Source organism: Pseudorasbora parva, chromosome 12 (genome assembly GCF_024679245.1).
Source record: "Pseudorasbora parva isolate DD20220531a chromosome 12, ASM2467924v1, whole genome shotgun sequence".
NCBI lineage: Eukaryota > Metazoa > Chordata > Actinopteri > Cypriniformes > Gobionidae > Pseudorasbora > Pseudorasbora parva.
In genome coordinates, this window is record NC_090183.1 from 45977033 (window position 1) to 46092273 (window position 115241).

Genomic DNA, 115241 nt, shown 5'->3' on the forward strand with positions numbered 1-115241 from the left:
ACACACACACACTCACACACATGCACACATTCTCACACACACGCACACACACTCACGCACATGCACACATTCACAGACTCGCACACTCACACACACACACACACACTCTGACACACATGCACACACACACACACACACTCACACACATACACACTCACAGACTCGCACATTCTCTCTCACACACACACTCACAGACTCGCACACTCTGACACACATGCACACACACACATACTCACACACATGCACACTCACAGACTCGCACATTCTCTCTCACACACACACTCACAGACTCGCACATTCTCTCTCTCACACACACTCACAGACTCGCACACTCTGACACACATGCACACTCACAGACTCGCACATTCTATCACACACACACTCACATACATGCACACATTCTCACACACTCACGCACACACACACACATGCACACTTTCACAGACTCGCACACACACACATGCACACATTCTCACGCACACGCGCACTCACACACACACTCGCGCACATACACACATGCGCACACACATTCACACTCACACAGACTCATGCACATACACACACACACACATGCGCACACACATTCACATTCACACTCACAAACACTCAGACTCACGCACACACATACACTCATGCACATACACAGACTCACACACACAAACATGTGCACACACATTCACACACAGACAGACAGACTCACGCACACACACACACACACAGATTCGCACACACTCACACACATGCACACTCACAGACCCACGCACATACACAGACACACATACACGCACACTCACAGACTCACAAACACACACATGCACACGCAAACACACACACTCAGATACTCACACACACACACACACGCACACTCACAGACTCGCTCACACACACGCACACTCACAGACTCGCTCACACACACACACACACACGCACACTCACAGACTCGCTCACACACACACACACACACACACAAAGATAAATGTGTCAGTGAGAATGCAGAGCCTCTCGATGGACTGTGTGTTATGCATGATGTTCATTATCGACTTCTCGGCGTTCCTGAGAGAGAAACTCAAGGCCTAGTGCTTATTCCGTTTGGCCGGCATCATCAAACCCTGTGCCAACACAACTGGAGCTGCTGGGAAATGGACAACACCACTCATTTGGTGAGGTTTATACGTAAAGGGCCGGTGAAATACTGTTTCATGCATACTGAGCTTTACACTGTTAAAGACTTGGATTCCCATCCTAAACATAGACAAAGTTTCAAACACTAATGTTGGACGTTTGATGGAGTATTTCTGTGTCAAAAATACTCCTTCCGGTTTCTCACAAGTGTCGGAGAGTTTTTTCGAATATGGGTCGACTTGACGTTAATAGAGCGGAAGGTCCTTGTATGGGCCGTACGGGCTCTTCTCCCGGTAGGGTGTGTGTGTGCGTGACTAGAGCGAGAGAGGAAACACACGCCCATACACACTCTCAGCTGCAGATCCAGTCGTCCGTGAACACTTCTGTCGTTATAGTCCGCGCCGCGCTCCACTTTATTCCTATGGGTGACGTTGAGCGACTTCAACGCTTCAGCAAAGCATTCTGGGAAGGCAGCGCTGCATCTGAACCGATTTGAACGCAGAAATGACGGGAAGCTTCACAACATCGCTTCAGTCGCGTCGCAAAGTGGATCTCCACGGTCACTGCTGTCAGGACTTCAGCAAATCATACCAAAGAAGTGTGTTTCTGACGGAGCGGTCCCAGCGATAAAGGTTCGGTCCTGCTTTGGAAGCAGCCGGTGAGTTAAACTGCTTCAGATGTCTGTGCTGTCGGCTATCGTCGCGTGAGTAAACATCAGTAAACAACACGATCGCGTGCTTCGTCATTCAAATGCGCTAACGGACTCCATTGCTGTTCTCTGTATAACGTTACACTAGTCTGACGTGCAAAACCGTTTTGCTTGCTACTGCTAAGGTTTAGTCTCATACAATAGTCCATAAACCGAATCATGTCTTCATAAACTGCGAGTAAACACACACAGATGTTGACAGGCCACTAAATACAGTCCATACCACAGAGACGGACGTCCTGCTGCTGCTGTTTCTCCTGTTCAGTTTATTTCAGCCTCCGGATCTGATTCTGGATCATATCTATTAGCTGAGATCGATAGCGATGGGTTTCTCCACGCTTGAGGACGTCACGGCTTTGTGCGCTCGTCATTCTTTAGCTCCGCCCACATGATACGCCTCCAGCCGCTTGTTTTTTTTCCGGAAAGACGCCCATATTTCTTTTATAAATATAATAAAACTAAAGACTTTTCGGAGATATGAAGGATGCAATACTACTCTATAGGTACTCAAGATTGACATGAGATTGACTGAAACAGTGTTTCACCCCCCCCCCCCCCCCCTTTAATAATGTAGCCTATAGATATTAGTTTGGGTCTACAAATGTAAGGCTTTTAATGTAGATGACCCAATTCCACTGGAGGATCTACGGCATTGATTCACTATGAAACTATTATTTTATTTATTTGACATGGTAAATCACACGCACACCTGGTGTTATATCATGGTGAATAACAGCAGGACTAGATTTAAGGTTAAAGCATTGCTTAAGATGAGAAGATTATGCCGGACATTTCCAAATGTGTTTATATATATTCACATAGATCATGTGACTAAACTCATTTCTGGTTAAATGTCACTCAAAAGAAAAAGAAAAAAAGGTGCTTCTAGTGAAGTCGAGCTAGGTTAAAAAGATAAGTTACACTAAAAAACACTGGGTTAAAAACAACCCAATTTGGGTTTATGTTGATTCGTTTTTACTATAATAGCTTTTGTTTTACTTCATTAATGTATGGATTAACAAATCCTCTAAATTTGTTTGACAATAATCAAACACTGGTAGCAATAACAATATGTAATGTCTTTATTTTCAATCATATTTTACAGTATAGCATATTTTATAACGTTTTAATACATATAGCCTACATTTAGGCTCGTTTAACAAATATTCAACATATTTATAACAAGTAAATCCCGTGTGATCGATCAGTCTCTGTTGTGTCCCTGCGTTTCTCTCGCAGCTGAAATATGACGGACTGGATCTGTCCATAAACAATCAGTGCACCGTTCTGGACATCTTTAAACATGAGTATTTATAATCTGTATGTTTTTCTAAATAAAACCAAAAAATGTTATGCAATCAGGCATCAGGCATTTCCATCACACGAAAAAACGCCACGACACTCATTTAGGCAACTTGCGCCCCTGTGTGTTGTTTTGCATAATATTAAACCATTTAGAGCACAATAAGGAATTAATAGACAAAATAAATCTACACAAACCTGTATTTTACTGAAGACAAGCACCAATTTCTCCTGGAGAGGCAAAAACCTGGATCAGGGTTACACAAAAACTACCCAAACACTGGGTTGTTACGTCTGACCCAGGATCTGAGCAACACCAAAACTACCCAAACACTGGGTTGTTACGTCTGACCCAGGATCTGAATAACACAAAAACTACCCAAACACTGGGTTGTTACGTCTGACCCAGGATCTGAGGAACACAAAAACTACCCAAACACTGGGTTGTTACGTCTGACCCAGGATCTGAGGAACACAAAAACTACCCAAACACTGGGTTGTTACGTCTGACCCAGGATCTGAGCAACACAAAAACTACCCAAACACTGGGTTGATACGTCTGACCCAGGATCTGAGTAACACAAAAACTACCCAAACACTGGGTTGTTACGTCTGACCCAGGATCTGAATAACACAAAAACTACCCAAACACTGGGTTGTTACATCTGACCCAGGATCTGAGGAACACAAAAACTACCCAAACACTGGGTTGTCACGTCTGACCCAGGATCTGAGTGACACAAAAACTACTCAAACACTGGGTTGTTACGTCTGACCCAGGATCTGAGTGACACAAAAACTACCCAAACACTGGGTTGTTACGTCTGACCCAGGATCTGAGGAACACAAAAACTACCCAAACACTGGGTTGTTACGTCTGACCCAGGATCTGAGGAACACAAAAACTACCCAAACACTGGGTTGTTACGTCTGACCCAGGATCTGAGCAACACAAAAACTACCCAAACACTGGGTTGATACGTCTGACCCAGGATCTGAGTAACACAAAAACTACCCAAACACTGGGTTGTTACGTCTGACCCAGGATCTGAATAACACAAAAACTACCCAAACACTGGGTTGTTACATCTGACCCAGGATCTGAGGAACACAAAAACTACCCAAACACTGGGTTGTCACGTCTGACCCAGGATCTGAGTGACACAAAAACTACTCAAACACTGGGTTGTTACGTCTGACCCAGGATCTGAGTGACACAAAAACTACCCAAACACTGGGTTGTTACGTCTGACCCAGGATCAGGGTTACACAAAAACTACCCAAACACTGGGTTGTTACATCTGACCCAGGATCTGAGTGACACAAAAACTACCCAAACACTGGGTTGTTACGTCTGACCCAGGATCTGAGTGACACAAAAACTACCCAAACACTGGGTTGTTACGTCTGACCCAGGATCAGGGTTACACAAAAACTACCCAAACACTGGGTTGTTACATCTGACCCAGGATCTGAGTGACACAAAAACTACCCAAACACTGGGTTGTTACGTCTGACCCAGGATCAGGGTTACACAAAAACTACCCAAACGCTGGGTTGTCACGTCTGACCCAGGATCTGAGTAACACAAAACTATCCAAACACTGGGTTGTTACGTCTGACCCAGGATCTGGGTAACACAAAAACTACCCAAACACTGAGTTGTTACGTCTGACCCAGGATCTTAGTGACACAAAAACTACCCAAACACTGGGTTGTCACGTCTGACCCAGGATCTGAGTAACACAAAACTACCCAAACACTGGGTTGTTAAGTCTGATCCAGGATCTGAGCAACACAAAACTACCCAAACACTGGGTTGTTACGTCTGATCCAGGATCTGAGTGACACAAAAACTACCCAAACACTGGGTTGTTACGTCTGACCCAGGATCAGGGTTACACTAAAACTACCCAAACACTGGGTTGTTACATCTGACCCAGGATCTGAGTGACACAAAAACTACCCAAACACTGGGTTGTTACGTCTGACCCAGGATCTGAGTGACACAAAAACTACCCAAACACTGGGTTGTTAGGTCTGACCCAGGATCAGGGTTACACAAAAACTACCCAAACACTGGGTTGTTACATCTGACCCAGGATCTGAGTGACACAAAAACTACCCAAACACTGGGTTGTTACGTCTGACCCAGGATCAGGGTTACACAAAAACTACCCAAACACCTGGTTGTTACATCTGACCCAGGATCTGAGCAACACCAAAACTACCCAAACACTGGGTTGTTACGTCTGACCCAGGATCTGAGCAACACAAAAACTACCCAAACACTGGGTTGTTACGTCTGACCCAGGATCTGAATAACACAAAAACTACCCAAACACTGGGTTGTTACGTCTGACCCAGGATCTGAGGAACACAAAAACTACCCAAACACTGGATTGTTACATCTGACCCAGGATCTGAGTGACACAAAAACTACCCAAACACTGGGTTGTTACGTCTGACCCAGGATCAGGGTTACACAAAAACTACCCAAACACTGGGTTGTCACGTCTGACCCAGGATCTGAGTAACACAAAACTACCCAAACACTGGGTTGTTACGTCTGACCCAGGATCTGGGTAACACAAAAACTACCCAAACACTGGGTTGTTACGTCTGACCCAGGATCTTAGTGACACAAAAACTACCCAAACACTGGGTTGTCACGTCTGACCCAGGATCTGAGTAACACAAAACTACCCAAACACTGGGTTGTTAAGTCTGACCCAGGATCTGAGCAACACAAAACTACCCAAACACTGGGTTGTTACGTCTGACCCAGGATCTGAGTAACACAAAAACTACCCAAACACTGGGTTGTTACGTCTGACCCAGGATCTGAGTAACACAAAAACTACCCAAACACTGGGTTGTTACGTCTGACCAGGATCTGAGTAACACAAAAACTACCCAAACACTGGGTTGTTACGTCTGACCCAGGATCTGAGTGACACAAAAACTACCCAAACACTGGGTTGTCACGTCTGACCCAGGATCTGAGTAACACAAAAACTACCCAAACACTGGGTTGTTACGTCTGACCCAGGATCTGAGTAACACAAAAACTACCCAAACACTGGGTTGTTACGTCTGACCCAGGATCTGAGGGACACAAAAACTACCCAAACACTGGGTTGTTACGTCTGACCCAGGATCTGAGTAACACAAAAACTACCCAAACACTGGGTTGTTACGTCTGACCCAGGATCTGAGTAACACAAAAACTACCCAAACACTGGGTTGTTACGTCTGACCCAGGATCTGAGTAACACAAAAACTACCCAAACACTGGGTTGTTACGTCTGACCCAGGATCTGAGGGACACAAAAACTACCCAAACACTGGGTTGTTACGTCTGACCCAGGATCTGAGTAACACAAAAACTACCCAAACACTGGGTTGTCACGTCTGACCCAGGATCTGAGTAACACAAAAACTACCCAAACACTGGGTTGTTACGTCTGACCCAGGATCTGAGTAACACAAAAACTACCCAAACACTGGGTTGTTACGTCTGACCCAGGATCTGAGGGACACAAAAACTACACAAACACTGGGTTGTTACGTCTGACCCAGGATCTGAGTAACACAAAAACTACCCAAACACTGGGTTGTTACGTCTGACCCAGGATCTGAGTAACACAAAAACTACCCAAACACTGGGTTGTTACGTCTGACCCAGGATCTGAGGAACACAAAAACTACCCAAGCACTGGGTTGTTATGTCTGACCCAGGATCTGAGTAACACAAAAACTACCCAAACACTGGGTTGTTACGTCTGACCCAGGATCTGAGTAACACAAAAACTACCCAAACACTGGGTTGTTACGTCTGACCCAGGATCTGAGGGACACAAAAACTACCCAAACACTGGGTTGTTACGTCTGACCCAGGATCTGAGTAACACAAAAACTACCCAAACACTGGGTTGTTACGTCTGACCCAGGATCTGAGTAACACAAAAACTACCCAAACACTGGGTTGTTACGTCTGACCCAGGATCTGTGTAACACTAAAACTACCCAAACACTGGGTTGTTACGTCTGACCCAGGATCTGAGTAACACAAAATCTACCCAAACACTGGGTTGTTACGTCTGACCCAGGATCTGAGGAACACAAAAACTACCCAAGCACTGGGTTGTTACGTCTGACCCAGGATCTGAGTAACACAAAAACTACCCAAACACTGGGTTGTTACGTCTGACCCAGGATCTGAGTAACACAAAAACTACCCAAACACTGGGTTGTTACGTCTGACCCAGGATCTGAGGGACACAAAAACTACCCAAACACTGGGTTGTTACGTCTGACCCAGGATCTGAGTAACACAAAAACTACCCAAACACTGGGTTGTTACGTCTGACCCAGGATCTGAGTAACACAAAAACTACCCAAACACTGGGTTGTTACGTCTGACCCAGGATCTGAGGAACACAAAAACTACCCAAACACTGGGTTGTTACGTCTGACCCAGGATCTGAGTAACACAAAAACTACCCAAACACTGGGTTGTTACGTCTGACCCAGGATCTGAGTAACACAAAAACTACCCAAACACTGGGTTGTTACGTCTGACCCAGGATCTGAGTAACACAAAAACTACCCAAACACAAAAAAAATGAAGGAAAGGCTCAACCCAAGATTTGTGTATATTTCAATATAGATGTTTATATGTTAGTGTCTTTAACAGATGCTGATGAGCAATAGAGTGTGTTTGTATGCACTCAGTGTTTTAGACTGTGTGTGTATTTATAACCAGCAGGTGGCAGCAGATGGACTGTTTTTAACCCTGGGTTATCAGAAGACAGCATTAAGTGCAGAAACAAACCCAGCCCAGATCTGCACTTCGGCTCTGTCCCAAACCCCCACGCTCGACTCCTTAAATAGGTAACAACTGATTCCAATGGAGTTTGGCATCAGCATGCTGATAAACCGAATATACAGCATACCAAATACTGGGAACAGGAGAGAAATAATGCCCCAAGAAAATACACATGGACATATTTTATCCTAAACTGTGCCATGATTGCAACAAGGCCATTTCTATATGAACAATTTCTATATTTTCATGCAAGTAAAGGTTTGTTGAGTGCATGTAAAAGTGTTAAATGCATGGTAGTGCCATAGTATGAATACTTGAAGTCAAATACCATGGTATTACCACCACCTCTGTTTATATAGGTACCAAAAGTTAGTGGTCGGGATATTTCTGGAAAAAAAAATGCTCACCAAAGCTGCGTTTATCTGATCATAAATCCAGTAAAACAGCTTTGTGTAAATCATCTGTTATCTATGTGAATATATAGTAAAGTGTAATTTATTCCAGTGATCAAAGCTGAATTTATCATTATTACTCCAGTCTTCAGTGTCACATCCTTCACTAATCATTCTAATAAGGAGGATCTGATGATCAACACATTTATGATTATCAGTGCAGTTCATATTTCTGTGGAAACCGTCTTACATTGTGTTCCTCATGATTCTTTGATGAATAGAAAGTTCAAAATAACAGTAATTATTAGAAATAGAAACTTTTTTTACATGATATATGTGACAATGAATAGGCCTATGCGCATTATTAAACTAAGTCCTCACCTTAAAATATCCAACTTATTATTTACATTCCATTCTTTATGGAAACATAAGTTATTATCGAGTGTTATTCAACCAAAACATAGGTTAAAACTGCTGAATGTGAATGCTATAAAGTCCTCTTAAATCCTCCTGTCTGACTGAACGCATGCAGAGAGAGCTAGTTTCCACCCGTCTGTGATGCACTGTAATCTGATCACATATGCAGATGAATGATGGGGCCGGCTGTATTGTATCTGGTTTATAGCGCTTGTCATTCCGCCGGCATCACTATTGTGACATCGCAGCTGGACAAACAAATGATGCTCGATGGATGTTCTGTCTCCTGCAATAAGATTTGATGATGTAGAGAGCAGACAGCATCAGCTCAGCTGAATTTGAGAGCTCGATAAACTTCCACTGAGGCCCTGCTCTCTCAACAGATTGGCATGCATTCCTGGAGTGCAGCCTCCGTGATCTTTTACAAATTGTGAGAATGTCTGCACGAAATCTCGTAACTTTCGCGAACGTAAAAAATTTGGACGTATGAGGCTACGTTCCGCCATTTTGTTACTGTCACGTGACCTACAATTACAGGGGAACCGTCAGGGCTAATAATAAGTCATCTGTTCTAATTTGACAATAACATCTCTTTGAGGAAATAAACCCTTCAAAACTACCGATTCAGTTTGTGTTGTGTTGTGTTGTAGACGTCCGTTTTTCCATAGGCATTCTTGAGAGAAAAACTGCTAATAAAATAGCTAGCGCTAGTCGCTATGGAAACCGCAAGCAACAACACTGAAGAGGACAACGTACTAATTTATAATTAACAAATTAACTTTTAAAGAAAAGTTGTAAGTTAGGTCGGAAAAGGAAGCCATACAGCTTAGTTTTGAGCAGCTAAGCTTTTGAAAGCAATTCAACCACAATCCCACATGAGAAAATACTAGCCTAGGTAAATGACTCTAGTAAATATAGTAGCCTAGTGTTTTTGAACCATACTATAGTAACGACACTACAGTACATTATCGTATTTACTACATTTGGTTAATTTATTGTAGTATATGGTTCAAAAACACTATAGTATTTACTATAGTATTTTTTCATATGGGATTATATAAGCGATATAACTGGATGACCTCATCAATCAAGAAGCTACATTTTACTGGAATTGTTTGGTGTTTGAGTAAGTATTTTAAAATGTAATAGTTTAGTGACTGGTTTTATTCTGGCCACCGCTACCACTGTTTTATATGTTGAGAAAACTCTAAAATCTGAGTGACACATTTGCTGTAATTCTGCATAATAGTTAATTTTTCCCCAAATCATATTCGGTCTGTTACATTTAATCGGCTGCTGTGCCCGTCTAATGATGTGATTTATTATCAACATGCAGAAGTGTATGGCGTTTAAATAAAGTCAAAAGTCGCGCGCACGAAAACCACGAGCACGCGAATAAACCCAAGCGCGCAAAACAGACCCACGAGAGGAAAATAGCAACGCGAGAGCGCATCTGTGCAGCCGCGAGAGCGCATCTGTGCAGCCGCGAGCGCATTTGTACACCGCGAGCGCGCATTTGTACACCGCGAGCGCGCGAAACAGTATTTAGGGGCGGAAATGAATACTAGCGCAAGGCCCTGCTGCCTAGCGCGCACAACTGCAAATGAGCGCTCGCGTGACTACTCAACACTCGCTCGCTCCTCGAGTTGACTTTTGACACTTTGAGGGCGGGGCAATGACTTTTGTCTTCCCACCTGTGATTGGTCATTTGTTTAATCAGTTTCACTCTTGTTTAAACATGTAGCAGGACTAGGACAAGGCACGTTTTAAGGAACCATTATGTCGGACCCTGAGCAGGTAATTTAATTTTTAAGTCTTTGTGTTTCGAGTGCAATATATTCAATATATGAAATTGTATTGTACAATTTCAAAGGTATTTTGTTTACAATCATCTTGATGATGCAAGATGGCGCCGCCGTGTTCGGTCGCCGTTCAGGTCGCTCCTCTGAGACTTTGCTTTTATTTATTATTCTACACTCTTTTGTTCTCGATTTTTACTAATCTATCATCAGCCTTGGTCTGCTATGATAGCAAAACACTTTTGGATATAGGTTATCGCTACACTGACCTGGTTCAAGACGCTTTCATCAATCCTCTGTGGCCACCTGAGATTCTTCGGAACGCCGAGTTGAACAAAGGCCACCCGACTCGTAGGCGAAGATTCAAAAAACACCGCGGGAAACGCGCTGGGATCCGCAACAGACTGAGGAAGAGAGCATTCAGTCCCCCTCTCCCGAGCATTCTGCTCGCAAATGTCCAATCCTTGGAGAATAAGATGGACGATCTTAGAGCCAGGATAAGTTTCCAACGGGACATGAGAGACTGCAACATCTATTGTTTGTCCGAAACATGGCTCACGCCCGCGGTCCCGGACACAGCTGTGACGCCGTCTGAGAACTTCTCTGTTTTCCGGATGGACAGAACAGCCGAAGCCGGTAAAACCAAAGGCGGCGGAGTGTGTTTCATGATAAACAAGAAATGGTGCGATCCCAGAAACATCTCCATCCTTTCGCGATCCTGCTCGCCTCACCTGGAACATTTATCAATAATTTGCCGCCCATTCTATCTGCCTAGGGAGTTTTCTTCAGTCGTCGCCACTGTGGTTTATATTCCACCACAGGCAGACACGGGACTGGCTTTATCTAGCCTCCATGATGCCATCAGCGGCTCCACAAACAGCCACCCCGATGCGGCTTTCGTCGTCGCGGGTGATTTTAACAAAGCCAACCTTAAGAAAGTATTGCCTAACTTTCACCAACATGTCTCCTGTCCCACACGAGGAGCAAACACACTGGATCACTGCTATTCTCTGTATAAGAATGCCTACAAGGCTCGTTCACTACCAGCCTTTGGTAAATCGGACCATGCCGCCATTTTCCTTACACCTGAGTACAAACAAAGGCTCGTTCAGGAACCCCCGGTGAGGCGGGAAGTTAAACGCTGGTCGCCTCATTCAGAGATCACACTACAGGCAGCTCTTGACGACGTTGACTGGGACATGTTCCGAGCGAGTTCATCGGACGTCAGCGAGTTCACTGATGTGGCGCTCTGCTTCATCAACACACTGACAGAGCAAGCCACACAAACAATAACTATAACGTCCTTCTCTAATCAGAAACCGTGGGTGGACAGTTCAATCCGCGCTGCAGTGAACGCCCGCACTGCCGCATACAACGCCGGTCTACTAACAGGGAATATGAGGGATTATAAATTATCCTGTTATGCTCTCCGACGCGCCGTTAAAGCCGCAAAGCTCCGTTATAGGGATCGCGTGGAGTCTTATTTCCAACTCAACGACTCCCGGCGGATGTGGCAGGGACTGAGGACCATCTGTGCTTTTGGAACGAAATCCTCTGCAGAAGTGAGAGCTGATCCGTTGCTTGTGAACGAGTTAAACTCTTTCTACGCTCGCTTTGATGGCAATCGCGGCAGCGCGACACCGCCGAGTGACGCGTCAGACAGAATCACTCAGAGCTGCAACAATCACGTGATCTCTGTCTCGGAGGATGACGTTCGTAGGACACTCAAACGTGTGGATGTTAGGAAAGCTGCTGGTCCGGATGGTGTTTCAGGTCGTGTCCTGCGGTCCTGTGCTGATCAGCTCGCTGGACTCCTCACATCCATCTTCAATGAGTCCCTTGCTACATCTGTGGTCCCAACCTCATTCAAAAAATCCACCATCATCCCTGTCCCTAAGAACAGTAAACCCTCTTGCCTAAATGACTATCGCCCAGTGGCTCTCACGTCTTTAGTCATGAAGGTCTTTGAGAGACTCATCAAAAACAACATTTGCACCTCCATCCCTGACACCTTGGACCCTCTTCAGTTCGCTTATCGTCCCAATAGATCGACTGAAGATGCCATCTCTCACGTCCTCCACTCCTCCCTCACACACATCGACAGCAAGAATGGGAACTATGTAAGACTGCTATTTATTGACTATAGTTCAGCCTTTAACACCATAGTTCCCATTAAGCTAACTAACAAACTCCTGGATCTCGGACTGAACTCTTCTCTCTGTCACTGGATTGAAGATTTCCTCACTGGCAGACCTCAGGTGGTGAGAGTAGGACAGTTCACCTCCACCTCCATCACCGTGAGTGTGGGAGCTCCACAGGGCTGTGTCCTCAGTCCCCTGCTCTACTCTCTCTACACGCATGACTGTTTGTCCACACACAGCTCCACCTCTGTCATCAAGTTTGCGGATGATACTGTTGTCCTGGGCCTCATTTCCAACAACAATGAGACCGCATACTTGGATGAGGTGGAGCAACTGACATCATGGTGCCAAGACAACTGTCTCCTTCTGAATGTGAACAAGACCAAAGAACTGATTGTGGACTTCAGGAAGAGACAGCAGCGGTCATATTCCCCTCTCATGATCAGCGGGACACCAGTAGAGAGAGTGAGCAGCTTCAAATACCTGGGTGTCAACATCTCCGAGGACCTGACCTGGACTGCACATATCCAGTCTCAGGTGAAAAAGGCCAGGCAAAGACTGTACCACCTGCACCAGCTGAGGAAATTCCGGGTCTCACCAGCTATCCTGAAAACTTTCTATTCAGGGGCGATAGAAAGTTTACTAACTCAGTGCATCACAGCGTGGTATGGTAACAGCACCAGTCACGACTGCAAAGCCCTGCAAAGAGTGGTGCGCTTGTCCGAGCGCATCTCAGGGTCAGCTCTCCCGTCTCTGCAGGACATCTACATCAAACGATGCACAGGCAGAGCTACAAAAATCATCATGGACATTAATCACCCGGCCAACCCCCACTTCACCCGGCTGCCTTCTGGTAGGCGCTTCCGTAGCCTGATGGCCAAAACTGAGAGACTCAGGAGGAGTTTCTTCCCACAGGCCATCAGACTCCTGAAGGCTGTCACTTAACTACATGTGACTTCACCTCACTTCAGTATTAACAAACTCACATACTGATATTGCACTGCACTTTATTCTTGTGTTCATGTCACTACTCATTATAATGCTGTTTGCACATTACACTCCTGCACTTCTGTTATCCACAGATTTATTTTTATAGTCTCCAGTTTACTTTATCTCACGTATTTTATTCCACATCTCTTATTTCTTTTACTTGATTTATTCATAATTCTACATATGTATATATATATAGCACCTTATCCTATTCCTATTTTATCCTATCCCTATTTTATAATTTATTGTGCTTTTTTTGTTAATTGTTATTTGCTGTCCATGGAGCGGACCTGTTTACATTTCACTGCCGGTTGTATTCTGTATAACTGTGTATGTGACAAATAAAACTCTTGAACTTGAACTTGAACTTGAATAGTTTGTATAGGACCTTAACACCAAAAAAGATAAGCTAATTTAAGATAAAGCTGACTAACCCATAAATGTAGGATGTTAAAGGTTAGTTTTGACCTACATTGACAATATACAGTAAATAAATCATCGCTGAGTAGCATTTCTAACTACTTAACAAAACTAGTATGCTAATGTACTAAACAAAGCAGCGTAAATGCAATCTTTGTAATTTATTCAAACCACAGCACCGACCCCTATTGCCCTATTGCTATTATCGTAATGCCGTTTATAAAATGATTAGAACACATTACAAACGGCATTAGTGAAACTTAACGGTTACATCACTGAAAGCGTTTATCTGCTGATGGTCTATGTGACCCTGTAAAAAGTGTAAAACAAAAAAAAGTGACGTTTTGATGTTTTCTGTCATCCTATATGCAAACAATTAAGAAAATAATTTTGATAGATGTACTACTAAGACCATGTTTGAAATAGGGAAATTAGTAAGTAAAATCAAACTTTGATGCTCATTATCTATTTTTTTTAAATACTTTCCTGGACTCAAAGGATGAGTAGAGATAATGTAACCCTTTCAACTTTTGAAGTGTGTTTATCACAAAAGTGACATGGTATCTTAACATCTCATTAATTATTCTTTGTTCTGTCAATAGCTAAGATACCACTTTTTGGCAAATCTTTTACACAAGTTGCAACAGGCCTTCAGCACAATACCACTGGATTTAGATTATCTGGAGTTTCTGTGTCGTCAGGAGCTGTATATTCTGGAGGCCCTGTCCAGTCACATACAAGTACCCCCTGCTATCATTTACATTTACATTTAATCATTTAGCAGACGCTTTTATCCAAAGCGACTTACAAAAAAGGGGAGAGTAATAGAATCAACGAAACAGACAAGGCCAACAACCTGTAAGAGCTGTAAGAAATCTCAATTAATTAGCACAGTACAAATATATATATATTTTTTTTTTAATAGACATGTACAACAAAAACTCACGTACGCAAAATACAATACACTGGATTTTGATAGCTATGATAACAACCCATTAGGACTAAGGCTGTTGCCCCAGCTGTTGTCGTTAATGCAGATTCAGTGGCCCAATGGGTGGTATCACCCAGGCTTTGCAAGAGCTCTTTGACCTTATACGGGCACAAGCGGAACATCCAGCACCATGTGTCAGATAAATAAATCACAAAGATTGCATTTACGCTGCTTTGTTTATACATTAGCATACTAGCTTTGTTAAGTAGCTAGAAATGCTACTCAGCGATGATTTATTTACTGTATATTGTCAATGTAGGTCAAAACTAACCTTTAACATCCTACATTTATGGGTTAGTCAGCTTTATCTTAAATTAGCTTATCTTTTTTGGTGTTAAGGTCCTATACAAACTATTCAAGATGATTGTAAACAAAATACCTTTGAAATTGTACAATACAATTTCATATATTGAATATATTGCACTCGAAACACAAAGACTTAAAAATTAAATTACCTGCTCAGGGTCCGACATAATGGTTCCTTAAAACGTGCCTTGTCCTAGTCCTGCTACATGTTTAAACAAGAGTGAAACTGATTAAACAAATGACCAATCACAGGTGGGAAGACAAAAGTCATTGCCCCGCCCTCAAAGTGTCAAAAGTCAACTCGAGGAGCGAGCGAGTGTTGAGTAGTCACGCGAGCGCTCATTTGCAGTTGTGCGCGCTAGGCAGCAGGGCCTTGCGCTAGTATTCATTTCCGCCCCTAAATACTGTTTCGCGCGCTCGCGGTGTACAAATGCGCGCTCGCGGTGTACAAATGCGCTCGCGGCTGCACAGATGCGCTCTCGCGGCTGCACAGATGCGCTCTCGCGTTGCTATTTTCCTCTCGTGGGTCTGTTTTGCGCGCTTGGGTTTATTCGCGTGCTCGTGGTTTTCGTGCGCGCGACTTTTGACTTCATTTAAACGCCATAGAAGTGTCTGTCGCTAATGCTTTGGTCTGAGCGTTGTCATGATGTATTAAATTTGGTTTAATTTGATGGGTTTGTGGCCAATTGTCTCCATATTCCATTAAAATAACACACCGATTGTGTGATGCAATAATTTGAATGATTATTTGAATTTGTATTACTGTTTTTTGTTTGTTTTATAACTCTCCCGCTAACTGATGTTTACTTGTGGCATTTCTTGTCAAAAGTAAAATGCAGTATTATAATATAAGCTAGGCTGATTCTAGGCTGAGTTTACCTTTTTCCCAGAGAAAAAAGGGGGTGAGAGTGCCAAGGTTCAAGAGTCACGGTTTGCTTCTGCCTACAGTCATGGCAAGAATGATTAGCACCCATGGTAAATATGATCAAGGATGGCTGTAAAAATAAATGTGCATTGATCTTACATACATTTTTTTTTTAATCTTATCTTTCATTAAAGGAAAATAATTGAGGAGGGGGAAAATCACATTATGAAATAAATAAACACGTTGGCCATAATTATTATTATGCATTTTATTTATTGGCACCTTTCATGTTACTCAAGGACACCTAAATTGTAATTATTGGCACCCTTTTATTAAAATACTTTTTGCAATCACCTTTTCCCAAGATATTATCTTGATGAGTTTGGAGATCAGAGATCATTCCTGCATACATAATCTCTCCAGATCCATCAGATTCGCAGCTCTTCTCTTCAGTTCATCACTCATTCTCTGTAGGCTTCAGGTCAGGGACTGGGACAGCCATGGCAGAAGCTTCATTTTGTCACATTTTTGTGTTGATTTTGATGTTTGTTTTGGATCATTGTCCTCCTGATAGAAGACCATGGGCCACGGCCCATTATAAGATTTCTAGCAGAAGCCATCAGGTTTTATCTGCTGGTATTTGTTAGAATCCATGATGATATGTATCTGAGCAAGATGTCCAGGACCTCCAACAAAAAAATAGGGCACAACATTAAAGATCCAACTGTGTATTTAGCTGTGGACATGGAGGACTTTTAATCCCAGTTTGCATCAAACACATCTGGTGGGTTTGCTGCCAAAAAGCTCTTGTTGTAGTGTCATCTGAGTACAGAATCTCATACAAGACATCTTGTATTTTTTCCCCACTAGTCAATGGCTGCCAAGATCTTCTTCCAAACATCTTCGCTGCAAAAAATGCTTTTCTTACTCAGTATTTTTGTCTTGTTTCTAGTCCAAACATCTAAAAATTCTTAAACAAGAAGTATTTACTAGACAAGCAAAAGTAGTAGTCTTGTTTTGGGGGAAAAATAACTCAAAATTAAAAAAAAGTTTTTGGTTAAAATAAGATAAATAATCTGCCAATGGGGTGAGAAAAATAATCTTAATTTAAACAAAAAACAAGATTATTTTCCTCACCCCATTGGCAGATTATTTATCTTATTTTAACCAAAAACTCTCTTCATTTTGAGTTATTTTTCCCAAAACAAGACAATCATTTTTACTTGTCTAGTAAATGTTTCTTAATGTAAGAGCTTTTAGATATTTTGACTAGAAACAAGACAAAAATACTAAGTAAGAAAAGCATGTTTTGCAGTGTTCCTCTGTGTTCAGCAGAAGAAAGAAATTCATACAGGTTTGAAAATACTTGAGGGTGAGTAAATGACAGAATTTTAATTTTTAGGTGAACTATCCCCTTAAGTGCACAAAACTCTAATATCTTCCATCTATATTTGTATGTTTAAATCAAGAACTGGGGCCGAATCCCGAGGATTTCTTGCTCTGTCATGCAGCCTGAGTTTTCTCCAGTCAAATATATAGTGCTGGCCAAAAGCTGCATCCCACTTTGCCAAAGGACAGCTCTGCAGGCACTGAAACAGGATGACTTGGACATCTGCCACGGCCCGGAAGATTCTACTGCCGCCTCAATAATAAATCTAATTATACAGCCCGTCCGCTACACCCGTTTGACATTCATAAAACCCATGGACACTCTATGTAGGTTATTATTTCTAAAACACCATGTGTTTACTAACAACAGCACAAATATGTTAGGTAATAATTTACTCAAAAAAAATGCTGGGTTAAAAACAACCCAAGGTGGGTTGAAAATGGACAAACCCAGCAATTGTTAAATGTTTGCCCAATGTGCTGGACAGTTTTATTTAACCCAACTATTGTTTAAAAATGACTATGGTTGGCTTAAAATTAACCCAAAATAGGTTGGAAATTCCAAATCAGATGCGTAATTACTAGAGGCAACAATAATAATAAAAAGTGCACTCTACAAAAAAATAGATACAATTTTGAAAATGGACAAACGCAGCGGTTGGGTTGTTTTAACCCTGTGATTGGGTTGTTTTAACCCAGCGGTTGGGTTGTTTTAACCCAGTGAATGGGCTGTTTTAACCCTGTGATTGGGTTGTTTTAACCCAGCGGTTGGGTTGTTTTAACCCAGTGAATGGGCTTTTTTAACCCTGTGAATGGGTTGTTTTAACCCAGCGGTTGGGGTTGTTTAACCCTGTGAATGGGTTGTTTTAACCCAGTGGTTAGGTTGTTTTAACCATGTGAATGGATTGTTTTAACCCAGTGGTTGGGTTGTTTTAACCCAGTGAATGGGCTGTTTTAACCCAGTGAATGGGTTGTTTTAACCCAGTGAATGGGTTTTTTTAACCCAGTGAATGGGTTGTTTTACCCATGTGAATGGATTGTTTTAACCCAGTGGTTGGGTTGTTTTAACCATGTGAATGGGCTGTTTTAACCCAGTGGTTGGGTTGTTTTAACCATGTGAATGGGCTGTTTTAACCCAGTGAATGGGTTGTTTTAACCCAGTGAATAGGCTGTTTTAACCCAGTGAATGGGTTGTTTTAACCCAGTGAATGGGTTGTTTTAACCCAGTGGTTGGGTTGTTTTAACCATGTGAATGGGCTGTTTTAACCCAGTGGTTAGGTTGTTTTAACCATGTGAATGGGCTGTTTTAACCCAGTGAATGGGCTGTTTTAACCCAGTGAATGGGTTGCTTTAACCATGTGATTAGTTTTTTTTAAACCCTGTGATTGGGTTGTTTTAACCATGCGAATGGGTTGTTTTATACAATTTTAAGCAAGCAATACAGTCATTTTTAAACAAGTTAAGTTAAATAAAACTACCCAGCGGTTTGGCAAACATTTAACCCAACCGCTGGGCTAAAACAGCCTAATCGCTAGGGTTGTCTATTTTCAGCTCAACTTGTATTGTTTTCAACCCTTTATTTTTTTGATGCAGTAAATGGAACAAACTAAAGAGCAATGGTTTGGTTTCTTTTAGATTTATTGAGCTGACTCGAGACATAAACATTTAAAGCCCATGAAATGAAATCTCAGAAAATGGCAGAAAGTTATATGTTCTGTGTAACTTAAATTTTTTGGGGAAACAGACTGGAATGTGCAATCATGTGGAACGAATCCCAGGCCCTGCTGCCCTGAGGCCTGACTTTATTTCATTGATTTTAGATGTTGATGGATTGGACTCAAACCCATTTAATTAGTATTGAGGCACTAGGCTGCAAATCGAGATAAAGGGGGTGGAGAGCTGACATCATATGGCTGATCTGTTTAAATATCATATGGCTGTAAAACTATGAGTTAGAATCCTATGGAGGAAACCCAGCACAGTTCATTAGACATGACCGTGTCTGTCGGTCTGACAGTGTAAGATACACTGAACCACTGCTATTATTATGAGATTGTGTGTGGACGGATCGCTCTGTTGGAGAGTAAGTTCTACAGCGCCTCCCATCAGTCTTTAATAATTTACATAGACCACATTATGTTACATGCTGTTGGATCGCAGCAGCCGAGTCAGAGCAGGGCCAAAGAATTATTATATTTACTGCAGGAGCTTTAAAAATGTGTGATTCATTTGAATGGTATCTCCCCGGAAGTAGCAGAATGGAGGCTGCCATCTTTGTTCATGTTACCTAAATTATATACAACACACTGTACACAACACATGAATCAGATGCCATTTAAAAAACGAAAAATAGTGCAAAAAATGAATTTGAATTATGATGAATATAACCTTGTAAATAAATATTGTGGAAAAAAAAATGATAGGAGACGCCATATTTCTGAAACTTCGCGTTGTGTAAATGCAACAGTATGTTCAGTGGCTTGATAATTGTAATTATTTGTAATAATATTTTATTTAGTTTTTGAAGGCTGCTAGCAATAATGTAAATAAAGTTCTACTTTTATCAATTAAAAAAAATGAACCTGACAGGTTTGGACAAACCAATTGACCCTTTTTCACATTTCCGGGTTTCTAAAAGTCCTCATAGTTAGGTAAACTTTTATAGCGTGAATGAGAGAATACATTACATATATTTTTGCAAATATATATTTCGTTATATATTTCGTTTCGTATATTTCATATATTTCGCTCAAATAGCAAACGGAAAATTTCACGACTTTCAAAAAGAGGGAAAAAATAGAGTGAGATTGATGGCTGTGAAAAGAGAGAAAGATGTTAACACCCTCACAGCAGCAGTAACATGTTTTATTTTTTTATTTTTTATTTGATGCAAAAGTTAGTGTTAAAATACATACATTTAAAAAAAATGGAAATACAAAAAACTTTGCAGGATTTATGATATTGATTACGTTAAAAAGCGTCACAGTCTGCGACGTGTCTGCAGCGTAACTGTATGACGTAATGACGATCGTTTGTTGACATTTCATGACAGTTTGATACACAAAAAATATTTATTAAAGGTTTCCTCGCGACTTGCTAACACTGGCTGAGTTATGAATTGCACTGACCCGAAAAGAATCGATTAAGCCCGCGTTGTCGAAAATGCCTACGGTGGAAATGTCTTTATTTGAATGAAAAGGCTGTCAAGATTGACCGTTGTAGGCTACCATACATACAAGCGCGCGAATGTCAGTCTTTTAAATGTTAACGGTTATTATCGTTATTATGGCGGAGAGTCTGCTGTGTGGTTCATCATGGAGCAGCTGTGCTTATTGCGTTTGCTTCATCGCCATGTCAAAAAGACGGTAAATTACGCAAAAAAGGTATCAATTGTACTTTTATAATACGATCGGTTCTGTTTACATTTAACGTTACAACTCAAATGTATTATGTTAACCTGGGATCTTGATGACATTTAACGTTACCGATCCAATTTACTACTTTAAATGAGTGTTTCTTAGAAATGTTATTTCTATAGCTTTCTGACTTTCGTGTTGGTCTTTGTATTGTGGGACGGTATCACTTCCGAAAATTAACCATGGTTTTATTATAGTAAAGTAAGTTAGTTTGGCTAATTGATTAACAGTTACCATTTATATAACAACAGTTTTACCACAAATGCGGTTAGAGTAACGTAGCAAAGCCATGGTTAATTAGTTTAATAATAACCATTTCGTAAGGGAATAAGTTTCGGACATTATTGCTGTATTTTTGAAGTAACGTTAACGTTCTCCTTTTTAATTAAAAAGAACCGATTCGATCATTTTGGGATTTAGGCTACACTGGTCGCGTTTTTGATTAACTCACTAACTTAAACATAAAAATAACCAGTTTGTTTGTTTTTTAATAGTCCACAATGATCGCCCTGTATGTTGTTATCTTTAAGGACAGCTCAATGGACAAACTTGACTTATTTATTTATATTGTTGACATTATTTCAGGGTACATTGTCTTTATTTATTTATTTATTTATTCATATTATCTTTGCCTTGAGCTTTATTTATTTATTTATTTATTTATTTATTTATTTATTTATTCATATTGTTGACATTATTTCAGGGTACATTGTCTTTATTTATTTATTTATTTATTCATATTATCTTTGCCTTGAGCTTTATTTATTTATTTAGTTATTTATTTATTTATTCATATTGTTGACATTATTTCAAGGTACATTGTCTTTTATTTATTTATTTATTTTTTCATATTATCTTTGCCTTGAGTTTATTTTTCTTATTTTTTATTCATATTATTGACATTATTTCAGGGTACATTGTCTTTTATTTATTTATTTATTTATTTATTTATATTCTTGACAGTATTTCAGGGTACATTGTCTCTTATTTATTTATTTGTTTATTTATTTATTTATCAATATTCTTGACATTATTTCAGGGTACATTGTCTTTTATTTATTTATTTAATTATTTATTTATTTATTTATTCATATTATCTTTGCCTTGAGCTTTATTTATTTATTTATTTATTTATTTATTTATATTCTTGACATTATTTCAGGGTACATTGTCTCTTATTTATTTATTTATTTATTCATTAATATTCTTGACATTATTTTAGGGTACATTGTCATTTATTTATTTATATATTTATATTCTTGACATTATTTCAGGATACATTGTCTCTTATTTATTTGTTTATTTATTTATTCATATTATCTTTGCCTTGAGATTTTTTATTTATTTATTTATTCACATTCTTGCCATTATTTCAGGGTACATTGTCTCTTATTTATTTATTTATTCATAATATCTTTGCCTTGAGCTTGGGAAAGGCGCTATATAAATAAAACGTATTATTAATATTATTATTATAATCAATACAGCGAAGTCATATCCACAACTTGGTTAATAATGTCTGTTTTTGGTGTTAAGCTGAAGATTCATCAGCAGTGACAGACCTGAAGTCTTTCGCGCTTCTCTCCTCCGCTCACCGATTGGTTCCTGCGCCTCTTCCTCGCCCCGCCCCCTCGTGTTCTCCTCCCTCCTCCATCTCTCACTCCATCCTGCCGGATTCTCACAGCTCAGCATTCTGCTGCACGTAGTGTAGGTTTTTAACAGCAGGAGGGGTGGGATGGGCTCCAGAGTGTGCTATGGAGGAAAAAAACCTCCTCACCCAGTTAGAAAGGGGAGGAGTTTTTATTGAGCCGTGACTGAACCAATGACAGCACAGTGCCGGGAAATACAGCAGAAACACCAGGGTGTGTGTATGTGTGTGTGTGTGTGTGTGTACACGAGAGCACCTCTGCATCTGTCCCAATCCCGGCTATTGTGTGTGTGTGTGTGTGCGTGAACGTGGGGCGAGTGCAGAGGAAGACTTCAGGGGTGTGTGTGTGTGAGAGTGTGTCTGATTTCCAACGAAACCAGAAAAGGATAAAGCAAAAGTCCTGATTGTTGTCACTTTTCTTTTTTTTCTAAGCTCTCCAAGTGCCCTGCGCGCTCATCCCCCTCTGCATCACACCCTCCTCTTGGTGCAGTGAGGATACACGCGCTACTGAGGTAAGTACAGTATGATAACGCATGCCTTATGTACTATGCAGAAATGTTTTCTTAGCAGGATTGGAAGTCTAAATGCAGTCAAAGAAAAAGCAGGAATACGGCAGAGAGCAGAGATATCAAGATCTCTGTCAGCGAGAGGAACTTTCTCAGCACGCGAGTGCGTAGCGTCCTAGTGCTGCAGTATCACATTACATAATAGTGGCCGATGTGCGTAGAATACAACTTGAGAGTCATAATTTAATATGCATCTCTTGATGACCGCTGCCTCTGGTGATCAAATCCAGCTGTTTAAGTGCACTTTTAAATGTTATGTCAAGTTGCATCCTCCCTAATGTGTTTGTCTTAATACACAACATTCTCCAGGAGCACCAGTGAATTATTTGAGGTCCGTTTTTGGAGATGTTTTGCTGACTAGTTAGGGTGGACGTCCGACGGAGAGATGCTGATCGTGCCGTCTTTTTGCTGATCAAGCAAAACCGGTGCAGATTTTCTCGTCCCGTCTGCTGGCGAAGGATGTGATAAACTTGATTGCCTTGAAGTGCATAGTTATATTATGAAACGAGGTCAGATGCAGAAGTCATCCGTTGTGTGTTCTGTTCTTTTTTGCGTCTACCTTCGCATTCCCAGAGCTCAAGGAGAACCGGAAAAGGCATTGTGCATACCAGTGTTTTTCTAGCCGTTTTTCGACGTGTCTTTGTGTTCATGCCCAAGTGATTTTCCCTGGCGATGCGGCGAGTGAACGTGCAAAGTCTCTCCCTGACAGTAGATGGCGCTTATTTTTTTCACCATTGAATTCCTATTTGATCTGCAATTCCTCTCTCTAACATGAGATTTTTGTAGTCGCTGTGGCGTTTGCAATAAAGTTCTGTGTGTTCAGACACAAACAAGCACTACATTCGTCTTGCCTCACTGCTTCTTCTTCTTCTTCTTAGGTATCAGTAGCCGTGTTTCCATTACCCTTACGCAAATTGAAAATTGCGGATTGAAAATACGCCCAATGGAAACGCATTAATTTCGCAAAAGCGCTCATATATTGCGAAAAAGTTTTTAACGCTCTCATGATGTGGTTTTCCAGGCAATTCGAAAGTGCAATGGAAATGAATTTTATTCATTCAATGGAAAATGTCACGGGGGCCTACATATAAATTTTTCCACTTAATTATGTCATAATAATGAGATGTCGTTTTCACAACATATTTTCTTAAAATAAAGCGGTATTATTCCATAAAAACAAAATTTTTTCGTTAAAATAACATTTTCTCCTAATAAGGAAATTGTTGTATAGTGATGTGTAGACTACAAAATATGCCTATATCCACATTAGATAATTTATATAGCTTTTGTCACACTTATAGTTTAATACTATATAGTATAGTACTATATATTAGTATAGACGTATAATATAATAAAGTATATCAGTCTGGCGACTAAACAAAAAAATGTACTATCCAATGGCGATTCTATTACCACGTGTGCCTAGAAGGTTGTGCTCACTTTTAACAATCAACATATGAAATTAAAAAATATATTTTATAGGCTAATATTTAAACATATCCTAACTATGAAACTAAATAGGCTACGGTTTCTTTAACCCATGGTTCTGATAGATTTTCCTTAATGACAGTGGAAATTACTCCCAATACTCTGTAATTTTAGCCATACCGATAAGAAGACATAATTATAAACTATAAACTGTCTACTTTTATTAGTGTACACTCACAATAACAACAAAGGCCGTGGATTCAGGGAACGGATTATTTTGCATGCACTCCAAACGATGTCTTCATTTCAAAAATGTAATTTGTTTATTAAACGCAAAGTTTTTAATTTCTAAAGCATTTCTAAATTTAGTTCATATTTCTAAAAAAAAATTCAAGACAAAATAATAAAATAAAATATTATTAACCCCCCCCCTCCCCCTCCCCCCCAAAAAACCCCCACCATGCAAATTCAAACATTTCGCTCTTTTAATTTTAATGAATGCTTGAATAACACGCAATGTCTCCTTCCATTAATAATGATGGATAGTGCGGTGGCTGGGATATAGCCGACATAAACCAATACGTAGCATCAAAATATGTTTTAGTCGCATAACATCGGTTAATGGAAACGGCATCATTTCGCAATAGTTTTTATCGACATTAAAAGTTAAACGTTTTGCGCAAATCTGTAATGGAAACGCGGCTAGTATGTGCTCAGAAAGACCGTTTTGTGCTTGAGCACCACCAAGTCGTGTTTTACTGTAACTTCAGCCCCTCCAGGCACATGAACAAAAGTGCTGATCTCATTGGTCGGACGTTTTTTAACGCGGCGCGTCAAACCCCAAAAATTTACCTGATGTGTTTTTAAAAAAAATGACGCTTTTACACCTGCCGTCTTGCGCGTTGTTGTGAGAGGTTAAACATCGGCTATAAACACACGTGAGAATTCAAGCAATTATCATGCGTGATTATCGGTTATTATTTTTATGAACTTTGTGTTCATATCCAAGTGAGCGTTGGCTATACACGTGCACGATAATTGTCCCGTGTGCACAAGGCTTGAATTATTACGCGTTTATCGCAGCAGACAACAAATCATATCAGACCCATTTAAATTCTACACAGAGTGATGTATTTCAAAGAGATATGGAGGAGATTATGATGATAAACGGTTAGAGATTGGGAGGAAACTGAGGCTGGCTTTACAGAAGGTCTCTATTCAAACTGTGTATTAACGAAACGCTATTGGCTGATTCAAAAAAGGGGAGGAGCTTCTTATAGCTGGAGGCATTTTAGGGGAAATGACGTCAACACATTAAACAATGCGGCGCGTTTCAAGGCACTTCAGTGGGCCTATAAGGCCCCATTTACCCTGCATGGTTCAAGTGACCCAGTTCCGATTTTTTCCTGATTTTTCGGCACAGATCGGATATGACGTGAACGGGTAAGCAAAAAAAAAAACCTGCATGGATTCCGATTTACTTAGATCGGATTCAGGCCTCACTCACATGTGGGAAAAAATCTGAAATGAATCGGATATGTGCATTTGCATCTGCGAAGTAATCGGTCAGATCGGATATTCCCCAATAAATGCGAGTCGTACGTCATTGAAAAAAGGACGAGGCGAATGAGGTCAACTGTTGGCCTGTGTTGCCAAGGCCGCGGTTTTCCTGCAGAATTGGGCTACTTTAGCACAGTTTTGAGTTGCAATTGGTTGGGTTTTGTTGTGAAAACCTGGCAACCCTGTCAGGGCTCTCCTCTTTTATCCCTGCCTTACGAGAGAAATGTTTTGCTGACCTTTAAAGGGATAGTTCACTTTAAAATGAAAATTCTGTCATCCTTTACTCATCCTCAAGTTGTTTCTTTCTTCCGCTGAACATAATGAAAGATATTTTAAAGAATGTCAGTAACCAAACAGTTAACTGGAGCCATTGACTTCCATAGTATTTTTTTTTTCCCCTACTATGGAAGTCAATGGCTCCAGTGAACTGTTTGGTTACTGACATTCTTCAAAATATCTTCCCTTGTGTTCAGCTGAAGAAAGAAACTCATACAGGTTTGAGGGTGAGTAAAGGATGACAGAATTTTCATTTTAAAGTGAACTATCCTTTTAGAGATGTGTGGAAAATGCAGAAAGCAAAACATTGTATAATCATTTTGTCTGCGTCCATTGCATATCGCGCCGTTTTACTTCCTTTTCCGGTTAAGAACGTCTTGGGCTGTTTCGCCAGTGTATAGTGTAAATGCAAATTTTAGATAAATGAAATGATGTTAGCGGCTCGTCAAAAAAATCTGATATAGTCACCAAACTGGAATTGTGCAGCAAGACCTGCAGTGTTAATGCAGCCTAAGAGAGAATCATTGATTGCGGCGGCGACCAGGTGACTAGCGCTTGAAGAAAGAGAAATATAGGAAGTGCTTCGGGTCAGTCCTTGAGAGCTCCACGTAATAAAGGCACTCGTTTAGATTCAGAGTAAACCTCACTCAACTCAAAGCAGAGGTGAGACAGAGGAGGCATCGCCGCATTGGACACACATACACACACACACACACACACACACTCTCTTGTGTGAGGGTTATTTAGTGGAGTGAAACCGTTTCCTCATCCTATAATAAATCATGCACTGCTGTTCAAGAGCCGCTAATGTTTAAAGAAGAACATGGTCTCTCTTTTTGTTTAATTTTGTACAGTAATGGATGGGACTTGGGTGATAATGATGCAGTATCAGAACTCATAACTCATTATTATATATTTATATATAAATAAATAAAAACGTGGTTGCATTTGGTCTTTTGCTGTAACACACCGACCCTTCTGTCGACATCTCTCGCTCTCCGGAGTGCTGTATGTTTTTAAAAGAGGATATCTGCTTGATGGCTCATGAAATTGAATGGTCTTTGCCTGCTGTAATCGTGTCTTGCTGAAATTGGGATGCGCTCACATAAAGCGCTGTGGTTCTTCCATCAGGACGCATTAAATGCTTTCTTTTCTTTCTTCATCATCACTTTGTTGAAAGCCACAGTGGGATGTAGTTGCCGGAGCGTGGGTCAGCAGGTCGCTTAAGACGCATACTCAAAATATGAACAGAACCGTTGTCTATGTGCATGTTAGAATATGGAGAGGCGTATATATTGATATGTAAGATGAAATATGTAAGCGTGTTGGCTGGAGATGCACCGATTGCAATGGTTTTGGCCGGTTTTCTTTCAAAGAACTAATCAACAGCATATACAAACAAAAATCTACTTTTCTGAAATGCTAAATTTTATTTTCCATAAAAAAACAAGTAGAAGACGCGAATAAAATAAACACAAATAAACACATTTCAAACAACTGAGAGAAAAAGAGAGAAATGAGACTGTGCCGCTGGAAACTAAAGGCAGCTCGGAATCGGTAAAACGTGAGCCTGTTTTTGGCCTTTTGTAGTTTCTCCTTGTGTCAGTTTTGAAATGAAAAGAGCAATGTTTAAAAAGAAAACAATGAATAAATGACCTTTTTGTGTTTTTGTTTTGATAATTTTGTGTAAAATAGCTATTTGCGTTTTTATTAAATTAGTTTTATGTCTTCATTCTATTTATCAGTACCCACCCTGCTCTCTTTATGAGTGCATGTAAAATAAGTGTTGATTATTTGATTATTAACACCCTGCGCTCCAGATATCAGGATTAGCTTGTGGAAAGGCTGTATCGTGGATTTGGTTGCAAAACGGGCGGAAACATTTTGGAAATATTCCAATCTGAAATTTTAACAGGAATACATTTAGAAATTTTGGGATATGTGTTTAAACTGTATCATAACACAACAAAAACCAGTCATAATCTCACGGGTATATCTGTGGTGATAGCCAACAATACATCATAAGGGTCAAAATTACCCATTTTTCTTTTATGCCAAAAGTCATTAGGATATTAATGTTCCATGAAGATATTTAGTAAATTTCCTACTGTAAATATTTAATAAATGTATTATTAGTAGTAATATGCATTGCTGAGGGCTTCATCTGGACAACTTTAAAGGAGATTTTCTCAATATTTCGATTTTTTTGCACCCTGAGATTCAGATTTTCAAATAGTTCGGCCAAATATTGTCCTAACATATGGAAGTAAAAGGATGGCAAATATTGTCCTATGACGACATTTTGTTGCATATTGATATATTTTCCAATTAATTACTTCTAATTTAGTAAATACGTAAATATATTTGTATTGCTGCAGTTGTTATGCATGTCATTTATTTTAGTGTCTCATGATCCTTCACAAATCATTAATATTCTGATTTTATGCTCAGTTATCAATATTGGAAACAGTCGTGCTGCTCAATAATTTTTGGGAACCTGTGATACTCTTTTATTGTTTTTAGAATTCATTAATGAATAAAAAGTTTAAAAGAACAGCATTTATTCAAAATCGAAATCTTTACTATCACCTTCTGTTAATTCCCATATACTTCTGTTAATTCCCATATATTCCTTTTAATTCCCATTAATTTCCTTATATTCCTGTTAATTCCCATATATTCCTTTTAATTCCCATTAATTTCCTTATATTCCTGTTAATTCCCATATATTCCTTTTAATTGCCATATATTTCTCTTAATTCCCATTAATTTCCTTATACTCCTGTTAATTCCTAGTCTAGAAATCTAGACGCATCCTAGCGGCAGCAAATCTAATCTGCCCGCGAGTGTCGTCTAGCAACTCTCAATACCCTTCTGAGCTGTAATCTGTACTCTTGACGGTCCAATCACATCGTGTATAGAGTCGGTGGGCGGGGCCATAATGACGACGGCCGAGTTGCGTTTGCGTGCTTCTAGTAAACACAGAAACTGGCCAACGGCGGTCTTTCAAATCAGCTTTGACCGCGACTCTGGAAGACTTGAGTTAAGCTTTTCTCTGAGAAAAGAACAAAGAGCGGCACTGAAGTCATTCTGAAGAAGGGAAGATGTGTTCGGAGTTTAGCCGACCGGATACGGCGGATGTTTAATCTGTCAGCGAGCTCCCCTTCATCTTCGTTGCTCTGGTTGGTGTAGCGCTATCCTATCGCGTGCAGAGGGAGTTTGAAAGACGACCGTTTATCCGCCCCTCGGATTGAGCCGTCAATGGGGAGTTTCAGACTAGGCTTGGGCGGTAATACGGTAAAATGGTATACCGCGGGATCTAAAACTAGCAACGGTATCAGTTTCAATACCGTCAAACCGTCAAAAAAAAAAACAGATCAACTTACATATTGCTGATCAACAATTAATTATTAAATATTTAATAAGTTGAACTAATTAAACTATTTACATATTAAATACTATTTATTTATTAAATGCCTAAATATGTGTATGCCTTGTTGTGACAGTGTGGATGAGAAAGAGAGAGAGAGAGAGAGAGAGAGAGAGGGGAAAAGACGGCGAGTCGGGCACTGAGTTATTCGGTCTCGAAAAAGAACACAACTTCTGCAGTTTGGAAGTATTTTGGGTTTTGACGGTAAATACAGAAGAGGCAATTTGCAAATTGTGCAACAAAAAGATGACCGCGAGAGATGGAAATACCTTGAACCTAAGGGCGCATATCCGAAACCACCATCCACTCACTGCTGCGTGGATGAAAAACTGAGCGCACCCTCGGACTATGCTGTAATATTGCCGAAGCCTTTTGTCACACAGCTGGCAATGTAAGCAATAAGCATGAACTCCACAAAAATCAAGTGGACATGGGACTCGAAAAAAAGTCAATTGTCTGACAATTGTCTCATAACGGTAAGCATAAAACGTGCAGAGAGTTTCTCAGGGGCAGGGGCTCAAATGTAAAAAATAAAATAAAAATATAGGCCTATATATATATATATATATATATATATATATATATATATATATATATATATATATATATATATATATATATATATATATATATATATATATATATATATATATATATATATATATATATATATATATATATATAAAGCCAAGCCAACAGTTTGTTGACGCTGTCTGAGCCTGTCTGAAAACATCATAATGTTTTAATTATTCACGGTAATACCGTATACCGAGGTAAAATAGGGAGGAGGTTTGACGGTATCAAAATTTGGATACCGCCCAAGCCTATTTCAGACCAAACATCTGGATGTGGGTCTGGCTTGTCAGGCTTGTTAATTCCCACATATTCCTGTTAATTCTCATTCATTACCGTTAATTCCCTTATTCCCACATATTCCTGTTATTCCTGTTCCATATTCCTGTTATTTCTGGAAAAATTACTCTTGTGGAATGTTTGCCCAGAGGCTAAAGACTGCAGCCAGCAGAGGGAGCTATTTCCACATGTTTTCAACTTGCGCATGGGGAATGCAGATCACACAGGCATTAATTTAAACGGATGCTGAGCAATGTAAGTCTTTTAACTTCTCAAATTAATTTCTATGAAAGTTAAGCTTCCAAAGGCATGAACTGAAAACACACCAGACTGAACACCCGTTGTGAATGTATGCCGCGAGTGTCGTCGCGATTACCTCAACTCTCATCACGAGAGCTCATCAGCTCATTTATGACGTTAAATGTAATCTGACTCCTGTAGCTTTAGTGCTGTGAGACTCACGCGGCGACTCGATCGTTATATTGAACACACACGTTCAGTATTTAATTGTAGTGTCTTCTCTAACTCAGTCACAGTAATCCAGTAGCGGTGGCTTTGGGAATGGCCTCACAGGGCAGCGAAGCATTCTGGGAATTGTAGTCTTTCATCCCCATGAGACAAATACATTTTCTGTCTTTTCTCAGTCTAGAAAGCACCAAATTCAAAAATAATTTCACATTTCTACTACATTGATGACCCAGTTTAAATACAGATTCATCTTCCCAGCGCTGAAGTACCCCTTTAAATTCCCTCATATTCCTTTTAATTCCCATACATTCCTTTTAATTCCCATAGAAAGTTTCTAGCCTTGAAAATTCCCGGAATTTTCGTGGAGCACTAAATACACATAATATGTTAGTGACTGTACATTTGCTCAGGTTCAGTATCAATTAAACAATTGATCTGATGCCGTATTGACGGAATGATGACTGTTTTTCCATGAGGAAGCTGTTTAGATGGATCAAATATGACATCCTTTCTTTTTCATGACTTCCGGTTTTGTGCCTCTGTATTTTAAGCTGCGTAGTGCAGGTGCAGTAGTATCGTGTTCTCTCTCTTTCTCTCTCTCTTTACCTATCCGTCTGCACCGACAGCTTTGATTGAACAGCATCTTCCCTGTCACATCCATCACTGCTCATGTAATGGCTTCATAAACTCTGAGTGCTCGATGTGGGCAGAAATACAATTCCTCACTTCACAATTCAAGAGCTCAGTCATGCCAGTTGCACGTCCACTGCATATGTTCATTCACAATAACAAAAGCACAGATGTTTGGGTTTGTTTGATGGACTAATGGATGTGATTGTCAGTGTTTAGTCAAAGCAAGAATACACACACTAATGATCGGGACTTAATTCATCCCAGTGAGTCAACTCTTAGATTATTACGTCAATCGATCTTTGGTAACACTGACATTAATTTATGGTAACACTTTATTTTAAGGTTCAGTTATTGGCTAGTTGCTTATTATCATGCATGTTACTAGGATATTGTCTGTTTATTAGCACTTCTAAAGCTCATATTAATGCCTTATTCTGCATGAGCTTATTCTACATCCCTTAATCCGACCCAATACCTAAACTTAACCGCTACAGAAACTACCTTACTAACTATTAATAAGCAGTAAATTAGGAGTTTATTGAGGCAAAAGTTGGAGTTAATAGTGAATATGTGTTCCCCATACTAAAGTGTTACCAAATCTTTTTGTCAATTCATTTACTATTGCTCTTCATTTACTATTATTGAAAGACATTCTCGACTGTACCAAGTCTTTTTTATATTCACATTGCAATTTGTTTACACGTTTATAAACTGGGATACTTTGATATTGTGTCACTGCATGAAAGTGATTTGTTTGCAAGATTTAGTCGTTCACAACTGAAATGCCACAAACACACACGAAAGGTCGCATTTAAGCAGCATTCATCCCCTGTGCGTCGGGTTGCTCAGAACTGCTGATAGAACAACAATAGAGTTTGACGTGTTCGTGACGGCTTCATAACACAATACTTAGTGAGGACAGCCGAGGCGCTGGGCTGGTAGATTTAGAGTCCTCAGGCTATGAGATGTTACAGCATGCTGACTGAGTCAGATGGGGAAGGTGTGTGTGTGTGTGTGTGTGTGTGTGTGTGTGTGTGTTGAAGGTGGGAGTGTTAGAGAACAAGGAAGGATTTTGCTTTTCTATGGTACTGACCTCTTTGGCTGATGATGCTCGCTTAGAAAAGCTTTACAGAACTGGACATTAGAGAACTGTGAACTGCGTGATTGTTAATAAAATGTGGTCATAAAAAGGTCAAAATGTAATATATTTTAATTTTGCATGGGCTGCAAGATATGTGACTCTCTTTACAGAAACTACACAGTAAAATAGTACAAAAACTGTGTAGACTGACTGAATCCGAATGGAAAAGAGAGAAGCTTATTATGATAGCATTTATAACTGATAACAGAAATAAACTTGAGCTGAGACGGTAACATTTTAATTTTTTTTAAACGTATTTACTTTGATAAATTCTTTAAAATCTATCCAAATTATCGAAGCTTGTTTCCGTCACAGAATAAAACATTTTAAAAGATAATTGCGACTTATCTCGCAATTCTGACTTTTTTCCTTTGTGATATAAAGTCGGAATTGTGAGATACAAAGTCGGAATTGCGAAATATAAAGTCGGAATTGAGAGATGTAAAGTCGGAATTGAGAGATGTAAAGTCGGAATTGAGAGATGTAAAGTCAGAATTGAGAGATGTAAAGTCGGAATTGAGAGATGTAAAGTCGGAATTGAGAGATGTAAAGTCGGAATTGAGAGATGTAAAGTCGGAATTGAGAGATGTAAAGTCGGAATTGAGAGATGTAAAGTCAGAATTGAGAGATGTAAAGTCGGAATTGAGAGATGTAAAGTCGGAATTGAGAGATGTAAAGTCGGAATTGAGAGATGTAAAGTCGGAATTGAGAGATGTAAAGTCGGAATTGAGAGATGTAAAGTCGGAATTGAGAGATGTAAAGTCGGAATTGAGAGATGTAAAGTCAGAATTGAGAGATGTAAAGTCAGAATTGCGAGATGTAAAGTCAGAATTGCGAGATGTAAAGTCAGAATTGCGAGATGTAAAGTCGGAATTGAGAGATGTAAAGTCAGAATTGTGAGATGTAAAGTCAGAATTGCGAGATGTAAAGTCGGAATTGCGAAATATAAAGTCGGAATTGCGAGATGTAAAGTCGGAATTGCGAAATATAAAGTCGGAATTGCGAGATGTAAAGTCAGAATTGCGAGATGTAAAGTCGGAATTGCGAAATATAAAGTCGGAATTGCGAGATGTAAAGTCGGAATTGCGAAATATAAAGTCGGAATTGTGAGATGTAAAGTCAGAATTGCGAGATGTAAAGTCGGAATTGCGAGATATAAAGTCGGAATTGCGAGATATAAAGTCGGAATTGCGAGATATAAAGTCGGAATTGCGAGATACAAAGTCGGAATTGCGAAATATAAAGTCGGAATTGAGAGATGTAAAGTCGGAATTGAGAGATGTAAAGTCGGAATTGAGAGATGTAAAGTCAGAATTGAGAGATGTAAAGTCGGAATTGAGAGATGTAAAGTCGGAATTGAGAGATGTAAAGTCAGAATTGAGAGATGTAAAGTCAGAATTGCGAGATGTAAAGTCAGAATTGCGAGATGTAAAGTCGGAATTGAGAGATGTAAAGTCAGAATTGTGAGATGTAAAGTCAGAATTGCGAGATGTAAAGTCGGAATTGCGAAATATAAAGTCGGAATTGCGAGATGTAAAGTCGGAATTGCGAAATATAAAGTCGGAATTGTGAAATATAAAGTCGGAATTGTGAGATGTAAAGTCAGAATTGTGAGATGTAAAGTCGGAATTGCGAGATATAAAGTCAGAATTGCGAGATATAAAGTCGGAATTGCGAGATATAAAGTCGGAATTGCGAGATGTAAAGTCGGAATTGTGAGATATAAAGTCAGAATTGCGAGATATAAAGTCGGAATTGCGAGATATAAAGTCGGAATTGCGAAATATAAAGTCGGAATTGCGAGATATAAAGTCAGAATTGCGAGATATAAAGTCGGAATTGCGAGATGTAAAGTCGGAATTGAGAGATGTAAAGTCGGAATTGAGAGATGTAAAGTCGGAATTGCGAGATGTAAAGTCGGAATTGCGAGATGTAAAGTCGGAATTGCGAGATGTAAAGTCGGAATTGCGAGATGTAAAGTCGGAATTGCGAGATGTAAAGTCGGAATTGCGAGATGTAAAGTCGGAATTGCGAGATGTAAAGTCGGAATTGCGAGATGTAAAGTCGGAATTGCGAGATATAAAGAGAATAGACAAGCTTCCATCACACACATAACGTCCATAGACTTTCATCCATTTAAAAAGAGCTAAATTGTATCTAAAAATCTGCCGGACAACAGGATTGGTCAGTTACAGTTAGCCATTGGTCAGTTAGCGTCCCATGTTGTATTTGCAGTGAGAACATTTTACAGCAAAAGCCTGTCAGGTGAGGCAGTGGTGCTGGTGTGGTGGATGACTGTGGGACAGCGCCTCAGGCTAACACATGCAGACTGCTGCTCGCCGCACTACTGCAGTGTGTCCATCCCCCTGAGACACACACACACACACACGAGTATTACTCAGAAAGCTCTTCTACACTCTGCTGCCAATTCTGACAAAGACAAACGGAGCTGAAGTATATGTTGCTTGATTGTGTTTGTGTGTGTAGAGAGACATCCCTTTAAAACAAGCACACTGCAAAAAATGCTTTTCTTACTCAGTATTTTTGTCTTGTTTCTAGTCTAAATATCTAAAAATTCTTACATTAAGAAACATTTACTAGACAAGTAAATATTAAGAGAGTTTTTGCTTAAAATAAGGAAAATAATCTGCCAGTGGGGTAAAATAATGTTGTTTTAAGATTATTTTTCTCACCCCATTGGCAGATTATTTATCTTATTTTAAGCAAAAACTCTCTTCATTTTTAGTTATTTTTTCCCAAAACAAGACAATTACTTTTGTTTGTCTAGTAAATACTTCTTGTTTTAAGAATTCTTAGATGTTTGGACTAGAAACAAAACAAAAATACTAAGTAAGAAAAGCATTTTTTTGCAGTGTACTGTCGCTGTACTATGATAAAATGCCATATGAGAGAATAATACCATGGTACTTTGATATATGAAGGTGCTGAATGATTGCCATATTCATGTAAAAACTATTTATAGGTGAAAGTCCACAGTATAGGTATGTTAGATGCATGCATTAGGCATAACATTACAGTCCAAAACTGCAGCTCTTGTGGGCTGTTCCCGGTCTGCAGTGGTCAGTATCTATCAAAAGTGCTCCAAGGAAGGACCAGTGGAGAACCGGCCACAGGGTCATTGATGACCGTGGGGAGCGAAGGCTGGCCCGTGGGGTCCGATCAAACAGACGAGCTACTGGAGCTCAAACTGCTCCAGAAGTTAATGCTGGTTCTGATAGAAAGCTGTCAGAATACACAGAGCAGCTCAGTTTGAGGCGTATGGGGTGTGTGCGTGGCGTACCTGGGGAACACATGGCACCAGGATGCACTATGGGAAGAAGGCAAGCCAAGCATCTGTGGGATGTGCTGAACAATCAAGTCCGATATGGGGGCCCCACCTTGCAACTTACAGGACTTAAAGGATCAGCTGCTAACATCTTGGTGCCAAATACCACAGCATGCCTTCTTGTCCATGCCTCGACGGGTCATCAAAAAGGGGACCAACACAAAATTCATAATATCATAATGTTATGTCTGATCGGTGTAGATAACAGTAAGCGTCCCAACTCATTTTATGCAAACATTACATTCAGAATCATTAATATTCATGATTTTATTTTGTATTGTGAACAGAGCGACTAAAGCACATCCAACCAATCAGTTGTGATCGTATAGCACAAGCTGATCAATACCAGCGCAGCTGCTCACCGCGGTCCCCTGAGAGCCCTGAATGCCTCTGATGGATGAGTTATATTGTGCATGCACGTCACACCGCGCTCCTCAACATGCTAGTCGAACGACTAATGGAAAAACTTCAGTAACGTAATTAAAGCCCACATCAGATGTGAGGCCAGAACTCTTCGCATGATAAGTGAGGGACAATATGTTGTACTTAATTAAAAACACTTTATTCTCATTTTCCTACCACAGCTTAATGCATCATTTAGTGCTTATTATGGTATAAAATAGTACTGTATAATTGCATAAGCATACCTTTGTTTCATTTTCATGATGTGCGAGTTGGATTCACAATCAGACATTTTTAAATGTTACAGCCTGCTGCAGACGGGTTTAGCACTGCGTCTCGATTCGGCATCGGCTCATTAATGAATGATCGATGATCCGTACTACTGCATGATCAAATTACCAGCGAGAACCACAGGCGGTAGAGAAGGAGTTCATATATTCTGATGCTGTAATAGAGCAATTACACTGCTCTGCTGCCCCCTCCTGGTCTCTGTCATTAGGGACCCATAATAGCAGCGTGGCCTTCACAGAAGCCGTCATTTTCTTTTTCATCCTCAAGCTTTTGTGAAAGGAAAACAATGCACTTGAAAAACTGTACTTGATAAGCACAAGACGTTACACAAGGGTGAAATACACAGATCAGGCATAACATTATGACTGGTGAAGTGAATAACACTGATTATCTCTTCATCTCCTGCTAGTCGGATATATTAGACAGCAAGTGAACATTTTGTCCTCAAAGTTGTGTTAGAAGCAAGAAGAATGGGCAAGCATAAGGATTTGAGCGAGTTTGACAAGGGCCAAATTGTGATGGCTAGATGACTGGGTCTCCAAAACCCATCTCCAAAGCTGCAGCTCAGTGGAGAACCGGCCCCAGGGTCATGGGCGGCCAAGGCTCATTGATGCACGTGGGGAGCGAAGGCTGGCCCGTGGGGTCCGATCAAAGAGACGAGCTACTGGAGCTCAAACTGCTCCAGAAGTTAATGCTGGTTCTGATAGAAAGCTGTCAGAATACACAGAGCAGCTCAGTTTGAGGCGTATGGACCAGTCAGGGTGACCTCTGACCCCTGACCCCGCCGAAAGCACCAACAGTGGCACGTGAGCATCAGAACTGGACCACGGAGCAATGGAAGAAGGTGGCCTGGTCTGAGGAATCACGTGTTCTTCTACATCACGTGGATGGCCGGGTGTGTGTGTGTGTGGCTTACCTGAGGAACACATGGCCCCAGGATGCACTATGGGAAGAAGGCGAGCCGGCGGAGGCAGTGTGATGCTTTGGCCAATGTTCTGCTGGGAAACCTTGGGTCCTCCATCCATGTGGATGTTACTTTGACACGCTCCACCTACCTAAGCATTGCTGAGACCATGTTCAGCCTTTCATGGAAACGGTATTCTGGTGGCTGTGGCTCTTCCAGCAGGATAATGCTCCTGACACAAAGCACAAATGCTTCAGGAATGGTTTGAGGAGCACAACAACCAGTTTTTTTGAGGCGTCGACTCAGCCTCCAGATTCCCCAGATCTCAATCCAATCGAGCATCTGTGGGATGAGCCGAATAAACAAGTCCGATCCACCTCGCAGCTTACAGAACTTAAAGGATCTGCTGCTAACATCTTGATGCCAGATACCACAGCACACCTTCAGGGGTCTAGTGGAGTCCATGCCTCTGCGGGTCAGCAAAAGGTGGACCAACACAATATTTGTATTAGTCATAACAGTATGCCTAATCAGTGTAAATAATCCCCCACACTTACACTGAGACCAGAATATCACAGAGACTTGAAGGTTAAAGACTTGTTAAAGATTTGACCTGTAAGCAACTGTACAGCAATGCATTTCTTCAGGAAACGATCCCGTCTGTTGTGTACAAAAGCAGCAGATTTGTATTATGAAGTACTGCAGGTTTATTGGGTGCTAAAGATAGAGCACACAAATGCCAGGTGATTAGTCAATGTGCTTGTTCCTCAGTGGGTCGGACGCTTTCTGGGGTGACCTAGATTCAGATCGTCTGGATCTCCGTACCCGGTTTGGGCCAGGGAAAATGTAGCTCCTTCTGTGAACTCCGATCAAACTAGTTTAGGTGTATGTGAGCGAAATATAGAGCGTGCATCTGACGTGTGTGTCACAGTTGTTTAAATGCATGGCTGCGTTCCAATCGCATACTCTCTCGAGTTAAAAAAGACGTTCTGTATAGTCTGAGTGTGTGTAGTATAAATACAATCTGGACGTGATGTCATAGTCATGTGATCTAGCGTCGGTTACATCACTGTCATTCACAAATCCTCTCCCAAGGCCTCATGGGATAGTAAAGTGTCCATCATATGCACGCTTCAGAATCTCAGCAGAAGTAGTAGGTCATCCGACTCTTATGAGTATTATAAGTTCTGACATACTTCTTTAGTCACATACTGTTTTTCGCTTACTATATAGTGGTGTGTGTGATTTCGGACGCAGTCGAGTGTGAATCGAGGTCAGTTTTGGTGCCACTAATTGTAATGCCCGCTCACAAGTGTCTGTCACATCTTTATTTATCACATAAATATAGTCATAATTAATACATTTAATATGTTTACCACTGGACGACATAATCGTCCATCAGGTTTGAATTCAAAATTTTGATCTTATAATTTTATTTATTATTGTCACGACCGGCTCCAAGCCGTGACAAATAAATGGAGGACATAGTGGATTGGTAAGGTGAAGAGCAGAAATATTTATTTTACATAAATAAGAAAATGTATATAACAATAAATCAATACAAAAATAACTCCAATCTCTGTCTGACAATAGATGTTTAAAAGTCAGACAGACGCAAGTTTAAAATAATAACGAAGATAAACTAAACAAACAATAACAAAACCATAACAAAGTAAACGGGAGCAAACAACTCTCAAGACGCTCGCATGTTAGTGCCAGAATCCCTGTAGCTCTCTCAAGCAAACAGGTGCCCATCATTCGCTCAATAAGTCTCACACCTGGTGGGTTTGGGTTTAGGGTTAGGGTTAGGGTTAGGGTTACGATCTTCAGTCGGTAACAGCTGGGGTAACGGGAGACCCGTCACAATTACAGAGCGTTGCGAAAGTATTCGGCCCCCTTGAACATTGCGACCTTTTGCCACATTTCAGGCAAACATAATGATATGAAACTGTAATTTTTTGTGAAAAATCAACAAGTGGGGCACAATCATGAAGTGGAACAAAATTTATTGGCTATTTCAAACTTTTTTAACAAATCAAAAAACGAAAAAATTGGGCATGCAAAATTATTCGTCCCCTTTACTTTCAGTGCAGCAAACTCTCTCCAGAAGTTCAGTGAGCATCTCTGAATGATCCAGTGTTGACCTAAATGACTAATGATGATCAACAGAATCCACCTGTGTGTAATCAAGTCTCCGTATAAATGCACCTGCACTGAGCTAGTCTCAGAGGTCCGTTTAAAGCGCAGAGAGCATCATAAAGAACAACTAACACACCAGGCAGGTCCGAGATACTGTTGTGGAGAAGTTTAAAGCCGGCAAATTGAGCTTATTCACTGTATTTAAAAAAACGATCCATGTCAGTCGTTTCACAATGAGACGAGCCGCATGGCAGAAGCCACTCCCATGATGCACATTCGCATCATTTACATTTACATTTAATCATTTAGCAGACGCTTTTATCCAAAGCGACTTACAAAAAAGGAGAGAGCAATAGAAGCAACGAAACAAACAAGGCCAACAACCTGTAAGAGCTGTAAGAAGTCTCAGTTAATTAGCACAGTAGTTTTTTTTTTTGCATCTGTTGTGAAGTGAATATCACACACGAATGAAGCGAGAAAACTCAAAATGTTCACGTGTCCGACTTCCCTCGTCTGGTGTGAATGCACAATAAGAGCTCAGATCGTTAAAATAGGGCCCTTAGTTTTAGTGAACAATAACTTTGAATAGAATACCCAAACAAAACAGGACAGGAGACAAGACAGGATAGGATCACACTGCAAAAGATGCTCTTCTTACTCAGTATTTTTGTCTTGTTTCTAGTCCAAACATCTAAAATTTCTTACAACCAGAAGTATTTACTATACAAGCAAAAGTTATTGTCTTGTTTTGGGAAAAAATACTCAAAATTAAGAGTTTTTCCTTAAAATAAGCAAAATAATCTGCCAGTGAGATATACGAAAAATAAGCTTAATTCAAACAGAAAATGCATTGGCAGATTATTTTGCTTATTTTATAGGGGTGGTTGCATGCCATTTCATGTTTTTAGCTTTAGTTAGTGTGTAATGTCGCTGCTTGAGCATTAACAGTCTCTGCAAAGTTACAGCGCTGAAAGTTCACTGGAAACGGAGATATTGTCTTTTAAAGTTACAGCAGTTTATTGCCTACAAAAATGGCCGGTTTGGACTACAGCAAGCTTCTTCCTGGGTTGGTGACATCATAAACCCTCGCTAGTCTCCGCAGATGTGACTTCTGCCCGTAATGGGAAGGGGCGTGGCCTTAACCTGTGCTTGGCACTTCAGCCAATAAAAATACAGGAAACTACATTTGGCCATCTGACCAATCTAAGACCATTGCGTTTTTCAGAGGGAGGGGCTTCATAGAAGCAGGAAGCAAACGAGCCGCTCAAAGCACAGACAGCGGTGTGGAATAAAGGGAGAATAGAAGAAAAATACAGCGTTTAAAAAAATAAAGTTTTAAGACATGTTATACTGCACCACATAAACACAACCAAGCCTAGATATAAAAAAAACACGGTGTAATAAGATTCTTAGATGGGAAGGAAGGAGGCAGGAACCGGCGAACAACTTTTATTAAATAAACAAACAAAACGAAAGTAAACCGCGGGCAGCCCCTCACGGACGACTGCCCACACACACATAACAAAACATAAACAAAACTCAACGTAAAATCCAGGCCTGGTCCTCTCTCGTCCTTGACCGGTGTCGCTCGTCCTTAAATGCCTCGGAGCTCCCTCATGAGAGGACTGGAGACCGGTGTGGCTCGCAGGTGACGCTCTTTCGCAATCACGTCCCCGGTCTCACTCGCTCCTCCCATGTCTCTCGCTCGTTCACCTCGCCACACACGGAACCACCCATTTAAGCTAAAACTCTTAATTTTGAGTTATTTTTTCCCAAAACAAGACAATAATTTTTGCTTGTCTAGTAAATGTTTCTTAATGTAAGAATTTTTTGATATTTTGACTAGAAACAAGACAAAAATACTGAGTAAGAAAAGTATTTCATATTATACACAGATGAATTAATAAATCGCCCTTCTGTCACTGTATCTCACGCCTGAAGTGCAGGTCAAAGCGGCTCACTGGTGTTGAAGCCGCGGCGCGAGGCGTGTGAAGCGCCTTTAGAGAGTGTAGATGTGGGCCAGAGTTTCTGACTGGCCTAATTTGTTCGACCTTCGTGGGGAGAGAAAGGCACTGCGGAGGAGAGAACAGCTTCGTTAAAGAGAGGCCGTGACTCCCTCCGCAGGAGCTCGCCGTCTCAGCTCGCACTCGTCTGAACGGTGTGTGTGTGTGGATCTGTCAGACCCGCTGAAACCAGTGTACTTTGTGTAGCACTGCAGCTAATTTGCTCTTATGGCTTTACTGAAGAACTGCTGACTCACTTGTTCACAGCATGTGCTGGAAAGCTTGTGCCTGTTACCCTTAAGGGCTTTCCTCTTCATAAACAGATACACTTGCTGCTGTATTTCTGATTTATTCTGTATTATCCGTTGTTTGTTGAAGCGTGTCTTTTACCACTGATCCAACGAGATCCTTGAGATCTTAAAAGCAGAATCTTCTTGTCGTTGCCAAAACTAAACACATTCACAGAGCATTCTCTCATACAGCAAACTCAGGAATGATCTTCCTCTCTAAGGTCAGTACAGCCTCTACTGAAATTCAAGGTCAAGTTAAAAGCACATCTTTTAAAGACTTAGTATTTGTTACTTAGTATTTGTCATGTTTTCTTACTTTTCTTACTTAGTATTTGTCATGTTTCAAGTTTCATGTTTCAAGTTCTTACATTAAGAAACATTTACTAGACAAGTAAAAATTATTTTCTTGTTTTGGGACAAAATAACTCAAAATTAAGAGAGTTTTTGTTGTTTTAAGATTATTATTTTTTACCCCATTGACAGATTATTTATCTAATTTTAAGCAAAAACTCTCCTAATTTTGAGTTATTTTGTCCCAAAACAAGACAATAATTTTGCGTGTCTTTTCTAAAAATATTTGTTAGATGTTTGCACTAGAAACAAGACAAAAATACTGAGTAAGAAAAGCCTTTTTTGCAGTGTTGTCTATGTCCTGTATGCGTTCTTTGTATTTTTCTGTGATTTTTATCCTTGTCATTTGTGTTATTTTTATTGTTTGAAAAGCACTTTGGGCAACTACAGTTGCATGAAATGTGCTATACACTCAACAAAAAGTGTTTGCACTTTATAAGATTTACACAATTTATTTGTGTACATCGGTACCACATAAATCAATTAACTTCAACATCATGGAATGAATATATTTTAAGTAACCCAATTAAGTGGTCTCAACATGAATTTTATAAGGCTCTGACATAATTCAGGCATTTATGTCAGAATTATGTCTTGTTTTCCCTGCTAATCCAACCATACAACATGATTTTACCATCCAGCAGGTTCATCTTTGATTACTCCTTCAGGGTCGGTCAGAAATCTTGGAGTAATCTTTGATGACCAGCTGTCCTTTAAAGAGCACATCTCAAAGACAGCTCGGTCATGCAGGTTTGCAGTGCACAACATCAGGAAAATCAGGCCGTACCTTACAGAGCATGCAACACAGCTTCTTGTCCAAGCCCTGGTCATTTCTAGACTTGACTATTGCAATACGCTTCTGGCTGGACTTCCATCTTGTGCTTTCAAACCGCTGCAAATGATCCAGAACGCTGCGGCACGTCTTGTATTCAATGAGCCCAAAAGGGCTCATGTCACACCTCTATTCATCTCTCTGGCTGCCACTCGCTGCCCGGATCAAATTCAAAGCCCTGACTCTTGTTTATGGATCTTCCACAAGCTCAGCACCGCATACTTCGACTCACTCCTACGAGTCTACACCCCCACCAGAAGCCTTCGCTCCGCTAATGAGAGGAGGCTTGTGGTACCATCACAGAGAGGCATGAAATCCCTCTCCAGGACTTTTTCTTTCATTGTTCCTGGTTGGTGGAACGATCTTCTGTCCTCCATACGCACGACAGAATCACTCGCTTCATTCAAAAGACGGGTAAAAACTCATCTCTTCCATGAGCACTTATTCTTACATAAAAAAAAAAAACTCTTTCCTCCTCTATTTCTCTTTTCTTCTTCCCTTTTCTGGTTTTGCTACTCTGAGCGGTAAATCTTGGTATTTAGGGCACTTTTTGTGCTTCGTTGCCTCTTCTTGACGGATCGCTTCCTGTTCTCCTGAGTTGTAAGTCGCTTTGGATAAAAGCGTCTGCTAAATGCATAAATGTAAATGTAAATTTAATTTCATAAATTTATTAATACACTACAATTTCATATATTTTAATGGCACACAACTGAATTATAATACTACAGTAGCCAAATGACAAACTTTTAGCTAGCAATAGCATAAGTTATCATCTTAAATGCTTAACATTTAAAGCTTTTTCATCAAAGCCGTACTGACATTATAGTTGTTTTAGTCACAGCCTAAGCAAATGCTCCACTCTTCGCCAATTAAAATTATTGTAAAATTTCCAACATAATTTAATATTAAACTCTATTAAACACAATCAAGTCTCCCTCTTTCTCATCTTGCTCAAAAATACATCAAATAAAACTGTTACATATAAAATAACAACATTTACTCTCTTTGGATTTAGGCGTATGCAAAGCATGCTGCGAACTAACAAGCCCCGCCCAGTTTCAGTTAATGCAACAAATCATTCATCTAATCTCAACACAAACGGATGAAAAAAACTTCAATTTGACTTATATTTAAGTGGATTAAACACAATCAAAGGACAAAATGTAAATCAATTGTGTTGCTTTAGCCCATTTTAATTTAACAATTTGAACAGGCAGTAAAAATCCTTTTTGTTCAGTGTATAAATAAAGAAAATGAATGAAACGAATGAATGAAATGAATAATCGTTACCGCCATTTAACATCATCACAACATATACATCTATAACATAAAATATACGTATATTACACTGTAACATTTTTTGTTGGTTTAACTTAAAAAAGTAAGTAACCTGGTTGTCTTAAAATTGGGTTTATTGAAATTAAAAATTTGAGTTGATACAATGAAGGAAATTGGTTTAATAAATAGAAACTTAAAATATTATTGTCTCTGAATCACATAAACATTTTGATACATGATGAAAATAGCACAATTTGGCTGCGTTATCACAAATAAAACACACAATTTTTCAATATGCTTACAAAATCTTTTAATAATATTTCAATAAAGGGTGTCAATTTCATTAAAAATGTTCATTGTATTAACTCAAGTTTTTTATTTCAATGAACTTAAAATTTTAAGTCAACCAGGTAACTTATTTTTTAAATATTTTTTTATAGTGTATAATGCCTTTTGAAGATTTTCTCAGCAAACTATTGTGAATATTTTGACTTACACAACACAACACAATTAAATCTACTGATTAATAATACATATGCATGTTATCTTTAAAAAAAAAACTGCTTTTCTGCTTGCCATGCCCACATCTATCCATCAGAACCAGTCCTTTTGTACTTTTCCACCAACATGCCAACATTTTGACAAGGGCATCAGTGATCTCAGGTTTACACTGCACTGCAATGTGTTGGAAATGCAGCAGGAGTTGAAATTGCCTGCTGCAGTCGTCAGGTTCGGATAAACGTGCAGATCGGAGCTGACAGGAGACAATGGTGGCGAAACGCCCTGAAAATGACAAGTCAGATAAGAGGGAAATTGCTGAAAATGACCCCATAACCTTTAATGGCCACCGATAATTTTCACCCTCTGAAAGGACCACTGTCTTTATGTCTCTAATGAGAAATTAAGACACAATAACCTCTGATTTTTACTGTGGAATCCTTGTGAACGTGATTTATGCATTTGATTAGTTTCATAAAGGGATAGTTCACCCGAAAATTACAAATCTATGACTTGCTCACACGCTGTTTCAAACCTTTAATTCTTCTCAGGGCTCGACATTAAAGGTGCCCTAGAATGAGTTGAAGCAATATGTTTAATTGTTCTCTGATATCTACAGAGGGTGTGTGGCTTATTTAAGGGCAAAAATTGTCCAGATGCAGCTTTACAGGTCCATCTACAACCCTATAAATTGTCCCTAGGATGTAATGCTCTGGTTTTACCTTATTTGGAAGAGTCATGAATATTAATGTTGAGCTCTGCTCTGATTGGCTTATTTCAGCAGCTCATAGCAGTTCAGTGAAACGGCTCGTGAGTCCTGACAGAACACAGACCGACTGAACGACACTTTAAGCAGAACATCTCAAATGGAGAATGATCAAATGCAGCTTACTTGTTTATTGGTGTTTTCAGTTCATCCACGAGAGAGAGAGCTTGCGTGTTTGCGGTTGCCAGATGTCACTAATTAAATCCCCCAAACAGAGCTTTTCAATGAAAAAAACCTGTATACTATCCAGTGTTTTACCTAAACATGTCCAATCTGCCAACCATATGCAGGCGAGCTCTCTCTCGCGTGCGGATGATCTGAAAACACCAATAAACAAGTAAGCTGCATTTGATCAATCTCCATTTGAGATGTTCTGCTTAAAGTGTCATTCAGTCTACATTTTAAACTTGTCTTTTTTCGTCAACGATATTGCATGTTTATATAGCGTTAGTCACAGTGAAGGCTAACATTGCGCAGTGACCTGTGATGTAGCCTAATCTGAAATACAAATAATGAAACATCATAGGAAACACCATACTTCAGTTCTCAAAAATATAAATATATAACTTATATTTTTACAAAATGAATAGCCTTGTCAAATGACTGACGTTTTAACTTAAATGGTGGAAAAGGTGATGTTTGCTAGAAGGATCGAGTGAACGATCTGTAAGCAACGTATCTAAGTTTGTATTTTGTAATAAAAAATAATATTCCCCTTTGTCATTAGACACACTATTTAGTTTGGTATGGTACTTGGTGTTTCCTATTGTTACTTTACTAGCATCTTGCGTCATCTAGACAATGCGGTCTCTCTAAGAAACATTCAATTTAATCAGAAATGGTTTAAACAGTCGATAGGTGGATAAATCGCTACTTACTGCTTGCAGGAATACAGTTGTAATTGCCCCTTAATTCAGTTTAAGACGCTGAGTGAAGCTTGCTTGAAATGGGCCGAACAAACGAACAATTTTGAATTAAATTGTTGTGGTATCCGATTATAATAAACCTCAACCATGACTGGTTGAATGTGGTGCAATCAAGGATTATTCCATAGAAGAAAGTCATCACAGAATTGTCATTATTGTCTGTACTGTCCCTTTAAATGTCAGGCTCACTCTGATGCTATCAAATGCAAATTTAATGCTGGCCCAAAAGTTGTTTTTCAGACAGAATGACGCACAGGTTACCTTCTCCCAAAGGCCTATCTGTTTCCTTCAGCGGCTCTGCAGTCTTCTTGGAAATGGATTTCGTTATCAATCTAAATAACTGCACAGTGGGTCTGCGACTGGCCAGACAGGTTTTGAGTGTATAGGAACAGATTGCTTTCATTTATGCAGTTATTTATGTCAAAAAAGATTATTTTTTTGACTTGGGCGAGTAGGTAACCACCTAGCAATGCCCTGCCCTAAAATGACAGCCCTTGGAAAAGACTAAGACCTATTTATGAGCTTTACATATTGTAATTTGTAAGCATTATATTATTGGTGTTTAAAGGGATAGTTGACCCATAAATGAGCCTGTGATGTTGATCTGCTGACCCCCAGGGCATCATAGGTGTGTTTGTTTCTTCAGGAGAACACTAATGAAGATTTTTAACTCAACCGTTGCTCGTATAATGCATGTCAATGGGGTGTATTTCTATGAGAGTAAAACACACAGACATACGAATCCATATTAAACCCTGCGGCTCGTGACGACACACTGATGTCTTAAGACACGAAACGATCGCTTTCTGACGGAAACACAACAGTATTTGTGTTATTTTACCTCATATCAGACGAATCTCATCTAGTGTTCCCAACGCCATTACTTCAGCCGAAGAAGGTCAAAATACCGGCGGGATCATAGATATATTTACGTAGATGCCTCATAAGTGCCTGCACGGTTCGGTCGAATGAGGCATCTAGAAGAGCTTTGAGTGTGTGACTCTGGAGAGGAAATTCATGTCCTCATATAGAGGCTGAAAACACAGTGAGTGTGACGTGTGTGTGTGTGTGTGTGTGTGTGTGTGTGTGTGTGTGTGTGTGTGTGTAGATAAAGTTCATGCGTTCATGTTCTCATATAGAGGCTGAAAACGCCACGAGTGTGTGTGTGTGTGTAGATGAAGTTCAGGCATGTATGTCGTGTGTGTGTGTGTGTGCGCGCGTGTGCCCTTGTTTATATTACAAAAAAAATTTTTTGGCAGGGGCAGTCTAAGGGGATAGAATGTACCGTTTGTACGGTATAAAAAACATTACGTCTTTGGAGAGTCCCCACAAAGATAGTGAACCAGACGTGTGTGTGTGTGTGGGCTGGTAATCACAACGTTATGGGGACAAAATGTCCCCACAAAGATGGCAATATCCGAAATCCTTGTCCTTGTGGGGACATTTTCAGGTCCCCATGAGGAAAACATCTTATAAATCACACAGGAGGAGTTTTTTTGAGAAAGTAAAAATGCAGAATGTTTCCTATGATGGGTAGGTTTAGGGGCTGTGTGTGTGTGTGTGTGTGTGTGTGTGTGTGTGTGTGTGTGATGGGTAGGTTTAGGGGCTGTGTAGGGGGATAGGATGTACAGTTTGTACAATATGAAATCCATTACGCCTATGGAAAGTCCCCATAAAACATGGAAACACGACGTGTGTGTGTGTGTGTGTGTGTGTGTGTGTGTGTGTGTGTGTGTGTGTGTGTAGATGAAGCTCTACACACACACACACACTCACACATACACATACAAACACACAAACAAACACACACATGAGGATTCATATATTTAAACATGTGGTTTAATCCTCACTAGTCTATATCGCCGTCTGATGTAAGTGTGCCGACCTGCTTCTGATTTATTCATCAAACATTTGACTGATTTTGAAAAGGTCTTGCGTGTTTGGAGAGTTATTAATGACAGAATTTCATTATTTGGGTGAACTAACGAACTAATTCATTAATGAATAGAATTAGGCAATGGACGACTGTACTATAGTTCCATTTTGAAGATGGAGGAAGAAATCAGACTCTTATAGATGTTCCAACGTTTGTAAAATGCATAAAGTGGGGCGTTCTCGTGTAATTAAGAGCGTGCGTGCACCGGACAGAGTATTAAGTGTCAGTGACGCGGCCCATAGTTAGATATGTCCTGATGTGCTCTGTAAAGCATCTTTAGGCTGAAGAGTAATTGAAATAGAAAGGCCCATTATTGATCGTGTGGTTAATTAGACCACATGGGCTCGGGCCAGTCCGTGTGAGGAAGAGTGTGTGGTGATTACACAGAGCTTTCACAACACACACCCCATAATCAAAGGACAGAAATAATAAAGGTTGTTTGCTTAATGATGCATATTGAGTAGTTGTGCCTGGAGTCGACTGTTTTATTTGTGATGACGCAATGAAACGTGCCAAATTGTTCAGACATATTTTTTTGACCAGGCTGTAATACAAAGAAATTATGAACATGTGAGAAAATAAGAAAGAACCAATTAAATATCAATAATTATGTTGTAGTCAATGCATGCTTTTTTCCCTGTCAGCTTTTAGTGTTTCTTTGCATTTTGAAAGTAAAATAAAACATGTAGCTGTAGTGTGCCTATTTTGCTAAATAATTTACATTAAAGGGCACCTATTATGACTCTCATGTGTCCCAGGATACTCTGTCAAACACTAAAGCATCTGTTTGGCTTTCATTATCATCTCTATCGTGCTCACGTAACATTGCCATCATGAGAGTTTATGATCTGCATGTGTTTTAAAGCCAAATCAGTCTAAACTTCTAAACCCAGATCTCATGGTTTTCTGAGCGCACCCCCCCCCCCCCCCCCGAAGCACACAGGGTCTGTGCTGATTGGGCGGAGTCTGTCAGCAGTCGTGGGTGGAGTCTGTCATCAGTTGTGGGCGGGGTCTATACTAATAGGGCGGAGTCTGTCAGCAGTTATGGGCGGGGTCTATGCTAATAGGGCAAAGTCTGTCAGCAGTTGTGGGCGGAGTCTATGCTAATAGAGCAGAGTCTGTCAGCAGTTGTGGGCGGGGTCTATGCTAATGAGGCAGAGTCTGTCAGCAGTTGTGGGCGGGGTCTATGCTAATAGAGCGGAGTCTGTCAGCAGTTGTGGGCGGGGTCTATGCTAATGAGGCAGAGTCTGTCAGCAGTTGTGGGCGGGGTCTATGCTAATAGGGCGGAGTCTGTCAGCAGTTGTGGGCGGGGTCTATGCTAATAGGGCGGAGTCTGTCAGCAGTTGTGGGCGGGGTCTATGCTAATAGGGCGAAGTCTGTCAGCAGTTGTGGGCGGGATCTATGCTAATAGAGCGGCGTCTGTCAGCAGTTGTGGGCGGGGTCTATACTAATAAGGCGGAGTCTGTCAGCAGTTCTGGGTGGGGTCTATGCTAATAGGGTGGAGTCTGTCAGCAGTTGTGGGCGGGGTCTATGCTAATAGAGCGGAGTCTGTCATCAGTTGTGGGCGGGGTCTATGCTAATAGGGCGGAGTCTGTCAGCAGTTGTGGGCGGGGTCTATGCTAATAGGGCGAAGTCTGTCAGCAGTTGTGGGCGGGATCTATGCTAATAGAGCGGAGTCTGTCAGCAGTTGTGGGCGGGGTCTATGCTAATAGAGCGGAGTCTGTCAGCAGTTGTGGGCGGGGTCTATGCTAATAGGGCAGAGTCTGTCAGCAGTTGTGGGCGTGGTCTTTACAAAAGATTCTATTTCAGATAAACACTGTTCTTTTTAACTTTCTATTCATCAGAGAGTCTGTTTTCAACACTGATAATAATCATAAATGTGTTGAGCATCAGGTCCTCAAATGAGAATGATAAAAAAAAATTTCTGAAGGAACATGTGAGACTGAAGACTGGAGTGTTGATTAAATAAATTACATTTAAAAATATATTCAAATATAACCGTTATTTTACATTTTGATAATATCTCACAATATTACTGTTTTGTTGTATTTTTAATAAAATGCCTTGCTGAGCATAAGAGATCTTCCCGATCCCAGACTTTTGAATGTCAGTGAATATGCTAGAGTACTCAAATTGATCAAATTACCTTTCAGTATATGAACACATTGTAAGTGTCTTATAAATGTCAGACTCAGTTTCCTGTTTCAGTAGGAATACTCTAGCCCATTTCCAGTGATATACGGTTGTTTGGATATTTCTCCTGGAAAACAAGTCAAAAAGTACTGATTATTAGTACAATTATTTCTGCGGTGTGTGTTGTCAGAAGTCTGCGATATCAAGTAGGAACATCCCACATTTAGTGTAAACGGACTTCTGCTCACGTGTGTGTGTGTGTGTGTGTGTGTGTGTGTGTGTGTGTGTGAGAGAGAGAGAGAGAGAGAGAACCGGTGGGTGAATCACTCGCTCAATGCGCCCTCTAGCTTTGTATTTCTGGATAAACCCCTGCATTGCAGCATTACTAGAGAGAGAGAGAGAGAGAGAGAGAGAGAGAGAGAGAGAGAGAGAGAGAGAGAGAGAGAGAGACTTGACTCTTAAACTTCTTTTAATTACAAACATTATAAAACAATCATATTACAACCCCCCCCCCCAAAATAAATAAATAAATGTATACCTACATATACATAAAATAAGCTATATAAGCACAATAAACATTTTCATTTATAACAATACAACATATCCACTCTCTTCACTTGGTTGATATAAAATACCTTCAGTACCCCAAAAAGAGAAAAATCAGTATTATTTATTAATTCATAAAATTTATACTACTTTTAATTTTAAAAATTAACCTACTTTTTACCAAAGCTTTGAACATATGTAAGGGATCAATTCCTCCACTGAGAAGCATTTTATTCTTCCTTGTCAGCCAAATTGCCATTTTAGAGAGAGAGAGAGAGAGAGAGATTTCTCTAAAATGAAATATATTTTAAATTTAATAACTATTTATATTTATATAATTGTATGGTTGAATAACACTTAGTTTGTAATTTTATTATTTTAATATATTGTATTATATTCATTTTAATAATTTATATTTTGATATTTAAAATATTTATATAATTTTATGATGGATTAACACTTAATTTGTATTATTTTTTAAATATATTTGATATAATATCTATTTTAAAAATTAATTTATATTACATATTTTTTTCTATTATTATTAAAATGTATTTATTATTATTTTAGTGTGTTCAATTAACTATTTTTATAAGATTTACATGCAATGTACTTTCATTTAATGGTGGAAGAACACTTAATTAGCTTTTCTATTATTAATAATAATATTTATTTTACTGAGAAACAGTGTCTTGGACATCGTCTGATAGCGGTGTTAATGTCTTCTGATGTTTCTATAGTGTTGGACAGGTGAAGTTTCTCTGCTGTATTTCATTGAGATTTAATTCAGTAAATTCATCTTCCTGTCGTCATCTCATATTGTATTCGACATGTAAACATCCTAACCCAGTCCCGGTCTCAGCAGAAGCAGTTTAAGGCCGTGTTTGCGTGGACATTAAATATTCAGATCATTTTCTAGGCTGAGGGAACTTGTGTTAGATTTGAAAACAATTATGTATGGGCATCTGCTTACATGCTGGTTTGTGAGTGTGTGAAAAGACTTCAGGAAGATCAATAATTCAGCCGCTGTCCCGGACCTCTCCTCCCTGTGCTTCTTTATATACACTGATCAGGCATAACATTATGACTTCCTAATATTTTGTCCCCCTTTTGCTGCCCCGTTGAGTTTTAGCACCAGCCGCCACTGCTCTCTCTGTATATTCATTTCCTTCTGAATCTCTTACGGTCACTGCTGACGATCTGAGACTCTTGCTATGCAAGTTAGTTATGCTGTCAGCATTTTTATAGCTCGCTACCTGGATAACGACACAGGAAACTCCTGAGTATTGAGGTTTGTTGCAACTATATTAACATAAGAACGCACATTAGATGTGTAAATCAGGACTTGCAAAGCATTGCTGTCTATGTGCTTAGAATATGTTTTGTACTTAGTAGGAGATACTACAAATCTGTCTAAACACGGAATTAGTACATAACTGTATGAAATATAATCATGGAATCTTTGCTGCATTATACCATCATCTCATATTCACAGATCAAGTGAGTAACACTGATCTCTTCATCTCCTGTTAGTGGGTGGGATATATTAGGCAGCAAGTGAACATTTCATCCTCAGAGTTGATGTGTGTGAAGCAGGAGAAATGGGCAAGCGTAAGGATTTGAGCGAGTTTGGCCAGATTGTGACGGCTAGACGACTGGGTCAGAGCATTTCCAAAACTGCAGCTCTTGTGGGCTGTTCCCGGTCTGCAGTGGTCAGTATCTATCAAAAGTGCTCCAAGGAAGGACCAGTGGAGAACCGGCCACAGGGTCATGGGCGGCCAAGGCTCATTGATGCACGTAGGGAGCGAAGGCTGGCCCGTGGGGTCCGATCAAACAGACGAGCTACTGGAGCTCAAACTGCTCCAGAAGTTAATGCTGGTTCTGATAGAAAGCTGTCAGAATACACAGAGCAGCTCAGTTTGAGGCGTATGGTCCAGTCAGGGTGACCTCTGACCCCTGACCCCGCCGAAAGCACCAACAGTGGCACGTGAGCATCAGAACTGGACCACGGAGCAATGGAAGAAGATGGCCTGGTCTGAGGAATCATGTGTTCTTTTACATCACGTGGATGGCCGGGTGTGTGTGTGTGTGTGGCTTACCTGGGGAACACATGGCCCCAGGATGCACTATGGGAAGAAGGCGAGCCGGCGGAGGCAGTGTGATGCTTTGGGCAATGTTATGCTGGGAAACCTTGGGTCCTCCATCCATGTGGATGTTCCTCTGACACGCTCCACCTACCTAAGCATTGCTGAGACCATGTTCAGCCTTTCATGGAAACGGTATTCTGGTGGCTGTGGCTCTTCCAGCAGGATAATGCTCCTGACACAAAGCACAAATGCTTCAGGAATGGTTTGAGGAGCACAACGACCAGTTTGAGGCGTCGACTCGGCCTCCAGATTCCCCAGATCTCAATCCAATCGAGCATCTGTGGGATGAGCTGAACAAACAAGTCCGATCCATGCAAGCCCCACCTCGCAGCTTACAGGACTTAAAGGATCTGCTGCTAACATCTTAGTACCAGATACCACAGCACACCTTCAGGGGTCTAGAGGAGTCCATGCCTCGACGGATCAGCAAAAAATGGACCAACACAACATAATGTTATGCCTGATCAGTGTATGTCCTATGGGCCAGAAGCAATATTTTATGTTTTATTAGGAGTGCTGGTTGACGCAAGTATCACTTTTATTCCTGATCATCATGGATTTAAAGTATGAACTATTAAAGTTTTAATTTGTGCTACAGTATAAAAAGTCATTAGATTAACCTCTGCCTCTTTTTTGCATATTTTATGAAAGCCAGATACTTTTCAAACTGGTAGGTCTTGATGCCTGAACCAGAAAATTTGCCGCCTAAAGGCTTGTGAACTAAACAAATTATATCAATTAGTCCAGCTGAACCCGATGTAATTGCCTTCGTGAGTATGATGGATGTAAAGTATATTGTTTCCACTTTCTCTGAGGAACTTGAATGTTTTTGTGCACACTCACACTCTCAAAAAACAGATTCATTTGACCTTTACTTAACATCAGTTAGTTATTTCTACTAATGTAATGCAACACAATAGTTAACATTACTTTAATATGTACATTGCAGTATTTAATGAAAATGCATGCCTGCAGAATTCAGCTCGCTCTCGTTTAAATCTGTTCCACAGAATTCTGCAGATTTCCCCTGCAAAACAATGCAGAAAATTGGAAAAAAAGTCTATCTGGGATTGGTAATGTGTAATATTTAAATGGGTTTGCTGCAGTTTAGCCTCGTTCAGACTGTAAGTGGGAATCTGTTTTTTGTGCGTATCCGATAGGGCTGCATGATATATTGTTTTAGCATCCACTATAATCACATGGCAGGATGTGCGATGTCCAGTCTAGGGATCTGATCCATGATCCGGACAGGCCAGCTGTGTGATTCGTGGATTAATTGCAAAGTTTAACCAGCATAGAGTGCAAGTTTATCATTTGGACTCTCACTGTTTTCTACACACACACACACACACACACACACACACACACACACACACACACACACACACACACACACACACACACACACACACACACACACAATCGCTGGGTTAAAACAGCCCAATCGCTGGGTTAAAACAGCCCAATCGCTGGAGTAAAACATCCCAATCACTGGGCTAAAACAACCCAATTGCTGGGCTAAAACATCCCAATCACTGGGTTAAAACATCCCAATTGCTGGAGTAAAACATCCCAATCGCTGGGTTAAAACATCCCAATCGCTGGGTTAAAACATCCCAATCGCTGAATTAAAACATCCCAATTGCTGGAGTAAAACATCCCAATCACTGGGTTAAAACATCCCAATCGCTGGGTTAAAACATCCCAATCGCTGGGTTAAAACATCACAATCGCTGGGCTAAAACATCCCAATCACTGGATTAAAACAACCCAATCGCTGGGTAAAAACAACCCAATCGCTACGTTAAAACATCCCAATCGCTGGGTTAAAACATCCCAATCGCTGGGTAAAAACATCCCAATCACTGGGCTAAAACATCCCAATCGCTGAGCTAAAACAAACCAATCGCTGGGTTAAAACATCCCAATCTCTGGGTTAAAATATCCCAATCGCTGGGCTAAAACATCCCAATCTCTGGGTTAAAATATCCCATTTGCTGGGTTAAAACATCCCAATCGCTGGGCTAAAACAACCCAATCGCTGGGTTAAAACATCCCAATCTCTGGGTTAAAACATCCCAATCTCTGGGTTAAAACAGCCCAATCAATGGGTTAAAACATACTAGTCGCTGGGTTAAAACATCCCAATTGATTGAGTTAAAACATTCCAATCTCTGGGTTAAACTGATCCAATTGCTGGGTTTGTTTATTTTCCTTTGGTTGTTTTTAACCCATCAGTGTTTGATGGTGTACTGTTAGAAATACCCGAAAAAAAATTCTGGAAATCTGTTTCAGTGTTACCGCTCTGATCGGATTTTGTGACATTCTCACATCACGTAAAACATAAACAACATGTCAGCAAGTGCCGGTCGAGCAGAAAATGGCAACATATAATGGAGACATATTTTGAGACAGACATAGACATATTGTCATGTTGTAAATAAGACAACATCTCTATTGCAAACCCCTCCTCGTGGCTGTTGTTGTTGGTTTTGGTGCAACATCATTGCCTGGAAGTATTCTGGAAACGAGAGACACTAATCGGATCTGAACCGTTGCGATACACAGTGTGAACCGTCAATCATTTAGATCGATTCCATTCGGATTTGGACTGACAATGTGAACATAGGCTTTGTTAGTCTTGTCATAATTAGGAAATGTTCCACTGTATGCAGCATTTCAGTCATTGTTCCCCAGCTCGACCTGATTGGACCAGTAATGCACACATCAGACAAACGCTCCAGCGCAGTCGTAAATCTCCCCGGCTCAGGATAGCCGTTCGGTTTGAGTGTATAAATCCTGTAACAATCAGTGAAAGAGGCACAATGACAAAGGGTTTCGTCTTGGGCATAACAGGTAATGTGTTTGGGTTGAGAGACCCATGGGAGCAGAACAACTGAACCTGCTACACTGTAAAACTGAATAAGTTAATTCAATTTCATTTTAATTTCAAAATTAAGCCGATTTTAATGTTGTACTTATTCATTTTAATTACTATTAACTTGTAATGTTTGAGTAAGCTAATCATAAATTTAACTTAAAATCATCATGTAATCTCAACTTAAATATTTTAGTAGTTGAATTTTGACTTGCTTTAACAAGCTAATTCAATATACACTGATCAGTCATAACATTATGACCAGTGAATAACACTGATTATCTCTTCATCACCTGTTAGTGGGTGGGATAGTACCTTAGCATTGTTGCGGATCATGTACAACATTAGGTCATACAACATTAGGTCATAATGTTATGCCTGATCAGTGTATATATACTCACCTAAAGGATTATTAGGAACACACACTAATACTGTGTCTGACCCCCTTCCCCTCCAGAACTGCCTTAATTCTCCGTGGCATTGATCAACAAGCTGCTGAAAGCATTCTTTAGAAATGTCGGCCCATATTGATAGGAGAGCATCTTGCAGTTGATGGAGATTTGTGGGATGCACATCCAGGGCACGAAGCTCCCGTTCCACCACATCCCAAAGATGCTCTATTGGGTTGAGATCTGGGGACTGTGGCGGCCATTTTAGTTCAGTCAACTCATTGGCATGTTCAAGAAACCAATTTGAAATGATTCGAGCTTTGTGACATGGTGCATTATCCTGCTGGAAGTAGCCATCAGAGGATGGGCACATGGTGGTCATAAAGGGATGGACATGGTCAGAAACAATGCTCAGGTAGGCCGTGGCATTTAAACGATGCCCAATTGGCACTAAGGGGCCTAAAGTGTGCCAAGAAAACATCCCCCACACCATTACACCACCACCACCAGCCTGCACAGTGGGAACAAGGCATGATGGATCCATGTTCTCATTCTGTTTACGGCAAATTCTGACTCACCCATCTGAATGTCTCAACAGAAATCGAGACTCATCAGACCAGGCAGCATTTTTCCAGTCTTCAACTGTCCAATTTTGGTGAGCTTGTGTAAATTGTCGCCTCTTTTTCCTATTTGTAGTGGAGATGAGTGGTGCCCGGTGGGGTCTTCTGCTGTTGTAGCCCATCCGCCTCAAGGTTGTGTGTGTTGTGGCTTCACAAATGCTTTGCTGCATACCTCGGTTGTAACGAGTGGTTATTTCAGTCAAAGTTGCTCTTCTATCAGCTTGAATCAGTCGGCCCATTCTCCTCTGACCTCGAGCATCAACAAGGCATTTTCTCCCACAGGACTGCTGCATACTGGATGCTCTTCCCTTTTCACACCATTCTTTGTAAACCCTAGAAATGGTTGTGCTTGAAAATCCCAGTATCTGAGCAGTAACTCTCAAAACGGCTTAAATCACCTTTCTTTCCCATTCTGACATTCAGTTTGGTGTTCAGGAGATTGTCTTGACCAGGACCACACCCCTAAATGCACTGAAGCAACTGCCATGTGATTGGCTGATTAGATAATTGCATTAATGAGAAATTGAACAGATGTTCCTAATAACCCTTTAGGTGAGTGTATATATAATACTTTCACCATATACCTGTTCTCGAACCAATTAATTTTAACCCTGCATAAAAAACCCCATCATAACAGAATCTCTTCTAAGTTAGCATAGCTAAACATTAAACACTCCTGGGAAATAGAAATCCCAGCCCAGTTTCAGTTAAATTTAAGTTTGTCTAAATTAAATACAACTCAAACTATTAAACAGTTCAGATTACTTAAAATGTGTCAGTTCTGTGAACTTAAAAGAAAAACAAAGTTCTAAACACTCAAGAAATTTCATTTGATTTAACTAATTTGTTTAATTTGAGTTGGCTCTACTCAAAGCGTTAGGGTTTGGTTGCAAAAATGTGAAAGTGTCGCGTGGTCTAAATGTCCTCATCAAAATGTGCAAAGTCACTTCATGACTAAATTAACGGGACATTAGCGATGATATAACCGGACTTCATAATTTTGAATGGAAACAATTAAAGATTACACATGAATCTGTGACACTTACTGTTAATTCATAGCCTGTGAAATCACGCTTCTCCAGAGCTAAAATTGGGACGTTTTGCTAAATTTTGGGTTAATTAGATGGACTCGAGCTGCTAGATTCATGTATTGTCGTCTATATAGGTCATTTTATGGGCTGGATGTAGGTTAGATTATTGTCAGGGAACTCATCTCTTCCTTCAGGGATTTGAAAGCCTGACTTGATGATCTTTATAATGTCTACAGTGATAATTGAGGGTTACTGTATTTCCTGACAGTTTAATAGCATTCACTAACCTTTGCTGTCTGAGTAAATCTTTATGAATCTAATATTGGCTACATCAAATTTGGTGATTCAGCTTTAGGTGTACGTTCCTCAGGTTTGAGGAAAGGAAGTGGCGCTGCGTTTGCATGGGTTCGGAGCGCTGGATCAGGGATGACCGACCCCATCTGGCCGGGATGTTGAGGCCATGGCACTGTGCTACCTCAGCACTTAATATTCACACAAGGAGGATTTCCCAAAATTCAACAGACTGACGACTTTATATTATATTATGGCATTATATCAATAATCCTGTATTAGTATGTTAGTATTTATTTATATTATAATACTCATTACATTTATTTTAATTTTTTGTTTTAATTTGACAAATTTTGTCATATTTGTTGGTTCTGAATCCATCATAAAAGATGCACTTTTATGATGGATATATGCACTTTTATGATGGATGGATGCACTTTTATGATGGATAGATGCACTTTTATGATGGATAGATGCACTTTTATGATGGATGGATGCACTTTTATGATGGATAGATGCACTTTTATGATGGATGGATGCACTTTTATGATGGATATATGCACTTTTATGATGGATGGATGCACTTTTATGATGGATATATGCACTTTTATGATGGATAGATGCACTTTTATGATGGATGGATGCACTTTTATGATGGATGGATGCACTTTTATGATGGATGGATGCACTTTTATGATGGATATATGCACTTTTATGATGGATGGATGCACTTTTATGATGGATATATGCACTTTTATGATGGATGGATGCACTTTTATGATGGATATATGCACTTTTATGATGGATGGATGCACTTTTATGATGGATGGATGCACTTTTATGATGGATGGATGCACTTTTATGAGGGATAGATGCACTTTTATGATGGATGGATGCACTTTTATGATGGATAGATGCACTTTTATGATGGATGGATGCACTTTTATGATGGATGGATGCACTTTTATGATGGATAGATGCACTTTTATGATGGATAGATGCACTTTTATGATGGATAGATGCACTTTTATGATGGATAGATGCACTTTTATGATGGATGGATGCACTTTTATGATGGATGGATGCACTTTTATGATGGATAGATGCACTTTTATGATGGATGGATGCACTTTTATGATGGATATATGCACTTTTATGATGGATGGATGCACTTTTATGATGGATATATGCACTTTTATGATGGATGGATGCACTTTTATGATGGATAGATGCACTTTTATGATGGATGGATGCACTTTTATGATGGATGGATGCACTTTTATGATGGATGGATGCACTTTTATGATGGATGGATGCACTTTTATGATGGATGGATGCACTTTTATGATAGATAGATGCACTTTTATGATGGATAGATGCACTATTATGATGGATGGATGCACTTTTATGATAGATAGATGCACTTTTATGATGGATGGATGCACTTTTATGATGGATGGATGCACTTTTATGAGGGATAGATGCACTTTTATGATGGATGGATGCACTTTTATGATGGATAGATGCACTTTTATGATGGATGGATGCACTTTTATGATGGATGGATGCACTTTTATGATGGATGGATGCACTTTTATGATGGATGGATGCACTTTTATGATGGATGGATGCACTTTTATGATGGATGGATGCACTTTTATGAGGGATAGATGCACTTTTATGATGGATGGATGCACTTTTATGATGGATAGATGCACTTTTATGATGGATGGATGCACTTTTATGATGGATGGATGCACTTTTATGATGGATGGATGCACTTTTATGATGGATGGATGCACTTTTATGATGGATGGATGCACTTTTATGATGGATGGATGCACTTTTATGATAGATAGATGCACTTTTATGATGGATAGATGCACTATTATGATGGATGGATGCACTTTTATGATAGATAGATGCACTTTTATGATGGATGGATGCACTTTTATGATGGATGGATGCACTTTTATGAGGGATAGATGCACTTTTATGATGGATGGATGCACTTTTATGATGGATAGATGCACTTTTATGATGGATGGATGCACTTTTATGATGGATGGATGCACTTTTATAATGGATGGATGCACTTTTATGATGGATAGATGCACTTTTATGATGGATGGATGCACTTTTATGATGGATGGATGCACTTTTATGATGGATGGATGCACTTTTATGATAGATAGATGCACTTTTATGATGGATGGATGCACTTTTATGATGGATATATGCACTTTTATGATGGATGGATGCACTTTTATGATGGATGGATGCACTTTTATGATAGATAGATGCACTTTTATGATGGATATATGCGCTTTTATGATGGATAGATGCACTTTTATGATGGATGGATGCACTTTTATGATGGACAGATGCACTTTTATGATGGACAGATGCACTTTTATGATGGATGGATGCACTTTTATGATGATAGATGCACTTTTATGATGGATGGATGCACTTTTATGATGGACAGATGCACTTTTATGATGGATGGATGCACTTTTATGATGGATAGATGCACTTTTATGATGGATATATGCACTTTTATGATGGATGGATGCACTTTTATGATGATAGATGCACTTTTATGATGGATGGATGCACTTTTATGATGGATATATGCACTTTTATGATGGATGGATGCACTTTTATGATGGATATATGCACTTTTATGATGGATGGATGCACTTTTATGATGGATGGATGCACTTTTATGATGGATAGATGCACTTTTATGATGGATGGATGCACTTTTATGATGGATAGATGCACTTTTATGATGGATGGATGCACTTTTATGATGGATATATGCGCTTTTATGATGGATGGATGCACTTTTATGATGGATATATGCGCTTTTATGATGGATAGATGCACTTTTATGATGGATGGATGCACTTTTATGATGGATATATGCGCTTTTATGATGGATAGATGCACTTTTATGATGGATGGATGCACTATCCATCATAAAAGTGCTTATGCGTAAAATGATTTGCACAAATATAACACTTTACAGTAGTTCTTTGGCACATTTCCTTCATGAATGAACTTCTCCCCGGTGTCCTCAGTGGCTCTGATGCCGGAGTCTCTGAGACTCGTGTGTTCGCTGGTTCATCAGGACATTAGTGATGTTTGTGGCTCACACATTGTAATACTCAAGGCTGATACAGCGAGGAAACAGAAAGGGTGTATGTGTGCTTCTCACTCAGGGGCGTGTCTATGCTGGAGGGCCAATCAACAGCAGGCATGGGTGGGGCTTCCCTATTCTTACACAGGAGTGGGGGACATATGAGAGATTGATAATGATTGATGGGGATTATAACAAGTATTGGGTAAATTTTTACCATTATTGGCTGGTTGTAAAACATCTGTGTTCAATTATAAAATAGAATTTTGCATAATAGGTCCTCATTAAAGCAAATTAGTTCACCTCTGATGTTAGCAATTTGCTGGTTTCAAATTGTGAACGTGCTGTTTTCAAATCTTTATCAGTGCTTTACTCTCTGCACTCTAGCTAGGGGTTTTCTTCTCATGATTCTCTCTCTCTCTCTCTCTCTCTCTCTCTCTCTCTCTCCTCTCTCTCTCTCTGTCTCTCTCTCTATCTCTAATTTCTCTAAATAATCATTATTGACATCAGCTCTACTGCTGTCCTGTCGGCTCTATTGTGGGAGATCGCATGGCACTAAAGCCCACTGGGCAATCTTTCATTCATATTCATCTATATTCATGCATATATTTTTTTATGCATCCCTTTTCCCATTGTCTGGACTCAAATGAGCTGAGGAATTAGTAGTGGTCTTTGCTATGAATATTAAATGTCAGCATGTAACTCATCCTTTGTGTTTTACAGTCATGAATGGCCCGTCAGATTGTGTGTGTTCCTGAGCAGACGTGTGTTGTTATCTTTTGAAGTGATCAGATGATAAAGTCCCCTTGAGAACAGAATATCAGAGGCTTGCAGAACTCTATTCGTGCAAGACAGTTAGAAACCACCTGGCAACCACTCAGAACACATTGACAACTACCGACAACTCCCTAGCAAACACTCAGAACACCCTAACAACTACCCACAACTCCTTAGCAACCACTCAGAACACCCTAACAACTACCCACAACTCCCTAGCAACCACTCAGAACACCCTAACAACTACCCACAACTCCCTAGCAACCACTCAGAACACCAACAACTCCCTAGCAACCACTCAGAACAGCCTAACAACTGCCCACAACTCCTTAGCAACCACTCAGAACACCCTAACAACTACCCACAACTCCCTAGCAACCACTCAGAACACCCTAACAACTACCCACAACTCCCTAGCAACCACTCAGAACACCCTAACAACTACCCACAACTCCCTAGCAACCACTCAGATCACCCTAACAACTGCAACCACTCAGAACACCCTGACAACTGCAACCACTCAGAACAGCCTAACAACTACACACAACTCCCTAGCAACCACTCAGAGCAGCCTAACAACTACACACAACTCCCTAGCAACAAATCAGAACAGCCTAACAACTACACACAACTCCCTAGCAACCACTCAGAGCAGCCTAACAACTACCGACAACTCCCTAGCAACCACTCAGAAGAGCCTAACAACTGCCCACAATTCCTTAGCAACCACTCATAACGCCCTAACAACTGCAACCACTCAAAAAACCCTGACAACTATCGATAACTCCCTAGCAACCACTCAGAACAGCCTAACAACTACCCACAACTCCCTAGCAACCCCTCTGAACACCATAACAAATACCAACAACTCCCTAGCAACCACTCAGAACACATTGACAACTACCCACAATTTCTTAGCAAACCACTCAGAATACCCTAACAACTACCCACAACTCCTTAGCAACTACTCACAACATCCTAACAGCTACCTACAACTCCCTAGCAACCAGTCACCCTAACAACTACCCACAACTCCCTAGCAACCATTCAGAACACCCTGACAACTACCCAAAACTCCCTAGCAACCAGTCAGAACACCCTAACAACTACCCACAACTCCCTAGCAACCACTCAGAGCCAGGCCGGAAGAGCACCTGCGCCATGAGCTCAGATCAGTTAAATATGGCCCATTGCCTGCCGTCAGAAACACGGTTTGTGCTTTAAAATGCACAGAACGCAGCGTTCCCGTCTCACAAGTACTGCAGGTGTTTAACCATAAATCTATTTCAGGTGTTTATAGCTAATTATGCTGCCGGCTCCACTGCCCTTTCCCAAAAACTTTGGACTAGCTGTAACCATGGCTATTTTCATGAATATTTCCATAATAATGTGATGCGTAATGCAAAAGGTCACCTAGTTGACATTAACTTCGTTCAGATGTTCCTGGTTTTGTTTCTCCTCAGGATCGTGCGCCACGCTTCTGGTTTATTATGGGCTGGCCCCGGGAGACTCGCATGAGAAACTGCAGTGTTCTGTTGCCGGTGTTGTTATTCTCTCTTTCTCTCTCTCTCTCTCTCTCTCTCTCTCTCTCTCTCTCTCTCTCTCTCTCTCTCTCTCTCTCTCTCTCTCCATCTCTCTCTCTCTCTCTCTCTCTCTCTCTCTCTCTCTCTCTCTCTCTCTCTCTCCATCTCTCTGGTCTTCCCACACACAGCAGAAGTTTGGCTGCACACCTGGACCGTTTCAGAGGATAAACTGCACAATGGTTTATATATTGATCCGTGGAGATCGTCCTCCACTGCATCCGGCCAAGTGTGAGCAGAATCCGTAATGAGAGAGAGAGAGAGAGAGAGAGAGGGAAAGAGAGAGAGAGAGTAGCGTTAAACAGGACTGAAGGAAAGAAGGCAGTTCAAAGGTAGTGATAGAGCGACTGAGTATGAAGAAGAGACTGAAGTGTGTGTGTGATGGTCTATCTATCTATCTATCTATCTATCTATCTATCTATCTATCTATCTATCTATCTATCTATCTATCTGTCTGTCTGTCTATCTATCTATCTATCTATCTATCTATCTATCTATCTATCTATCTATCTATCTATCTATCTATCTATCTATCTATCTATCTATCTATCTATCTATCTATCTATCTATCTATCTATCTATCTATCTATCTATCTATCTATCTATCTAATCTCAATGTGAGGGAGTGTGAGGATAAGTGGTGTGCGTCGGCACTTGGGGTGTAGCACTGTAGCACTGCATCCAGTCGAGTGTGTGCAGAATCCATAATGATAGAGAGAGAGAGGAGAGAGAGAGTAGCGTTAAACAGGACGGAAGGAAAGAAGGCAGCTCAAAGGTAGTGATAGAGCGACTGCGAGTATGAAGCAGAGACTGAAGTGTGTGTGTGTGTGTGATGGACGAGCGGGGAGTGTGTGAGCGAGGCTGTGCTGCAGTGAGGACTGCGGTTTGTGCGGATGTGAGCCGGTTTGTGGGAAGTGAAGCGTTTTCTCCCTCATTTGGAAGGCTGGCTCCATTAGGGAGGATCAGAACTATTGCCTGGTAAGGGCTTTCCATTTCTGCCGGACCCGATCGACCCGTCCGGAGCATGCTGCCGTTTTCCTGCTGCTCCGCGTGTGTGTTCCAGGGGAACTGCAGGTTTTTTCTGCTGCATGATTTTAGAAGTGATGCATAAAACCCACGAACATCTTGGTGTAGAAACTTGAGTACAAAAAAACACGAGCAAATGGGATCAGTGTAGTTTGAGCATGCTTTAACGGATCCCTCTGAAAGACACGTGTTTAAACCGGATTTTCTGCTTTGTTTTCCCAGTTTTGTCCGGTACTTGTACATTTAGGATTGGCAGAAATGGTTTACTTATATTTCCTCTAGTTTTAGTCACGGACTGACTGACACACTGCTGTACAATTCTGTATTTTAGTTCATTTATGAACAAATCTGATGGTTTTTCAGTCATGGACTGACACTAAATATGTCTTTCAATCACAAATTGTACATACATTTTCTCTTTTCTAATATTTTCTAACCACTGACACTGCTGTGAAGATGTTTTTTTACATTTTTTTATTTACATTTACTTTCATTATTTAATTTTTATTTATTTATTTGAGCTAAATCTGTCCCTACATGTCTTATTTTATTTTGTTTAATTTTATTTATTTATTTATATTTTTTATTTTGTATACATTTCTTTATTTTTTATTTTATTTAAATTACATTTCATTAATTATTTATTTTATTTATATTTAATTTCATTATTTTATTTAGTTTTATATTTATTTTATTTTAATTTATTTTATTTGAGCTAAATCTGTCCCTAAATGTCGTATTTTGTTTAATTTTCCTTATTTTTTATTATTATTTTTATTTCATATACATTTTATTATTTATTTAATTTAATTATTTAATTTAATTAAATGTATTTATTTATTTACATTTCATTTTTTTTTTAGATTAATCTGTTCTTAAATGTCTTTTTTATTATTATATTATATTTTATTATTTAATTAACTAAATGTATTTATTTATTTATTTATTTACATTATTTTACATTATTTTATTTATTTTATTTTAATTTAATTTTAATTTTTTTTAAATATTTATTTTTATTAATCAGTCCTTAAATGTCTTATTTATTATATTTTATTTTATGTATTTTATTTAATTTATATTTCATTGTTTTATTTGATTTTATTTACATTTCATTTCATTATTTACTTTAGATAAATCTGTCTTTAAACGTCACATATTAAAAACAAATCAAACTCTAACATGAGCTGCATAACCTTTGGCTGAACACACACACACACACACTATAGTGGCAGTGACCAGCTGTGCTATTTGTGTGTGTGTTGCTTTGCTGGTCATTATGAACATAATCTGTGTGTGTGTTCTCAGGACTGTCCTGCTCAGATCTCCTCTCTGTAGGAAACCCTTGCAGATATTCCAGTAGGGCTGGGTGATAAATCGATTTTATCGATTCATTCGAGTTTGTAGTTTACGTCGATTTTTGTGAATGAAAATCGGTTTCTCTTTAAAATCCGCCGACGCTCCCGTAATGGCTCAGGCCTCCCCTCACGCGTTTGCCACAGAGATACACAGACAATAATTAACAATACCCCGCGGAGAAGTGTGTTTGAAGTCTGAACGGAACCACGCTACTCATTTGAGCTGCGCGGACAACGAACGCAACGCGAGCTCACACACGGGCCGATCTCGTGACAGACACGATACACAGCGCTGGAGATCCAGTGAGAGATCTGGACAGTAGCTCAGCTCATCTACTCGAGTCCTGTACTGAAGTTCACTGTTTGAGTCTCTGTGCTTTACTGGAGTATTATTTTTTCTGTAATCTTCTGACTTTAACTTCACTCCATCTGAAAGACAAATATCGTCCTCTTTACTCCACTACATTTCTATCAAGGTCCTCGAAGTGGAAAGTCGTTTCTGTCGCAGCTTTGAAAGTCAGTGATGATTTTTTTCTTCTTTTAAAGGTGTTTGTGTTTTTGCAGAAAGCCTTTCAGGAATCACTCTTGTAGAGTCTCGTGAAGTTCAATGATTTCACAGCATTTATTAAACACTGATCAGTTTATAGCTCTTAATGTAATTTTTAAAGGGATGGTTTGTAAAACTAAAAGTTTAAAGGGGTCTTGTGAAAGAAATAGTCAAATGTTTTTTTTTAAAGTTATTACAGTTTTTTTATGTGTAATCCATTTTGTGGCAAACGAGCATTTTTATTTAAAAAAAGATATGAAATGCCCACCACTATAACCAGCAGAAGAGCACGTATTGATTTATTAGACATTTCCACTTCCCTCAGTGTGAGACTATTGAAGAACAATGCTAATCTATATTTAATAAGAGCATAACATTTTAATTTTCCCTATACTTTTTTTTTGCACATTACTGTTTTTAATTAAAGTTAATTTGATCTGCATATCAACTAATAAACCTTTGATATGTATACTGTATATTGCAAACGATATGGTGCTCATTTATACTGTGGAATAGTCTGGGTTATTCACATGCTGAAAGTTTGGCACCCCAGCTAGGCGCTTTACCAAGCCGCAAGTATTTTACCTAAACAAAATCAAATTAAAACTTGTTTTGAACAATTTCTTTGTCATCTGCAGATTGATTTTAAGTAGGAGGGGGAAAAATTATATTAAAATCATAAATCAATTTTTTTTGGCCAAATCGCGCAGCCCTATATTCCAGAAAGCGTTGCGTTGCGATCTCTGGAATTTTTTCAGATGTGACATCCGTCTCCATTCAGACGACCAGACGTTTATGAAGCTCTGCTTGTGTGAGGATGTTTCTCATGCCAACAGCGTCTTTAAGACAGTTACGAAGTACATAAAATAAAAGCATATCAATGACAGAGCACATAAAGATCACAGTTTGAGCTTTAACTATAATATGATTCGCCGTTTGGCAGACGCGGTTTCTCCGGTTATTGATTTCCTCAGGGATAAGTTACAAACAGAAGCAAACTCCCACTCTGCAGTCTCTAGTTTCAGGGTCGGATGTGATCTAGACGAGTGTGTGTTCCAGAGACACACACACTCAGGGCGAACCCCATGCGCCGACTGACCGCATGTCCCAGTTCTGTTAGATCGAGCTGTGAAGCGGTTTGTGTTCAGGCAGATCACGTCTCTCAGCCTCTGCAGATCCACTGGAGAACCAGACCCATATCAGGACAGAGTTACTCACACACACACACACACACACACACACACACACACACACACACACACACACACACACACACACACACACACACACACACACACACACACACACACACACACACACACACCACACACCACACACCACACACACACACACACACACACACACACACACACACACACACACACACACACACACACACACACACACACACACACACACACACACCAGACCCATATCAGGACAGAGTTACTCACACACACCAAACACACACACACACCAGACCCATATCAGGACAGAGTTACTCACACACACACACACACACACACACACACACACACATACACACACACACCAGACCCATATCAGGACAGAGTTACTCACACACACACACACACACACACACACACACACACACACACATACACACACACACCAGACCCATATCAGGACAGAGTTACTCACACACACACACACACACACCAGACCCATATCAGGACAGAGTTACTCACACACCACACACACACACACACACACACACACACACACACACACACACACACACACACACATACACACACACACACACCAGACCCATATCAGGACAGAGTTACTCTCACACACACACACACACCAGACCCATATCAGGACAGAGTTACTCACACACACCACACACACACACACACACACACACACACCACACACACACACACACCAGACCCATATCAGGACAGAGTTACTCACACACACCACACATACACACACACACCAGACCCATATCAGGACAAAGTTACTCACACACAGCAAACACACACACACACACACAAACACACACCAGATTCTTTCACACACCAGACTCTCACACACACACCAGACTCTCACACACACACCTAGACTCTCTCTCTCTCTCACACACACACACACACACACACACACACACACACACACACACACACACACACACACACACACACCTCACATACACACCAGACTCTCACACACACACCAGACTCTCTCACACACACACACACACACACACACCAGACTCTCACACACACACACACCTAGACTCTCACACACACCAGACTCTCACACACACACACCTCACACACACATCCCAGACTCGCGACCTGAACTGTGATTGGTTGCGCACTGAGGGTGAGGTGGAGGATCCTGTCATGGGGCAGATTTATCCTGCATGGATTGGACGGAGATGTTCATTTGGTAAATTAGACCAGAGTAGCGATGATAGTCGATAGCTGGCTTTGCTTAGATTAGTATTGATCAGTATTAATGTCTGTTTCGTGCTGGGTGGAGGTGAAGTCATGGAGTGTTTTTCTCAGTCAGAGCTCAGATACAAGAGCAGAGCAGATGTACACACACACACTTAGGGCCTTAGAACACTTTCACATACACACACGCTAGGTTTTTGTGAATTTTGGGGACTTACATAGGCGTAATGGATTGAATTCAGGCTGGTCGCTAGGGTGTTGTTAGGCGATTGCTAGGGTGTTCTCGGTGGTTGCTAATATTGCTAGGCCGTTGCAAAGGTATTCTTGGTGGTTGCTAGGCAGTTGCAAAGGTATTCTTGGTGGTTGCTAGGCAGTTGCAAAGGTGTCTCGGGCAGTTGCTAGTCAGTGTCTGCGGTATTCAAGGTGGTCGTAAAGGGTGTTGTAAAGCGATTGCTAGAGTGTCCTAAGTGGTTGCTAAGGCATTGGTAGGCAGTTGCTAAGGTATTCTGGGTGGTTGCTTGGGTGTTGTTAGGCAATTGCTAGGATGTTCTGGTTGCTAGGTACACTGCAGAGCATCATGGGGGAAAATCCAAACAAAGAGAGGCAATCAGATGTCAGGTAGTCAAAACACACACACACACTCATTATTACACACACATGGATGCGCAGCAGCACAAACACATGCCAAATATTATAAATAAAAGGATTACAATGTATTATTATTATTATTGTGTACATAAAGATAAAATGCCTGTGTCATAGTGGATATAGTCAGCGCATGTATCAGAATTACCTCTTTACAGTAATGACAAATGAAATGCTACTTTTTTAACCAATCGTGGCGATACACATGTATTTAAACTGACTCGTTGAGTGACTATATTTCCGCCATGGCTTTTAAAGGGAAAGGGAGATGAGACTCTGATTGGTTTATTGCACATTATGCCCCAAACTCACCCATGACTCATTAAGAGACGAGGGACGACCCTATTGGATCATACCGCCAACCATTCTCCTGTCGTTAAACTAGCAAAAGTGGATTCGGACACACCCTAAGAGATCCTGCACCAATAGATCAGATCAGTGAAATAGGGCCCATTGAATGCAAGAAGGGTGCAGCTTTTTCCACAGCATATTTATCATCATGAGAAACTTAAATACATGACAAAGAAGCTCAAGTGAAAAGAAAACAACCTCTCAGAACCGACAGTGGACGGCTCTTTTTAATAATGAAATGGATGGCCTTGCTTTTAAATAATGAAATAAAGGTGTCAGGCCGTGGAAGGATGCAGTGCAGGATAAACGACAGAACGCTGCACTGCAGGACTACATACCAGACATTTTGTCCTGGGACGCCTCGGTGCTTTTTGCACCAGCTTTCTTTAAGTTATAACATGGCATCAAATCCAGCATTATTGCTCGTATTCAACAGAAGTAGGAGACCATTCTGCCTCTGATCCGACCTTCTCTGCAGCATCTACATTATACATGCCAGATAACACCCTGTGATTGAAAACCTGTAGAAATGATGACTTTAATAAGGGTAGCAGTGCTGTTCTGCTGGATCACAGCTAGACGATGTTGTCTTATGGGATCTAATATGTACGGAGATAAATGTGTGGATGAAAATAAAGGTTTGACCAGATGGCAACTTAAAACTGCAACACGTCTGCATAACATGACTGAGAGTCTTACAAACTGGAAAAAAACTGAACTGTATAAAAGCATTATAGTTTTTCCCCTTATTTTTTAAATTTTAAATATATTAAAATACAGAAAAATATTTATAACAATTATTGAATTTAATTATTATTACTACATTATTAAAATAAACTAGAATGTACATTTTCTGAAGAAAATGTGAGTGGTGCTTGCAGTGGCAAAACTTAGCACTCGGTTGCTGGGGTGCTTCTAGGTGGTTGCTAGGGTGTTCTGGGTGTTGCTAAGGCATTGCAAGGCAGTTGCTAAGGTATTCTGGGTGGTTGCTAGGGTGTTTCGGGCAGTTAATAAGCAGTGTCAATGGTATTCTTTTGCTAGGGTGTTCTGGCTGGTTGCTAGGTGGTTTCTAGGGTGTTTTAGGAGGTTGCTATGGTATTTCCAGGCGGTTGGTAGTTGTCACAGATGGTTACTATGAAGTTTTTATAGTTCCTTTTCGCATTTACCTAATCGCCATTAGCATGTAGCTATTCACTGCTAGCATGTCTAGCATGTTGGTAGTCCTGTTTGCTAACATGAGTCAAAAGAGCCAAACCGCCATCTCTATACAATGTTCTGATGCAGAAGTCTTGCTAAACAGTTGCTAGTCTACTCTGTTTGGTTGCTAGGGAGCAGCTGCCAATGATGATACTCCAAAGGCTGCTTGTCAGTATAAATGATATAAACCAACTGCAATCCCTCCATAACATTCAGATTACAAGATATCCCTATTTGGGTTTGGGTTGCTAGGGTGCTCTTAATGGTTGCTAGGGTGCCAAATATTGCCCAAAGATTTTAGGTCATTACTTATTGGCTGCTTGATAAGATACATCAAATGAATGTGTGTGTGTGTGTGTGTGTGTGTGTGTGTGTGTGTGTGTGTGTGTGTGTGTGTGTGTGTGTGATAATCAGAGAGTGTGTGTAATAATCAGTGTGTGTGTGTGTTGTACACCACCTATAGGCTCATATTACTAACACACCTTTTAAATAACACAGAAATCCTGCACTATTGACTTTAGAGCAGGTGTGTGTTGGTCAATGGTCAGTGGTTTTCAGTTCCTCACAATAGCAACGCTCCAACAATGCTCCTGAACACACCTGGTTTAGACTAGACGCCCATGGTGGAACACAATCACATACACACTCTGATGGGGGAACACACACACACACACTCTGATGGGGGAACACACACACACACACACACACTCTGATGGGGGAACACACACACACACACACACACTCTGATGGGGGAACAGATGCGCCACTGCATTTGATATTTAAACACCGTGGAGCTGAACATGAGAACTGAAACTTGCAGAACACACACGCACTGGGTCTATGATTGGACCCTGAGTGACGGATGACATGGATGTTTTTGAAAACCTGATCAAGACGCATTCCAGACTTCAGTACTTTGTGTTTTATCTGTGTGTGTGTGTGTGTCTTTAACTCCTCCAGGGTTCCTGATTGGCCAAGCCCGAGATTATGAAGTGGAACCTCTTCAAAAAGAAGCCAGAAGCCATGGTGGGCCCAGAGCCGACCGGCCTCGGAGGAACCCATCCGTCTCACACCATGACGATGGCTCCGGCCGTCTCCACACCGGCTGATAACTCCACCGACGCCGAGGCACCCGTCAATAAGAACGATGTCTTTGAGGAAATCAAAAGCAAGTTCCTCAATGAGATCGATAAAATCCCATGTAAGTCCTGCAGAGATGCGGCACAGTCTCGCTAGATCAAGAAAATCAATAGTGCATCATTACGCTGAAGATGTTTTATGGATTGAAACGAGTGTTGACCATTTCACTTTTAATCAAGGCGTGGAATGCAATAAATTCAAATGCTTTCAAATCAACATGCAGTCCTTGGTCACTCTATTTAACCTCGTAAAATGTTAATTGAAAACGTTTGTGTTAGTAGTATTTCATGTCATATCTTGCTCTGTCCTTCTCGGTTAATGTCAGATATTGGGTCTTCCACAATTTAAGGCCTTAAAGCTATATTTTTGCAGTAAAATATCCACTAGGCCAGTGTTATAGTATTTTGTTGAGTACAATATCCCAAATGTTTGCAACTGTTTGTAAATCGTGAGAAAATTGCAATTTCAATCAAGGAAACGGGACACAAGTGAGTTTAAGTTATCTCAAATATTAAGCAATTTTTTTGGGGGTAAAAAGAATTACAAAGTTATGGAGATCTGTTGGAAATTGTATTTTCAAACATTTAAATTTGTGTTGCTTCCTAGGCGTTTACATCTAAAGAACATATTGATGTATGTTCTCTTCAATTTATTCCTTAAATTATCTTTTTTAATTGGTCTTAAAAAGGTCTTATATTTACCTTTATTAAAGCTGCAGAAACCCTCCCAAGGAATAACATGTCACATGACTACCTGACGTCTGATTGACTGTTTTTTTCTTGTTTTTTCCCCTATGATGCTCTGCAGTGCACCTACCAGAACACCCTAGCAATTTCCTAACAACACCCTAGCAACCATCCAGAATACCTTAGCAACTGCCTAGCAATGCCTTAGGAACCACCCAGAACACCCTAGCAATCGCCTAACAACACCCTAGCAACCACCCTGAATACCTAAGACACTGCCTAGCAACTGCACGAAACACCCTAGCAACTGCCTAGCAACTATTCAGAATACCTTAGCAACTGCCTACCAATGCCTTCTCAATCACCCAGAACACCCTAGCAATCGCCTAACAACACCCTAACGACTACCCTGAATACCGCAGACACTGCCTAGCAACTGCCTGAAACACCATAGCAACTGCCTAGCAACTACTCAGAATACCTTAGCAACTGCCTACCAATGCCTTCTCAATCACCCAGAACACCCTAGCAATCGCCTAACAACACCCTAACGACTACCCTGAATACCGCAGACACTGCCTAGCAACTGCCTGAAACACCATAGCAACTGCCTAGCAACCACCCATAATGCCTTAGCAGCTGCTTAGAAAAGCCTTAGCAACCACCCAGAACACCCTAGCAATAGCCTTACAACACCCTAGTGACCACCCTGAATACCTTAGACACTGCATAGCAACTGCCCGAAACACCATAGCAACTGCCTAGCAACCACCCATAATGCCTTAGCAACTGCTTAGAAAAGCCTTAGCAACCATCCAGAACACCCTAGCTATTGCCTAACAACACCCTAGTGACCACCCTGAATACCTTAGAAACTGCCTAGCAACTGCCCGAAACACCATAGCAACCGCCTAGCAACCACCCATAATACCTGCTTAGCATTGCCAAAGCAACACCCTAGCAACCGAGGGCAGAGTTTTGCCACTACAAGCACCACTCACATTTTCTTCAGGAAATGTACATTCTAGTTTATGTTAATATTTTAGTAATAATTATTGAATTTTTTCCTGTTTTTTATATGCCTCCAGTGCCTCCATGGGCGCTGATCGCCATCGCTGTGGTGGCCGCCCTCCTCATCCTCACCTGCTGCTTCTGTATCATTAAGAAATGCTGCTGTAAGAAGAAGAAGAACAAGAAAGGCAAAAAAGGAAAGGATGGCTTCAACATGAAGAACATGCAGGGTGGAGATGTATGTAACGTGTTCGATCGCACTCACCAACACGCCCTTAGATCATGACGTTAAAGCCCCTGATGCACAGGAAATATGAAATATTAACTTCTGTATTAACTGGGAATATCAACAGGAATTAGTGTTGCATCATTAAGAAATGAAAACAAGCCTCAGACCACTCTAGTGTGGGCGGCTGTGAGTCCGTCATGTGATTTGCTTTATTGTGTTTGTGAGTAATGTGAGTGTTTGCTTTTCTTTCAAGAGAAATGGTACACTGGATGTGATTTAGAGCATTAAAGATAGGAGCTTTAAGGGTCCTTCTACAAAATGAGTGCCTTTAATTATATTATAATAGTTATATGATGAAATAGCAATACCGAATTCAGACCAGCTGTACGTTAATATCGAGTATTTTACTTGTTTATGCAATATTGGATCAGTGCTTTTGAACGAATCGGCTGAGCGAATGATTCAGTGACTCACTCATAAAGACAGAGGCAGCGTCCGAAATCATGAACTCAATTCTGATGACTTTTTATTGCACAACTTAGACATTATTTCTCGTAATTGCGAGTTTTTATCTCACAGTTCTGACATTATTTCTCGTAATTGCATGTTTTCATCTCACAGTTCTGACATTATTTCTCGTAATTGCATGTTTTCATCTCACAGTTCTGACATTATTTCTCGTAATTGCATGTTTTCATCTATATTCTGAGTTTTTTACCACAATTTTTACATATTTTTTTTGTAATTGCTTGTTTTTATCTCAGTTCTGACATTATTTATCATAATTTGTGAGTTTCTATCTCAAAATTCTGACATTGTTTCTCGTAATTGCAAGTTTTTATCTCACAGTTCTGACATTATTTATCGTAATTGCAGGTTTTTATTAGGGATGCACTGAATCCAGGATTCTGGTTCGGATTCGGCTGAATATTGGGCTTTTTGACTGGGTTCGGTTTCTGCCGAACCGTAGAATTTTTTCCCACCGAACCGAAACCGCTTGCACTACGCGATACTGGTCGATGATGGGGTTGATTGCAGTAGGCTGTGAGAGAGTGAAAATGGAACTTGTGAACAGAAAATGTGTTGTTTGGCAGTACTTTCAGTCACAAGAAGGCAATTCAAGTCGAGCTATATGTTCAAATTGCAATGCCGATTTGTCTCGTGGTGGCAAGAACCCTAAACAATCGCCGCTGGATGTCCGGTTCGCGAACGAATCGTTCTTTTTAACCGGATCTTTTTAGTGATCCGGTCGAACCAGTTCACCAAATCGGACTGAATCGTTCTAAACGGTTCGCGTCTCAAATCAGGGCTGATCCCACAAGTTACTATAGTTACTCACTTTCTGACATGAGTGACAGTCCCTCAGACTAGAAATAAACTAATATCTTGAAGTATATGTAGTAACTCCGGCCGTTCACTGAACTGAGACATGTTTTGCTGTGAGAACCGCTGAGCTGAGATACTGCATGCGTGATGGCGTCGTCTTGAACAGAACTGTTTCTCTCGGAGTGGGACGGCTGATGCTGTTTCTCTCGGAAAACTGATGCTGATAATATATGAGCACGGGTGAACTGAGGATGTGTAAGTTTATGTTATGTCAATGTAAGTTTATTTAATCTGTGTAAAACATCAGTGTTTGCACGACAGTGGCTGTATTGAGTGCTTTTGCAAAACATGAATTAAAAAACGTATCCAAGGTGATGATAATGACAATAATAATTATTTCTATATTAAGTTTTGATTACAAATACTTTATATGAATGTGTTTGAATGTATTTTCATCCGCCGGGATGATAGAAATGACTACAGACAGCAACACGGCAGTGTCATCCTTTTAAAATTAAATAAAAAATACACTGCTGTGGACGTTGATTATGTTATAAATGTGTTTACTGTGATAATGGACTGAGGATGGGAGTTGGATTCGGTATTCGGTTTCGGATTCGGCAGAATATTAACTAGTGGATTCGGTTTCGGATTCGGCAGAATATTAACTAGTGGATTCGGTTTCGGATTCGGCAGAATATTAACTAGTGGATTCGGTTTCGGATTCGGCAGAATATTAACTAGTGGATTCGGTTTCGGATTCGGCAGAATATTAACTAGTGGATTCGGTTTCGGATTCGGCAGAATATTAACTAGTGGATTCGGTTTCGGATTCGGCAGAATATTAACTAGTGGATTCGGTTTCGGATTCGGCAGAATATTAACTAGTGGATTCGGTTTCGGATTCGGCAGAATATTAACTAGTGGATTCGGTTTCGGATTCGACAGAATATTAACTAGTGGATTCGGTTTCGGATTCGGCAGAATATTAACTAGTGGTTTCGGATTCGGCAGAATATTAACTAGTGGATTCGGTTTCGGATTCGGCAGAATATTAACTAGTGGATTCGGTTTCGGATTCGGCAGAATATTATTAACTAGTGGATTCGGTTTCGGATTCGGCAGAATATTAACTAGTGGATTCGGTTTCGGATTCGGCAGAATATTAACTAGTGGATTCGGTTTCGGATTCGGCAGAATATTAACTAGTGGATTCGGTTTCGGATTCGGCAGAATATTAACTAGTGGATTCGGTTTCGGATTCGGCAGAATATTAACTAGTGGATTCGGTTTCGGATTCGGCAGAATATTAACTAGTGGATTCGGTTTCGGATTCGGCAGAATATTAACTAGTGGATTCGGTTTCGGATTCGGCAGAATATTAACTAGTGGATTCGGTTTCGGATTCGGCAGAATATTAACTAGTGGATTCGGTTTCGGATTCGGCAGAATATTAACTAGTGGATTCGGTTTCGGATTCGGCAGAATATTAACTAGTGGATTCGGTTTCGGATTCGGCAGAATATTAACTAGTGGATTCGGTTTCGGATTCGGCAGAATATTAACTAGTGGATTCGGTTTCGGATTCGGCAGAATATTAACTAGTGGATTCGGTTTCGGATTCGGCAGAATATTAACTAGTGGATTCGGTTTCGGATTCGGCAGAATATTAACTAGTGGATTCGGTTTCGGATTCGGCAGAATATTAACTAGTGGATTCGGTTTCGGATTCGGCAGAATATTAACTAGTGGATTCGGTTTCGGATTCGGCAGAATATTAACTAGTGGATTCGGTTTCGGATTCGGCAGAATATTAACTAGTGGATTCGGTTTCGGATTCGGCAGAATATTAACTAGTGGATTCGGTTTCGGATTCGGCAGAATATTAACTAGTGGATTCGGTTTCGGATTCGGCAGAATATTAACTAGTGGATTCGGTTTCGGATTCGGCAGAATATTAACTAGTGGATTCGGTTTCGGATTCGGCAGAATATTAACTAGTGGATTCGGTTTCGGATTCGGCAGAATATTAACTAGTGGATTCGGTTTCGGATTCGGCAGAATATTAACTAGTGGATTCGGTTTCGGATTCGGCAGAATATTAACTAGTGGATTCGGTTTCGGATTCGGCAGAATATTAACTAGTGGATTCGGTTTCGGATTCGGCAGAATATTAACTAGTGGATTCGGTTTCGGATTCGGCAGAATATTAACTAGTGGATTCGGTTTCGGATTCGGCAGAATATTAACTAGTGGATTCGGTTTCGGATTCGGCAGAATATTAACTAGTGGATTCGGTTTCGGATTCGGCAGAATATTAACTAGTGGATTCGGTTTCGGATTCGGCAGAATATTAACTAGTGGATTCGGTTTCGGATTCGACAGAATATTAACTAGTGGATTCGGTTTCGGATTCGGCAGAATATTAACTAGTGGTTTCGGATTCGGCAGAATATTAACTAGTGGATTCGGTTTCGGATTCGGCAGAATATTAACTAGTGGATTCGGTTTCGGATTCGGCAGAATATTAACTAGTGGATTCGGTTTCGGATTCGGCAGAATATTAACTAGTGGATTCGGTTTCGGATTCGGCAGAATATTAACTAGTGGATTCGGTATTCGGATTCGGCAGAATATTATCTAGTGGATTCGGTTTCGGATTCGGCAGAATATTAACTAGTGGATTCGGTTTCGGATTCGGCAGAATATTAACTAGTGGATTCGGTTTCGGATTCGGCAGAATATTAACTAGTGGATTCGGTTTCGGATTCGGCAGAATATTAACTAGTGGATTCGGTTTCGGATTCGGCAGAATATTAACTAGTGGATTCGGTTTCGGATTCGGCAGAATATTAACTAGTGGATTCGGTTTCGGATTCGGCAGAATATTAACTAGTGGATTCGGTTTCGGATTCGGCAGAATATTAACTAGTGGATTCGGTATTCGGATTCGGCAGAATATTAACTAGTGGATTCGGTTTCGGATTCGGCAGAATATTAACTAGTGGATTCGGTATTCGGCCGAACCTCAAAATTCTGGATTCGGTGCATCCCTAGTTTTTATCTCACAGTTCTGACATTATTTATCGTAATTGTAAGTTTTTTTTATCACAATTTTATACATTTTTCATAATTGAGAGTTTTTATCTAAAAATGTACATTATTTGCTGTAATTGTGAGTTTCTATCTCAAAATTCTGACATTATTTCTCGTAATTGCGCGTTTTTATTTCAGTTCTGACATTATTTCTCGTAATTGCGCGTTTTTATTTCAGTTCTGACATTATTTCTCGTAATTGCAGGTTATCTCACAGTTCTGACATTATTTCTCATAATTGCGGGTTTTTATCACAATTTTTACATTATTTTTTGCAATTTTGATTTTTTAAAATCTCACAATTCCTACTTTTTTCTTGCAATTGCGAGTTTTTATCTAAAAATTGACATTATTTTTCGCAATTGCGAGTTTTTATTTCACAATTCATTCTTTTTTTTAGCGTAATTGCGAGATTTTAGATTAAGAAATAAAATAAGATGGCATAGTGCATTTTACAAGCATGTTTTAGGTCTGATAAAACATCTACAGTCTTACAGAAGTCATTTGATATGAAAAAGACACTCATTTCATGCTATGACCCTTAAACTCAAAGTGTGTATTGATACAGATGTGTTAAACGTCACAGTGTCATTTCTCAAACTGGTTCTCTCGGTGTTGTTCACTGTCTTGACTGTCTTTCGTTTTGTTTTTTGGTGTGTCGTGAGTTCAACCTCTCTCTCTGCTCTCCTTCCTCCTGCTTTGTGTCTATTGCGCCGCGTTTCTTGACGCTCATGGGCGTCGGCGCTACGGTAGGTGGATGGATGAACGGCACAGCTGTGATGGGATTGGATGGAATGGCTGTTGTAACTTCCTTGTTTTAAGCCTTTTGTACCTGCTGCTTGAAAATAATACAACTAAAAACAAAGGAAAGTTACAATGCAAATGAAAACCCCACTTAAGCAGACCAAAAGAATGATAATACAATAACACAGAGATCATGTGCAGGAGGTGTGAATGGAATAACTGATGATTAACCCACTAATACTGGCCAGATGTTTGAGTTATGAAGAGACTCACAGCGAATGCATGTGTTTAAAGGGCATGGCTGTGTTACTGCACTAAACGTCCTGACGTCTCCGATATAGAGCTATGAAATATCATTTTACTGCTTGTCATATAAGCTCTTGGATCATATAATCAGTTAAATTTAATGTAATAAATATATATGATGTATATATGAAGTTATTTTTCAAAACATTAGCACATATTCTGCTGTGCCCTTTAATGTGTTGCTATATAGAGATGGTTAGGAACTGACTTGAGAGTGACAATTTTTTTGGTGGCACATTGAACATCTTTAACCTTCTCGGCCTCTTCGGTCTGACATTTTAAACATTATTGCTTCATCGGAATGGGATGATTCTTAGCTATGTGAATATACAATAAAATCATGGTTTTGGATGTGTTTAAGGGTCGGGGAAAAGTCACACTTGGCTCCTTCATAGTCTGACATGAATGAGAAATACGAAAACTTAGTTTATTAGAATATTTTGGTGGTACAAACGACGAATCAGCCACTGCAGAACAAAGAGCTCAGCAATGAAAGGGTTATACTCTAAACTACCAAGGGTGCAAAATACACACACACACACACACACACATACTCAAACACTCACACACAAACACACACATACACTCAAAGACACACATCTACTCCAACACACATCCACACACACTCAAAGGCATCCACAAACACACACACACACACACACACACACACACTCAAAGACACACAAATCCACTCAAACGCATATCCACACATTCAAACACACACAGACGCACAAATGCACACACTCAAGCACACATTCGAACACACACACAATCAAACACACACATAATAAAACACACACAGACTCAGTCAAACACACACACACACACACACACACACACACACGTACAAGCACACTGCCCCTAAACCTATCCATCACACACACACACACACACACACACACACACACACACACACACACACACACACAAAGCCCCTAAACCTACCCAAAACACACACACACACACACACACACACACACACAAACACACTGCCCCTAAACATACCCATCACACACACACGCAGCCCCTAAACCTACCCATCACACACACACACACACACACACACACACACACACACTGCCCCTAAACATACCCATCACACACACACACACACACAGCCCCTAAACCTACCCATCACGCACGCACACACACACACACACACACACACACACACACACACACACACACACACACACAGCCCCTAAACCTACCCATCACAGGAAACATTCTGCATTTTTACATACAAAAAATAAAAAAATAAACATAATTTAGTATGTTTATGAATCCATTTACATTGTGGGGACTGCTGGCTGCTGATCTCAGGTTTATATTACATTGTGGGAACATTTGGTCAATGTAATTTAAACTAGTGAACACACACTCACACACACAGAAACACTGTGGTGTGTCTGTAACGATAAGGTCAAATTGAACCGAAAGACTCGAATAAGAGAAATCGGATCCGATCCAGATCGATTAAGCTCTGATAAATATTCCTGTTCAGTATTGTTAGATTTTTATTGAATTTTGATGTTGTGTAACAAAATTTCCTCCTCTGTGTTCAGGTTTGACGGGAGTAAAATGAATGCAAAAACCGACACTTCAAACAAAACAAATCTAAACCTTGACAAAAAGTCTTTGAGAATGTGTGTGAGTGTGAATCCAGATCGAAGTGTTTCTGTGTAAACCTCTACACTGCAAAAAATGCTTTTCTTTCTTAGTATTTTTGTCTTGTTTCTAGTCCAAACATCTAAACATTTTTTAGTATTTACTAGATAAGCAAAATTTATTGTTTTGTTTTGGGGGAAAATAACTCCCCAAAACAATTAAATTTTTTTTAAATTTATTTAACGTATTTATTATAAAAAAATATTATAATTTTTTTTAAAAATTTATTAAACTTATTTACATTTTTTTTAAATAAGATAAATAATTTGCCAATGGGGTGAGAAAAATAATCTTAATTCAAACAGAAAACAATTTATTTTTCTCACCCCATTGGCAGATTATTTATCTTATTTTAGACAAAAACTCTCTTCATATTGAGTTAATTTTTCCGAAAACAAGACAATTACTTTTGCTTGTCTTGTAAATGTTTCTTAATGTAATTTTTTATATATATTTTGACTAGAAACAAGACAAAAATACTAAGTAAGAGCATTTTTTGCAGTGCAGAGAATGTGTAAGGCACTTTATATAGAGTTACAGCCTCTAGTGCTCACACCAGGGCAATACTGAAGCTTTTCTTACTTTACTCCCATCAGATGAAATCACTGAAAAATGAAGGGATAGCTTTATAGGCGTGATAGCTTTAAAGGAAGATTAATAGCTCACAAAAATAAACAAAAATATATTACATTATTTTTCCTTTAACATTATGGTTGATTGTTTATATTTTTCAATATTTTTACTTGTTATTATTATTTTTTGTTATTTTTTCTCTTTGTTGCACTTTGAGATTCTTGGGAATGAAAAGTGCATTATAAATAAAATCTATTATTATTATTATCATTAACATTAAATGTCAATGCTTCGGTCAGTTTTGACGGCGAATGAGCCAAGTGTGACCCCTAAACGAAGAGGACCAGAGGGTTAAATCAGACCTAATGGAGGATTTAGAAACTTTTGAGCCCCTTGCACGATACATATTATGCATATAACATAATAATTCTGTTATGCAGCATCTTCACATAAAGTGACCCCAAAAATATTCAAACACTTCAGCCACACAAAAATACACAGAATATCAAACCAAGCAGCATTTGAAAGGCACAGATGATGCTTTATTTGATATGCTGAAATATAATTTCTTCTGTTTCTAAATGTGCTAGATTAATGCTATAGGTAATAATGTATCTAATGAAGTGTGGCTTAGTGTCTAAATACATTTTTGGGGCAAACTCTTGATTAAATTGCAGTAGTTCTGCACATTATAGATTTTTGCCATTTGGAGGATGTTCAAAAATACACATCAGTATTTCATACGTCCCAGAATAGCACAAAGGAGTCTTCTTTAAACATCTGCTCTCATCGCTCGTTCCCTGGAGCATCGCTGATGATGAACAGTTACATTTATCATGCTGATGATGGGAAAATGCTTGCACACTGAATTATGCACATCAATAAAAGCTCCTCTCATGTTTTTCTAGTGCTAGCAAACACCTAATCTGAGTTTTTAGTGTCGTTTTATTATAGAAGAATCTGATAAAAAAGTGTCACCAATAAAAATTGTGACCTGGAGTCATGTGCAGCATCAGCCCTGAATGACAGCATTGATGACCATCAGGTTCAGCCAGCATCTCTCCAGCCGTACTGCAACTGACCAGCCCTGAGCTTGTGGCATGCTTATAGACAGGAGCCAGATGGACCTTACCTAAATAACGACTTACTAAAACCATCTGCCCTTTGCCCCACAGAAACAGGATGATGACGATGAAGAAGGAGAAACTGGCCTGACCGAGGAAGAGAAAGAGGAAGAGGAGAAAGAAGTGGAGAAACTCGGAAAGCTTCAGTACTCTTTGGATTATGACTTCCAGGATAACAAGGTGAGGATGATTAGGCCTGTCACGATAACAGATTTTGCTGGACGATAAATTGGCCAAGAAATTATTGCGATAAACGATAATATTGTCGTTCTGAGACCATTTTCATCTAAAATAATGATAATGGCATAATAATGCAGGTATATGTTTTCAAAGATCAATAAACTTTTATTTCTAAAGACTATTTAAAACTTAAAACATTTCAAATATTTACAATAAATGAACAAAAAAACAAAAACAATAAATAAAATGGATGAAAACTGCAACAGATGAAGTGCAGATTATGGGAAGGCACGGTTCACAAAGCCCACGGTTCAGTTCTGTACGGTTCTTGTTTTTGTTTTTTTGTTTTAATCGTTAACACTCCAGAAATTTACTTCAGCAAATGATATATAACTTAATTATCAACCGTTTAGGATACAGCATTAAAAAAAGTTATATCTTGTAATCATGCTCAAACAACTTGACCATCTCTGAGGAAAGCTCGGTGAGATTTTGATTCAGCGAGAGAGAAGACATGATGACATGCTTTTCATTTATTTGGCAATAAAAGGAGAATGTGAATTGCTATCTCTACAGGAACTCATGTGCCTTTAGCACACAAAGATTGAACTAAAGAATTAACTTGCATTTACTAAACTGCCAACTTCAGTGTAGCTTTAAGCCTTGTTTATACTCGACGCGTTCGCATGAGCGCGAGGGTGCGCGCGGCAAAAATAACGCCAGCGCGGAGTGCGCGAGTCCCCATTTTCTTTGCGGCTCGCTCCACAACCGAAGAAGCACGATTTCCAGGAGAGTGGCTGAGCATGACGTCTCTTAACACCGGCACCCGGTCTGCGCATCGAGTATAAACACCTCCCCAAACGAGGCGCGCGGAGTCAACGAGAGAGACGAGGAAAACAAACAAGCATGCAAATGGAAATTATCGCGGCCAGAAAAATTATTGAGCTTATTTTATTTATCGTGCGATTAATTGATTTATTGACTATCGCGACAGGCCTAAGGATGTTGGGTATAAATAAAATGTGTCTTATTTTAGCATCTTTGTTATAGGCTCATAACGCACGCACACACACACACACACACACACACACACACACACACACAGTCTCATGTTAGTCTTGAGTATCTATAGTTCGTGTTAATCCTTCATATCTCACAAGGGTCTCTAGTTTATCATATTTTTAAAAGACAGATACACTGAACCGATTCTTTCTGAAAACAGCCGAGTCTGTGGAGGCGTGCAGTGGGCGGAGCTAAAAAGACACACACTCACACTCACACACACACACACACACACACACACACACACACACACACACACACACACACACAGTCTGGTGTTAATCCTGAGTATCTATAGAGTCGTGTTAATCCTTCATATCTCACAAGAGTCTTTAGTTTATCATATTTATAAAAGACAGATACACTGAACCGATTCTTTCTGAAAATTATGTATTAAAATGTATTAAAACAAGTTTCATTACAAAAGGCTGATGGTAAATGGTAAATGGACTGCATTTATATAGCGCTTTTATCCAAAGCGCTTTACATTTTTGCCTCACATTCACCCATTCATACACCGACGGCGATGTCAGCCATGTAAGGCGCCATCCAGCTCGTCGGGAGCAGCTGGGGTTAGGTGTCTTGCTCATGGACACTTCGACACTTGGTCAGGTGGAACCGGGGATTGAACCACCAACCTTCTGGTTTGTAGACAATCTACATGAACCACTGAGCCACTGCCGCCCTGATATAATCAAAAGTTATTAACATTGGAAATTTCATTGTAACTTGTAAGGTGGCGCTCCCCAGAAACGTTTTGAGTACTGTCAGGACATGGTGTCAAAGACACATACCGAGTTTCGTAACAATATCCCAATGCGTTCGAATAGCATTTTATGACAAAATTCAAAATGGACGATGCCCAAAATGCCCAATATGGGAACATTTGGTATTGTATGACTATAGAGTTGATTTTTTTAGAGTACACTAAAGCATTGCGTAGATATAGCCTCACGTTCATTTTGGATGGCACTTCGTAGAATTAATTTGTGCGTTATTCCGGAACGGTTTGGCGAATCAACTGGAATTCCATCACTTTTGGTCAGCATGGTCTGAAGATGATCTGGTTCAATTTTTGTGAAAATCAGAGCAAAAAGTATTTTTTTTGGAAAACTCAAAATGGCGGAAAATTACGTTCAATTGAATCGCTGTGAGCCAAGGAGTCAGAGGGAACAGAATGTTTCTAACCCTTACGGTTCAAAAGTTATTATTAGCACAAACGTGAGTGCAAATTTGGACAGTTGTTGGCGCTAGAGGGATTGAGTTAGAGACTCCAAATTTGCCCTGTTGAGAGTTCAGTCTGACCTCTATCTGTGTACCAAATTTCACAACTTTCCTGCAAGCGGTTCTATAAGCGACAATGACATCTAGAGCAGGAGATTTATTTAAAATGAAATATTTTGTAACATTATAGATGTCTTTAATGTCATTTTTGATCAATTTAATGCATCCTTGCTGAATATAAGTATATATATTTCTTTAAAAAAGAACAACTTTTGAACGGTAGTGTATTTATGAATAAGACTTTCAGTTTATAATTAAGTTTAAATACATGCATAAAGCCTGACAGACGTTTCACGACGCTTTCAGAGTGAGCGCATCCCAAAGGAATATTTGCTCTTGATTTATCATTAAACAAAAAAAGAAAATCTCCTTTTAAAGTTGTCCAAATGAAGTCCTTAGCAATGCATATTACTACTATTAATACATTTATGGTATATTTACGGTGGGAAAAACATTATGTTTGCTTAAAATCCTAATGATTTTTAAAAGATAAATCACAAATTTTGACCCATGCAATCGTTATGTTATTGTTACGACTGGTTTTGTGCTCCAGGGTCACATATTAAAGAGATCTCATTTGGGATTCTTGTCAGTTATTACATCTCTGGCTTCTATTTTTCTACTTCGTTTTTCCTCCACAGCTCACCGTCGGGATCTTGCAGTGTGCCGACCTGATTTCCATGGACTCTGGCGGAACGTCCGATCCTTACGTTAAAGTGTTCATCCTACCAGATAAGAAGAAGAAGTTTGACACCAAGGTGCACAAAAAGACCCTCAACCCAGTGTTCAACGAAACCTTTGTCTTCAAGGTGAGCCATTTCGTTGGTCAAATATTGATGTGTAATATTATAATATTACCCTAAAAGACAGCATATGTTCCAATTAATCAAGTGAAATATATCGTAAAGCGTGTATGATCAGAAACCCAGCTTAATGACTGCTGGTCTGTCATTAGTGCTCATTGGCCGTTTTCTGCTACGCCAGCGCTTTGCTCCTGAATGAGCTTTAGTTTCCCAGAGTCAGTAATGAGCTCCGGAGGGGCCGCACATCCTCTGGTGGTCACGGCTAAAACTGATCTAGGACAGGAACAATTGGCCGTCTTCAAAAGCCTTACAGTGGGAACGGCTGACTGTCTTTCTAAAAATGGATCGGCCGAATCCGCACACTGTAGAAAACACAGCCGAGTGTCGAGGAGGTTTTTCATCTCATTATCTTTTCACATCGATAGCACGAACAGATGATTAGAAGAATGTACTGTATATATGTTATATATACACACACACTGCAAAACATGCATTTCTTACTTAGTATTTTTGTCTTGTTTCGAGTCCAAACATCTAAAAATTCTTAAAACAAGAAGTATTTACTAAACAAGCAAAAGTAATTGTCTTGTTTTGGGGAAAAATAACTCAAAATGAAGAGAGTTTTTGCTTAAAATAAGATCAATAATCTGCCAATGGGGTGAGAAAAATAATCTTAATTCAAACAGAAAACAAGATTATTTTCCTCCCCCCATTGGCAGATTATTGATCTTATTTTAAGCAAAAACTCACTTCATTTTGAGTTATTTTCCCCAAAACAAGACAACAATTGTTACTTGTCTAGTAAATGTTTCTTAATGTAAGATTTTTTTGACATTTTGACTAGAAACAAGACAAAAATACTAAGTAAGAAAAGCATTTTAGGTGTATATATATATATCGGATCAAGCAGAAGTTAATGCTGGTTCTGATAAAAAGGTGTCAGAATACACAGAGCATCTCAGTTTGTTGTGTATGGGGCCAGTCAGTCCACATCTCCTTTATATAACAATATCTCGAAGGACAGGTTGTTCTACGCTTGGCTCAGTGTTTTACATGTCAAATGCTTTCCATGTTAGATGCCGTATCAGGAGCTGGGTGGGAAGACGCTGGTCATGTGTGTGTACGACTATGACCGCTTCTCCAAACACGACATTATCGGCGAAGTAAAATTACCCATGAACACTCTGGATTTGGGCCAGCCGATTGAAGAGTGGAGAGACCTGGAGAGTGCTGAGAAAGAGGAGGTGATTATTAAACCAGCTCGTATTATTATCATCCAGGTTTGAGAGGAAAGAAGCAAAAAAAAATCGTCTTGTTCCCAGTCTAAATATCTAACCATTCTTAAATCAAGATGCATTTACTATACAAGTAAAACAACATAAGATATTTTTACTTGTTTTGTTGAAAATAAAATCTAAATGAAGTGAGTTTTTGCTTAAAACAGGCAAAATGATCTGCCAATGGGGTGAGAAAAATAATCTTGTTTCTGATTGAAATCTTGTTTCCGTCCAAGAACTGAAATAAGATTATTTTTTTCACCCCATTGGCAGATAATTTTGCCTGTTTTAAGCAAAAACTCATTTTGATTTATTCCCCCTGGAAAACAAGCAACACGTATCTAGTAAATGGATCTTGATTTAAGAATATTTAGATATTTGGACTGGAAACAAGACAAAAATACTAAATAAGAAGATAATTTTTTGCCGTGTAGATCGCTTTCGTCTGATGCTCACACACACTGATGTTTTCCACACAGCCGGAGAAGCTCGGTGACATCTGCATCTCGCTGCGTTACGTTCCTACGGCCGGAAAACTGACCGTCTGTATCCTGGAGGCCAAGAACCTGAAGAAGATGGACGTGGGCGGCCTGTCCGGTGAGGGCCGAGCTCACTTTCACTTTATCTGTTTATGTCCACGAAGGGCAATTTGCTTTGCAACCAGACCAGCACACATACATAAAAAAACAGTTTAGAAACATTAAAAAACACCTAAAAAAACAACACAAGACCACAGCAGCCCAAAAATCTACCTTCTCCTCACAACTCCTCCCACACCAGAATTTAACAAAGAAACCGCAATAGGAATAAATTAATGTTTATACCTATTGCTTTTAACGGTAGGAAATCTGAGTGTGTGTTGTAAGCTGAGACATACGAGTCTCCAGCGGGAAATGTGTCGTATATTTGATGCTCTTAACTCATCTTTTGCCCTTTGGCAGACCCGTATGTGAAGATCCAGCTCCTGCAGAACGGAAAGCGTCTGAAGAAGAAGAAGACGACGGTGAAGAAGAACACACTGAACCCGTACTACAATGAGTCCTTCAGCTTCGAGATCCCTCTGGAGCAAATGCAGGTACGGCGTCTGCCATATTTTTATATATTAACTCTTTCCCTGCCAAACACGTAATTTTCCGTTATTAATGAGAAAATGTAGCCTGGATGCCAGCTGAACTCAGCCCTGCCCACAACATTTGAGCTCGGGCAGTTCGAACTGGTCTTGATCCATAGAGGAGTAATCATGCCTGAACAGAAACTGACTAATGAAATCATCAGGGCGGGCTTTAGACGATGATGGACAGACGATAAACAGTAACGTAATCATCACGTCATCAAAGCTGCTTGGGTTGAATTTGTATTTACCTTCACTATTCCTCCTTAGAAATGATGATCGTGTTGGTAAGTGCTCTCTGTATCCCTAAATTCTTTTTTTTTTACAATTCTTTTTTTTTTATTCCAGCGCGTGCGCAGACAGGGTTGCCAGAAAAAAATGGCTTTTGGGGGGTAATATGTGTGTTATTTTGGCAAGGTTGCAGCTAAAATTGATCCCCAAACAACATCTAAAAAGTAGGTTTTCAACAATGATTTAAACATAGACAACAACTTTTCTGATCTGAGTGTGGAAGATCATTCCACCGTTTAGGTCACCTTTACGTTTATAATTTGTTCTTAAAGTCACAAGAAGATTTTGATTTTCTCATCTCAATGGTTGTTGATGAAATTAACACTGCAATACATTAGAAAAAGCTTGGATAAATGGTTTTCCTTATTGTTTTAGAAAATCATTGTGGTGGTGACGGTCTTCGACTACGACAAGATCGGCAAGAACGATGCCATCGGTAAGATCTTCATTGGCAGCAAAGCCCAAAGCACGGCGCTGAAGCACTGGTCCGACATGCTGGCCAATCCACGCCGGCCCATCGCCCAATGGCATCCTCTGCAGCCGGAGGAAGACGTCGACGGCGCGCTAGCTGCTCTTAATGCCAAGAAGTAACGCCGCACATCTCAGCCCGACTAACCAACTAACCAACACACACACCACTGCATGACACACACTCAACCGTACGCGCCGCCAGTTAGTCCACAAAAACACTCAAGAATATACTTGAAAAAGATGAACGGTATCACGTTCGTAAACCGAGGCAGGAGAAAGCTTAGCAAATGTGAAAGTGAAAGTAACAGAGGTGGACAAAGTACACAACTTCATTACTTGAGTAAAAGTGCTGGTCAAATATTACTCTGATTCTAATTCTAACTGATTTTTACTTCAGTAAAAGTACAAATGTATTTGTTTTCAAAAGTACTGAAGTATCAAAAGTAAATTTCCTTCTTTATGTCGCCGCATTATTGTATTATAGTTGTATAAATGCACATTATGCCATCATGGTTTAAGCCAGTCAGTGACGCTCCATCTGACACACTAGCAGACGACTAACTTAAACTCATTTAAATACTTGTAGAAAAGTTACAAAGCTGCTGTCACTTTAAGGCCGAATGAACGGATCCAATACACTGATACACATCTGATATTCTCACACTGTTCACCTTCACTGAAGACAGAATCAACTTTGTTTATGTGAATCCTCCACTAAATGAGCATTTGGACATCCGTCTTCTTCCATTTTGCTCTAAACTATAAATCAGTGTTTAATAAATGCTGTGAAATCATTGAACTTCACGAGACTCTACAAGAGTGATTCCTGAAAGGCTTTCTGCAAAAACCCAAACACCTTTTAAAGAAGAAAAAAATCATCACTGACTTTCAAAGCTGCGACAGAAACGACTTTCCACTTCGAGGACCTTGATAGAAATGTAGTGGAGTAAAGAGGACGATATTTGTCTTTCAGATGGAGTGAAGTTAAAGTCAGAAGATTACAGAAAAAATAATACTCAAGTAAAGTACAGATACTCAAAAAATGAACTTAAGTACAGGACTCGAGTAAATGAGCTGAGTTACTGTCCACCTCTGTAAAGTAAACGGTAGACGTCGTTTCTACCAAACACACTGATCGCGAACTCAAAAGTGCACAAAAGACTCACATTATTCTACATCGCATATTATAAGAGGTTTTAATCTCATGAACAGGAATTGTGTGCCTAATCGAAAGTGCAAATAACGTTTATCCTACACAAATATCCACACATTTTCAGTTAAACATCCCAGTGGTTTACATCGTCCGTGAGGAAATCAGGAGCTGAAATGTCTAGATTCAGGTTTTGTAATAGTGCCGTTAGATAGGAGTGAAACGCTGCAATACACATTAATGTTAAACACGAGTCACGCATGGTTTACACTCAGTCTGTGTAACGACATACAGTAGACTTTACTGTAAAGCTGCCAAATGTTCATATCTCTCTCATATAATAAGCCTGGCAGGCGGCGTGTTTTTCCTACACTGCAAAAAAATGCTTTTCTTGCTCAGTATTTTTGTCTTGTTTCTAGTCCAAACATCTAAAAATTCTTAAAACAAGAAGTATTTACTAGACAAGCAAAAGTAATTGTCTTGTTTTGGGGAAAAATAACTCAAAATGAAGAGAGTTTTTGCTTAAAATAAGATCAATAATCTGCCAATGGGGTGAGAAAAATAATCTTAATTCAAACAGAAAACAAGATTATTTTGCTTAATGTTAGAATTTTTAGATATGTTGACTAGAAACAAGACAAAAATACTAAATAAGAAGAGCATGTTTTGCAGTGTGATCTCGGTGTATATCACACACATCTCAACGCCCGGTTGACGTCACAATAATCAGTGATAAACTCTTGGTAAACTCATGCCAAAGTGTTGAGCGGAGCGCGGCGGAGAACCGGGCGAACACAATAAAGCAATCCCATCCACGCTTGTGTAAATATGCGCGGTTTCTACAGCATGTCCCTATAAATTGATGTACATAGAAGCATGTTTTAAAAAAAAAAAATAGAGCATAATTATATTGTGTACGTGTGGCATTTGTCTTTTTGATAATAAAATGTAGAGAAAAGATATAATGCACTGAATGCACATTTTATGAAATTACCCTGACAGGGTGTAAGACACTTAAGAATATATTAATATAGAGTTTTTCAGAAGAAATGATAAAGAGCTGTGAGTGTTAGACTTGTTTCCTTTTTATTGTCCAGTCGACGTGTGTGTGTGTGTGTGTGTGTGTCACGTTTCTGTGTTTGTTCTGTGACTATGTGAATTTACAGGAATGTTTTGTTAGGGTGAATCTCGCAGGTCACACTTCACCTCAGGATCATCGAGAACATTCAAATTATGAGCGTCTAATTATTGCACAAAAAATATGCAGCAGTATAAGTATTACATTATTATTATAATATGTTCATAATGCAATCATTTCCTCCAAATGTATTTAAATCGTGAGCTCATAATGTAGTAACAATTTTTACATTATAAACTCACCAAAGACACATTTGCGTTATTGTCATAGCTTTTAAAACACAAAATATTAGTTTTCCCTTACAGTACAGTTTTTAAATCGCATCCAAAATAAAAGTTTGTGTTTATGTGTGTGTGTGTGTTCTGCACATAATTATTATATATATTTGAATACACACACATGCATGTATATATTTAAGAATATTTGCATTTATATACTGTATACATATTTATATCATATTATATATCAATATATGCATTCAAATATTCGTTATATTTTTCTCAAAATTTAATAAAATTGTGAGCTATACAGTTTTTACATTATGAGACATTATAAACTCACCAAAAATATCATATTTTCATCATTGTAATAGTTTTTAAAACATTAGAAATATTAGTTTTTCCTTACGGTACATTGTTAAAAAAATCTAAAGCCAGTTTTAAACTACCTGTGAAATGCAACTGATTTAAATATTCATGCAATTATTATTATTATTAAACATAAAGCATTGTTATTCATTTACAGTATACTGTAAAAATCCAGATAAATAAATAAATTCAGCACTTTTAAAATAAGACTCGCGTCAGTAATCTGAAGGATTTCAAAGGTTAAGAATTTACTGTAAAGGAAAACCAGTGTTTTGTTTATTAATAATCATAATAATAGCATGAATATTTAAAATGTTACATTTCACAGGTACTGTAGTTTAAGACTAGATTTAGATTTGCAAATGTTTATGTTTTAAAAACTATTACAATAATGAAAATGTGACATTTTCTCATAATGTAAAATTTGTTTTTAGGTTATGAGCTCAATATTTTATTACATTTTGCATTATTATTAATTTTAACAAACATTTTATTGCAACAATAATTTTAAACAGTTATTACATTATGAACATTTATTAAATTGTGCAGTTATTACATTATGAACATTTTACTATAACAATAATGTAATAATTTATTGAATAATGTGGCGTTATTACATTATGAGTTGCTACATGTGTGAAATATTCCTGGCGTGAAACGTGACCTGAGCGCTGAGGTTCATCTGATAATGTACAGTGTGTAAAAGCGCTTTCTGAAACTAGAAGCCATATGCATGGGCCCTCGCAAGAGCTCATCGTTTCTGGACACCTCAACAGAAATCAATATTAATAACCACCATAATCACACACGTGAGCCAGAGTGATGCGAGCGCAACTGTCTGTTCAAAGACGGGTTAGGCTGTGTAATCCAGCAGGATATCCACAGGTGTTTTCATCATATGACATGTATTCTCACAATTGCTTGCAAAAAAAGTAGTAAGAGATGTATTATGGTGATCCAATGGCATGACTTTATTATGCAATGTGTGTACAGTTGACAACCAGCTCATGTTTTGTTGGTCATTTTGCATATTTTCTGAATAACTACACTTTAGTTTTCCTAACATTGTCAATGCCAGGAGTTTATTTCCATATGTCTGTCTGTATCAAGATCATGATCTAGTGTTTAGAAGAAGTCTCTTATGCTCAACAAACAAAAAACAGTAATATTGTGAGATATAATGCCAATGTACAATAACTGTGAATATATTTTAAAATGTAATTTATCATCATTACATCAGTGTCACATGATCGTTCAGAAATCATATGAGGATTTATGATTATTATCAGTGTTGAAAACTGATTCTCTGATGAATAGAAATAGCGTTAATCTGAAATACAATCTTTTGTAACATTATAAATGTCACTTTTGATCAGTTTAATGCGCACTTGCTGAATAAATTAATTTAAGTTCTTCCCCCAAAAATAAAGAAATAAATACTGACCCAAAACTTTTAAATGGTAGAGCAATGTTACATAAGCTTTATATTTCAGATAAACGCTGTTCTTTTGACCTTATATTCACCAGAGAGTTTCAACACTGATCATCTTTGTGATGTTGGGGATGCTTTCGTCCACTATGCTGGTGCTTTTGAGTCTTAATTTGGCCACAACTTGCTCTGTGTTTCAAAAACTGTGTTGTTTTTTTGGTGATAAATCTTATTTTGACACATATTTGGGGGGAAAAAGGTTTGAACATTTTCAAAAACTCAACGATACACCGTGGGCCCTTCATTATGTTCGAGATGAAAACATCCACTAAATTAAACTGCTGTAAAAATTAATCACATAAATAATGTATTTTTTATTTATTTTGTTTTTGTGCATAAATCTGTTAATTGACCTCAAGCCTGATCAATGTTTTTTACTCTATAATTGCCAATGATTTTTCAAAATTTGATTTGGGGGAAAAAACACTAAATGACTCATTTTCAATATAAAATATTGTGGACTATATATTGTTTTAACCCTTTATCACAGACTTGTCCCTTTAGATAAGCCTGTGCAAATAAAGAGCTGAGTTTCTGGATTTTCTAGAGTATAACAGCATATAAATGAGGGAGAAAACATTCAAATCTGATGCTGCACAAAAACTACCAATGCATCAAAGCCAGTGTTGGCACTAATGTTTCACATGCACAAGAAGAAATCCAGCCCATAATCATTTTTATATTGAAAATAAGTCATTTTGTGTGTTTTCCCTCATCATTTATGAACTTGGCAATTAAAGAGTAAAGCTACTGGGTTTTTTTCAAACATTTAGTAGTTTTAATCAGGACTAATGTTGATTAATAGATTAATGTAAAAATAAAAATAAAATTTTTATCTGATACATTTTAACAGCCGTTTAATTTAGTGGATGTTTTCATCCTGGACATATATATAATATTATATCTGATACAGCAGAACGAAAGGGCAGTGAATTTGAGCAATGCACAAGGGATAATAATCCTAAATATTTATTGATCATCACATGAGAATGATTTCTGAAGGATCATGTGACACTGAAGACATAATAAAACATAATAAAATAAACACAGCCTTGGTGAGCATAAGAGACTAAAAGAGAGAGACGGTGTGTGTGTGTGTGTGTGTGTGTGTGTGTGTGTGTGTGTGTGTGTGTGTGTGTGTGTGTGTGTGTGTGTGTGTGTGTGTGTGTGTGTGTGTGTGTGTGTGTGTGTGTGTGTGTGTGTGTGTGTGTGTGTGTGTGTGTGTGTGTGTGTGTGTGGAGGCCAAGATGGGTACTTGACGATCAAAGGTTCTGTTTTGTTCTCAGATATATTGTGTCCACCTTCGGTTCCTCCATTGAATGTTCTGTCTGTTTTGTGTAATAATCTGATTTTTTGATATGACTCTCAGCCTTGGACTGTCTAACTGCTGCTTAGGAATATCTGTCTGCTTCTGTGTGTTGTACGCAATAGGACCAATGTAGAATAATGTCTTAGTTCTTCTGTGGACGTGAATCAAACTGCATATCCTCTGCAGAGCAAGCAACAAAATCCCAGTCTTCCCTGGGACACTGTGGATGGACGCCAGTCGCCTGGCCCCCTTCCCTCTCTGTGTTCGGACAGGTTTCCATTCTAATATCAGAGCATATACGACCTTCCCAATGCAATACTGCCAACATCTCAGCTTACTAACATCTCCTAACACATGGTGTAAAGACTCTTCCAAAGAACTGATGCCTTCCTTTCCCTTTGCGTTCGTCCCGGTGTTGTCGATTCCTTTCTTGGATGCTTTGGCATGCTTTGAATTCCCCTTCTACAAATCGACCAGTGAAGAAAAAGAAAGCCTTTCCTCTGGCGATTCGTGTAGCTTCTTGTCATCCTGTGAAAACCAACCAATAGAACGTCTACATGCAGATTTATCCATGAGTTATCAATTAGTTAATCATAGGAAATAAAGATCTTTTAAATATAATGTTTGTTTGCAGTGGTGTGTGTGTGTGTGTCAGTCATTGAATGTAGACACTTAAATGGTAAACTACTGTGTTTCTCATTTGTTTCGAAGATACACTCTAAAAAATTCTGGGTTGAAAATAGACAAATCCTGCGGTTGGGTTAAAGCAACCCAACCGCTGAGCTTAAACAACCCAAATCAGTGGGCTAAACCAACCCAATCACTCGGTTAAAATAACCCAATTGCTGGTCTAAAAAAATCCTAACCGCTGGGCTAACACAACCCAAACGCTGGGCTAAAACAACCCAATCCATGGTCTAAACCAACCCAATCACTGGGTTAAAACAACCCAATTGCTGGGCTAAACCAACCTAACCGCTGGGTTAAAACAACCCAATCGATGGGCTAAAACAACCCAATCACTGGGCTAAAACAACCCAAACGCTGGGCTAAAACAACCCAATCACTGGGTTAAACCAACCTAACCGCTGGGTTAAAACAACCCAATCGATGGGCTAAAACAACCCAATCACTGGGCTAAAACAACCCAAACGCAGGGCTAAAACAACCCAATCGCTGGGCTAAACCAACCTAACCGCTGGGTTAAAACAACCCAATTGCTGGGCTAAACCAACCAAACTGCTGGATTAAAACAACCCAATCGATGGGCTAAATCAACCCAAACGCTGGGCTAAAAAAAAACAATCGTTGGGCTAAATCAACCCAAACGCTGGGCTAAAACAACCCAAACGCTGGACTAAACCAACCTAACCGCTGGGTTAAAACAACCCAATTGCTGGGCTAAACCAACCTAACCGCTGGGTTAAACCAACCCAATTGCTGGGCTAAACCAACCTAACTGCTGGATTAAAACAACCCAATCGATGGGCTAAAACAACCCAATCGATGGGCTAAATCAACCCAAACGCTGGGCTAAAACAACCCAATCGTTGGGCTAAATCAACCCAAACGCTGGGCTAAAACAACCCAATCACTGGGCTAAAACAACCCAATCACTGGGCTAAAACAACCCAATTGCTGGTCTAAAAAAATCCTAACCGCTGGGCTAAAACAACCCAAACGCTGGGCTAAAACAACCCAATCCATGGACTAAACCAACCCAATCACTGGGTTAAAACAACCCAATTGCTGGGCTAAACCAACCTAACCGCTGGGTTAAAACAACCCAATCGATGGGCTAAAACAACCCAATCACTGGGCTAAAACAACCCAAACGCTGGGCTAAAACAACCCAATCACTGGGCTAAACCAACCTAACCGCTGGGTTAAAACAACCCAATCGATGGGCTAAAACAACCCAATCGCTGGGCTAAAACAACCCAAACGCTGGGCTAAAACAACCCAATCGCTGGGCTAAACCAACCTAACCGCTGGGTTAAAACAACCTAATTGCTGGGCTAAACCAACCTAACTGCTGGATTAAAACAACCCAATCGATGGGCTAAAACAACCCAATCGATGGGCTAAATCAACCCAAACGCTGGGCTAAAACAACCCAATCGTTGGGCTAAATCAACCCAAACGCTGGGCTAAAACAACCCAATCACTGGGCTAAAACAACCCATGCACTGGGTTTGTCCATGTTCAATTTTATTTTTTAGACTGTACTTTTTAGATTACCATGTTACCATGTTTAACCAGAACAATATAAAGTATCTACAAAAATACTGGGTTAAAACAACCCAAGTTGGGTTGAAAATGGACAAGCCCAGTGATTGGGTTGTTTTAGCCCAGTGGTTGGTTTTTTTTAGCCCAGTGATTGGTTGGTTTTTAGCCCAGTGGTTGGGTTGTTTTAGCCCAGTGATTGGTTGGTTTTTAGCCCAGTGGTTGGGTTGTTTTAGCCCAGTGATTGGGGTTGTTTTAGCCCAGCGTTTTGGTTAAATGTTTGCCCTATCTGCTGGGTAGTTTTATTTAACTCCAGTGTTTAAAAATGACTGTATTTCTTGCTTAAAATGAACCCAAAATATGTTGGAAACAAACAGTTATGCATATGTTTAATAAATAATATTAATACGTTTAATGAATATTTAAACAATAAATATTTATTAAATTGCTTATTTATAAATGTTCATCTTTTAATTATTATTGTTGCCTCTATTTTTAATTTCCAACCTATTTTGGATTCACTTTATGCCAGCCATGGTGATTTTTAAACAATAGCTGGGTTAAATAAAACTGCCCAGCACATTGGGCAAACATTTGTCCATTTTCAACCCAACTTGGGTTGTTTTTAACCCAGCATTTTTTAGACTGCAGTCATATTAAACTGGGTCACTTTTTGACAATGAAAACTGTAAAACAAGATGTCTGCCACGGGCTCAAGGCCCCGCCCACACTCCCACAGAATCGTTTGGTACAGTTCACCTCAGAACAACTCATGATGTCTGTGTGAAATAATCAGGTATGGAAATGTAGAAATTAAAGCTGAAGCCCCAATCTCCTCCTGAAAAGCCAGAAAAAAGTCCATTGGTGCCTCAGTGACGACTTCAGTCAGAGCTGCCAATCATGACGCCACACCCCATGTTTATAGCATTATAGCACTAAAAACAACCTTATTTAAAAAATGAACACTTTAACACCAGTGTGATAAAAAATTACCAAAAAATCACAGAAACCATCTTTGGGGACATTTAAAGTGTATTTTGATTTCTTTAGTTTGTCTCATGTGGAGTGGGCTGGGCTTATGAGCTATACTGGGACCATCCACGAGGGGGCGATAGAAACACTTTGGCTTCACTTTTCTTAGCACCTGATTACAATTTCTACAAAATCATGTTATGATAAATGCCTTTTCAACTTCTTTATAATGACCTTTTATGTCTGTTTTAGTTAGCTTATATAGCCTATAGCATATAGATAAGAAATTATAGCATGATAGCTTATAAACACACTTGCACTCACCCTACATATGCTCCATCCTCTTTAATCGAATTATGTGTTAAATGTCCAAATATTTAAATAAATAAAAAATAATGATGTTAAGTATTCACTGGGGCTAGGCTATTATTATTATTATTTGTTAATTGACAGTTTAAGTCAGTTTAAGTTGGTACTAGGCACTAGTGACTATGTGCTTTCGCACGCATTATAGTACGCTATGTGTATTTTAAATGTATATTATTACTCGTTAGGATAATCAGTGACTGTTTGGGGAGACGCGATTTCGAGGAGGACCCGCTTGATAACGGTAGGTTTTGCTGGGCGATTGAATTAAATATTTGTATATAGGTTACTGTGAGATTTGTTTATAAACACTATAAAATACTTTTAAGATTACCATCTTTTAACCAGAGCAATATAAATACTGCCATAATGAAATCTGGTGACGTTGACTCACTGTGATTGGTTAATCCGGACAGCGCTGAGAAAAGTAACAGTTATCACGCGACGAAGCCCGTCTACTTCAGCTGTGCTCTGATCAGTGTACACCTCAATGACGGCACCGATTCATTTAAGTATTATAATTAAATTATAAATCACTAAATTTTATGAGGTGTGTTATTAAAATCCGCCGCATCTGCATGGTAACCCGTTGTAACGCTTGTCTTCCGATGCAGCAGGAGGCGGTAGAGCGCAGTAAGGACAAAGCCTCGGATCTGCAGATCTAAAATCTGACAACAAGCATAATTCTGCCGTTTGGAGACTGAAGTTTCACATTTATATCGACAGGTAAGTGTTTTATTGTGTGTGTGTGTGTGTGTGTGCGCTTGATGTACAGCGGTATAAGTTGTTTTAACTCTAAATGGCGTGTGTTTATCGGCAGATCATGTCGGATCTGGACCTGTCTCCTCCGGAGGTTCCCGAACCCACTCTTTTCGAGAGTCTCCTGCGCTATGGATTATTTCTAGGGGCCATTTTTCAACTCATCTGCGTTTTGGCTATAATTATACCCACATCCAAGAGTCACGAACAGGTACATATATTTACTATGGTATCTGGTTAAAGTTTATAGTAAAGAGAGGCAAATACAGAATCAAACCTTTTTACAATGGTGCTAAAACAGTCTGTTCATGCAGGACAGAATGCAAGTGTTAAATAATCATATCACAAGTGATATAATAATGTATCATCATTACTGCTTAGGTAAAAAAAAAAAGGAAGTCGAAATTAAAACTGTAAAAGGCACAATATGTATTGTTTTCGTCTCATTCAGAACAAAGGCATGTCTTGACTCTTAAGTGTCATATGCATTTTTATGATGGATACATTGATGTATTTTTATGATGGATAGATGGATGCATTTTTATGATGGATACATTGATGTATTTTTATGATGGATACATTAATGCATTTTTATGATGGATACATTGATGCATTTTTATGATGGATACATTGATGCATTTTTATGATGGATACATTGATGTATTTTTATGATGGATACATTGATGCATTTTTATGACGAATACATTGATGCATTTTTATGACGGAAACATTGATGCATTTTTATGATGGATAGATGGATGTATTTTTATGATGGATACATTGATGTATTTTTATGATGGATACATTGATGTATTTTTATGATGGATACATTGATGTATTTTTATGATGGATACATTGATGTATTTTTATGATGGATACATTGATGCATTTTTATGATGGATACATTGATGTATTTTTATGATGGATACATTGATGTATTTTTATGATGGATAGATGGATGTATTTTTATGATGGATACATTGATGTATTTTTATGATGGATACATTGATGTATTTTTATGATGGATACATTGATGTATTTTTATGATGGATACATTGATGTATTTTTATGATGGATACATTGATGTATTTTTATGATGGATACATTGATGTATTTTTATGATGGATACATTGATGTATTTTTATGATGGATACATTGATGCATTTTTATGATGGATACATGGATGTATTTTTATGATGGATACATTGATGCATTTTTATGATGGATACATGGATGCATTTTTATGATGGATACATGGATGCATTTTTATGATGGATACATTGATGCATTTTTATGATGGATACATTGATGTATTTTTATGATGGATACATTGATGTATTTTTATGATGGATACATTGATGCATTTTTATGATGGATACATGGATGTATTTTTATGATGGATACATTGATGCATTTTTATGATGGATACATTGATGTATGTTTATGATGGATACATTGATGTATTTTTATGATGGATACATTGATGTATTTTTATGATGGAAACATTGATGTTTTTTTATGATGGATACATTGATGTATTTTTATGATGGATACATTGATGCATTTTTATGATGGATACATGGATGTATTTTTATGATGGATACATTGATGCATTTTTATGATGGATACATTGATGTATGTTTATGATGGATACATTGATGTATGTTTATGATGGATACATTGATGTATTTTTATGATGGATACATGGATGTATTTTTATGATGGATACATGGATGCATTTTTATGATGGATACATTGATGTATTTTTATGATGGATACATTGATGTATTTTTATGATGGATACATTGATGTATTTTTATGATGGATACATTGATGTATTTTTATGATGGATACATTGATGCATTTTTATGATGGATACATTGATGTATGTTTATGATGGATACATTGATGTATTTTTATGATGGATACATGGATGCATTTTTATGATGGATACATTGATGTATTTTTATGATGGATACATGGATGCATTTTTATGATGGATACATTGATGTATTTTTATGATGGATACATGGATGCATTTTTATGATGGATACATTGATGTATTTTTATGATGGATACATGGATGCATTTTTATGATGGATACATTGATGTATTTTTATGATGGATACATGGATGCATTTTTATGATGGATACATTGATGTATTTTTATGATGGATACATTGATGTATTTTTATGATGGATACATGGATGCATTTTTATGATGGATACATTGATGTATTTTTATGATGGATACATGGATGCATTTTTATGATGGATACATTGATGTATTTTTATGATGGATACATTGATGCATTTTTATGATGTATTTTTATGATGGATACATGGATGCATTTTTATGATGGATACATTGATGCATTTTTATGATGGATACATTGATGTATTTTTATGATGGATACATTGATGTATTTTTATGATGGATACATTGATGTATTTTTATGATGGATACATGGATGCATTTTTATGATGGATACATTGATGTATTTTTATGATGGATACATTGATGTATTTTTATGATGGATACATGGATGCATTTTTATGATGGATACATTGATGTATTTTTATGATGGATACATGGATGCATTTTTATGATGGATACATTGATGTATTTTTATGATGGATACATTGATGCATTTTTATGATGTATTTTTATGATGGATACATGGATGCATTTTTATGATGGATAGATGGATGTATTTTTATGATGGATACATTGATGTATTTTTATGATGGATACATTGATGTATTTTTATGATGGATACATGGATGCATTTTTATGATGGATACATGGATGCATTTTTATGATGGATACATTGATGCATTTTTATGATGTATTTTTATGATGGATACATGGATGCATTTTTATGATGGATACATTGATGTATTTTTATGATGGATACATTGATGCATTTTTATGATGTATTTTTATGATGGATACATGGATGCATTTTTATGATGGATACATTGATGTATTTTTATGATGGATACATTGATGCATTTTTATGATGGATACATTGATGTATTTTTATGATGGATACATTAATGCATTTTTATGATGGATACATTGATGTATTTTTATGATGGATACATTGATGCATTTTTATGATGGATACATTGATGCATTTTTATGATGGATACATTGATGTATTTTTATGATGGATAGATGGATGCATTTTTATGATGGATACATTGATGTATTTTTATGATGGATACATTGATGTATTTTTATGATGGATACATTGATGCATTTTTATGATGGATACATTGATGTATTTTTATGATGGATACATTGATGCATTTTTATGATGGATAGATGGATGTATTTTTATGATGGATACATTGATGCATTTTTATGATGGATAGATGGATGTATTTTTATGATGGATACATTGATGCATTTTTATGATGGATACATGGATGCATTTTTATGATGGATACATGGATGCATTTTTATGATGGATACATGGATGCATTTTTATGATGGATACATTGATGCATTTTTATGATGGATACATGGATGCATTTTTATGATGGATACATTGATGTATTTTTATGATGGATACATTGATGTATTTTTATGATGGATACATTGATGTATTTTTATGATGGATACATTGATGTATTTTTATGATGGATACATTGATGTATTTTTATGATGGATACATTGATGTATTTTTATGATGGATACATTGATGTATTTTTATGATGGATACATTGATGTATTTTTATGATGGATACATTGATGTATTTTTATGATGGATACATTGATGCATTTTTATGATGGATACATTGATGTATTTTTATGATGGATACATTGATGTATTTTTATGATGGATACATTGATGTATTTTTATGATGGATACATGGATGCATTTTTATGATGGATACATTGATGTATTTTTATGATGGATACATTGATGCATTTTTATGATGGATACATGGATGCATTTTTATGATGGATACATTGATGTATTTTTATGATGGATACATTGATGCATTTTTATGATGGATACATTGATGTATTTTTATGATGGATACATTGATACATTTTTATGATGGATAGATGGATGTATTTTTATGATGGATACATTGATGCATTTTTATGATGGATAGATGGATGTATTTTTATGATGGATACATTGATGTATTTTTATGATGGATACATTGATGCATTTTTATGATGGATACATTGATGTATTTTTATGATGGATACATTGATGTATTTTTATGATGGATACATTGATGTATTTTTATGATGGATACATTGATGCATTTTTATGATGGATACATTGATGTATTTTTATGATGGATACATTGATGTATTTTTATGATGGATACATTAATGCATTTTTATGATGGATACATTGATGTATTTTTATGATGGATACATTGATGTATTTTTATGATGGATACATTGATGTATTTTTATGATGGATACATTGATGTATTTTTATGATGGATACATTGATGTATTTTTATGATGGATACATTGATGTATTTTTATGATGGATACATTGATGTATTTTTATGATGGATACATTGATGTATTTTTATGATGGATACATTGATGTATTTTTATGATGGATACATTGATGTATTTTTATGATGGATACATTGATGTATTTTTATGATGGATACATTGATGTATTTTTATGATGGATACATTGATGTATTTTTATGATGGATACATTGATGTATTTTTATGATGGATACATTGATGTATTTTTATGATGGATACATTGATGTATTTTTATGATGGATACATTGATGTATTTTTATGATGGATACATGGATGTATTTTTATGATGGATAGATGGATGCATTTTTATGATGGATACATTGATGTATTTTTATGATGGATACATTGATGTATTTTTATGATGGATACATTGATGTATTTTTATGATGGATAGATGGATGTATTTTTATGATGGATACATTGATGCATTTTTATGATGGATAGATGGATGTATTTTTATGATGGATACATTGATGTATTTTTATGATGGATAGATGATGCATTTTTATGATGGATACATTGATGTATTTTTATGATGGATACATTAATGTATTTTTATGATGGATACATTAATGCATTTTTATGATGGATACATTGATGTATTTTTATGATGGATAGATGGATGCATTTTTATGATGGATACATTGATGCATTTTTATGATGGATAGATGGATGTATTTTTATGATGAATACATTGATGTATTTTTATGATGGATAGATGATGCATTTTTATGATGGATACATTGATGTATTTTTATGATGGATACATTAATGTATTTTTATGATGGATACATTAATGCATTTTTATGATGGATACATTGATGTATTTTTATGATGGATAGATGGATGTATTTTTATGATGGATACATTGATGTATTTTTATGATGGATACATTAATGCATTTTTATGATGGATACATTGATGTATTTTTATGATGGATACATGGATGTATTTTTATGATGGATAGATGGATGCATTTTTATGATGGATACATTAATGCATTTTTATGATGGATACATTGATGTATTTTTATGATGGATACATTGATGTATTTTTATGATGGATAGATGATGCATTTTTATGATGGATACATTGATGTATTTTTATGATGGATAGATGGATGTATTTTTATGATGGATACATTGATGTATTTTTATGATGGATAGATGGATGCATTTTTATGATGGATACATTGATGCATTTTTATGATGGATAGATGGATGTATTTTTATGATGGATACATTGATGTATTTTTATGATGGATAGATGATGCATTTTTATGATGGATACATTGATGTATTTTTATGATGGATACATTGATGCATTTTTATGATGGATAGATGGATGTATTTTTATGATGGATACATTGATGTATTTTTATGATGGATAGATGATGCATTTTTATGATGGATACATTGATGTATTTTTATGATGGATACATTGATGTATTTTTATGATGGATACATTGATGTATTTTTATGATGGATACATTGATGTATTTTTATGATGGATACATTGATGTATTTTTATGATGGATACATTAATGCATTTTTATGATGGATACATTGATGTATTTTTATGATGGATACATTGATGTATTTTTATGATGGATACATTAATGCATTTTTATGATGGATACATTGATGTATTTTTATGATGGATACATTGATGTATTTTTATGATGGATAGATGGATGCATTTTTATGATGGATACATTGATGCATTTTTATGATGGATAGATGATGCATTTTTATGATGGATACATTGATGTATTTTTATGATGGATAGATGATGCATTTTTATGATGGATACATTGATGTATTTTTATGATGGATACATTAATGCATTTTTATGATGGATAGATGGATGTATTTTTATGATGGATACATTGATGTATTTTTATGATGGATAGATGATGCATTTTTATGATGGATACATTGATGTATTTTTATGATGGATACATTAATGTATTTTTATGATGGATACATTAATGCATTTTTATGATGGATACATTGATGTATTTTTATGATGGATACATTGATGCATTTTTATGATGGATACATTGATGTATTTTTATGATGGATACATTGATGTATTTTTATGATGGATACATTGATGTATTTTTATGATGGATACATTGATGTATTTTTATGATGGATACATTGATGCATTTTTATGATGGATACATTGATGTATTTTTATGATGGATAGATGATGTATTTTTATGATGGATACATTAATGCATTTTTATGATGGATAGATGGATGTATTTTTATGATGGATACATTGATGTATTTTTATGATGGATAGATGATGCATTTTTATGATGGATACATTGATGTATTTTTATGATGGATACATTAATGTATTTTTATGATGGATACATTAATGCATTTTTATGATGGATACATTGATGTATTTTTATGATGGATACATTGATGCATTTTTATGATGGATACATTGATGTATTTTTATGATGGATACATTGATGTATTTTTATGATGGATACATTGATGTATTTTTATGATGGATACATTGATGTATTTTTATGATGGATACATTGATGCATTTTTATGATGGATACATTGATGTATTTTTATGATGGATAGATGATGTATTTTTATGATGGATACATTAATGCATTTTTATGATGGATACATTGATGTATTTTTATGATGGATACATGGATGCATTTTTATGATGGATACATTGATGTATTTTTATGATGGATACATTAATGCATTTTTATGATGGATAGATGGATGTATTTTTATGATGGATACATTGATGCATTTTTATGATGGATACATGGATGCATTTTTATGATGGATACATGGATGCATTTTTATGATGGATACATGGATGCATTTTTATGATGGATACATTGATGCATTTTTATGATGGATACATGGATGCATTTTTATGATGGATACATTGATGCATTTTTATGATGGATACATGGATGCATTTTTATGATGGATACATTGATGTATTTTTATGATGGATACATTGATGTATTTTTATGATGGATACATTGATGTATTTTTATGATGGATACATTGATGTATTTTTATGATGGATACATTGATGTATTTTTATGATGGATACATTGATGTATTTTTATGATGGATACATTGATGTATTTTTATGATGGATACATTGATGTATTTTTATGATGGATACATTGATGTATTTTTATGATGGATACATTGATGCATTTTTATGATGGATACATTGATGTATTTTTATGATGGATACATTGATGTATTTTTATGATGGATACATTGATGCATTTTTATGATGGATACATGGATGCATTTTTATGATGGATACATTGATGTATTTTTATGATGGATACATTGATGCATTTTTATGATGGATACATTGATGTATTTTTATGATGGATACATTGATGCATTTTTATGATGGATAGATGGATGTATTTTTATGATGGATACATTGATGCATTTTTATGATGGATAGATGGATGTATTTTTATGATGGATACATTGATGTATTTTTATGATGGATACATTGATGCATTTTTATGATGGATACATTGATGTATTTTTATGATGGATACATTGATGTATTTTTATGATGGATACATTGATGTATTTTTATGATGGATACATTGATGCATTTTTATGATGGATACATTGATGTATTTTTATGATGGATAGATGATGTATTTTTATGATGGATACATTAATGCATTTTTATGATGGATACATTGATGTATTTTTATGATGGATACATTGATGTATTTTTATGATGGATACATTGATGTATTTTTATGATGGATACATTGATGTATTTTTATGATGGATACATTGATGTATTTTTATGATGGATACATTGATGTATTTTTATGATGGATACATTGATGTATTTTTATGATGGATACATTGATGTATTTTTATGATGGATACATTGATGTATTTTTATGATGGATACATTGATGTATTTTTATGATGGATACATGGATGTATTTTTATGATGGATACATGGATGTATTTTTATGATGGATAGATGGATGCATTTTTATGATGGATAGATGGATGCATTTTTATGATGGATACATTGATGTATTTTTATGATGGATACATTGATGTATTTTTATGATGGATACATTGATGTATTTTTATGATGGATAGATGGATGCATTTTTATGATGGATACATTGATGCATTTTTATGATGGATAGATGGATGTATTTTTATGATGGATACATTGATGTATTTTTATGATGGATAGATGATGCATTTTTATGATGGATACATTGATGTATTTTTATGATGGATACATTAATGTATTTTTATGATGGATACATAAATGCATTTTTATGATGGATAAATTGATGTATTTTTATGATGGATACATGGATGTATTTTTATGATGGATAGATGGATGCATTTTTATGATGGATACATTAATGCATTTTTATGATGGATACATTGATGTATTTTTATGATGGATACATTGATGTATTTTTATGATGGATAGATGATGCATTTTTATGATGGATACATTGATGTATTTTTATGATGGATAGATGGATGTATTTTTATGATGGATACATTGATGTATTTTTATGATGGATAGATGGATGCATTTTTATGATGGATACATTGATGCATTTTTATGATGGATAGATGGATGTATTTTTATGATGGATACATTGATGTATTTTTATGATGGATAGATGATGCATTTTTATGATGGATACATTGATGTATTTTTATGATGGATACATTGATGCATTTTTATGATGGATAGATGGATGTATTTTTATGATGGATACATTGATGTATTTTTATGATGGATACATTGATGTATTTTTATGATGGATAGATGATGCATTTTTATGATGGATACATTGATGTATTTTTATGATGGATAGATGATGCATTTTTATGATGGATACATTGATGTATTTTTATGATGGATACATTGATGTATTTTTATGATGGATACATTGATGTATTTTTATGATGGATACATTGATGTATTTTTATGATGGATACATTGATGCATTTTTATGATGGATACATTGATGTATTTTTATGATGGATACATTGATGTATTTTTATGATGGATACATTGATGCATTTTTATGATGGATACATTGATGTATTTTTATGATGGATACATTGATGTATTTTTATGATGGATACATGGATGCATTTTTATGATGGATACATTGATGCATTTTTATGATGGATAGATGATGCATTTTTATGATGGATACATTGATGTATTTTTATGATGGATACATTGATGTATTTTTATGATGGATAGATGGATGCATTTTTATGATGGATACATTGATGTATTTTTATGATGGATACATTGATGTATTTTTATGATGGATACATTGATGCATTTTTATGATGGATACATTGATGTATTTTTATGATGGATACATTGATGTATTTTTATGATGGATAGATGGATGTATTTTTATGATGGATACATTGATGTATTTTTATGATGGATACATTGATGTATTTTTATGATGGATACATTGATGTATTTTTATGATGGATACATTGATGTATTTTTATGATGGATACATTGATGTATTTTTATGATGGATACATTGATGTATTTTTATGATGGATACATTGATGTATTTTTATGATGGATACATGGATGTATTTTTATGATGGATACATTGATGTATTTTTATGATGGATACATTGATGTATTTTTATGATGGATACATTGATGTATTTTTATGATGGATACATTGATGTATTTTTATGATGGATACATTGATGTATTTTTATGATGGATACATGGATGTATTTTTATGATGGATACATTGATGTATTTTTATGATGGATACATTGATGCATTTTTATGATGGATACATTGATGCATTTTTATGATGGATACATTGATGCATTTTTATGATGGATACATTGATGTATTTTTATGATGGATACATTGATGTATTTTTATGATGGATACATTGATGTATTTTTATGATGGATACATTGATGTATTTTTATGATGGATACATTAATGCATTTTTATGATGGATACATTGATGTATTTTTATGATGGATAGATGATGCATTTTTATGATGGATACATTGATGTATTTTTATGATGGATAGATGATGTATTTTTATGATGGATACATTGATGTATTTTTATGATGGATACATTGATGTATTTTTATGATGGATAGATGGATGCATTTTTATGATGGATACATTGATGTATTTTTATGATGGATACATTGAATGCATTTTTATGATGGATACATTGATGTATTTTTATGATGGATACATTGATGTATTTTTATGATGGATACATTGATGTATTTTTATGATGGATACATTGATGTATTTTTATGATGGATACATTAATGCATTTTTATGATGGATACATTGATGTATTTTTATGATGGATACATTGATGTATTTTTATGATGGATACATTAATGCATTTTTATGATGGATACATTGATGTATTTTTATGATGGATACATTGATGTATTTTTATGATGGATAGATGGATGCATTTTTATGATGGATACATTGATGCATTTTTATGATGGATAGATGATGCATTTTTATGATGGATACATTGATGTATTTTTATGATGGATAGATGATGCATTTTTATGATGGATACATTGATGTATTTTTATGATGGATACATTGATGTATTTTTATGATGGATACATTGATGCATTTTTATGATGGATACATTGATGTATTTTTATGATGGATACATTGATGTATTTTTATGATGGATAGATGATGCATTTTTATGATGGATACATTGATGTATTTTTATGATGGATACATGATGTATTTTTATGATGGATACATTGATGTATTTTTATGATGGATACATTGATGTATTTTTATGATGGATACATTGATGTATTTTTATGATGGATACATTGATGTATTTTTATGATGGATACATTGATGTATTTTTATGATGGATACATTGATGTATTTTTATGATGGATACATTGATGTATTTTTATGATGGATACATTGATGTATTTTTATGATGGATACATTGATGTATTTTTATGATGGATACATTGATGTATTTTTATGATGGATAGATGGATGTATTTTTATGATGGATACATTGATGTATTTTTATGATGGATACATTGATGTATTTTTATGATGGATACATTGATGTATTTTTATGATGGATACATTGATGTATTTTTATGATGGATACATTGATGTATTTTTATGATGGATACATTGATGTATTTTTATGATGGATACATTGATGTATTTTTATGATGGATACATTGATGTATTTTTATGATGGATACATTGATGTATTTTTATGATGGATACATTGATGTATTTTTATGATGGATAGATGGATGTATTTTTATGATGGATACATTGATGTATTTTTATGATGGATAGATGATGTATTTTTATGATGGATACATTGATGTATTTTTATGATGGATACATTGATGTATTTTTATGATGGATACATTGATGTATTTTTATGATGGATACATTGATGTATTTTTATGATGGATACATTGATGTATTTTTATGATGGATACATTGATGTATTTTTATGATGGATACATTGATGTATTTTTATGATGGATACATTGATGTATTTTTATGATGGATACATGATGTATTTTTATGATGGATACATTGATGTATTTTTATGATGGATACATGATGTATTTTTATGATGGATACATTGATGTATTTTATGATGGATACATTGATGTATTTTTATGATGGATACATTGATGTATTTTTATGATGGATACATTGATGTATTTTTATGATGGATACATTGATGTATTTTTATGATGGATACATTGATGTATTTTTATGATGGATACATTGATGTATTTTTATGATGGATACATTGATGTATTTTTATGATGGATACATGATGTATTTTTATGATGGATACATTGATGCATTTTTATGATGGATACATTGATGTATTTTTATGATGGATACATTGATGTATTTTTATGATGGATACATTGATGCATTTTTATGATGGATACATTGATGTATTTTTATGATGGATACATGGATGTATTTTTATGATGGATACATGGATGTATTTTTATGATGGATACATTGATGTATTTTTATGATGGATAGATGATGCATTTTTATGATGGATACATTGATGCATTTTTATGATGGATACATTGATGTATTTTTATGATGGATACATTGATGTATTTTTATGATGGATACATTGATGCATTTTTATGATGGATACATTGATGTATTTTTATGATGGATACATTGATGTATTTTTATGATGGATACATTGATGTATTTTTATGATGGATACATTGATGTATTTTTATGATGGATACATTGATGTATTTTTATGATGGATACATTGATGCATTTTTATGATGGATACATTGATGTATTTTTATGATGGATACATTGATGTATTTTTATGATGGATACATTGATGTATTTTTATGATGGATACATTGATGTATTTTTATGATGGATACATTGATGTATTTTTATGATGGATACATTGATGTATTTTTATGATGGATACATTGATGTATTTTTATGATGGATACATTGATGTATTTTTATGATGGATACATTGATGTATTTTTATGATGGATACATTGATGTATTTTTATGATGGATACATTGATGTATTTTTATGATGGATACATTGATGTATTTTTATGATGGATACATTGATGTATTTTTATGATGGATACATTGATGTATTTTTATGATGGATACATTGATGTATTTTTATGATGGATACATTGATGTATTTTTATGATGGATACATTGATGTATTTTTATGATGGATACATTGATGTATTTTTATGATGGATACATTGATGTATTTTTATGATGGATACATTGATGTATTTTTATGATGGATACATTGATGTATTTTTATGATGGATACATTGATGTATTTTTATGATGGATACATTGATGTATTTTTATGATGGATACATTGATGTATTTTTATGATGGATACATTGATGTATTTTTATGATGGATACATTGATGTATTTTTATGATGGATACATTGATGTATTTTTATGATGGATACATTGATGTATTTTTATGATGGATACATTGATGTATTTTTATGATGGATACATTGATGTATTTTTATGATGGATACATTGATGTATTTTTATGATGGATACATTGATGTATTTTTATGATGGATACATTGATGTATTTTTATGATGGATACATTGATGTATTTTTATGATGGATACATTGATGTATTTTTATGATGGATACATTGATGTATTTTTATGATGGATACATTGATGTATTTTTATGATGGATACATTGATGTATTTTTATGATGGATACATTGATGTATTTTTATGATGGATACATTGATGTATTTTTATGATGGATACATTGATGTATTTTTATGATGGATACATTGATGCATTTTTATGATGGATACATGGATGTATTTTTATGATGGATACATTGATGTATTTTTATGATGGATACATTGATGCATTTTTATGATGGATACATGATGATTTTTATGATGGATACATTGATGAATTTTTATGATGGATACATTGATGTATTTTTATGATGGATACATTGATGTATTTTTATGATGGATACATTGATGCATTTTTATGATGGATACATTGATGTATTTTTATGATGGATACATTGATGTATTTTTATGATGGATACATTGATGTATTTTTATGATGGATACATTGATGTATTTTTATGATGGATACATGGATGCATTTTTATGATGGATACATTGATGTATTTTTATGATGGATACATTGATGCATTTTTATGATGGATACATTGATGATTTTTATGATGGATACATTGATGTATTTTATGATGGATACATGATGTATTTTTATGATGGATACATTGATGTATTTTTATGATGGATACATGATGTATTTTTATGATGGATACATTGATGTATTTTTATGATGGATACATTGATGTATTTTTATGATGGATACATTGATGTATTTTTATGATGGATACATTGATGTATTTTTATGATGGATACATTGATGTATTTTTATGATGGATACATTGATGCATTTTTATGATGGATACATTGATGTATTTTTATGATGGATACATTGATGTATTTTTATGATGGATACATTGATGATTTTTATGATGGATA

General features: G+C 37.9%; 2 protein-coding genes across 8 annotated transcripts in view; both read left to right on the forward strand.

Moving 5' to 3' along the window:
- The first annotated feature begins 21025 nt into the window (after positions 1-21025).
- Positions 21026-90888, forward strand: LOC137094642 (synaptotagmin-2). Of its 7 annotated transcripts, none has more exons than XM_067460503.1 (10): positions 21026-21057; positions 23171-23250; positions 73105-73345; positions 75059-75219; positions 84099-84227; positions 87215-87382; positions 88453-88620; positions 89133-89250; positions 89595-89728; positions 90431-90888. In XM_067460503.1, the coding sequence occupies exons 3-10, from the start codon at positions 73132-73134 to the stop codon at positions 90644-90646; spliced, it is 1308 nt and encodes a 435-aa protein (XP_067316604.1). In that variant the 5' UTR covers positions 21026-21057; positions 23171-23250; positions 73105-73131; the 3' UTR covers positions 90647-90888. The 7 variants fall into 7 exon arrangements, with proteins under 7 accessions (XP_067316604.1, XP_067316603.1, XP_067316601.1 ...); XM_067460502.1 differs by lacking the exon at positions 21026-21057 and adding an exon at positions 22897-22952; XM_067460501.1 differs by lacking the exon at positions 21026-21057 and adding an exon at positions 22992-23076.
- A 9371-nt stretch (positions 90889-100259) lies between these two features.
- Positions 100260-115241, forward strand: part of manbal (mannosidase beta like) — a 25755-nt gene continuing 10773 nt past the window's right edge. The window contains exons 1-3 of the mRNA XM_067458574.1: positions 100260-100275; positions 100378-100489; positions 100584-100733. Coding sequence (XP_067314675.1) covers positions 100587-100733 — 147 coding nt within the window. The 5' untranslated portion in view covers positions 100260-100275; positions 100378-100489; positions 100584-100586. The remainder of the gene's footprint in view (positions 100276-100377; positions 100490-100583; positions 100734-115241) is intronic.

Excerpts from the sequence above, each read along its gene's own strand:
- LOC137094642 (XM_067460503.1), top strand. The coding sequence starts at position 73,132 with ATGAAGTGGAACCTCTTCAAAAAGAAGCCAGAAGCCATGGTGGGCCCA. Across the intron at positions 87,383-88,452 it reads ACGAAACCTTTGTCTTCAAG|ATGCCGTATCAGGAGCTGGG; the intron begins GTGAGCCATTTC and ends TTTCCATGTTAG. Across the intron at positions 89,251-89,594 it reads GGACGTGGGCGGCCTGTCCG|ACCCGTATGTGAAGATCCAG; the intron begins GTGAGGGCCGAG and ends GCCCTTTGGCAG.